The sequence below is a fragment of the Melospiza georgiana genome, chromosome 11 (assembly GCF_028018845.1).
Source record: "Melospiza georgiana isolate bMelGeo1 chromosome 11, bMelGeo1.pri, whole genome shotgun sequence".
NCBI lineage: Eukaryota > Metazoa > Chordata > Aves > Passeriformes > Passerellidae > Melospiza > Melospiza georgiana.
Window position 1 is genome coordinate 5,307,122 of NC_080440.1, and position 121,896 is coordinate 5,429,017.

The following is a 121,896-nucleotide window of genomic DNA, read 5'->3' on the forward strand; positions in this document are numbered from 1 at the left end:
ATGCACTACAAATTCCAAAGACCAAATAATGAGAGGTCCTGTCAGCTGAGTGCAGGACTTGGTGCAATGCCTGTCAAATCCTGAGTGATGCAAGTTGTGCTGCCAGACTTCACTGCCTGTCACTTACATCCCCTTTATTTTTACACAACAATTTACACATAGCCACAACTATGGTTGCAAAGATAATCCCATGCCACGGCAAAGAAATGAAAATGGAAATTCTCTGTGAGGTGGAATCAAACACTGATTGATGATTTAGACATGCAAGGGAACAAATTTTCTGGGAAAACATGACTGTTTAGATTGACATAGGACTCATTCTGGAGACTTTTGATATTATCCATGTCCATGGCCAGTTTCATACTCTTAACTCTATGGCAGAAGGAAATTTTATTCAATATATTGGCCAAATATTATTGTATACAATTGCAGATTCAGGATCTTGTCATTTTGGAAATATCCTGTTTGATAGTTTATTTTTAAATGTCCTCAAAAGGAAAACAATTGCATGTGTAGGAATTTAAAAAGCAAGAGTTATCTAAAGCAAGTGGCTTACCTTGTGATAAACTATTCTGTCAACACTTGAGCTGAACTTCATAATTTTTCATTCCTGTGAAGGACATAATGTTCTGGATCACTTTTAGACAGGATTTTTAAAAAAAAATTTCATTTTAAGAGCTGAGCAGAGTTAGGATTTTCTTTCCTACACAAGAATTCTGCCTTCTCAGTGCCTGGATCTCAAACACCATTCAGTAATTTACAACATCAGTTTGTCACATGCCATTTCCACCAGGGAAAGGACATTAGCCCTTGTCTGTTCTTCACAATAATTAAGAAAAACAGGAGTATCAAATGGCCTGGATCTATCATAGCCTTCATGGTTCAGAGGAGTAATCATCAGAGGAGTAATTTCTGGGAGCTGGATGTCTCTGGAGCTGTAGGATACTGAGTGTGAGCCTTGTGCTCCTGTCAGCCTATTTTGCTCATTGAGTATGGGACATAGCAGAATAGTATTGATTCTCCTTCAACCCTTCCTTCATTTCCTATGGTCTCAGCCTGTTCCAAATCACCCAGGAAATATGGCTCCAGCAGCAAAAACTTCACAGGTGTCAAATCCAAAGCAAGAGATAACAGAATTAGCTGCATCAACTTTACACAGATGAAGATTCCCTCTAGCACACCTGTATTCTCCAGGTGTCAATCTGGCCAGTTAAGTTCATTTGGTACTGACTGAACTTAATGGGCTGTAAAATCTCTTTCACTATAAGCAATTCTTATTCAAACCGCGAAGCAAAAATAATTTGTTCTCTCTTTTTGAAGCCAAAACCGAAAGTCCCAAGAGTTTCCTTGCAAATTGACCACACTTTTCTTTCCCTGTGCAATGCTGCCTTGACTTCTGGAGAGAATGATATAGATAATTTCTGCAAAACAGTGTAAAACTATTATAATCAACACTACTCCTGCTTCCTTTCCAGTACAACACTGCAATCGTTTATGGACTTCCATGAAGCCCTGAATTTGTTCTCTTCTTGTTGTCCTCAAATCCATTAGCAGGCCAGGAATCAGCTATGCCAGTATGTTCATCTATGAATTGCTGATTGAAAGAATTTTGAAGCTCAGAATAAAAGCTCTGGATCAAAGATGCTTATCTGAAGCAATCTGTCTGGGGAACCATGGGAAAGAATTCCAATCACAATGGGAAAGATAAAGTGACTTAAACTCAATCCTAGAAGTAGTAACTATCAGGAAAGATGAAAAACCACCATGAAGGCAGAAAGAACCTTCCATGCACTATGGCAGGGGGCCAGAAACATTGAGGTGCTGTGATGTTTGGTTGCTGTTTCCAATCCCCTTGGCAGGAAGGCTGCAGGTGGTGGCATGGAGAAACAAAAAAACCCCACACAGAAACACAAATGCCTGTGCTTTACTGTGCTCCTGTGAGTAAAACAGATGCCTGCCTGAAATGCTGAAGTACCCCCTTTAATAAAGATAGCATCCATGAAAGAGCTTGCCTTCAGAATCCCTGCTTACTGATAAGCATTCTCTTTTTTTTGTTTTGTTTTCTTTTTAAAGTGTTGCAGGCATTCTTGACATTTGTGCCATCTGAAAGTTACAGCTGCTCTCCCAATCTTCACTTGAAGGCATCCTAACCACTGAGAGCTTTTCTGAGAAATGGCAACCTGTCCCCTCATCCAGAAGTGTGATTTTTGAATGGAGTGCAGGCAGATGATTTCAGCTGAATGGGTGTCTTCTAGAGGAAGACTCTTACATCTTATTTTCTTTGTGTGATAGCAGAAGCCTGAGTCTATTTATTCAATTACCATGTGTTTGAGCCTACAGGCTTTGCATGCTTCTGCCTAGCAAAAATAACTTGCTCCACTGCTGCAATCTAATTGAAAGGGTTCTGTGCAGTCTCATTATGAATTATTCTGTGTTATGCTAGGAAGGCTAGAGGTTGTGAAACTAGTTACATCAGCAAAGCTGGCATCTGATTTCATTAGCTGGCACTGTAATTGCCTTACATTGATGGGCCTCATACTATCACTCCTGCTCAGAGAAAATCTCCTTTGCCTTTGTTTCAGAGTTGTCAATTCCACTTTGGGAGCTTATGGCTCTGTAATCTGGCACTTCATACCACAGTGAGCATCTGGCTGCCAAAATATCCCAGGGTGCAAGGAGAGTGGAGATGCCATGTCTTTAGGAAAATGCTTGCACTAGTCCAGTCAACTCTAGAATTAGATCACTCCATTTTAGAGCACTTTGCATCATTACATTCCTTTCACACCTGGCCAGTTTGCCCCATAGAAACACATCCATGTCATGGCCAACAGGGGTCCAGGAAAGGCAAGACCAGGAGGTGTCCAGGACAATACCTAGTGCCAGAAAAGGACAGTTCTGAGAGAGAACTGGGTCAGTGCTGGCACATGAGTGGTGACAAGGCACAAGAGTTTCCAAGTGTTTCCAATGCCATCCTCTTCTAGACACATTGAGCAGTGTGAAGTTTTCCAGCAGGATTTTGAGAAGTGGCCAGACCAGTATTAGGGTCTCTTCCCCCTATATATTTTTTTGATCATTTATCTCAATCACTGCAGTACTCAAATAGTTAATCAACAGGTTTTGTCTCTCTGCCAGTGGGAAAGTAAGTGGAAATGGGATCCTCTGTCTCTGCCATTCACAGGAAGAAAGATGTCATATACCAATTATTAAGTTTCACCTAGATTTATGGCATGTGTTTGCCATGCAAAATGAAGACATTATCCACAAAGATTCTATGATTTATTACCTGGAGAGGTGATGCATCACTGAAAAAAAGGAAATGGTGGAGGAATAATAGAGCTAAACACAGGCAGCAGCAAGGTGGCAAAGGTTTTCTTCCTTTGCCTACAGAAATTATGCATCCCAATCCATGTACCTCCTTTAGCTCGAGGAAAGGAATTGGAATTCACAAGGATTTCTGCAAGCAACCTCAAACTGCAGCTGGAGGTCACATCCTTCTATCAGTTTCTTATCACTGTTCTCTAGTTCAGTGTAATATTTGCAACTGTCTTTTCCTCTGAAATTCCCTGAGTCTCTGGAGAAAGTGTATGAAGTAAAGTAACAGAGCCACCATTTCTGGAAGAGTTGTAAACTTTGTCATTTTCTTCCACAGCCAAGGAGCATTTCCTTACATTCCATTCACAGTGCTCCTTCTTCAGGAGCTTCAGGAGATGTGAGCTTGGGCTCTTCCAGTGCCAGAAGGAGCAGGCACAGCTCCTGAGGCCAGAGACCATCACACCATAACACCACCAAGAGTCACTGTCAAACACCTCCCAACAAATCAAATTCAATCCTCTCCAACTGCTGAGATCAGAATAATACAATTGTCCAAAATATGTCACATTCTGTAGGAGCTCTTCAGCTCCTTTTAAATCCTTTCTTTGGAAGTGTGCATGAAAACATAAAGTTACTGTCACATTTAGCAGAATGTCACTCAGTTTTTTCTGTCTGCTCTTAAATACTCCATCAACTAGTTTGATGTAGTGAAAATGCCATGATTTCAGTAAAAATTAACTGTAAAACATGCATGATTTTTAGAGAAAAGCTATAAACCAGTTTGTCAAGCAAGCTGTCTTGATGGGTGCTTCCAATACACACCCTACAAAAAGGTGAAATGGGTGAAGCACTTGAGGAGTTTAATACAATATCTGCCCTCATTTCTACTTAGGGGTGGAAGATACCAATATAGCTTGGGTACATTTTACATAATGCCATAAACTGTTGGCATACTACTTGAATTTGTATAAAGTTTTCAGATATCTTTGGGTTAATCAGCTTTTTATTTATGCTTTACTGTGGAGTTTTATGGCAGCAAAATCTTCTGTAACACATAGTAAAACTGGTCAAGCAACCATGATTTCCCAGAGAAATACATCCTAGTGGGGTATAAATTACTGAGTGATGTACTGAGGAAGAAAGTGTAATTACATACAAAATGCAATATTTCCAATGAAGTTTCCGAGCAGGCTTGAAAAAATGAATTTTCCAGGTATCATCGAGTTCACAATGTGGAAGAATGAATGTGAAAAAGAAATCAAGAAAGAGCTCCACAGAAAAATAAAATAAAATAGACTCCAACATTCACACCTGTACATTACAAAAGAATAAGTGCATCTGATCAGATCAGGTAGAAAGGAGTTAAAACACACAGGCTGGGGTACACCTGAGGAGAGCCAGCAGTTCAGTCACAACAGGAAGGCTGACAGTACTTCCTTACAACAAAAATGTCTTTGCTCCAGAGTCCCTGGCAAGCAAAATGGATCAGAAGCATTCTCCCCACATTGTGTGGACAAGGGAGTGAGAAATGAAGCTGAACCATCTATTAAACAGCTCTGTGATGGAGCTGTCACATCATAAGGTGAAAGGAAAGTGAAGCAGAATCTGTGATAAACCTAAGGAACTGGCAGCATTTGTTAGATAAATGGAAGCAACTGACAATAGACAACAAGCCAGGCTGTCTGGGCAAAGACTTTGTAGTTCTGTATTTTCAGGTGACAGAAAAGCACACCAAGATTCTTAAAGGCTTTTGTTCCCAGAACCACTGACATGTCACTAGGGAATGTCAGCAAATAAGGAAATAACACAATTTTTATTGCAAAAAGATACATAGTGCAAAAGAAGGAAAAGAAAGTTTTTATGAATATTCAGTCACTGGGTTACCTAACATATCTGAGGCGTTGGCAATTGACCATTTCTACCCTGTTTTAGTGCCCAAAATACATATTGGGCACAGAACTGTGGGAAGCAGGTTTTAAAGAATATTATTAGGAGTGCCCGAAAGAGTGATGGCCTGACACAACCTCATATGGCTTCACTTGAAGAGGGACACTGGGGTAACATCCCTAAGATGTAGCTTTCCTCCCAAATTCATTGATTCCAGAAGTGCCCGAAAACTGGCCTAGAATAACAACTATGGGGAATGAAATGATGGCAGTTCACAGCCCTCTCCCAAGTAAAAAATACCAATTAAACACTGCATTAATTTAGTGTTCACCAGGAGTTATCTAATTAGCTCCAATCAAATCAGATATATGTTCTATATTAGTTGTAAGCTGTGTTTAACTAAAAGGGTGCAACAATGGTGAATGGGGTGCAGTTTTCTTTATATTTTTGTGGACTACACAAGTATCATCTATGGCTATTTGCCCAAGGTAGATCTGGCCTGTTGCTTCTAACATGAAACTCTCTACTATTGTCTCCCCTAGAGAATAAAGAAACCTCAGTGAAATTAAGATCTTGATGCTGTATCATAAAATCAGACATAATGAGACAAGCACCAGCAATGCTGATGTCAGGGACTGAAAAAGAATTTGAATATTCTCTGAATGACACCCACATGCTTCATTCCAGAGAGAACTTCTTGCTGTATTGCAAGGCATTGATAGCAGTGCCATCAACTCAAGTAAAATCAGAACCCAGCAGAATATTGATCTGCAGGATCTGAAAGCACTCTTTAGAGCCTTGGCCACCTTAATATCAAGCAGGAGCAAACTACAAAATATGTCCATTGCTCCTTAGTACATCTGCTATCAAATTTTTCCACATCTCAGAAACTTTTTACTGAGCTTATATAGCTTATTGTGGGAGTAATAGAATGAGTGAATAAAATAAAAGTATTCTATCTTCTCTGTCATTGAAATGCAATCAGATTTGCTCAAAGAAAAAGTGCCATACCATCTCCATCCTCAGTGTTAACATTCAGGACTTTCTCCCAGGTTTGCTTATCTGATAAAAAGCCTCTCCACCTGGAGCCTGATATTAATGCATAAATCCCAGAAATGTGTCTTGAAAAGTTCACACTATTCAACTAAAAAAACATTAAGGAGAACATGAAGGGAGGATAAAACCCTTTCAGGTTAAAATATGATTTCTATATTTCTTTTGGAAAGAATAACAACAGACCACAATCTCAAGGGAAATTGTAAATTCTCCAAGGAACAAACAAAAGAGCTGAAAACTTTAGAGATTTAAGATATTTGAATAAAGTGGCTTTGCAAATTAAATATTCAGAACTCTGTTTATTTAGGCCTCAGTATTGTAATGATGCCAGACTGCAGCATGGTGATAAACAAGCAATGAACTGGAGACCTCTGGTCCTAAATATATCAGCTCCTTGTGCTTGAGTTTAACGACCAGCCCTGGAGCTAAAAGTGGTAACAGCATATCATCTGTGGATTGGGACCTAAGAGGATAGGAAAAGGCACTGACTGCTGGCCAATAAACACTTAATCATGTCTATCCATCTCTCCCAGGGTTTTACTCTGCCGTCCATCACTGCACCATCCCAGAGCCTTCATGTAAAATCAATAGCACTGGTGCAATCCCTGGAGGTGCCACAGCAACTCCAGCACTTCTCCTCTTCTGGGTGTTTGCACAGCCACAGAGTCCCAGGCTTTGATTTTAATGAGACTGTTCATGAGTACTGTGCTAAGAAAACTTCCTGTAATCACACAAGCATTGAACTATTCCTCCAAATATATTGGCGCTAACAAAAAGGACCAGACTCAGATACCACATCCTGTAGCTCAGTTTGAACAGTTGATGAACAAATGATTTTGTTCCATCAACTGCACCATTTTCATCATTTAAAGAAAGGGGAATAGGCAAATTGACAAACACTCTCAGGAAGGGCTGCCTCATTTCATAAAGGAAGTAGTTTACTGTCTCCCCATTTACAGCCTTTGTCAGTGCCAATCCCCTATCATTGTTATCATCCTCTTCTGTCATGCTGATGCCCGCCCTCCATTTTTTAGCACACTCAATACACCAGATCAGTTAGAAATAGATGTATTTACATATTCATATTCATTCACTTCCATTTACTACCCATGCAAGACTGAGGTTTAGTTGTGCTAACTCCAAACCAGGTAATATTTAAATAGCACTCTGATTTTCTGCAGCATAAAACAAATATAACATTATTTCATTTCTCCGATTCTCCAAGTTTTAGTCGATTCCTTAGGAAATAGAAATGCACCTCAGAAAGAAAGCAGGCAAATAAATAGGCCCCCAAGTTTGTACATACAGCTCCCTCTCTTCTCAGTTCACTGAGAGGTGGCAGCAAAGTGCTCCTTTCCTCAGTTTCAGAGCTGCCACATTGCAAACAAGCATTTTGTGAACACATGAGCTAAACATCCTTTCAGATGGATGACTGAAAGCCTCATTAACAAGAGCAGATTTTCTTCAAGGGAAAAGAGAGATTTGTCTCTTTCTATTGCCACATTCAAACATTAGATAAACACAACCAGTGATGGATCAAAAACCCCCATGAGCTGCCCATGACTGCCTGGCTCTGGAGCTTTCAGGCTATTTCATGAAACCATTCCAATAGCCAAGATTTCCATCTCTCATAGATCCTCCTCACCTCTCAGCACAGAGTTAGTCCTTCTGTTACCCTCTCTGTTATCCTGCTGAAGCCACAGGATACTGGGGAAAAAAAAAGGCTTGAGGTGGCTTCCACTGCAGCATCAGCAAAGGCAGATGGGATTTGCATGCAGGCTGAGTTTGGACAGCCCACAGAGGCTCCAGGTGTGGACACAAAGTGCTTTCTGAGCAGCTGTTCTTCCTGGGGCTGGACACTTCAGTGACCCAGCAGAGATGAACAATGTTCTTTACTGCTGTGCTGAAGTAGAGAGAGGCTTTTTCTTAGCATTCATTTCATTCAATAAAATGAATCCTCCTAATAAATTATTGTATGGGAATTGAAGTCCTACACCTCACAGGTTTAGTTTTGCTTGTTTTATGGTATGCACAATTGTCTGGGTATCATTTCTCTGACAAAATATTTTACAAGTTTCTATTACAGCTATTTTCTGAATACTTGCAAGGGCAACTGACAGGTTACATTTCCATTTCCTGGGCACACAGGAGTGCCGGATATGGGAGGAGGAATCTTTGCTGGGTTTGTCTCTTAAAACTGCCACGAACCTATAGCAGTATTTTCTCACCCTCCTCTTCCCTCCCTTTGGGCAAAATGGTACCTCAGAGGCTCCTAGTTTTATGCAATGCTCTCTAAGCCTCCTCTTCCCCAATTCCACACTCCCAAAATAGAGAGCTACAGCTGCCCCTATTTTTGTCTGTTCCTAAAAAGTTTTTTAAAATTTTTTCTTTACAGTATGTTTCAAAACTGCAGAAGGAATGACAGAACCAGTAAAAACTTTACAGCATTTCCCCTTCTCCCCCACTTCACACTCTATAATCTCTGTAATTAGAAAGAAATTGTATTGCTTTTTGTTTTTCTCAGACTTTCCAGAATAATTCAACTTTCAGCAAAAACCATATCTGGAAATACACTTACGTCCTAAACATAGAAATAAAAATGTTCTAATGAAAGTTAAGTTGCACTCTTACCTACAGCATTCCCTACTGTGAAGGTTACTGTTTAAAAAGCCTGATTATAATGAACCATCTGCTTGGCTTCTTTACACTCACTTTATTCTTTATTGTGTGCTGTAATTAATGAGGCTTTCTGTATTATTACCATAATAGCCCATGTTTTTCTTTATAAATGAGAAGCAAAAGCTCCCTGATGAAAATTTCAGCTTACTTCAACAATTGAGAGGAACTGCCCTAAGACTGGATGGTTGTTTGGGGGTCATTGCAGTAGCAGAAGTCTCAGCAGCACTGCAGCCACAGTGCTTTGAAACAGAGTGGCCATGAAATGATGGATGAGCTGGATGAAGTCAGGATGGCAGCCCTGTCTGTAAAGGACAGTTGTCATATGTGACTGCTGCACACTTTGGCAGATAAGGAAAGAAACAAGACAAAATAATTGAATACCAAACCTCTCTGTGAGTTTTTGCTTCATCTTTGTTCCATGGCTATGGAGTATATCATGAAGATAAGGACATGCTGCTGATGCCTTTTGACTAGGAGGACAATTTCTGTGCTCTCCTGCTGCCTCCTTTGTGTATTTTTTTTCTAAGTTGCAGACAATCTTATTTTCATGGAGAATGATGGAGTTTTTTAGACATACAAACCCAGCATTCTTTACAAAACAGGGAGACATTGCCTGACAAATAGGACCTCTGGTTTGGTTCTACATAGAAAAGGGAGTAAAATGTCACACAACATAAACAATCCCTGGCTTTCAGTTCCCAGATAAGCACAATGTCTTTAAAAGTCCTTTTTGTGTGTTTTTGACTTTGTCACTTTTCTTCAGCTTTTTATAAACACCTCTCACTCTGTAGCCCACAGCTGTACATATAAACCTTGTGACCTTGCTATTTAGTATTAGCTAAAGCCTGAGAGACACTCAGCTGAGGCTGAAATGACCTCTGATAGTTACCTTTCAAACACTTAACAGCCTACCTTCAAAAACACATTTCTCCATCTGCTCATCAAGAAAAATGATTTCTGATGGTCTGTACTCACCGTTCATTCAGGACTGATTTTCTCATTTGGGTGGAATTTTATGGAGCTGATTTTCACTCTCTCAACCTCTCTCAGGTTATTAAGACAGACCTGTTCAGTCTGACAGCACAGATGCAACAGGGCATGACTGGGCTACATTAACAATTCTATGCAATTTGATCTTTGCTATATGCAATTAATCTATTCATGCTGGTTAGAAATCCCTGGAATACTGGGTATACTGAAACCTCCTCACCATTTTGAATAAACGGGTGGAAGTCTGAGGAATTAGGAAGGAAAGTATTGCAAAATTCCTAATGTCATAGAAACCAGTGAAAAAGGATCTTAAATAATATTTAGCATATATTTTAATATAAATCTTCTACCAGTAAAGGTCTCCACTAAATAAATATATATTTATTACACATATATATACACATGTATGTGTGTATATATGTGTGTGTGCATATAAATATAAAAATATATATATATGCACACATACATATATACACACACACATGTACTGACACTCATATATGTACATGTATCTTCTGTGCTTGAAATGGTGCAAGAAATATTGGACTTATCACTTCTGCTTGACTTATCACTTCCACTGGCCTCAAAAGAATGAGACACTTCTGCAGGATATAGTGGTGACAAGTTTGCATCAGGCACAGTGCCACTGCTTAATCCTGTGCTTCTGATGTAAGACAGCATGAACTGCACTGCTCCTTCCAATGAGAGGTTAAAATAAAAAGTCATTGCTATTCTCCAGGAACTCTGGACAAGAGATGAATCCCTTTCCCCATCCTATTCATTGTCTGCTTATTGACTGGCACTCATATTTTTATGCTGTATCACAAGATCATACTTAGCATTAAAGCTAAGTGATTAATTCATAACAATTACTGCCTAATAAAGTCTTCTCTTCTTCACAGAAGACTGATGTATTTTGCAAATTCCTCAGTTATTTGTTGTTCTGAAGTAATGAATTAATTGCAATAATTTTCTGTTTTATAGGGCGGCAACAGTTGTGCTCTCATTTGAAACATGGCATGTGTCATACCAGGCATACATTACTGTTTTTCTTCCCTTGCTGGCAATATTAGATGCAATTATTGAATGAAACATGCACAAACTCTCACATAGATATAAATTTCATTGGAATTTGGGGGAGTATTCATTGGCAATATTAAAACTCTTTTAAATTCTTTCATTTATAAATAAGACTTGAGCATTCTTACACTGTGCACTCACATTAATGTCTGCAGGATGATTAGTAGCAAAGTTCTCTCCTTTGCAGAGAGCTGAACCATGGGCCATAGGCACTGTAATAACTGTGCTTCCAGAAACCAGCAGAGATAAGGAAGGTTACTCTCAGCATTTATCCCTTCAAACTCTGTTATTTGTTATGAATCCTACTCTGAATTCCATCAAGTAAGCCACATGTAGCCTTCAGTAACAAAAGGATTCATTCCAGTATAGAGCTCAACACTCATTACATACATTAAAATCTAAGGAAGCCAAATCCAAAGTGAATAAATAGTGATTTGCTCAGGATACTACACAAAGATGCATGTTGCCTCACACATAAAATGATCACAGCCATTAAAAGAGCTGTACATGATATTTTCTGTAGTTTCCCTGAATTTCTATCACAGTACACAGGATTTTGATCCTAAATGACTCTCCAAACAAATCACATACCTCCTATGGCACTTGCTGTTAATGAACTGGTCTTCACTCATTCTCTAAAGAAAAAATTCAACATTTTCTGAAGCACAGATTGGTAGCTTAAAAATGCTTCTTGGGGTAGAATTTGGATTGCAAATTTGCTTGTATGCACTAAAACATTCCCAGTGTTCCTAGAGAAACAAAATCATCAAAACACATTTATTAAGGACAAACAATATACAAAGCAGAAGCTGTACCTGACAGTGCTATATTTAACAGCTAAGCTTGCAAATGCCACTTTACTAAATCAGATGGATACTAGAACTTGTTGCTTAGAGAAATTTTATTCCAATTTCTTTGTGAGGCAGAATGCAAAAGAATTTTTTTAGGCTCTGCTACAGCCAAGCTGATGGCTAAAATACTCCCATTTTGATCTTTATAACAAATGCATATTAATTAAAAATGTGGTAATTCCTATGTACTTCTGTAGAGGCTATTAAAGGAATAGGCCATGGGGAAGTTTTTTTTTATTCCTCCTAGCTCTACTAATAGAAGAAAGCTTTATATTATGATTTTCCAAATGATGAAAAAAATGTAGCTTATATGTGTACACACACATAAGACTTGAAGGTGAGATAATAGATAATCTATGCCCATTTCCAAGAGTTTATGAAGAAAGTTAGCTGTATGTTGTAACAATCTTCATAAGCAAAACAATTTGGAGTTATTCTGCTTACAGGGTTAAGAAAGCTTTACAGAAATGAAGCCAATAAATGATATGGGCTTCTTTTACTGGATAAAATGCATCTATATACAAGGCAAGCATGAGGCTTTACCCTCCCTACTCATCTGTTCATATAGATACTGTCCCCTGAGGATGCAGACTTTGCTCTTTGCCCATTTTCTCTTTGAATTTCCATAAAATTTGCAAACACCATTCAAAAGAAAATACTAATGCAGCTGATTTACAAACCTCTGTGTAGGGGAGGTGATGCTAACAAATGTAGTTGGAATTCTGTTAAAGTATTTAGGCTATATGGTTGGGAAACTACAGTTCACCATGGGTATGATCAGTTAGTCAATTATATTTAATGTTTTCATCAGGTTCCTAAAGGCTCCTTGCATGTAATTTGAAGGGATCTCAGAAAGTCACTGTCTTTTTTCTTCTTCACAAACTTACATTTTGACTATATTTTTGAAGAATTGATACATTAGCTGGTAATTGACATAATAACTAGCAAAAGAGAGCCTGGAAGCACCTCTTGCCAGTCCCTTGAGCAGGAAGATTGCTATCTGCTGGTGTTTTATTTTATTTGTTAGATTTTGTAACCTAACAGGTTACAAAACAAATCAGCACAGTCTCATCTGTGTGATTGCATTTCTAGATATTCTCCTTCTTCTCATAGCTGGTTTGAGAGATGACACCATTCAACATAGGAAAACCAGGAAAAAATTACAAACTTTGGCACTTTTATATAGAGGCACTGAGATCTTTTCAAAGCCGTGGAGATGAAGTCTGCCTGCAGTTTTGACTGGGGACAGCCTGGCTCCATCAGCTGTAACTGCTCTTGCCACCAGGTAAGGTAAAAAAAATTCTCCTTTATTTTACACACTTGTAAATGTCCAAATATGCTGTCTAGACAACAAAGCAGTGAGCATATGCACCAAATGCCACAGTAACTGTTGTCACCCTGCTTTATGTTTAGGCAGTTCAGTTTCCTCTGGTGCATTCAGGTTTTGTTACAAGCTTTTTCACACAGTGCTGCATTTCTTTGTTAGGCTCCTCAGAAAGGTTATGTTTTTTATAAACTTCCATGATCACTGAACCACTTGCAGGTGTCCAACCAATTGTAATGAAAGTGAAACCTGCCTCCACAACAAAAGGTTTTATTGAAATAGGAAAACACAGCAAGCAATCTACAAAATCCACAGAAATAGTACCCTATGACCCCAAACTAGGTAGCATAGTAAGCTTCTTTTAGATCAATACTTCATTTGGCAGAAAAATCAATTTCCCTGCCTCTGCAATCCATAAAATTCATCAGGAAAAAATTACCCCTCACATATTAGCAGCCCTTTCACCTTACTGGTTTGGAAATTAATTACAATAGACAATTTCAAACCCTGTAACAGGTTGGTGCAACAAGGTATTTTGCAACCTGTGAATTAAAACATGGATTAGCTGTGATGGGAACACCTATGGCTTTCCTGATTTGCCCAGTCTCCCTGTGGTAGGGGCAAACAATGCTTGTTCAGCTACAGCCTTCAACAGTCTCAAGCTGTAACCAGGTTTCATTCCTGGAGAATTCTCACCTGTTTGCAGATAACTGTGCAGGACACACAGAACACCATAAAGCAAAGCTTTTTCTATCAGCATCCAAGTAATTTCTCTTATGGCAGTGCCATCTTGCCTTTATTCTTCCATATGGGCATTGCAGCCCTGCTGGGAAAGAGTGAAAGAACTTTACTGCATGGCTCATGTGGAATTCACGGATTCCTGTCAGCCACCATGGTGGATGTGGAGGCTCCACATTTGATTGCCTCAGCAAACTCTTCATCTGGGAACTTTCCTGTGCACTCCAGAGAGCTTGCTGGTAGGAATGTTTCTAACTAGAATGCCTTGCTACTAAATATGTTTTTAAATATAATGTACAGAAGATTATTGATCTAGTCAAGATCTTGTTTCATATTTAATAAATCTAATTCTTTTTTGGAATGTTTTTCTACATAATAAACTGAGTTGCTCAGCAGATACAACAGAGGCTGTCTTCTCATTGCATCACTGTTTTGCTGCTACTCTAACCTCTATTCCTTCCCCCAAGAAAATTTAGCTTTCTTTTCTTTAAGACTGTTGGACATTTCTTTCCTGAATTTAGATTCATGGTATTTTTTAGAAAATTCAATGTTTTTGTAAGGATACAGTGACATCTTATCAAGGAAGTCCAGACTCTGAGAGGTTGTTTTCACTGTATCCCACAGCTCAGATCTTTACACTTATTGTATTCACAGTCCTGCATGGTCTCTGACAGAAGTTCAATAAAATTGTCTTTCTACCCTCAATATCAGGGTCCTCAGCATTGTTGGAACTGAGTGTTATAGACCTACAGTCTGTCTCTGCTGAGAAACCTGAACTCCCCTGTCTGCCTCATTATACAGCAGGCCACTGGCAAGAGGTAGCAGTAGCTCTCCTGTAAACTGATGCATCACTTCTGTTGTTTCCAGCCTATTATTTATGTCATAAATCCTGAAATTTCTGTTTTTACATAGCCAGGTAGTTAGACATCAAAAAAGGTGGAGCATAATTGTTACTATTGCTATGCCTGGTGTTGCCTCTCCTGCTATATATCTTTTTAAAGTTGGTTATTCCACTACTTTTTCTCTTAATTCCATGTCATTTAAAGTTTTCCCTGTTTTAGACACTTACTTTCACTTTTCAAGTCACAGTTATCACACAGTGTTAAAATGCAGCACCCTGGCTTCCCACAGCATTGAGCAGAAGATGCTGTTCCAAGGTTTCACTTGGTTCCTTCATTCTGAGCCACACACAAGTTCCACTGTGTACAGCAGAGGTGCAATCTGAAAATGAAAAGGGCAGGCTGATATTTACTAACACAGCCTGGGGATGCAGCAGCACACAGAGCTCCCATGTCACTACAGAAAGAGAAACCAGGATGTTTGATCCTACCAAGCCAAAACCACCTCATCCTGCTTCCTTCCAGGGTACCTTCCAGTACATTTCAATAATGTTCTAATGAATGGGGAATTTGGGGCTGTGTGCAATCACTGAACTCGGTGACCTAGGAGAAAATTTATAATTCTAATACACTATTTTTCATTCCTTCTTTTCATCCTTCTTTTTAAACCTAAACATTGTTATTTTAATCCTTTGCTATCATTTCTCCACCCATTGATATATTTACCACTTACCACATATTTTTCTTTTTGATTTAATATTTGAAAAGAGAAAGGGAATGAGAAATAGTGAATGATTGGGAGAGCATCATAATCTGAGAGGTGCTTGAGCACCAGGACTCATGCTCTGCAGTGGCACTGTCAGACTCACCCTATGATCTTGTTTCCTGTTCCTCAGCCACCTACAGTGGGACTATTTTAGTGAGTTTGCTGCAGCTTTATTACCCTCACTTGTTATTCTTGAGGATGCTGTGTGTGGGGTATCTGGCAAATAAACTTATTTATTGTAAACTTATTCCCTATGAAATCCACGTGAATGTGAAGCTCAAATTCTGTAGTTAACATAAGGACAATTGCAAGGCAATGTGCAGATGAGGAAATGTCTTTCAGCCCACTGGTTCCAGTACCCTGAAATGAAACTACAACCCACCAAAACCCAGCTAGAGCAACACATTATAAAATAAAAAACCCCAGTGGTTTGGGAGGTAATCTGCATAGATAAAAAATGAATATACAATGTCATTGCAAAAACACTTAGAATTGTGCTTTACCTGTGATAAGGTGATTTCTTTTGTCTTTAAATGTTTTCACTTGAACACTACCAACCATTTAGCCTTAAGGATAACTTCCAAAGACGTATAAACCTTACACAATGTTCTTTTTTAAACTTAACTGCAAAACCATTACTGGTTGTTTTGCATTAAATAGACCACTGCTAAAAACTTAGCTACAATCCAGCCTTTTGTGTATTGTGGGGAAGACAGAGCAGAAGCACACTCAAATGCTGCACATCCAGGAGAGATACAGGGAGGAATGTCTGCAAGTCTAGAAGGAATGACCTTTGAAACCAGCCTCTCCCTCTATCCCGTTTTATTTTGCACTTCCCTCCTCTCCTTATTTGTGAGGATGGTGTGTTGAGACTACTCCTCAGCTGCTCCCAAATTCCTGCATTTGAAGTGTTTTCCCCAACAGTAATTCATAGTTTGTCCCTCCTCTCACACACCAACACATCTTGTACTCCATGATCCAAAAATTCCAGCTCTTACTTGCTCTAGTTGCTTCAGAGACCTGTTTAATCTAAATTTGCTTTGGCTCAAACACACATAGAAGGAAACTGGATGTGAAGACAATGAATCTATCTTTTCTCCTCATGCTTTAAAGGTCAGGTATGTTCTGCAGCAGAGATACAAAAAGAAATATGTCTTGGTGACTACTCCACACTGTGCAGTGGTTTTCCACTAAATCTAAACAATAAAAAAATATAGTGAAGCAGGTTCTGCATTATTTATATTAAGCAGTCAAAATGCTCCTCACAGCATTAAATGATAGCCTTGCATGCAATTCACAGACATTATCTGAAAGCTTATATACCTGCTATATATATATAAACCTAATGCAGACAGCCATAATAGACTGTATGAATAGGGAACTCTGTGCTTACTGAACCACAGCCATGAAACTAAAAATGAAATTATAGTTCCTCCATCATCATACCTAAGTCAGTACATAATATTATGAAAGAACAAGCACACAGTAATACCTGGGTTAATACTGGTACCATACATTATTGCTCAATGCTATCAAAAATAGCATCTCCAGATTCTTTATTGAAACATATTACATTACTTAAATTGTCATGACAAAGACAAAAGTGTTCAATTTCAGACTTTTCTAACACCTCAGTTTTTATGAAATTGCAGATTTTTTCTCTATTAGACATATAATTTATTTGCTGATTAAATTCCAATAAAGGAGTTGTTCAGTCCTGATTTTTTAAAAAACATGTTTGGGAGTGTAAGTTCTAAGCCCTGACAGGAGCATTTTCCTTTGTTCCCACTCACATCCTGGACTGGAAGATGAGGATTTAAGTGTTTATCCAACTATTTCATCATAAACCACTGAATAAATAATGCTTAGCATAAATAATGCCTCCATATAATGCTAACTCTGCATGCTTCAATATAGGTGAATTTAAAATGAACTGTTGTAAAATTGCAAGGGTATCTCAGCCACTGCTCAATTTTAGCATTTTTTCTTCAGACCATGATTGTAAATGGACAATTTGTGTGAGCTATTTGGTTAACTCTCTATTACTCATAGGTGGATTATCTCAAATGTGCACTAAACAGAAACAGACAAGGAAAATGCTCAAGTGAGTCACATAGCAACTGTATCTGCAAATCCCAGGCCATCTGACTGTTGAGTTTGCTTCAGACTGTAGACATGGTACACCTCTGTCTACACCAGCCCCCAAGTCATTCCTGATGGATGGAACAATCTTCAAAATGTGGCTGTTGGGACTCACTTTCATGAAACCTCTGCTCAGACTGTGAACTCATGTCAGATTTTAAGTCCATGTGATGGACATAAAGCTTTATGGGCTTTGCTCTTCTGCTCCATCCCCCAAGAGGGCCTGAGTTTGGTGTCTCAGGTTTGGCATTAACTCACAGGTTTCACAGAATTGTTTAGGTTGCAATAAACCACTCTAGATATTCAAGTCTAACCTGTGACCAATCATCACCTTGACAAATACAGCACAGCACCATGTGCCAAATCAGTCCTTTGTTAAAAACCTTCACGGATGGTGACTCCATCACTACCTGGGCAGTTGATTGTAACACCTGACAACTCTTTCTGTGCAAAAATTCCTCCTAACATTCAACCTGACACTGACATATTTTACCTGTAGATTAAGAAGAGATGTTTATGGCTTTCAGATTAAAGTGCCTATGACGGGTCAGCTGGATTCCTTATTAGGGTTTATTAGATTGGGTTAATTTGATATTTCCTAACAAAGACCAAAAGACCTTTTAGTCATGAAAAAAGAAGTTGGAACAGCCTCCAGCAGTGCAAGGCCGGCACCTCACACTCCCCAGGCACTCCCCTCGTGGCTGCCTGCCCGTTCCCAGGCACTGCCTTCCCCACAGGGCCCTTCCTGCTCTGGTCACCGCACTGGGCCCCAGTCCCAAACCGGGCCGTGCTGGGCACACTCATCTCAAACACAATTTCATGGGCAGGGCTGGAAGGGACCGCAGCGGCTCCTCTGGTCCAGCCTCCCTGCTCATCCCAGAGCACAGGGCACAGCATCGTGTCCAGGCAGCGCTGGAGCACCCCCAGCGAGGCAGGCTCCAGCAATCTGTTCCAGTGCACAGCGAGGAAGTTCTTCATGTTCAGGCAGAACCTCCTCGGCATCAGTCCTGTCCATTGCCTGTTTGTTCTATCGCTGCGCACCACCGAGCAGAGCCGGGTCCATCTTCCAGAAATCTTTAGATAGTTACACACATTATCGGAGTCCCCTCTCGGTGAACTCTTCTCGAAGCTGAACAGGCACAACTCCCTCGGTGTTTCTTAGTCAGAAAGATAACGCACCCTCCCTCACAGGGGCCCATACCCTTCCACAAGGTGCCAACCCCACCGTGCCGGCCTCCCGCAGCCCCTCATGGTTCTGCCGGGGACCCGCCCGGCCCCTCTCCGCCTCCGCCGGGGCTTCCGCCCGGGGCGCGGGGCAGGGCGGGGACAGCGGCGAAGATGGCGGCGCCCTTGGCCGGGCAGGCGGGGGCCGTGCTGCGGGACCTGGCGCTGCGATCTGCCCGCCTGTGGGCCCGATTCCCGGTGAGTGAGCGAGCCCGGCCCCGCGCCCCGCCGTCCCCGCTCGCCGTGCCCGCCTGAGCCCCGCGGCCGTGTCTGGTAGCGGGAGGGACCTTGATGCTCCCGCTGGCTGCGATGCTCGGGCCGGAGGATGCGACCGACCCGGCGCCTGCGGGGTCGGAGCGAGGCTGCGGCGGCGGCGCTGGCTCAGGACTGGGCAGACCAAAACCGGCCGGGAGCGCCTCGCTGCCCCCACACCTGCCCGAACCCTGAATTGTTTCAATAGCAGAGCTGGCTGACGCTGTGCACGGAGCGATAGCGTCTGTCTGAGCGCGTTTCGGTGGCGGCATCGCGTTGGGTTGGCTCAGTGCGGCTGGCTGAGGTCACGCCGGGGTGAACATGCCTGGCTGTGCTCTCCTGGGAAATCCATCCTAGCTCAGGCTCCCCGGTGGTCCTGAGCCTCAGCAGAGCGGTGGGAAAGAGTAGATGAGCGTTCTGGAAGGGCTCAGGGGCTCTCTGAGGTGTGGCAGGGGTTCATTATTCACCTTGACAGCAGCCTTGCCGAGGTAAAACGAGATACGCACATTCTGGACAGCCCTCGTGCCTTTGGCGACCAGCTCTGTTATTTTACTTTTTCATCATGAGCAGCTGCATGGGAATCTTACTTTGGTCCACACTTCTGAGCATAAATGTTGTCCACGAAGCAAAATACCCTGGAGCAAACAAAACGTGTTTGTGTCCAGTTCTGTCCGCAGGTGCTGCTGCTGGGAACGCTCCTGGCTGCCGGTGCAGGGCTCGGGGGTAAAGGGTGCTGTGGTGCTTAACTTGTGTTGCACAACTGCGGCTGTGTGGTTTATCTTTTAACCTGGAGGAGGTTGTAAATCTGAAATCTTTTATGCCCAACTTTCCTATTTGAATGCTGGCTACAGAACTCAGTGCAATTGATTTGTTGATTTAGCATTTGTCCATTTCATGTCCATTTCACATCCTTTCTTTGAGGAAGACTGTTTATGTGTGGATACACGCACAATGTTATCTATAAACATACATTTATCTGTATATATACAGATTTTATCTCTTTAGTGTGAATAGGCAATGCTGTAAATCACAACATTTGGGGAATATGCGCTGTATGGTTGAAAATATGTTCCTCCCATCAAGGCTTTGGTGAGTCTGATGCTGCAATGAGGAATTTGGAGGTAACATCCCTGTTCTTGTAGGGCTTGGAAAGGCTGGAGTATGGAGCATTGTCTGAAAAGAGTCATTTGGTGTGAACTTAGGAGGTGTTCTGGTTGAGGTGCTTTGGTTGGTTTCAAGCCCTGTCTCTATCTGGTGCTGCAGTGAGAAATAGGTGGAAATTAGGAGCTCATGGTCTATTCTGTCATCTCTCAAAGCATGGAGGCAATCTGTAAATTACCCCACTGAAAAAACTGGATATCAGCTCAGATACTCAAGAGTATTCTTAGGATATCAAGGTGGCCATCTTTAAAAAAAAAAAACAACACCTTTTTTTTGTGCATTATTTTTGAACTAGAGCTGTTGAGCTTGTATTATAAATCACATTTTGTTATTCTGTTTCTGCACTCTGCCAGATACTGAGAGCATCTCCCAAGATCTGTGTTTTCCAAGTAGGCTATTTTCAAGAACCACATGAGTACTGTATAACGACAAATCAAGTTCCTAACTTCAAAGCAAACAACTTTCCTTTATAAAGGTCTTCAATTTGGCAATGTTGCATAATAGAATTCCCATCTAAACAGTCCCCTAATCTTCCACTGTCTCAGACTTTAGGCTACAAATGAGTTGATCAGCCAGAGTCTGGATTTCTGTGCTACAAAATAGGATAAACGATTTGAGAGTAAGAGCCCGTCCATTGAAGGTGTTTCTCATTTCTATCATTCATTCTGTTGCTCAGATGAGAACTTACACTCTTACTTTATTTAGCATGAACCTGTCCTCAAAGCCCATCACAGTGTTTCTTTCACAGATGAGGGTCTTCCATATGGTGTGAATGTGATCAAGAAATACCAGTCTCCAACTTTGTTGTTTTGGTAACCCTGTGTGAGATTTAGAATCTTTCCTCATAGCCCTTGCTGTTGGAGTGATGTTTCTACACTTTGTTGCAAAATTTCTTATTATTTCAAAACTGTAGCTGTGAAATTTGGTTATATGCTGTCATTGTAATCTGCACACATTTTCCTGTGTAGCTTCATTTTAGGGGTGGAGTAAATGGTAGTTGATTCTACAATATGAAATTATTTTATCATCCTTTTGCTTTTTTATAACTGTTAAACATTCTTTTACTCCTTTTGCTGTTTATATTCTTGGTAGATTTGATTCTTTGTGCTGCTGGAGTTTTAAATCTGACCAAATATCTCAAGAAGATAAAAGATAGGTTTGAGTTGTCTGCAGTGCACGTGGACAGGAGCATTCAGGCCTGCTCTTGCTGGAGCAATGTTTGTGAAGAGCTGTGACAAACGCTCCGGGGACCACTCGGCAGCAGAATTCAATCTTGTTGGCTGGCAACAAATAGGCTCCATTGAAGGCTGTTTATTTGAATGGGAGTTGGATTGGGCCCTTTGGGAGAATGCTGTGTATTCAAAATAGCTTCAGATGCAGTGAAATTCAGCGATGAATATAAATGAGGGACAATTAAATCAGAATCATAAAAAAGAAAAACAGTGCTTAAGGTAACTCTCCAGTCTTCTAATAGGGTGAGCAGGTCGGTTGGTGCATTATGAGCCCTAGCCCAGCCTTCAGAATGGGCCTCAGTCCTGCCAGAACGCATCCAGATTCCACAAGCATTGAAAATATTAAAAAAAAAAAAAAAAAAGGAAAGAGAGGAAGATGAAATTAAACAAGATTTCTGTTCTAAAATCTGCTGGAATCTATAGAAGTTACAAATAGGGAGCTGCAAGGTTGCTCACTGCAGATGCCTTCAGTTCCTACACTTGTATATCTGTAAAACCTCGTTAATGTTGAACAGAGAAAATTCTGCCTTTTCCAAGAAGCTATCAGCTGTGATAGCTGAGCCTCCATGTGACACAAAACATTACCCAAAAAAACTTTTCAATTCATGGCTTTAGAAGCTACTTCAATGTTGAATTCTTCTTTTTCTTGAATTCTTCTTTGGTGTTCTTGAAAATTTCTTTGGACTGCTTCCCTATTTGGCTTTTCCTGGTTGGCAGTTTTGCTGTATTTTCAAGGTTTGACATTTAGAGGCAGGAAATACATGAGCCTACAGACTTTCACAAACAGCTTTTCCTACAGGCACCTCATCCAAATGACAGGAAAGCCCTCTTCAAACTCTAGACAAAACTGAAATGCCAAAGTGGAGCAGATGTTTGGCCCACTCCTCCCCAGCAGTTCCATTAAACACATGGTTATTGAATCCTATTTTGAGATGAAAAAGGAAATGAAAACATAAATATAACCTCAGACTGTGATTTTTTTTATTTTTTTCTCCCCCAGTTAGTTTTCTGCTAGTGGAACTTCTACCCTGGGAGCAATCTGGCTCTGACACAGATATCACAGCTCTGTCTTAAAGCAGAAAAGCTGCACTTTGCTGCATTGATTTACCTTTTTACTTCATGGAGGTATAATCAGGGGATGGGGCTAATTAGGTAAGAAGAGAGAGCCTTCATGAATATGACATTAGATGGAGAATTAGCCACACCTGTGGTCTTAAACATGGCTCTGAATAAATCCTTCCTGACCCTCCATCTGAACTCCCAAGCAGTTTACCCAGAGACTCCTTACATTCCTTGGGTATGTTTAGGATTGGGTGAAGTTTTTTTATATAAAAGCAAGTGGGTTTTTTTCATTGATCTGCCTCCTGAGGAACTAGATAAAGTGTCAATAGGCAAACTGTTTTCTTTACGGTTATCTGAATGATTGTTTCCTCCTGTTTTTCTCTGGAAATTTCTATGTGGTAGTTTTCCTTTTTTTTTTTTTTTTTTTTTTGTTTAATTTTTTAAAGTCACCTTTCATTTGGTCTATCTGGCTGATGAGTGCCAGCAGGGATTTTATCTGAAATGTGTGAAGCTGCTGAGGTTCTTTTGAGAATACAGAGAAGTGAGATGAAGGTTTAGGCACAGTTGTGGTATAGTTGTTTCTTGGAAGTAGTTCATTTCTCTACTGTTTTATCCTTTCTCTTGTTTGGAAGGTTCATTTTCACAGAAATGGGCAATGTCCTCATTTAATGTATAGAGATGAGGTCGTCTCCCTCCCTGTTCTGGGGACTCACTTGTTCCAAAGTGATTTAACCTCAACTGATAATTTTTGTTGACCACACCTGTAGTGAGTAGCTCAGCTCATTATTGCCTTGGCCAGTCCAATTTTTCTGTGCGTATTTGTGACTGTGACTGTCATGTGTAGCTTTGAGCACATACTCTGAGGGTTTTCTCCTGAAAATTTCATCCTCTAATACTCTAAAAGCAGTTTCTAACCATCTGTGACTCAGCTTATTTCTTCCACAGCACTTTAATAAAAAACAGGACAGAGAAGTCATATTACCTGTCCAAGTGCATATGACAATAGCTTTGGAACTGGTTTTTAAACATTGATCCATGATTAGTAGCTGTTGATTTTATTTTAACTAGATACCAGCAGGAATGGATATGAAACCAATAGGAGTTAAAATTGACTATTGTGAAAAATTCCTTAATAGTGGAGTTTTGCTGTGCTGCTGAATTCTTTGTTGTACTAGTGAGACTTAAAACAATTTGAACTGCAAGCTGAAGCCATCCTTTAATGTGGTAATGAAAATCAAACCCCTAGATTGGTGTTGTAGTTTGTTTGTGCTGTTATGCTGATGGTGATGTTTTTGTATTAGTGGCTAAATGTTAACTGTGAAGGAATTTAAAGACTTGCTGTTTTTCCACTTATTTGTTGGAACATCTTTGTTAATTCTTCAGTAAACAACTTATACTGATAGCACAAATATATTTGGTAAATGCAAGTTTAGTTTTGCTTAAAAGGTGCTGCTTTGATTTACCCATGAGCTTTTTTCTTCCTGTCTTCTCTCTTCCATAATTGCTCATGGGTTTCCCTAAACTATAAGAGTCTGTATCCCAAAATTGAATGAAATTTTGATTCTGTGATGATCTGCGTGTTTGGAAGCTTTGAGTCCAAAATCATAAAGCTTTAGGCACTCACAACCTTGAATGTGTATTAGGATGTTTAACTCAAAGACTGTTTTATTTAAGAAAAGACTTTTAAGCATGTTTTGTGATACATTATTATTCATTTGTGTTTACTTGCCTTGCACATGGGTAGTACTTGGAGACAGATCAATTTCTGTCTACCCTGTTTGTCTTTAATTTGTGTGTTGTAGAATCACAGTCTGGATTGGATTGGAGTCTGAGTAATGTAAACTGTGAGAATCAGCCTCAGTTTGTGTCAGGAGGATAGCAAATCCTTGTACTTGTACAACACTTGTACCTTTGATGTCTTAACTCTTGTCCACTTAAATTCTTCATGAGATGCAAAAGTTTTGTGAGAATTGTCAGGAGGAATGAAAAATTAAACAAGAGTTTTGATCCTGTTTGCTAGGTTTGCCTGCTTGTCTAAGACTTTTGACTGAAAAATATGAAACTGCAAATTAAAAACCAGCCACAGATTACTAATGGAACACTTCATTATCTTTTGATATCTTTCTCTGAAGGATCTGTGGGCAAAAGGACAGTTTAATTTGACATCTGCTAATTTCATGTCAGCTAAGAAAGCAGTTACTGCCTTGTATAAAAAAAAAAGTTGTTCATACAGAATATTGGTATGAAAATGTCAGGGAAATTCCAATTATTGGAGGAGTTCTATGTGCCAGTTGTACATAACACTGATGGGAATAGGTAAAATATAGAGCTATTCATGATAATTAAAGATGAAAGGCCTATTAAAAGAAACCATGTCCTTTTTATTGTCAAGACAGTACTTGCTAAGGTTTGAAGATGGCATAAAAATGTATTTTCCCTTAAATTTTCTACTGTCTTCAATTCTGTCACTCCAAACACATTGGAAACAGAGAATCTATTTAATTGAATTCTTTCATGCAGAGTTTCAGTCTAGATTTGTTTTTCAGTTAAATGGCTCAGATTAAAATAGTCTAAAGTAACACCATAAATTTTGGAAGTAGAGGAACAGCTATTTACGGCTTGGTTTAACCATGATGTGAGATGAGTGAACGTGAGTCCAGAGCAGCTGGAGTGCTGGAGCTCCATCTAGGGAGGGCTGGTGACCCAGCTGGAACCCACAGGTCAGGATTTGGGGGCACCCCAACATCTCTGACAGGGCTGTTGTGCATTTCTGCTGCAGGCACCTGCATCAGCAAGGACCAGGAGGACTTCATTCCCCCCAGGTCCTCCTGGAGGGGACAGCACAGCTGGGAACATATCAGGAGTTCCAGGAGGTTTCTGGAGAGCCCTGATAACTTCCACATGCAGATGTGTGGGGAGCCGACAACAGGAGACCCTTCTGAGCCTCACATGTGGGAACAGAAGCTGGTCAGGGCCCTCAGCTCCCTCTGGGGAGAAGCTGAGGGAAGAGCAGTGGCTGTTGTTTATTTCTGGATATAGCATGGGCTGCAATAAGACACAAGGCTGGGCACAACCCAATTTCCTTAACCATTGGAGTTGGCATCACCCATTGCCAACATCCAGTGCCATCATCCTTTGGGCTTGGAAGTGCAGTTTCATTGGATTAAAGTTTGCCTTTCTCTCCCTCCATACAGTCAGGGATGTAGAAATCTGCTTTAGGTCAAAGTCTTTGAGGATGATGAAGTGATGCTTCTTGTAGTGTCCTAAGCTTGCTTTGAGATTTGAGAATGGCAGCAGAGTGAATTCATATAATTAGGTATAAACAATGGAAAAATATTAATAAAGAAATTACCTGCAAAGGAAGGAAAAAATATTCTTAATGTTTGGCTTCATGTTAGTCTAAGTCAAATGGTCTAATTAAAACCAAGACTTAGTAACTATAAAGGGTGTCAATTCAGATGGAAGCAGAAAATGGGTACCAGTCTTTTCTTACTGCTTCCAGGAATGAAATTGGTATAGACCATTCTGGACTGGTTTAATAAACCAGATATGACTTAGGCATGCAGTGAAACTGCTTCTGTAGATACTTTTCTGTATTTCTTTATTTTACTACCATGGGCATTTGCATTTTTGTTGCTTTGAAGTGTTATGTTGCTTAGTGCTCAAAGTCCTATTCTGTGATGGCATAGTCAGGTAGCGTGGAAATTATCATGATTTGGCTTCAATATTAAAGAACTGGAACAAAAAAGCTGTGATTATGTTTCATATTTCCTTCTCTGTGATGAAAAATGGAGCTCAAACTGTCTAAATTGGCATTTTATCAGTGTTTTTCTTAAAATATCAGTGACTTCTAACACTTGAAAAATCATTCTTCCAGGGTATGGTAGGCGTGAAACACTTCTTTGATAGATATGATTGCTTGAGATATGAATGCAGAAATATTTCTTTTAATCTTATTGATATGCTTTGAGTTTTGTAACAATTTAGAAAGCCGAATTTGCATGCAAGAAAGAAAATATTGGTAGTGGCTACTTAGTCTCATGTTTGGTGGTACAATAGTTTTAGCTTTTTTTCTGGTTATGTTTACTGTTTAGAGCATTTCTTCATAGCTGCATCAAAATATCATTTTAATTTTGTAAAAAATTAGGAAATTAAACATTTTTATGATCAGAACAAAAATATAAAATTTCCCCTCAAGATACTTAAAATATGTAGAGAAGATGACTTATTTCACTTTTTGAATGTGTTGTGCATATCACCAACAATCTTCTTTCATTTGCTAAGGCAGGGAATGTGTTACAGTATTTTCTGCAACTGATTATGCAGTTGTGTATGGTAGTGAGTTTATTTTCATCAGATACTTCAAAGCCTTACTTTTTAGGTCAGGAAAGTATGCTTCTCTTAAAGCTTTGAAGTACAAAATAAGCAAAATGAACATAATTTGACTAAAATTAATTACTAATGCAAAGCAGAACTTCTGATGGTGAGAGCATTGACAAAAGCAGAAATTGAATCTGGGAGTTCATATTCTTCCTTTGCCCAAGCAAAGGCTCTGAAAATCAGTTCCAGAGGTGTAAAGCTTCTGTAGACATGCTTGATCTTTGGGCACATGTAATTCTGTTTTATTAGGCTGAAATTTGGTTTAAAAATGCAAGGAAAAAATACTTTGCCAACAATTTCTTCAGGAAGGACAGAGGGTACTGTTTGGCTCTTTGGGTGGATTGGCAGCTTGGTTTTTGGGCTGGCAGCTTTGTTTTGTGACATCCTTTTTGTGATGTGGTCTTCTGCATGTTGTTTGAACCAGACAGTTTTCATGTAATCCCACAGAATGAGGAACCTGCCCTGGGTCAGGGTTTTTGGAAGCTGTGAATGGTTCAGTGTTCAGGTGAAGGTTCATGGCTTGGGGTGTGCTCAGCCCTGCTCCGGCAGCCTGTCCACACTAAGCAAAATGCATCCCAGAACTTCTCAGGATCACAAGGGTGCTGTCAGTTAATTTGCAGAAATTTTATTTTGCTGATTGCGTATAGATAGAGTCCTGAATAATCCCCTGGGTGGGCAGCAGGATGCAGTTGTCAGGGGTTTGGTGATGTCCTGCTTTATTTGGAGGTCAGTCTGTAGCAGCCTGACTGAAACAGCTGCTGAACAAGGTGTGGGAAATGGAGAAGAGAGGTCAGGGTCTTGCTGTTCAAAAGAACACTCTTCCAACCCTCTCCTCTTTTAATTTTGAGGACTGTGGTCCTCACAAACCCATTCATGCAGACACCCAAAAGGATCATCCAGGTGGTGGCTGCTAGGATCTGCCTTGTAGAGCACGAGGATGTGGGCTCAGATTCTGGTTTGGTGAGATAAGGAGAGTAAGAATGACAGAAGGAGCTCAAGTGTGACCCCGTGCATGTTCCTGGTAGTTTACAATGGAGCTTAGTGGGTAGGAGAGTGTATTTACAGAATAGCTGTCAAAATCCCTGAGTGTAAGCAAGCTGTAAATAAGTCTATAAAGTGTAATCGTTACTGGAGACTTTAAATCTGCAATGAGTGAAGGACTTGCTTCAAGTTCATTCTTGTGTCTGCTTCCTTGCATGAGAAGTAAACAGAAGGATAAATCAGAAAGCTGAGTTTGTACATATATAGGCACACTGGAAGATATAAAAGCACATTGGAAGAGGATTGTGTAATTTCATTTGTGTTTTCTGGAGCTAATGACCGAACTCTGCAGTGGAAGAACATCACACCACACTCATCACGTCCAGGAGAGGGCAGAGGTAAAGCCTGGGATGATCAGTTTGCAATCAGACTGATTCTGGAAGGACAAGGAGGGCCACAAGATCAAGTCAAAAGAGCATAGTAGGGCAGGCATTCAGAAACCCTTGAAGTAAAAAAGGGTTTCTTGCAGTAGACAGCAAGCAGGAACATTGAGGAGAACTGGTAAGGGAGTCACTACATTGTGTTAAGAATGCAGTCAGGATTTTCAGTCCCACTTCCACGCTGAGTACATTTACTATCCTTACAATTTCATCTGCAATACTGTGAAACACACAAGACATAACTGGGATGTTTCTAAAACTTGGTGGTTTTCATGTGCATATTGCTATGGTTTTGTTTAAAGGGAAAGGTTCGTGAATAGACACCTCTGATTTCTTAATCCAGTCTATATGGTTTGGTAATCTAAATTTCAGAATTGTGAACGAGATGGGTGCTGTCCTCTGAAATCCTCTTCTGTTTCTGTGTTATTTGGTAAAGCACAGCAAAATTGGGCTTTTTGCATTTACTGTGGAAAAATTTAGGTGTGCTTTAATGAAAGAGATAAAGAAAGCCTCCCCAGCATCCAGCCACTTCAGAACTGATGGGGACACTCCTGATGTTCCTCTTTCCCAGATGAGGGATTCTACCATTGAGAGAGGAAAGAAAGCACTGAGTCAAAAATAAAGAGGGATGTTGAGGTATCAATATATGTTTCCTAATAAATATTGATTAATATGTTGTTGCAGTTTAATATATCTTTTAGTGGAAGGGAATATTGTTTTAAAGATGGAAGAGGTAAATCCTCATGAATATTTCATATATTTATTAATGAATTAATTTTGAGGCAGTAGGTAGTGAATGAAATGTATAAACCCCCCCAAGTAATGGTGGCATTTTAATTTTAATGTGAAAAACCTTTACTAGAGCCACATATTTTTAGATTCAATTACCTTGGAAAGTTGGCAGTTCGCTAGTGAGCGAGTTTTGGGAAGGTTCTCCCACTTCAGTGAGCAAATCGGGGAGAGTGAGGGAGTTTGATTCATGACTTGACTTTGGGGTCAAATCCAGTAGGCTTATTTCTTTAGTTAAATCATTCACTTTCCCAGGTTAATTTTAACATTCTGGGTAGGCTGTTCAGGTTGAGGCTGAAACTGTTCTTTTTATAATTGGTTTCTGCAGGATCTTGCTACTTTGAACTGTCTTGTATTACACAAAAATGTCAGACCTTCCTACTCTGCCTAAAAGTGTTCCCTGCTGCAGTCCCTTGTGTCTAACTTTATATTTTCTTTTTAAAAAGCAGAAATGTGGCTTATATGGCCATCTTATGTAGAGGATATTTTATAGATGTTTATTTGATAGAAATTTCTGTTCATTTCTCTGGTATTATTGAAATAAAACTCCTTTGGTAAAACTGAAATTTGAAGGAGAACTTAATATTGTTTCTCATTTAAATTGTGTATGAATAAATGATTACAAATTGACAGATGTGGCTTGTAGTGATTCCTTTCTTGAGTGAAAAACCAATTTCTATTTCCTTCTTAATTTAGGAACTTAAAGTTATTAAGAGAGAAAAAGTGAAAATAGATGCAGCCGCAACACAAGCAAAATGAACTATGAATTGAAAATTTAATCACTGCTTTTGTTTCCAGGGCTGTGTAGCATTGCACTAAATGCAGATGAACCAGCTTTTACTTAGGATTTATTGGTAACAGAGGTGCTGCAGATGGGTTTGTGGAAATGCAAAGTTCTCCAGTGTCCCTGCTGAGGGACCTAAACACCTAATGCTACTGATGCCTTGTTGGGACTACCTAAAACCAGACAAAATTGAGAGAATAAAAAACTGTTGTATTTATTGAAGGGCCTTCAGGTACATTTCAGGCAGTTGAAGGCTCTCCATGGACCACACCAACCACAGATGATGAGTCATGGTTTTAACTTGGCCTTTTTCAGAGGGCTCACCCAGAGGATTCACTTGCCACCAGGCTTTTATCATTCCATTAAACAGTGTACAATATTTTCTGCTTTAATTTGTTTTGAAATAATTCAGCCATACTTTATAATGCCTTATGGAACTCATCAATATTGCCTGTGTATCTGTCTAATGAGAGCTCAGTAAATTAGCATATTCATTAAACAAAGAAATTATTGTTCTGTTAGTAATTGGTGACTGCCTGTTTTTCAACAGATGAGTGATGTCAACTGGCATCAGTTGGTTTAGTGTGCTTTGTTACCTACAGGTAGGTAATCTGTGGTTGGTAATCCTTGCTTTATTAGGTTTTATTAAAATAATCAGTGCTGCTGGGTGATGGGAGAAAAGTGGTTTCTCTTAACTAAAAAGGATGAGATCCCTAAATATGCCTTGTTTAGCTTTTCAGTTAAAATAGATTGCTTCCCTAAAAGTGACATTTTACTAGTTTAACAAAGCTCTTCTCTTTCTTTCTTTCATGTTTGTCGCCATTTTTCTGCTATGATGCACTCTGATTCCTCTCTCTGCTTTTTAGCAGCTCCTCTTAAAAAGAATCTTGCAATGTGTGACAAGAGAAATTGGCTTGTCCTTGAACTGTGGGAAAGTATTGAGGGCAAGATTTAAATAAGCACTTGTTTTGATTGCGTTGTCTAGAACTAAATGGTGACACAAACACCTAATGCAGTAATAAAAACAATCCTGTGATTGTTTCAAACTAGATTTCTGAAATTCTTCTGGAGTGTTGCTGTTCTGGACAGTGAATTGCAGTGAATGTAATTGCTTTGGAAGGAGAAATGCTCTTGAGCAGGGAGTTTGGTACTGTCTTCCCCTTGGTTTGCACTGTGCAGTCTCATTTTCAGGAATGAGAGCTTCTGAGCAGAGGTGGTGGCTTGTTTCACTCCTCTGAAGTTGTTCAACTTGGACTTCTTAAAATTTATGCTTTCCAAGCTCTTGACCGCCCTCTCAACTGTTTGAGTCCAGTTTTTTAAACAATTTACCAATAGCAATCCTAATAATTACGGTAACTGTGAGCTCCTTTTATGAACAGCCCCCATTTCTTTTTTCTATATTTTGTCAGTATATGGAGAGAACCATTTAGTTATTTAACACATCTTGTTTCAAAGAGTCATAGATGTTAGGAATAGTAGCAATTATCCACTAGGCAATCCAGATTTACTAAACAAAATGTAGGGCCAAACTTCGTGTGTGTTTTTTATTTTATTTGAAGTTAGGTTTCATAAACCTTTGTTGCATGGACAGATCTCACTTGTTCTGAAAAGTGAGTATATGGTTAAAACAGTAAATTACCCTGCAGTTTATTGATCAAAATGCCTTAGCCTTTAGAAAACTGGGAAATGTGATAGGTTCTTTTTTTTTCTGTGTATTTTACTGCTCAGGATATTTTGTGTGCTATATTTTCAGGAATAAATATGGAACTCAAAGGCCTATAGCTGTTAACTGGAGTTTGTGTGTGGGTTTTAATCAGTTCAAATGAATTCCCATTTTTAGGAATAAGTAATGGAAAGTTAAAAGATCTTCAGCTGTACCTGTATATTTAAACCCAAATGCTCTTGTTTAAGGCCTGGTCTGCTTATGGTGCTTTAATACAGACTAAAAAATAAGCAATTCCTGACTGCTGTGAACAAAAGTATGGAAACTCTTTTTGTCAGAGAAATATCTAAGACTTCTTCCTAAACTAGCTCACAGAACCAATTTTATCCCTCATAAATATATCACAGAGGTCTAGAGTGAGGCTTTGGTCATAATCTCAGTGTTGGATGAGGCTGCTGGAGCTGCTGGCACCAAGGGAACCTCGCTGCCATATGGCATCCCAGCCAAAGCAGGCAGTTTGGGATGGGCATGGAACACTCTTTCCTCTGTGGCTTTTAAACAGCATGACCTGGATGCTAGCTCCTGCGTTGGAAGGTGAAAATTGCTGGTTTGTGGCAGCCAGCAGGACATTTTAGTTGGGAAGGACATTTTCTGTCCTGTTGTCCCTAGTGTGCCCCCAGGTTTGCAGTGTTGGCCATCTCTGAAGGGAATGTGTGCTGTGCCTCGTGGGACCCCTTAAAGCCCATCAGCCTTACCTCTTTCCAGTTTATATTCTTCAAAGCTTTCCCTACAGAGCATATTTTTGCATTCTATGACTATATTTGTCGTAAACTTCTGTTTAATGTGGTGCCATTTTGCTACATTTTTGTTTCTTCTTGGGTTAATTTACTCATTTTGTGGGCACTGCCAGCAAACTGAAATAAGTGCTTTAGTTTGTTTTCAGTGGCCTATGTGGTATATTTTAAATACATGACCTAATAAAATGTGTCTGTATCTGCAGTGGTTTATATGAGGGTATTCAGTTTAGTTTATTTCTGATGGTTTCTTTTTGAGAGAAACTTCTACATCTTTGTCAATTACAGAGACTGTATGTCAATAAATATAATAAAGGTTTATGCCTCACATTGATGAATGGTCTGCTCTTTCATTACTGTCATCTTTGTGTATCTGCTTTCCTTCATATGTGCTTGGAATTGCATTATAGGGCAGAGTGCACAAATTGAATAAACTGGAATGCTGTAGAATGTGTTGGCTAAGCAAATAGATTATTTTGGTGACAGACATTTATTTTTGATCACATACACTAAATACATCTCCTTTTAATTTCAGATACAGAATACGTCTCACCTCCTCAAAACCACCACTATTTTTCTTCCCAATTGACGTATTTCCAATATAACCATTACAAAAAAGTCCAAGTTTACAAAACCTGATACTTTATATATTTGACATATAATTTGCATTCATGCAGAGCTAATTTGTGTTGCTAGAGCTGGCACAGGATCAATGAGCACAGTTACAGCTCCTTGGCTTCTGTGGAGCAACAGAGGGAGAAGAAAGAAGTGGGCATTTATTTGCCCAACTTGCCTGCCAGGTGCTTTTAAAAGTCCATCTTTGCTTTGCAATGCTAATACTGGCTTCCATTAATACTGTAAATGAAAAAGGAATGTTGGATGTTAGAGTGTGTCTTCCTTTTAGCAGTGATGCAATAAAATGCATTAAGCTATGCTAATGAAAACAGTAGAGCTGCTCAAATTATATAGGTGTGTCAAGGGATGCTCAATTATCCTAGAAATTTGCTTAGTGGTGGTTTTGTTTTCTTTAATAGTGTTGATTAACACTGGATTCTCTTCCCCAAGCTAGAAGCGTTTGGCATTTTATAAAAGTAGAGTCTTACCAAGAGAAAATAAGTATTTGTATTTAGGGCTTTCTAGGGAAATGATCTACACATGAACTCTGGACTTGATAAAGTGAAATATTTGGTTGTGGATGATTAGCCAAGGTAGTTTTTACATGGAATTAGGCATGAAATGGCACTAAATTTTTTAAATTTTGATTTTTTTAAGACCAAGAGGCCTCTGTTGTAATACAGGGTATAATTTGAATCTTCAGTTGTTTGTCAGACTTGACCTTTCAGTTATTCCTTTTGACAGCTTCTTCATATTCTTGTTAAAGGACAGACTTAAGTGATTCTTTCAATTCTGTTTATTCCATTTTAAAAAGTCTGCCTTGGATATTTTACCAGGGAAGCCAAAGAATGAGAAAACCTTATCCTGAGCATAGAGGTTCAGGTAAGAAATAATCAGTGCCATAATCTGATGAAGTTTGGATTTACTGATGCTGCTTCTGTTTGGTGCTTACATGGAACATTTGTTAACATTTCTTTTCAAGCAGAGTTTTGCTGAAGTAGTTAACATGCAACTTGCAAACTTCTTGGTGAATGTGTTAAAACAGATTCTTCTGGTTTTATGTGTGTGTGTTTTCTTTTTCCAAAAGCAAGCACTCAAAAGATACCTCCAGGGTCATCTGAAAGATGTTTTACATCACAGCAGTTAATGCTGCATATATAACAACGAAGTCTCTGTTGCAGTGTTTTCTAAATCTGTTTGGAGGTTTTTGGGGGGGAATTTGGTGTTTTGTTTTTAGTGGGTTTTTTTTTGGTTTTTGGTGTTTTTGGGTTTTTTTAACAATGCAATTTTTTTCCTTGTTGTGTGACAGTTAAAGAATTGGCAAATGGAATAGTGGAAAAATAATGCAAATCAAATACATTATTTGTGCAGAGCCTTTAGCAAGTTATTAAAAAAAAAAACCCAACAAACAAAAAGGTGGTAAATAAGAGGTTATTCATGTTATGTGAAGAATCAATTTTTTTTCTACCAGTAGTCAATAAACCACAGATACAATTCTGCAACACCTGACCTTGTTAAGATGATAAAAAAAGAAATATTTGATTTCTTGATGTGTGTGCCACTCATTTATCGTGCTGTGGATCTAAATATGGTCTCTGCTTATATAAAGAAGGAACTTTGGACAGAAAGCTTGTTCAGAACAAAATACACAATTCCTAGTAATAGTAATTTTCTAAGTCCTCCTCACTCTGTATACTTTTGGTCTACATTAGTGTAATTCTGACTGATAACAAAAATATTGGAGATTGAGAAGGGAAGGGAGGTTAGAGGTGAAACCCAAGCAATATTTTGTGCTTTTGGAAAATGCCAAATAATTCTAGCCAGCAGGGGAGAATCTGGTTTGAAAGTTGTACTTGAATAAATAATTCTGCCTTCATCTCACTTCATGTTACTGCTCAGTTGAGGCCTTTTGTTCCACTTACTTGAGTTTTGGGATTTTTGATATTGTCAGGCTCTCAGGAAATGTTATCAGTTGTAAAAGAGCTCTATTTAAATGTACTAATCTCTTTGATAAGCATTTTCATTAGAAATTTAATCTTAAGAAATATCTTATTAGGATGAATTTAAATCCTCTTGAAAGCTTTATTATTTTAAATAACAACATTTTATTTTCTGTGTGCTGCTAGTAATGTTTTCTTAGTTTCACAGACTGATTTATCCTTAAACGTTATTTGTGGTTTGAAAATAAACAACACCTTTTGATTTACCAGGCAGATCTGAATCTAAGATAAGATCCACTCTGCATCCTCAATGTGTACATCAATACACGACACAAAGTTCCCATATGAAAGGATAACAGAGAAATGCCACCAGTGGAAAATTTTCTGGTTTTTTTGTCTGTCATCTTATGAAGATGAAAGATGAGATGTCACACAGGGAGTCAGGGTTTACTAAAATCCACACACAATTTCCAGTCTCTTCTTCCCAAGCTGGTGGGACAGGATTTCTCCTTGTACTGCAGCCCAATCTTGCAATAAAGAGAGAGATGAAACACAGATACAGCTTGAACTTGTGGAAAACACTGGGTGTCAGCTGGGACAGAGCTTCCTGGAAAGATCTGAGACATCTCTGGTGTTTTCTGATATGTTCTGACCAATGTGTGAGGGGATAAAAATATTTGAGAGGGATAAGATGGGAGTAGAAGATAATGAGAATCAATAATTAACAGAAATGACTAAAGCTAGACTCTGATTTCCTGTGCTGTAGGTTCTCTTTCAGCTGCTCTCCCCATTCGCTTTTTCACATTGAGATTATTTTTCTGATGCTCATTTACCATCTAATTCTTTAGTGTGTCTTTGCTGAGAGCTGGGACTGAACTGGTGAATCTAAGAGTGCTGTTTGCTGCTGCTGCAAGCAATGGAACAGCTGTAAAACAGGAAAATGAGTAAAACAAAGATGTGATGGCAGAGTTGTATTGTGTGCTGGATTAAAGTCTCCTTGTAACAACTTTCAGGGGAAGGGTTGGATTAAGGCTGCCTGTAGGAGACTGTCTGTGGGCAATAGCTTTCTCTCAAACCTCTGTAGGTTTTTCTCAAGAGTTTTGGGGCTGTACCTTTGTGCATTAGCATCTTACTATCAGTCTCACATGTGGATTTATCTGTAGAATGCATAAAAGTTTATGATGCCCAAGAATTTAGGCCATTTGAAGCTCATCTGAGATTTTTGAGAATGTTTGGTATAAATGTATTTGGAGGGTGGGGGTTCAAGGTTCTTATATAAATTTAGGTACAGATTTATTGCAACCAAAGCATCTTGGGCTGGAAATTAGTTCAAAGCAGCATCTCATGTTTCTGAGATTTCTTGGTCACTTTTTTTTGTCTTCACTCTAAAATGCATGTCCACAGCTGTTTTGATTTTTCAAGATAGTCTTGAAAGAGCAGTCACCTTTACAGATTCAAAGCTTGTGCTTTATTTCATCTCTTGTAACTGCTTTAGTTTTCCTGCTGTCCCCATGACATGTGGTGGGTATCCTGCAAGTGCTTCAAAGCAAGTTTTCCATGTTCCTTGCTCTTCAGAGCTTCTGGTACAGACTTTAGATACTTACTAATTTCATCAAGCAGTTCATTCACAACCAGGAGTTTGTCTTTTGTGCAAAGACTTGATTGAAAGTCCTCAGTTGGCACTCAGTAAGATGGTCCCTCTTAGAATTCTGTAATATAGCAGGGAGTGTGCTCACTGAGCTGGAGTTTGTAGGCTTTGTTTTTCTGTGCCAGCAGTTGTTGAGCAGACCTTTGTCTCATCACCCTTAGGACTGCTTTGACCCTTTTCAGAGGAATTATTCTTTTATTTCCTTTCTCTGTCCTTACTGTGGTCTGGTTCATAATTTAGGAAAGAAATATTTCGTAATATCTTAATTGTCCAATTTTTGTAAGAGAAGATGTGTACCTGTGCTTATGTATGTCTGCACTTCATGCATGTGTAGTAAGATTTTTAGCATCTCATCAGTGGAATATCTCTGTGGGACATTTTGAGTTGTATTTTGAGTTTTAAAGCTGTTGGATCCCAAAAGCACCTATGAGATGCTGAGAGGGTGTTTGGGAGCAGAGGTCGCTACAGTTCCCATCAAGCAACAGCCACAAAAATCTTTCCCAGAAGGAATTTTTTTATATTTTCCTTCTTATTTATTTGATTTAGATCAGCTTAGTAATACTTATATGTGAAACTGGTTTATTTTTCTAAGTTACGAATAAAAGCTGTTTTGAAGACTTGGTCTAAATTATAAAACCAGTGACCAAAATTTTATCAGCAGTATTACTGACCTGTAGAATTTTTTAGATAAATTAAAAGGGTCCCTCCTGGCCCCTAGTGTTAATCCCTTTGTGGGAATGATCCTGAAGTGATAATTGTTAGAACCTAGAAGAGAATTTATAATAGGGAAACAAATTAAATGTCAACAATTATGAAAGGGACTTTAAATTTTGACCCTACCTTTGAAGTATTGCATAACTGTAATAACATATCATCCATGAATAGCATGGAGGAATATAAATCATGTGAGGTGTCTGTATGATGTGTAGAATTAGAGATAGCCATAGAGCAAACTGACAATGCCATTTTGTTCCTCTAAAATATGTTAATCAGGTTATGCATAAAAGGATTTAAAATGTCATCCTGAGCTATTTGTAACTGTTTAAGTTCAGTGGGAGTCACTTTTACAGAAAACATGCAGTTATATACTGTAAAAGATGGGTTTGTGTTTTCTTTATGCATCAATCTTTTGTGCTGTGTTTCAAAGAGAATAGAACAGATGGGAGTTTGCTTTTGAGACAACTCAGCCTGTAAACCTTGAGTGTTGTGAGAGGGTGTGTTACTGAAAGACTTTAGCACAGAGAGGTTTTCTTTTCAGTATAAAGTTGCATTAGGTTGATAAATTTTTTATCATGCTGTTAGAGATGAAAGTATAGTAAATAATCCTCTTTGTCCAACATTTCTAAATACGTAGCCCTGGCTTGCATGCTGTGTTCCTTACTTCAGGAGAAACCAAGAACTGATTCTGGCTGGCTGCCAAGGGGACAGCACTTTGTCTCTCCATGTGGGAAAAGCATCTTTGGCTGGCACAAAATGCAATTATACCATTGCCAGGAGCCAGCTCCACCTTTGCCGTTATACCATTGCCAGGAGTCAGCTCCAGCTCCTTAATTATTGCTTTTGTGTGAATCAATTAATCCTGTGTGGAGAATGTGTCCTTTCTCAAAACCATTCAGTAAAGATCCTCTGACTTCTGTAGTGTCTCAAGGTTTCCTGCCAGGACAAGCAAGAGTGATGTCTTTGTGTGTGTAAGTTCTTTGTACCCATGGGGTGTAGATGTGTTTATATTCCCACAGGGGCATCTAAACTGGCATGTTGGGAACGAGGAGGGAATTATTCTAATTATTCTCATTATTCTAATTATTATAACCAGCTGTTGTTGGCCTGGCATGGCTGATGTGGCTGTGCTGGTGTCCTGCTGCTTAGAAGCACAGTGAACAAACCAGAGATAGCAGACCACTGAAAATAAATGTATTAGTATATAGTTTCTTACAGAATAATGCTTATACCATGTCACTTGCTTTTCTTCTCAGATATGCTTCAACAAATGCACAGAATCAGTGGAAATCATTTTATAGGGAAGGATTAGGTGAAATGTTGTATAATAAGGATATTTAACATGAAACTGAATTTGTTTTAATGTAAGAGTCTGTTACTACTTTTATAGCAGAGGAAAACATTGAAACATAAATAGACTTTGGAGTTCAAGCCAAATTTGCCTTGATATTAAATGCAAGACATTTTGTCTGGCCAAGTGAGCCTTGTGTAGCTTTTAAAAAATATCTATAGGTTTCAGAGCACTTGGGATGCACAAATGTTGAGAAAAGGCACTTAGGTAAATCAATAAGTATCTTACCTTTTCTCTGGGTGTTGTTTAACTGCTGGTTTGAGATAACCATAAGGTGGAGGAGCTCAGTGGGCTGTCTCATGAACTCTTCTTAATGAGCATTATGTTATTTTCCCCTCTTGTTGTTTCTAGGCTGTTCAATTAACCCCCAGACGATGGCTCAACCTGCAAGAGTACCAAAGCAAAAAAATAATGGCAGACCATGGGGTTACAGTTCAGAGATTCTTTGTAGCTGATTCTGCAAATGGTGCCCTGGAGGCTGCTCAGAGACTGAGTAAGTTGACTGATAATGGGAGAACTCTGCTTCACTGGGTAGCAATCTGGAAAATAAATTGTTTCCTAATAAGTTTAAGCAGTCTTTAAATTCATGCTTACTGGAAAGCTTTGATATTTCATCCAGACCATAAGTATATGCTCAATTTTATATATGAACAAGTTTTTAGTGGCAGTACTTAGAACTTTATTTCTCAAATTTTTTGCATGCAGCATGTAAAGTGAATTCTTTAATTAACATTGTTATAATTCAGAATGTCATGAAGAGTTGTGGGAGGAAATACTTGATATAACTTAAGGATCTGAAATAAATGAACTTGTGTAACAAGCTGTTTTCAAACAAAAATTTGCTTTATTAAAAAGCAAAGGAAGGAAAAGGTTGTGGCCTCTCCATTTTACAAGATACTTAGATATTTGTAAATGTGTGTGTCCAAATGAAGAAATAGAAAAGGTGAGTAGAGTTACCATCACAAAAGGACGTGACAGTGGCTTGAAGACAAGACCCTGCTTCTGGAGCTTTGTTTTGTTTCTCTGACAACATCTTCATTATGATGTGATGAACAAAAGATCATAATGTGGGTCAGAAATGAATTTCTGTAATAGCTTTTCTCTCTCAAAATAAAGTGTTAAAGTACTTTGTCAATCTGTTCTAAGTGAAATAATTTTTCTATTTTTTAAAGTTGCACAGTTTTCCTCTTTTCATTCAGCTTTTGTTAATATATCAAATATCAAAATGCCAGAGGCCAGACATTATTGTAGTCTAATTGTGTAGTAACAGGAAGGTTTTTTGGTTTATGCTTTACATAATGCACAGGCCACTTAGTTAAATGCATTTCAATTTTGCACACTGGAAGGTAAATTAACACAACTTACTCATATCCAAGATCTCATCAGAGCTCAAGTAGCTGAGTAGCATTAGCATAATGGCTTGTTCAATCTCTAGAACTTCATTAAGGTGATACATTTTTCAGTGATCAAAACCTTCTTATGACAATCAGTATATTTGAAAATATATCCGGAACAAAAAATGAAATGCAAGTGTTATGGGCATTTAGCAGTACAAAATGGTAAAGTGGGACATAAAGCAAAGCACATGAAATTGGAGTGTTTCCTCATGTCTGGATATCTGAGGAAATCAAGGAATGCTAACTGAAGCTGTGGCAGGTTTATCACCAGTCCTACAGCACTTAAACTCTCCTCTTCGTGATTGAACTCATAAATGGATTGGCCTGTCCAATAACTATTGCTGTTCTTGATCTCTCTGACTATTTGGAGATATAAATTACTCCATTAAAGGCAGTGAACCTCCTCTGTTTTATGATGCTGGGTTTATTTTAAATAACCTCTGTAGCTTGCTTGCTTTGCAAATCACAGAAATATCTGTCTGTTAAAAACAAACAAACAATGTTTAAATAAGCAAAATAAAATCCAGAACTAAAAAACGTTTGCTCATGCAACTTTATCAGGTAAATTTTATTTTAATTGTGTGGGCTTGTTAGCACTTCAGAAAGTGATGCCTTTCTTCATTTGATGTAGTTGCATTCAGCCATGGTGCGCTACTGAGCATGAAAGAATTGTGGTTTATGGTGTGGAATCTATTTCATGTTGGAATGACTGACACTCCATTGATCCACTTAATAATTAACAACATCCTCCTTATCATTCTGGTGCTGTGCTGTCCTTGTACTTCTAACATGCACTTTGAAAACTAAGAATCAAGAACATCAGTTTTGCTGCTGTGGTCATTGTTGTTCCAAAATTTTGCCAGGTTTATGTTCTTTGTGATCCCTCAGATTAATATTGGCTCTGTCACTCAGGGTTTTCTGCACAATTTGCAACTGAATATGCAGCCACACAAAGTGAAAAGATATGGGAAAACAGGAAAATTCAGCCTACAGGAGGCATGAAATGTTATGAAATAAAATAACCAGTGAAGGTAGTTTGGGGATGTTGTTGATAGACTGGCATTCTGCAGTAAAATATGGAGAGAGGCCAACCTCCCCTGCCAAGTCCTGCTCAAAAATCTCATGTTTCAGGTGCTGTGTGCCACGTTGCAGCTATCCTTCACTTTGGCTTCTTCAAACAAGAAAAGGTGCTTGTCAGCATATTTTAAAGATAGCACAAAGTTCTCAAAACTTGAAAGTCAAAGGTTCAGTATTTTTCTTGTGAAAGGAAATTCGTTCTATAGCTCTCAGGAATGCAAGAAATACAGAAAACAAGAATTTTCCTTTTAAATCTTACAGCATTACATCACTCATATGGGTCTGTGTGTGTGATAAAGGGGTACAGGTAAGGGGATAGGAATTTCTGGCATGGAAATCTGCATAAAGTCTGGAATTCACAATTTAATTTCACAATTTCACCAACTGTTTTGTGCTTGACAGAGCTGTCTTTACTGCTGCAGGGCCTGTGCTCAGCAGCTTTTCTATTGTTGGATTTCCTGTTGATGCAATGGAAAGAGATGAGATGATTTTTTGCTGCTGTCTTCACTTGTCAGGAAGGTGTTAATGCATGTCTTCTTGAAAGGGTTTGCCTTTATCCAGTATCAGCAGTTTTGTTACACTCTGCTCATTTCCTCTGTTTCACTCTATTTTTATTAATATATACGCTGAATGTTAATTTTTCTCAGATACTTTCAAAACTTACCAACTGCACAAAAGACAGTCTGCAAGGAATTTTTAATGGAACTTAAGGATTTTTTTTCCCCTTCTAAGATAAGAATGGCAGATGTAAGAAAAATTAACATGACATCACTAATATTGACTTCAAAAGAAGTTGTACACAATACAGAATTAAGCCCCAAGGAATTTATTGCCTTCTCTATGCTAAGCAACTTCCCAGTGTAACTTTTGTAGAGAAGGCAATATTTACAGAGTGCCATGAAATTCAGTCACAATAGCTTTCTGGTTTGAGTTAAAATTCCTTGTTTTTCAGGAGTGGAAGGAAAGATGTTGTCCTGTTTGCTGCACAGTATGGTGTTGCTTGATCTGCTCTCTGAAGAAACTTAATTTGTAAACAAGTACTTACAATTCCAGTGCAACTATTTAATAGAAAAAAAAAAATACTTGGGAGCCAAGTTTTTGTCTGAAGTATAAGCTCACGTGGCTGTTTTTATGTTAACCCACAAGTCTTCTGATCTAATTTTCACTTAATTTAGGGCTTGTTTACCAGAGAAGGCATTTCCTTACTTGCTCTTTCTTTTCCTTGTACTGTAGCACCAATACCTAAGGAAATAATCCTTATATGGGCTGTGTGTGCATTGCCACTGCCTGCGCTGTGCATCATTTGTGAAAGGAAAATCTGTGCCCTGTGCATCATTTCAGGGCATCGTTTGCTCTGGGCTCCTCCAGCACAAACCCTTGAGTCTCGTGTTCTGCTCTTTGTGCTCTGCCTGATGGAGAAGTTATTAAGGGACTCATCATTTGCAGGCAGGAGGTGGGCAGGGCTGAGAGGGGCTGTAATTCTGCTGGAGGGGGCTGCTGTGCGCTGTCATTTGGCTCTTTGAGTCAGTGGAGAGCACGGAGGTGGCTGGCACTGCTGACAGTCCTAAATCGATGCCAGGAACTTGGCACGTGTTTCTTTTTCTGAATTTTAACAAAAGCAATAGAATGCTGCCTGTTGCCACTTAGAGTGTTTCATTACATTTAGGAATCAATCAGGTGCAGTGTTCACACTCTATCACAGAGAAATGCAGTTCAATTGAGAGCAAGGTTTTTATTCACTCTTCTTAAAAAAATAATAAAACAAAATATAGCCTCTGCATGTGCTGTTTCTATTGCTTATGCATGAGGGAACTCATAAAATTCAGCTTTGGACTGAAGGTATGCTTTTTCTATCAGGCTGGAGAGGTAAACATGTATTTTATAAAGAACAGAAAAGGTTTATTGAAGCATCTTTTCATGAGGTCATTTACCTGTCACCTATTATTCACCATTTTTTAGAATATTGAAAGAGTTCTTGGTCATGTGAGCACCAGTCTCCTTCCTATGTCAGCTGCTGAAGTTTTTTCTCTCCATGGCTTTTTAATTTAAAGGGAAGGCTGCATTTTTTAGATGCTGTTTTAGATCTCTTATCTGAAAATTCACCTCTCCAGTACTAGTTGTGAAAACCACTTGAAAGCAATTTACGATTAGAAGGGATCAAAAATTGACCTTTAGGCTGGTGTTGTCCTTTTTGTGTAGATCATGAACAATTTGTTGGTGATAATGCTGTCTGCATTTAATTTAAGCTTTTATGCTGGGAAAATTAAAAACATCCTTGAACCTGATGTTTCTGAGGATATTTGAAATGTGATTTCAAGTCCTTTTTTGTTATACCAGGAAGAGCTTTTCTATGAGTATCCTGGACAGAGTGGCCCCTATATAAAATTTTATTTGAGAAACTTGGCTACTTAGCTGATCTTTTTTTACTGTCATCATGGAGTTGCTTATGTGATTTAATTTCCTCTCTGTTTCTGTCCATCAGGATAGGTAGCAGAATTGCTTCTTTCAGCATTTCTATGATTTTCATATTTATTTCCATTCTATGCTTCACTGTGAAGTAACAATTTTTCACCTGGGCATAATGAGTTATTTCTCAAAAACCCTCATGTTATAACTACTTATTTTTTGAAGCCACTCAGGTAATCCTTTTCTGCATATGTTGAAAAAGTCATGTGTTGCTGCAATAGCATTCCAGGGAACTGTGCACAGAACTTTGCTTGCTGGTGAGGAACAGCTCTCCCACAAGTCCTCTTATTTTCTCTGACAGCTTTTATTAAAGTTCCTTAGACTTAAATTATAGCTTTCTGAAACTGCTCTTTTCAGGCAAAATAACGCTGTAAGTTATTGACTAATATGATCCTATTCTCACATGGGTAAGTATTTAGAAAACAATCTTTTAAATTTAATAGAAAACTGGTGGTGGATGAGCTGCCTTGGACCATGTTCAGTGTTACTGAACATGAATATTTCTTTGTTCCACTTAATGGATTTTGCCTTGTCAGAGGAATGAAATCTAAAATTGGAGCGAATCTGCACTTTCCAAGCCACTTCTCAAAGATAGAAAATACCTGTTAATGCTCCATTATTTGCAGCATTCATAGGCATCCCTTGAATGCATTAATTCAAAAATCCACAAAATTTGTCAGTGTCTGTGGTTTTACTCTCTTTCTGTCCCTTGTTCAGTTCCCTGTTGTTTCTCAGAGCCTTCTCCTCCCTGTGCTCATTTGCTCTTTTCTTCTTAGCCCTTCTCCCACTTTATGAGTTCTGATTGGGAAAATCCTCTTCCTATTTTTTTTTTCTTTTTTTGTGCTAAACAGTCACTTGTTACCCTATTTAGCATCGTTAGAGCACATATTTAGCAGTTGTGTGCTGCTAAAAGCCATTTGTGTGCATACTGGTTTTTTTCTTGCTGAAGTGCTTTGCTCAGACCCACATTTGCTTGGCAATCACAGAAGGTAATTTTTCTGTGTATGATCAGAAGACAAATACTGATTGCTAACCATTGTTTATATGATATTTAAATAATATCAAATAATATTGCAAATGATAGTTTGTTTCCTACATTTGTCTATGTTGCAATGATTTGATTTTTGGAAAAAATCCCAAGTGTCAGTGTTGTGCAAACAGCTTTAATATTCTCATTTGTGTCTGAAAATGATGAAAATAATTAGGTAGAGTAAAAATTATGAAGGCAACATGTTGTTTGCTGCAGTTAAAGTAATCCTTTGTAGGAGGCTTGGTAATCAATATGTCAGTGACCCAATTTATTTACCTCATCTACTGGATGAAAAAGATCAGTCCTGGAAAATCAGAGGAGCCAGGAAAGGTGTTACAGGGTTTTGTTCACCAAATGTGCTGTGCTAGGGAGTTTGTTAGAAGGTCCTGGGGAATTTGCTGTGATACAGCTGCAGAACAAAGCAGGAATAAAGCACATCTGCATTGTAGTTATTTTTATGCACATTCTTCATTTCATCACACATTGCTTCTTGGGGCTTTAGCTTAATCTGCCTTGGAAGCTGAACTGCACAAGGCACAGTCAAGGTGGCATGAAGATTTCCTTTGAGGGTTTCACACTCAGTGAATGTTGCTGCTGCAGGACCTTTCCCCTGGACAGGAGCCCTGAAGTTCTGCTGTTTTCTCCTCTGTATTTGTATGGGTTGGTTGGGTTTGAATCTTGTAATCCTGCCTGTGCTTCCCTCCTCCCTTTGTGCCTCATGCTGAGACACTGATTCACAGAGGTGGCAGAGAATTGGAAAACTTTTATGTGCAGCAGTGTTTAAGCAGTGCAGCATCTTTGGCACACCCTGGGAGGGCTCTCTGCCTTTGCCTTCCTGCTTCTCTCATTCTACCAATCTTTTCCACATAAAGCCTTGGCACCTCTGTGTTTTCTGTGGAATCCAGGCAGCTGTGGAACCACACATGCATTTGTTGGTAATGGCCACATGTGTTGCATCCTGTGTGCCAGAAAAAACAGGTAAAGAAACTTCTAGCTTCTCTAACTTGAGTTTTATTCTTTTCCAAAGAAAGTTAATAACAGATTTTATCGAAGCTCACCACTGGGTATTGTTTTGTTTCAAGCTGAACCTTTTTGTTTCAAGTTAACTTAAAAATTGTGGCTTTTTTAATATTTTAGAAATGAACATACTTTGCAAGACCCTCTGCCTCCAGAGGAATTACAGAAATACTTATTTTGAAATGTTATTTTGTTATGAAAAACAAATTGTTTTGTTTTTCTTATCTATTCCCTTCGTTAGAGAATTACATGCTGAGTGTGAGTCAGTAAATGCAAGCTTGAGACTGCTTACATTAGGTGGATATTTTATAACCATTCTTTGTCACCAAATGTCTTCATATTCAATAGATTTATAGTAATATGAGTAATGGCTTGGGGGCTAACAAATCAAAATCTCATTTCAGATGTTTGACACTAATGTTGAGCTGACTTATTGTTCTCTGTGTTGGATTTCTGATCAAATTACCAAAATAGCTGCTTGAAAGTAAAACACAAAGTCAAAAATATTCTAGAAATGGGGTACTGAATTCAAAACATACTGTGTGCCACAGAGCGTGGGCTTTGGGAAATTTCAGTTGTGTTAAGTACACTACTGGATTTTTGTTCATAAAAGAAGGAGACAACAGAAGTTATAGTTCTTGATTCAGGAATTTTATCATGTGGTGAAAAATGCGAAGTTTTACAAGGAGGGTACAAGATGACTGCTGGTATTTATTCCACTCTTGTCACACCATATTTTATGGTTCTTCAAGGTAGTTTTGCAGCTGCAGAACAATAACCAGATGCGTAATTGAGAAGCAGCTGCATGAAATTTTCATTTTTTTATGCATAAAATCAGAACCATTAGACACACTTTATGTATAAGGTATGAAATACTAAACAAAAATATTTTCTCTGTAGTACTAGCAGCTGTGTAAAGGAGAGAAATCACTTCTTCTAGACTCTCTAGGTGCCCATCAACTTCTAAATGTTCAGGGCCTGATTACTGAAAACAAGTTTCATTCTTCTCTTGTTTTCTTTCTTTTTTTCCTTGTTTGTTACTCTGTGGTGTGCTGCTGCATCTTCTATGTGATCAGTCTCAGTGGATAATCCCGTGTATAGGGCTCTCAAATACAAAATTGATGCTCATGCCTGTTTTTCATTTAAACTTCTCGGTAGAAGGACAAGTAGCACAATCATGTTGAATAAAATCTAAGAAGGAATGATGGCAGCCCTAAATCAGGATAGTTTATGATTGATATTGTCATGATTTTCCTGATCTCCTGTAGTGTGCCCCAGGTGACACAGGGTACAGCAGGAAGACACTGTTGCTGGTTATCTACTTTTTATATGTAATTTATTTGGGAATGTTGCTTTTTAATTTTTTTTTAATTTGTCAATTGTTTCTGTTAAATTTATCACACATTTTGTCTTTATGCAGCAGGTGGTGGTTTAGGATGAGCTGGATTGACAAGTAAGGATATTAACTTGTGCATTTGCTATAAAAGCACATGGCTTGGAACCAAGCCAGGAATCTCTCACAACTGATGTTTCAACTCTTGTGAAGCTCAGAGAACACCCAGCATCCAGCCCCCATACCATGATTCCCATCCCCTGTTTCCTCCTCAGCCTCTTCCAGTCAATGAGGTAATATTAACTGGTATTTTGCAAAGGTTAGGATGCCTTGCAAGAGCTTGTTTTATCTTTAAAGATGGGAGTAATTTACAAGTTGAATATATCAGCAGTTGAGAAGTATGATCATAAGAGGGTGTGATTATTTTTTTTTTTTTGGTAGATAATCTCTACCTAAAATGGTAGAGCAGTTTTTGAAGCTAAGGATGTTCTGACATTTTGTTAATCTGCTACTTCATATTTGAGAAAGTGCTGTGAATTTAAAATATGTTTATCTACATTTCTTCAAATATTTGCGGTTCAAGAAAAGTAAAATATTTCAACACATTTATGAATACAAAATGTGCCTTTGTAACCCTGCTGGATTCAGCTGGGAGATATTATCTGACTCTCTGCATCACAGTATATTTTAAATGATGCTCTAACCCTTGAGAATGTCACCACAAAAAAATATTTAGTCAGAATCATGTTCAGGGTAGTTCCAGAAGTTAGCTATGCTCTTATTTTAAGTGATTTTTTGTTTTATTAAGAAAAATCTGAAGTTGACAATTTTACCTCTGTGTGGCACACTCTCCCTGGTCCTACAGTTAAAGTCAGCTTTTGTTCTGTGCATCATTATGAAGGGGAACATTTTTCTTGCACCTCCCCTGGGCTTAGTTGGACTGCTCACCTGAGTAAGATGAATATGGCTAAACTTCAGGCTATAAATCTTTAAATTTATCTATTGTTCTAAATACTTAAGAACAGCCCTGGAGAAAGAGAAGAGAAAGGCAACCAAGAAGAGTTTGCTGTATAAACAGTTAACGATATAAAGTCACTGGGAAGGTTCACCTCTGCTGCACTGCACTTCCCTCTCCTCCTGCCAAGTCTTTGACCCCTCTATTCCTCCAGTTATTCACCTGCACAGTTTAGCAGTAGCTTTTCTGATCTTGGTGTGTTGTGCTTTGTCCCCACTGCAGATCATTCATGAAAGTGCTGATGCCATGTCTGCATGCCCAGCACCCCCTCTTGTTCTTGTTCCCACAGATAATTCCTGTACCCTAGTTTTGGGTTTAGCTCATTAGATGGTCAGTGTGCTAGATTTTCTTTACTTTTCTACATCTTCCCTTCAGTATAATACAGGTTTTGCTTGGGTATTTTGGAAGAAAAGTGGAACAAGAGAGACTTGAGACTGATTGCTGCAAATTTGACTATCTTAGGAAAAGCTATTCTTATGCAATCTTCCCCCCCCCAATTAAATACAGGCTTATGTCTCATGCCATGAAATAATTTGCCATTTAAATATGATGATTAATTTATACTATAAATAACTTGCTTATTTTATCTTCTGAGTCACATTCCTATATGAAGTGCATATACAGACAGTATTTATTTAGTTGGGGTTTTTTTATCCATGAGAAGCTAAGTTAGGTGCTTAAAGATGTTTCTATGGAAAAGTTATTTGATCATTTTAAAATGAAAAAATTTCATGCATTTTCATACTTTATGTTGTTGGTTTACAAGATGAGACTCCTGAGTTGTTGGGCTTATGAAGCTTTGTGACCATTTTCACAATTTTGATTTATGGGTTCTGATTTATGGCTGAGTTTTACGTTGAGTTTCTGATGTTCAGAGTCCTGTAAATAGTGAGAGGTCTGGACATCCACAGACTGGAGTAAGCATTCCTTCAGAAATCTCTCTGCTGCTGAGGAAACAAAATAAGCCAGTCAAGTGAAATATTAAAGAGAAACTTTTAAGGGCCAGGGTTCAGGGGTAATTGAACACGAGTTGCATATCACTGAAGATGGCTCAATGTCAGAATTTTCAGTTGTGCAGAAGGGATGCAGTTAGTGCAGTTAACAGCAGGTAGGGCATGATAACTATATTTTCTTTTGTCTCTATGAATTGTTTTAGCTATTTGGAACCTTCTTCTTTTGCATACTATTAAGCTGTACTTCAAGAGGCTTTCTGAGAGTAAGCTGTGACCACAGTTTATACAAATGTGATTTATACTGACTTAGATACCAATTCTGGGCTTAATTTTGGAGTGAGAAGGTTGGAAGGTAAGAAATGACAGAAGCATAAACAAAACATCATGCAAAGATGTTGCCTTTAAATAAAGGTTGCCCTATTGTATATCTGATGCTTCAGTAAAATCTGGAGCTCTTTTTCAGCAGCACAGAGAGGAGGAGTAATCTCCTGTAGGTTTATTTTCAGCTGTTACCTCATGTGATTTGTAAACCAGGCAGACACGATTCCATGACTCTGCAGAAGCTGAGAAGTGGGCTTTGTGATGTGCCAAAGCAGCTTGCTGACCTTGAGTTAATGAAATATTAACCAGTTGTCAGGATGACAGAGAGCATCTGTTTTTGAGGATTCGTAGGAGGGGCCATTGGGACGGTGCTTAGGTCACATCCCTGTCATTTAAATGGCAGACTGGCTGATCCCACACACTCAGCTGCCCAGGGTTATAGAGCTGCTGTACAGATGTGGTCACATCTGCTGCTGACAGGTTTGACACACATTTGATCCATGGTCCTGCTTGTCTGGGGCTGAGAAGGTGCTGAAGAGCACCGTGCATGGAGAGTGTGACCATTTGAGATGTACTCACTCACCTGCTGTGTCAGCCCCTTTGTAGGTTCAACACGGGTTCAAGGCACTTAAATCAGCTGCACATTCTCTTTCTTTGGAAACAAACCTGATGTTTAATTCCAATTCTACATTTTTTACCCAGAAAAGTTCCGTTTATATGTGAGTAATTGGGAAAGCTCCCAATTCCACTCTTGGATATGATTGCTCACTCATTGTGGTGTTTAGACTGTGCAATTTCATTAAAATATCTAGAGTTCAATTTCCAAGCATAATATCTGCCTTCAAAATCCCCACAGAGCTCAACTTGCAGGAAGCCTAAATGAAACAGCTTTGCTGGTTTCCACATCACGTTGAGATACATCCTTTCCTGCAAATGCTGATTGCCAAACCAAAAGCTCTCTCTTGCTTTTATATTCATTTTTCTAGGCTAATTTAATGTTATGAAACATGTAAAACATGAAATTTAATGTATAGCTGTATCTTTGCTGCTGAGGTGGTGATTGGAGCTTGAGTTTCAAATGCCAAGCTGTCAGAACTGGGGGGGTAGCATGTTTGTATTCCCTCAAAGGACTGGGAAAGGGCTGGGTTGTGACAAAGGCATGGAGGCTTCTAATTAATCAGGACAGTGCTATCAGTAATTGAATGTATGTACTGCTCTATGTCTTTAACTAACTGCAGAGTGCCCTGTTGAATACTAGAATTTGATTGTCTTATGTACCCTCCCTGTTCTTTCCAAACTCTAAAAGCTGATCATACATCTGAAGGAGAATCAGAGATTTCATTCCTTGGGTTTCAGCTTAGCAGTGGTTGGCCTCAGTGCAGCCCATTGGGTGATAATTACACAGAATTTGCTGTGCTGTCCAGAAAACTGCTCTGAACTGCTCTCTGTGACAAGTCAGGTGCTGAATTTATTCAAATGAAACACTTGGACAAAGCTGTGTGAGCCTTCCCAAGTGCACGGGAAAAAAGAGATTAAAAAGACTGGAGGAGTCAAGGGAAGCACTGGGAAACCTGGAATTGGCAGGAGCTTCTTGTGCTTCTCTGTGGGCATTTGTGTGTCCTCAGCTTTCCTGGGAGGTTCAAGAGCAGGTCAGCAGTTTGTAAGCTCAGATTTCTTCAAGGACTTTAGAAGAATTTGTGCAGATAACTCAGGAAATTTGTGGTCCAGGAGTACCAATAACACCTGGCGTTAGGGAATGTTGGTTTCTGCCAATATCAACACATTATTCTGTAATACAAGTTGTGACAGCAATCAAAGAAATTAATTAGTAAATTCAATAATTTTGGTCTCACAGTGGGTTAAAATGTGTCTCTGCTATCTAATGTCCCTACTACTCACTGTATACAGTAAACTCAGTGGGAAGAAAGAGCTTATTTTAAAAGAGTGAGGAAGAAGGAGCCATCAAAAATATCCTATTCCTCCTAACAAAGAACTCCAGCGAAGAACAGCCCTAGACCAGAATGAAACTCTCCACAGACCCAGAAGTTCAGTGGAAGGGTGAGCATAACCCCAGGAAAAGAGGTATCAATTAGGAAATAGTTGTGTAACAATTTAAACTGCTCTATTATAGACTTTTTCCCCTGCATATAAGCATTTATTCCTGTTCTGTAACAAGTAAATCTGGAATTTAAAAAAAAAGCAACTACATTGTTGAGATCATGGGTATATTTACAATATATTCTTGGCTTTCTATGTGTCTAAATATGTAAATTGTGCTTTCTCTTTGCCTGTAAACAAGGTTTTGAGTGTAACATTGCTCATGGCTTAGGTTTCTGCAGACACCTAACAAGTGTGACCTGCTTCCCTGAAGCTTCTGTGCCTCTGGAAGGATCCTGGGATGTGTGGGCTTCTCTGCAGGAGGCCAGTATTTGGGTTTTTTAACACCTTCCCCCCTTTTTTGTTATGAACCCAAAGTCAGTATGCTGAGACCGTTCCTCACTTGGAAATATTTTTTTACAAGAACAAAAAGACAGTTTCTTTTGTATATAAAGAAAGAAATAGGCTTATGTGCAGGCAAGAAGGATCTTAAATAAAACATTGTCCTTTTTCTACCCTCGTTCAGCTGGGAAAATCAATTTTTGGTTCCTCAACTGCAAAGAAAGATCAAAAGGAAAAACTGACAATCCAAACAAAGGGCAAGGTGATGTGGGCTGCTTGCACTCCTGTTCCCTGGTGTGCTTCATACAGGCATTTTCCCAAGCAGAATATATTTACGGAAGAATTAAGGGTGGGTTTTTTTTGTATCTCCAAATCAACGATGCTGTGACTAAAAGTGACCTGAATATAAAAGTAAAGAACCCCACTTTATATTACACTTTGTGGAGCTCTTTGGTGCTAATTTAGGCAACAGTTCTCAGATGTGTCAGGTTGTTCATTGCACAATACTTATGTTTTGAGGAATTGTCATTGATTTTACTTTACTGGAACTGGCCAAAGCCAGTACTTTGTTCTATTTTTTTTTTTAGCATGTTATGTAATGCAAGAGAGAAAATATCTTCATTCTTGCTTAAATGCCAACCAGATTCATATTTGAATCTTCACATGAAAACTAATTTCAGTCAGTGTGGAGGGAAACTTTATGGAGATTGGCTTTCCTGCTTTGTATTGATTCCTGTTTATATCTTTAATAAATAAAACATGATTTATTGTTATAAGCTCATATTTACAAGAGGAGGAGATTAAAGTGTCAGCAGGAAAAACAGAAAGGAGGAGTGTGAAAACTTTAAAACACACAAACTAAAAAATAGCTTGAATAGCTTTTATGAAGTGTATTAATTATCTTTTGTATAAATGTAAGAAGTTGAAAACAGTTATAAAAGTATTTGATTTTAATGTATTTTCACTTCTTTGTGAGAATTATTGTGTAGACATCAATTTTGTGACCATACTAAATTCAGTGGATATTACAAGTACAAAATAGGCTGCATCCAACTCAAGGCACACCCTTTGCAGGAAAATATTTTTGCCTGCATGTTGTGCATCAGTGTGTTGGGTCTTTACCCATGCAGGCAGAATGCATTTACTTTTGGGACTCTGTGTTTGGCATGTCTTGGCATGGTAGAGATGCAAATAACTGTGTACAGAATGCTCTTTTCAAATACAGATGGTCCCAAGTTTCAAAAGCAGCAACTGTAGCTGGCAGCCCTGGGACTTTTGGGAGTGTTTGCAGGGAAGGGCACTCTGCACTGTGGCATTTGGAAAGCAGAACCTTTAGACAGATGATTGGCACAAATGACCAGTGATTTATAAAGTTTAGGCCTATAATTTTGTTCCTCAAGGACTGATTAGCTCCAAGACCTCCCTATTCTCATCAGGTATGTCCAAGGAAAGTTTTGAAAGCAAATCCATTGATTTAAGGCCTTAAATTTGTGTGCCTGTGTAATGGCTTTGTAAGGCTTGTGTCAATATTACATAATCAATAAAAATAGGTCAGTATGTTTGACCTTTGTAGATTTTGAAGCACTTCAAACTGCTTGCAGCTTGTTTATTGTGCAGTTAAATCTTGATTTGTGATAACAAACTGCTCTGAATTAGGTGAGTGGTAAGAAGCCATGTAGGAAAATTATTATGATAATATATATTATAATGAAATGTGCCTGATTTTGTAACTGTGCTCATTTGCAAGATTTTTCTTTCTTTGTCTATTCATTAATTAATTGTGTAACAGGAGAGTTCCTGGGAGGTGTCAACAGAAAACTGGCAGCTCCACCTGCTCAGTCTGCAGTGCCATGGAAGTGTCATCGTGGTGCTTTATCACTTCACTGCTTAGACAGGAGAGCAGAGCTTGGTTTCAGCTCTCTACTGAAAGTAATGCACTCTTCATTTTCATTTTTATTTGTTGTCCTGCTTCTTCTTTCACTGGTTTGGGGCAGCTGAGAGCTTTATGAAAAGGTTATTGCATGGAGCACATGTGGCTGACCAGGGTGGCCAAGGTCAGAGCCTTGGATGTCTTGTTCTCTCTATCAACACCTCCCCTGCACTGCTGGCTGGGGCTTCCCTCCAGGGCTGTCCTGGACACAGCTGTGGAACAGCCCAGTCCTGGGGGAAATTACTTGATTTCACACCAACATCCTGGTGTTCCTCTCTGCTGCCAGGCCCCTTGTCCCCCTGCAGCTTTGTTTTTGGGTTACAAGCGCAGTGACAGTGCTTTGCCCTCAGGGTGGGGGACCTTCATGCCTCCTTTTGTCATCTAGCTTGGCCATGGGCTTCCACACAGACTGCCCTGGAGGGTGGAGAATTTCCTTTTACTCAGGCCATTGTTCTGTAACATACTAGGGTTTTGTTTCAATCTCTTATGCCTCCTAATGTTTCCTATGCTGAAAACTCAGGAAATTGTTGATATTTCAACCTTTCCACAGGCTGCAGGTGAGTAGGACCTACTCTCAATCTAGTTGCTGATGTTTCAAAATTCCCTTTACAAATGCAGACTTGGTTCTGCAGAAACCAGCCAAGGTGATGTCAGAAAATCACTTTGGTGTTAGTGAATTGAAAGAAAAGACGTAATTTTGATGTTCAATTTCAGATCAGTGGTAATAAAGCAAAAGAAAATTATTATGTGCATTATCAGATTTCATTTCTCATATATCCAGAATACTTGGCTTTAAAACTGTAGTCCAGAGGCTTTGCATCCAATTTACTTTGAAGAAAAATCTATTAATATCACAAAAGCTACTTTTGTGATTAATTTGAAAAAGTCTTTCCTTGTGAAACAAGGAATTTGTACAGACAAAGAAAAAATAGATTGTGTTAAAGAAGTGCACAAGAAGAAAATAGGAATGGTTTAGATTCATGTAGGTTTGTTTTCTAGAAGAAAAATCTTAATTGTGATCTTTGAGGCATGCACTGTGATTGATTGTAACCTCCAGTGCTGGCATGGACCAGAAGTGTGTGAATGGGAAAAAGGCTGAGGAAGTGCTTGGAGCATCCTAGACATGTGCAGACATTCCAAAGCATAATTTCCTTTATATCATTCCAAACATATGTATTTTTATGGGCTTTTTTTTTACTGCCTAAAAATTAGAAAATAACTTTTAATTGTTGTTTATGAAGCACCATATGGCTGTCTGAAATTTTGGCTTCTTGTGGAATGAGGAAAATGAAATTAATAGGAAATCACACTCAAAAATCTATTATTAACTTAATGGAGCTAACAGCTTGTCCAGTGTCCTCATACAGATCATGTTGTTGCTGCATGTAATAAAAAGCAAATCCTTATAAAACCACTGAGAAAATGAAGTGGCAGAGAGAGGCCAAGCCAAAAAGCTGCATGTGTTGGTACTGGGCATGGTCATGAATGGCTCAGCAACAAGCTACTGACGAAAATCAAGGATACAACATCTATTTTCACAGTTGCTTTACCATGTGTTTGAAATAATTATATTTTCTTCTAGGTGGTTTATGAATTAAAGGCTTATCTCAGGATCAAAATATCTTGTCTCATTTTTGATTTTCATCTTTCAAGTAGAAACTTGATTGGTCCACCCAACTTAGTTGTTCAAAGTTCTGTGCTTTTTTTTGTGACTTAACGTTCAATAAGTAATGGGAATACTTTAAACCCATTTTTTTTCTCTTTTAACCTGTCCTAACAGAGAGCTGAAACCATAAAATTTGCATTATCTTTCTTCCACCAAACATTCAAAATTGAAAGCTCTTAATACAATGGTGTGAAAAAAGAATACATCACAACCTCAGCATTTTTGAAAAGTGTCTGCAGATGATGTGATACTAAAAAAAAGCACAACAAAAAAGAAATCTAGAAAAAATAGCCAAAATAATTTTTTTTCTTAGAAGACTAATTAATATTGGCAGGGATGCAGTGTTAGGGATGTGTTCTGGATGGGTGTATGTTGAATGTCTTGGCTGTATGTGTGAGAAGGAATTGTATAGGCTGGGTAATTTTATAAAGCTGTAAAAAGAACTTTGTTCAGGTAATACAGATTTGAAACGATGTTTTAAACAATTTTTTTTCAGCATTGAATCTAAATTAACCAGTGTATCATTGATCATTGAGATGGCCTTTTTATGGAGTAATTAAGTCTGAAATATTGAATTAGATATTAAAGATTCTTCTAATAGGTCTGCTCTTAACCTTTTTCCAGTATTAGATTTTTTTGGCAATTGCTTCTATTTCACATATGTGATGAGTAAACAAAAACAAGAGGAGGTTGTGGGAGGTGAAAGTCAGGTATTTTGGGTTAGTTTTGGCAGGGGGTGGCAAATCAGTGTCTTGCTTCAAAATCAGGGCAAGGAGTCGAGGGCATATGTAGAATAACAGCTCCAAAGTAATACTTTTCAACTTTCTGTCTTTAGCACTACTGAGGCAGACGTAAATTTTTCAGTGTGATAATTTTCCCATCCAGATGTTTCCCAGATAATGACCAGTCTAGCATGATTCTCTTCAGAGGCCCAATGAATTATTTCAGTAATACATTGAAAACTTTGTACTTAATTCCATTGAATAAGTTGGATAATGAATCAGGCTACTGGAGGACATTTCAATCCTACTGGGCTTGGCTCAGATCAAAATACTGCCAGATTTGCTATTCTTTTGTACATTTCTAGTTTTTGATGTGGATTGACTTATTTGTGGTCTAAACAGCAAAATGTGTGGTACCTAATGCAACCCTTTACAATGAAACAAAAGCTAAGGGATACAAGGCTAAGAGCTAGAGCAGAATTGTATAACCAGAACTGTCTCTGGGAGAGAAATGTTAATTTTGCTAAAAATGTAAATTTTCAGCAGAGAGCTGTTCAGTGTTTTCATTGCTTTGGGTAAAAATGCAAACTGTAGAAGAGATTTAGGTTTGGAGCTTCATTAAGAAGTTCTTCATGAAATGGGTCAAAGCCCCACTGAGGGAAATATTTACGCAGGCACCCAAATGCCAAGCTGGCATCAGTGTGTGCTTAGAATTAAGCACCTGTTAGATGAAAGAATCTATAAATTGTTGTAAAGAAGAGAAATGACCACTGTGGTGGTGAGTAAAGAGGTGAGGTGCCTTGAAGTGGCGCTGTGCATGCACATGGGCACCTGTCAGGTCACTTTGTCCCAGCTTTTACAAGGCAGCAAGAGGAGATGAAACCCTTTGAAGGAGTTTAGCCCTGGCCTAGTATTGGCAGCCTTGCAGGAACTGGGTCTAAAGTTGATGCACTGGGTCTAAAGTTGATTTCTCCCTCTGAGCCTGTGGCCTGTTCCTCTCACTTCCCAAGGCCGTTGGTTTTCCAGCCTTCACTGTGTGATGTCCGCCACATTTCTTTAAGCTTTGGCTTCCATTTTAATGCTTATTTTGAAGGATCCTGCTGGGCATAGCAGGCCTTTGTGGAAAGACTGTGCTTGGCAAAGGGCTGATTATCAAGTCTCTGCTTGAACAGGGTTCACCTGTCACATTATGGATGTGTTAGCACTTCTGAAGTAGTGGTTGTAACATTGCAGTTGTCTTTATTCTCTGCACATTTTCAGATATGAAAGAGAGAAAGTTTGGATTTTGTATCAGGAAAGAATTCCTTACCATCAGGGAGGTGATACACTGAAGCAAGTTGTGTCCCATCCCTGCAAGTGTCCAAGGCCAGGTTGGACAGGGCTTGGAGCAGCCTGGGATGGTGGAAAGTGTCCCTGCCATGGCAGGGATTGGAACAACATGGGCTTTAAGGTCCTTTTCAAGCCAAAACATTTGTGATTCTACAATTCATATTAAAAATTCAAATTAACTTGCTTTTTTACCATGTGAACTCCCAGCTGTCTTGCTTACCTTTTTTATTTTGTGCTCCATTTTTGAGACTATCTCCAACTACAACAACTCCTTTATGATTGAAAGTGAAGTGAGAAAAACTAATATGTGTGCCTTGGTTTATGTATTCTACACTACATACAATTTTTTTCAAAATCATCTCTGCAGTTCAATAATGGATAAAAGAATTAGAATCAGTCAGAGAAGGCTTTGTGTCTTTTTTTGCCTTACATATAATCAGAAAGAATGAAATTTTGAACACGTTCCAGGAAAGCAGGTGTGTGTATTGTTGCAGCACGGGGAGAGAACAGTGTTTGTTCCTAATGGCTGCTTGACTTCAACACTACAGATTGCATAGAGCCTGTTCCCTGAACTGTATTAAAACAAATTGTGTTATGCTATTCAGTCAAGAATTTAAGGCACAGTTGATCTGCCTGAGTCTGCCAACTTTAAAATATATTTTACTGGAGGGGGGGGTGGGCAAAAAAAGGTTTGCATGTTATTTTGGCAAGGAAAACTTCAAATCCTTGTAAGCTTTAAAAGGTAATTTTAAAATTTTTTAAATTTTTTTGTAATTTAAGGAAATGGGAAGAATAGAGAGAAATGTCTTGATAAGAATCCGTTCAAACTGACAAATTTTTGAATGAAAGTTTTAGAAATCAAGTCTTTTGATTTATTCATGTATTTAGTACTTACAAGGAAAGCACATGATTTTGCATGCCCAGGTTTCTCAGTGCTTAACAGAGTATCCTGAGAAGCTTCCATGGTGGTATTGTCAGATCATAGGGATTGTGACTAATACAGAAGGAAAAGTCTTCTTTGCTTGCTTTTGCAGCCTCTTAAAATGAAATCATCTGAAGAGGAGAATAATAATATTGGCTTGGGCATAACATAAAGGATATTTTGAAGTCTAAAAGTAGCAAGAATGGACCTACTGGGTATAATGAAGAAAGAACCCTGGTTCCCTTTGCATGGATTTTTCTATTTTTGTTCAGTATTTACTATTTATATGCTGCAGGATGCCAGGATGACTGCAGGTTTCAGAAACTGCCTTTCTCTGTTTTGCCCATAGAATGGATGTTGCTTTAGAGCTGGCAGAAAGCTTTTTTTCTCTCTTGTCAGTGAACTTCAGTGCTCTTCCACAAAAGAACAAATTTGTTCCTTTCCTGATTGAGTTTCAAACCACATCTGCTCTCAAGTTTGTAAGCAAATGTGAAAATAGCCATTTTTCTAAGCCCTTTGTCTATTACAGAGGAAATTTATGTAAAAAATAATGAGAAGTTAGGTTGAAAAAAGAAGCTGTTAAAGGCTGAAAAATATCAGGAGTGAGATATCCCATGGAGTTTGAATCAAGCACATACAATGAGCAGTTTCAATATGAGAACTGTTTCTTTTGGATCCCTGCCTTAGTGTGCATATTTTTCCATGCATTATAGTGGTGCTGCTGGATCTAGTGAGGCTCCCTTTGCTGTATAAGCAATTTATCAGGTTTAATTTACATGTAGGATGTGTGAATACCTGATTACTTTTACTCTGAGAGGGTTTAAGGCTGCAATATTGAGAGTGAGCTTTAACTTAGCTGATTTTATCTAGCCTTAAAATTTTTATCACCGGTGAAGTGTGTAGTAATGGCTATGAAAGCAATTAATAACAGTAGTGACAGAATCAAGAGACTGACTAATTTATCATTATAGATTTTAATGAGGCCTATAATCTAGCAATAAATATACAATATATTCAAAAGTATGGAATTATAAAATGGATGATTTATTTAACTTTAATTTTAAACTTGTCTGCAAACCAAAGGTTGTAGAGAGTGGGCTTGTAAGAACATAATTCTTTTTGGTGTTATGGAGCAGAAGGATGAAAATAACAGAGGAAGAGAGTTTAAATTAAAATTAAAGGAGGGGGAAAATCATTGTTTATCTTCATTCAAAAGGCCTTTAAGCACAATAGTTTTGTAAGTGTGGGAGGTACCTTGTGGACAGCTTCTTTTTCATCTCAATCTGCTCACTTGGCAGAGCCTGGGAGCTGCCTTGGATGCTGCATCCCTGCAGCTCTCAGAAGATGGGCAGCAGTGGAAGTGGCAGCAATACTTGGGAAAAGCTGTCTCAGATTTCAGACCAAGCTGGTGTAAAGATACCCAAATGTGAAAAGTTATTATAATAAATTTAAGATTCAGTGTTCAGTGTGGAAACTAAGCTTAGTTACTGGGTTAAAAGTGAAAATAATTTAGGTGTCATTTCTTAATTGGATCGTTTAGCCTTAAAAGACCTTGTGCAGGAAGATAGTTAGCCATTTTGTAGCTTGTTAGTAGAATCTGTAGAACTCAAGACTGTCCTGACTTTGCATTGTGCAGCTCCTGTGACTGTGGGTTGCTCTCTGCTTTGCAATGTGTGCTGAGCTCATTCTGAGAGAGATCAGGGCACATTCCAGGGACTCTCTGCTGCTGCTGCTGCAGTGCTTACATTGCAGTCAGGGGTTTGCAGTGAACCCTTCTGAGCCCAGCTGCCTTGCACTGGGGTAAAAACACACTGATGTCATGGTGGAACGCGTTCTGCATTTTTAAAGGAGGCACAGACAGTAATTAATTTATACAGAGTCCCTGCAGATAGAGAAGCCAGACCCCTGAAAATCTCATGGTGAGACAGAAATTTGATTAGGAATTCATGTGAGACCTCCTCCCTTTGTCCCAAGCTCTGATTCTGTAGTGTGGGAGGTCTTGTCAAAGTAGTCCTGAGTTCCCTCTGGTAGAATGCCTTTTGTTCATGAGCAGGGGAGCTGTTCCCATACATCTTGTGTTCTTTACAGCAGTTTATTTTTGATAAGCTACAGCACATTTTAATGTAATTGTTAACATGCCTAATTTGCAGCCACACGGTCGTATCAATAATAATGGAAAGTTGTTCACAGGTAATAAATTAGCATAGCATAAAACCAGCAGAACTCTGCTTCTCACTATATTGTTTCACGATCAAGAATTCAGTAGTTAAATATACACAGCAGTGGGCTGAGAACAAGCTGTTCATTTTTGCTGCAAGCAGTACCAGTGGACCAGAGTAATCATAGCTCCCAAAAGCAGGACTGATTTTATTGATTTTAAATAGGCTTTCATTACAGCACTGAGCTTATTCCAATTGCAAGGAGTATCACTGCTGTTTGTATTCACAGTGCTGGCTGAGGGAGGGAGAGGTTTTGTTGGATGCCATGTAGAGGCTGTTTGTCCCTCAGTGTTCTATTCTGCTCTGCTGAAATAACTGAATTTATTATAGAAAAATAAGTACTCAAGGCTTTCTTCCTGTGGTTAAATTTTTTAGATACATAGAGCCAGAGCCAGTTCTCAAATTTTGAATTCTGAGTATTCTTCTGAGGAGTCAAGGTCTTGCTTATTTATTGACATATGACTTAGGGACCAGCTGTATTTTAGTTCCATTTCTTTAAAGGATTCTTTGGAAATCACGGAATCACTTTGCTTGGAAATGATGCTAAGATCACCAAATCCACCCATTTAACCCAATACTGCACAGTCCAGCCTTTAAACCCATCTCTAACACCACACCTGCACCTCTCTCTTTTTCCATAGATTAACGTAAAAAAGGCAAATAAGAGAGCTGCTCAGTCTGAGATATTAATGTATTCAGGTTATAATTAGTGAAGAACACATGCTGTTACCAGCAATGTGTCATTAATCTGCATGGAGCAGTTTGCAGCTATTTGTTGCTAAATTAGTGACATTTCAAAGCTGTCGGGTTTTTGTATTGTTTCTAATGATAAAAAAAATATAAATCTGTGACTAAAAATCCACATATGCACACTTAAGAAGCAGGCTGGTTTGTTATTTGGTTTTCTTTGGAGTTTTTGTGTTTATGTTTTAATTTGCACCAGGCTGGTCAGTCAATGGCCATATACAGAAGTTGGTTGAAGCCTTAATGCTGTTGAAAATGTACTTTGTGCTTTAAGGTGGTGTACAGGCATGTTGTTTGTGATATGTTTTCTTCAAATCCTTTATGTGTAACTGCAGAATTCTCCTTAAACATTTTTTCCAGTGTTACTAGAACAGTTTGGAAGGGTATTAATAGAAATTAGTTACACCTTTCTGGTTTTAATGAGTTTTATACTGACTTAAGGTATGTTTTTTATATTTTTCTCCTTAAACCTGGAGGTGAAGGTGAATTACTTCAAATATTCTAGCTAACCCCACATTTTTGTTTTGGCATAGTCTTTCATAACATAATTAGGGAATTCAGGCAGGAACAAACAAAAACTTTGTGTGAGCATTTCTAGAAATCAACTCTTTAGATAAGATGGTGACATTAAGGAGTGAATCAACTTGGTAAGTACTGAATGATCAACCCTAGTTACTGTAAAATGAGATCTGGATGGTTTATTTATTTTTAGAGAGTTTGGGCAAATAATTATGGAATTAAGCTGCTTCCTGTTGGTTTCCTGCAGGGCATGAAGAACCTGCTGTACTGTGCTCTGCTGAGCTGCTGCATTGATTAGTTCTTCAGGTCTAATCATTACGTGGCTGTGCTCACTTTCTGTCTGTTTGTTTATGGGTTTGATAGCTGTTTTTCTGAAGTTGCTCTATTGCCTTGATAGTCCTCTGGTGGATTATAAAAATGCACACATTAATTCCTTTCTCTAGCTTCATTTGTTGGAGCCCAGTGGAGATAATTGGTGCTCATGGAAGGTTGGGAATGAGGCTGATGATCACTCCCAGAACTGATACCACCCATCACTGACAATCAAAGCTCACATTTTCAGGATGGCTGGAAGCTAAAATTGATTTAATTAAACGCTTACAGCATCTCTTAACAAAACCATATTAGATTCTTTATCACAGCAGCTACTGTGATTTTTAGAGTTTGCTTGTGCAGGTTGAAAAGTGATTTATAGTTTTAATTCATCTTAATTTGTGTGCTTACGAAACATTTTAGATAAAACTTTTTGTTGCATTTAAATTTCCTTCTTATCTGCCCTGCAGTGGCATGAGTAATAGGGAGCCCAGAACATGAATATATTGGAATGCATGAAATATTTTCAAGGAGAATGCTTTTAAAGTTCAGAGTGATATATGTCAAATGTTACTGAATGGATAAGCATGTGGAGAAATTTTAGAAGCTTAGAAATTAAGCATTTCTTACAGTATCTGTGTAAAAAGTAATTATTATTAATAATAGTAATAGTAAGTACTACTAAAATATAATACCCGTGTTAAATAGAATATTTGTTTCATAATATTTCTCCTATTCTAAGGTTCAATTTTTCTTTTTGTAGCTGCTGAAATTTATTATACAGGCACTTTGGAATGATGCTGTGTCAGAGCTTGCCTGCACCAGAAATTGCTGCAACTCGAAACTTACATTTAATAATCTTTAAAATGTTTTTACAGCCTAGAAAGTCCGTATGTGTTTGATTGAAAGTATCTGTATCCTCTGTGCCAATTAAACAGTAAATTTGTCAATTTAACAACAAATCCTCATGCTTCCTTGATACTTAGATAAAATATTATTGTCTGAGGTGTGACCTAATCCAAACACCACTGAAATCGGAGATTTCCACAGACTGCAGGAGAGGGTAACAATGACCCTTTTCCAGGCACACTTGGTGATCTGGTCATATTAGGATTTTGCAAAGCAGCCAGCACTGTTGTGATGAATGTGCGAAGTGGCAGTGGTTGTTGTTAATAAACATCCTAAAGGCACCTGGGAGTTGTTCATGGTTCAGGAATTTGCAGTGATCTGGAGCTGCAGAGATGATGAGTGGTGATTTGGTTTGGTTGGTTGTTTTCTTTTCCCTTTTCCCCCCTTGTTTGACTCTGTGAGGATGTCAGGATTGCTTTTATTTGGAATGTTGGACGTGGTGCAATTGCTTTTGTCAGTCTTGCTGCTCTTTTGTGTTACTGAGTCTGTTACACTCAAATTGCCAGAGGTCCAGGTGATGCCTCACAGACAGATGAAATGTTTTCGTTTCACAGCTCCTGCCCCTGCTCTGCACTTACCTGTCCTTTGGACATGAGGATTTCTCCTTTAAGAACCACATCCATGCATTTCCTTCCGTGTGTTCAGAGCAAGGAATGTAATTTATTTCCCTTGATGAGCATTGTTTTGTTGTGCATTCAAGACAAAATATGGTCTGATTTATGTTTAAAAACCATGCCAGTGTGTGAGCCATGAAGCTGAGCTGGTTGTGTGTGGTTTGTTGTGCAGGCCATGGAGCGTTAACAGCTTGGTTCTGATCTCCACAATGACTTATTTATCCCTCTGATAATCTGTGTATCCCTTAAATTCCTGGAGCAATTCTTTTTTGGCAAGGTTGCTTTATAGAAGTGATGAATTTACTCTTCTTTTGTTGCTCACTAGTTATAAACAATTTCTTGTTGGTTTAAGAGTCCAATCTGGAAATGCTTTTTGATCTCGTACTAACAAGCTCAATAATTGACAAACCACAGAATTGCAATGTGTTTTTCTTTGTAGAGGCAAAGGAAATTGTTCTGAAGGCACAGATTCTGGCTGGAGGGAGAGGGAAAGGTACTTTCAATAGTGGATTGAAAGGAGGAGTTCATCTAACTAAAGAGTAAGTACTTTCAGTTGGGAAAACTACATAAATAAATTGCTTCTTGTATAATATTTAGGCTGTTTACAATAGCTATGGACTGTTTCTTTTAATATTTTTCAGTAAACTAACATTTTTGCTTTGTTTGTAGCCCTAAGACTGTTGAACAGCTTGCTAAACAGATGATTGGGTACAATCTGTCAACCAAGCAAACTCCAAAGAATGGTGTGACAGTTAAAAAGGTAAGATTTTGGCCTCTTGAAAGTTGAAAACTATGTTCAGCTGCAATTTTGCATTAATAAGCTGGGATGTACAACATAGATTTTTTTTCAATCCTTCTCCAATTCCTCATTGATTACATCTAATTGATTAAAAAAAATATAATGTTACTTCTTCAGTTTGTGTATATATTTTGTTCATCAATTTTGCCATACCCACCGATGGAAAAATAAATTGTTTTCTCTGTGAATATTGAAAGGAATCCTTTGTCATAGGCTTATCTCCCAACAAATAATTTCTAAATGGTGATACAGCTGCACTATAGCATTAGCTGTACACACTTATTGACATTCTGCTTACAGAAACAGTAGATATATGGTTCCCTTTAATAATAATATTATCTGTACTTCAGTCACCCTCAGGTTTGTGCAAGTCTTAACAGAGTGACAGATGAATCACAGAATGGTTTGAGTTGAAAGGAATCCTTAAAATTCCTTCAGTCCAACCCCCTGCAATGAGCAGTTGCATCTTCAGCCAGATCAGGCTGTTCAGAGCCCCATCCAGCCTGGCCTTGAATGTTTCCAGGGATGGGGCATCCACCCTGCTCTGGGCAACCTGTGCCAGTGCCTCACCACCCTCCTTGTAAAGAAATTCTCTCTTATGTGTGGTCAAAATCTGTCTTCTTTAGCTTAGAACCACCTTGGCTCATTGCAACAGGCCCTATTAAAAAGTTTGTCCTTATCTTTATTGTATGCCCTCTTTAAGTATTGAAAGGTTTGCATGAGATTTTTTTCTCAATTGAAAAAAAGTTTCTGAACAGTAGATTATCTCTTCTTGTGGTAGATATAGACTAAAATATATTCATGGTAGTGGTTGAGGTACCAGATAACCATGGGAATTCATTTTCCAATGATGGTGGTTTCTGCAAGGCACCATTCTGCAGGATTCACTTCAGCATAAATTATTTGCTCTGTATTGGCCTAAATAAGAGAAACAAAGATTCAGCAAGAGTGTCCTTCAAATTAGTAAAATTCTTTGAGTCAGGGAATCCTGGCAATTGCCTAGCTGCTGTATCTGTTTTTACCTCTTGCTTTGTTTGACTGAGCAAGAATCCTCATACAGGTAAGTAGTCAAGAGCCACACTCTGTCTGATGCCAGGAAATCATTTGGCTTGAGCTGAAGGAGCTGCAGTTCACATTTAATATCCTGTGAACAGCTTGGTGTATTAGCATAGAAGGGGAAGGAACACCTGTCTGGAAAGATCCTGTCTAATGAGGGTGGAGGAAGGTGTTCAGGCAGTTCTCTTGGGGAGCAAGGAGAGCAGATTTCCATCCACTCCTCAGAGCTGTTCTTAAAAAGAAATACTATATATTAAAATAGGAGACTCAGTATTACCATTAAGGCATGTCTGTCAGGGATCCTGATAATACTAAGGATATAAGACAGGATGTACCTTTTGCATATTAAGGCACTCTGCTTGGGAAAATTAGTACTGTAAAAGCAGCTTTCCTTTATAAGTTCTTTGTTTTTATTCTTTTGCCCTAGTTGGCCTGCCTTGAATACATTTATACAGAAATTCTACTTTTTTGTCAGAGTGCAAGCCCATTCATCATTGACAGATTCAGTTCTGAAACAGAAACATCTGATTTTCTTTGGAATTGATAGAAATGGAAGAAGGAAATGGGTATTGGGGACAGTTTTGACGTGGATTATTCAAAGGATTTGTATTAGGATGACTTTTGTGCCATGTAGCTATAGAACATTTAACCTGTGGTTCCTTTCTCCCCTCCACGTTTGTGTGAATGAACAGTGGGCAGGACCAAGCAGCTGGGGCAGAGGTGAAGTTTGAGGTGGAATTTTCAATACTGAGCTTCAGATATTTACTTTGGTGGTACAGGACTGCACAGCCTTGAGAGACTGTGTATTTTTGCTTTGCTATAGAGTTCCTAGGAAATTGGTATTTTAATGCTGATCCATGGTAAACCAGTGTGATGCTTTTCACTGGGAGAAGCTGATGATTTGCTCATAGACTTTCATCCTGATTACAGAGTTGGCTTTTAAAAGTATGTTGGCTTTTAACTACTATGTTTTATATTTTTTGGTATTAAGTTCTTGATTCTTAGTAATTAATGCTAAGAGCATACACCCTGCTTTAAATTAATTCAATTTTTCCAATGTTATGCTTATTAGATAGTGAAGAAAGCATGTTTAAAATTATGCACTACTTCATCAAAAAACTGTTTCCCAGCAGAATTATGTCTGTTTTAAAAGAATTTCTCATTTACAAAGCTAGCTCACGTTGGGATATTAAAGGTAGTTAGAGGAGCTGAGGCACTCGGGTTTGTGGTGTCAGGACTACAAAATCAAACACTGACATTTTAATCAAGGGGCAAACTACAATAATATTATTAAACATATAAATTTAGCTAAGTCTGAGATATCATTTAATGCAGTGGGAATGTAATGCACTGAAAATGCCAGGCAGGCTCTTTGGGCTTGCTAAGGGCAGTGGGGAAGGTGAGAACAAATCACTGGCATTTTTCTATTTCAAGGCACGTACTTTCTCTCTGCATCTATGGAAGAGATTGTGTTCTACATGTACTTAAGGAAAATTGCATTTCAGGAAGAAGAGGGTTTGGGCTTTTTAAACTTTTCAGTGTTCTGGACGTTTGAGTGGTTTAAAATACTCCTATGTTTAAAAAAAATAGGTAATAAGCATTTTTCAGAAGGAAAATATTTATTATGTCGCTTTCTGTGAGACAAGAAATGAGCTAGTGTCAAGTCAGGGAGTGGAAGTCATGTACCTTTTACATCTATTTGTAAGGAAGGTATAAAAGGTAGAAATTTTCTACAATTAGAATAATTATGAAACAGAAAATGACGGTTTCAGCTTTCTTTCTCAGCTTGTGCACCTGCTGCAGAATTTAAAGTGTGTTTGTGCCTGTTCAGATTGATGTTTCTCAAATTAATAGCAATCTCTTCAATTCCCTCATAACTTGGAACCTGTTTTGTGAGTTTACATAAAATCCTCTTATGGCATTTGGAATTTGGAGAGCCTGGCTATCTGTGATGACAGTCTTCTCTTATCATGACAACCTGAGAATTCACTACCTGTGTTTTTCTCTCCAAGCAATAACAGAATGAACATTTTGCATATTTGATTCTGTTGAGAAAAGCTGTTACAGTTACCCTCATGACATTAGATGTGTGACTTAAACTTTTAGGTAAAGATTTGTTACAGAGAAGCAAAGCTTGAAGTTGTCAGGAAGTTTTAATGAAACTGATTTTTCCCCAGGACATTTTAAATATAAATATGATATGGTAAACAGATAATGGTGTGTCACATTCTTTATCAAAAGCAAAACAGACAAAATGTTAGAAGAGTCAACAGTCTGTAGATTCAATTTCCCTGTTCTTAACTGTTCATCAATGTGTTTGCATTAATTCTATTGTGTGAGTGATAGGTAGACTTAAATGATATTTAAAGACCTGGAACACCAATTTCCTTGGCTTTGCTCTGCATCAAACAGGGAGGATCATGAAGGAAAGTTATTTTGTTGGGAGGAATTAGAGATATTTCACAATCTAACAGTTTTTTGCGCTAAGGTTTCCTACTGCAAAGTAGACTCTCAGTAGTTTTGTGAATTAAGACAGAGAAGTATCCAATGATGTTGACATTGTTAATTAGCAACAGTGAGGACAATCACTCAGGCTGGAAGTCTCAGTTGAAAATACCTGATTTAATAATGTTAGTTCCACCTGCTGTGCCTGCAAATGTATTCCTCAAAACTTGTGGAGTGTATTCCCATCCCAAGTCTGGCCCTGACCCTGAACTCCGTGGAAACTGAACAGCTCTGACAAGATCCAGTAGGACCAGTTGGTTTTATCTGACTTATGTCTAAAGCAACTGACTCACATTTTTCAGATACATTGATGCAGGATATGTAAGAAGGGGAAAACATGGATGCAGGTAAAAATAGTAGCAAATCAAGGATGCTTTCCCTACCCTTGCTTGTTAATTTGACAAAGCTTGGCAGGTAGCCAAGCTATGTCTCTGAAGTTGTCTTTTAGCATCCCTCTGTAGTAGACTAAAATAGGCAGATGCTTTTAAGTAGTACAGTAGTTTTCTGCATTCTTGGTTCTCTCTTTCACCCTGCTTTCTTTAGTTTCCTTTTGAACAGTTGTTTATTTGAACTATTCCTTTACATCCCCTTGTGTTGTGTGAATAAAGTGAGGTAAAAGTAGAAAGAAACAAAATTACTATAAAGCAAAGTTCCTCCAAGTCAAAAACACCGTAAAGAAATTTCATCTTTCCTTCAATTCTGAGCACTGATGGCTTTATTTGATTTCTTGTTTCTTACAATTTTTTCTCCTCTAATACCTACTACCTGGCAGAAAGTCCCTACATTGTTTCTTATGTACTCTGGAACAGACTGTCAGAAATGCGACTTGGGTGAAAGTATAGTGCATCTTTCTTGTTTATAGCCCTTGAGCTATGAAAACCCAGAAATACTCATTTGATGGAGCACCTTGTGCCAGGTAGGCAGAGTTTTAGGGCTGCAGGTACGAAAATGCCTCTTGGATCTGCTGACTGAGAGAATGAATTTCTCCTTGTGGTTTATTCAGTGATTATCATTGTCTGCAGTCATTGTTCAAAACTGTCACTTCAGAAACAGACCTTGCTGGAAAGATGTTGCCATTTAATCCTTCTTAATTATATTAATACTTGGGAAGTGATTTTCCTGATTTCTACCACTTCCATTGAAAGATGGGAATTAGTAGTTCTCTTAAGGAAGAATGTAATTCTAATTAAATTGCAGAGGTGGCTACTTCACTTTCAGACTGAAAAAGGGAAAAAGGTCACAGGGTTGTAGTAGTGCAGTAAAAGCAGTGAAACCAATGTTTCTCTTCAGGGTAGCAAGTATCAAACTGCTGCATTTTAAGGCAAAGCAGAAGGATGAGTCAGAAGCACTAATGTTTTCTTTTCTTCCCTCTCTGCATTTTAGGTGATGGTTGCAGAAGCACTGGATATTTCCAGGGAAACATACTTTGCTATTCTGATGGACCGAGCCTGCAATGGACCTGTCATGGTTGGCAGTCCACAAGGTGGTGTGGACATAGAAGAAGTTGCAGTAACTAGCCCAGAACTTATCTTTAAGGTATTAGAGTAATGTTCTGCAATAACATTTTTCTCTGTCAGTTATCCAAAAGAATATTTTCCCCCCTTTCTGCTCCCATTTTTCCTTCTTCTCTGTAAAAAGGAGACAAGAAGAACCATAAAAATAGTGTTTCATCAAATACAGGATCATACCCATCATCTAGTAAATGAAGCATATTTAACATCTGATTTTACGAGAATTTTTCAATTAGAAAAAGATCTTAAACCTGCCTGTTATGTGATATGTTAAACTTAATATCTGAAATGTTTTATGAGTGAATTTTACTTTCAGTAAGGTACACTGTTTTTTCACAGGTGGGTTGGTGCCAATACACTTATTGTTTCTGTGGCTGTTTTTCTCTAATTGACAGAGTTGTTAATTATTTTTTTGTACCTGCAAGACTTTTGCATCTGAAATACAACTGTTGTAATTGCTTTCTTAATGGTGACTACACTGAAGTATTTTTTAAGTTACTGTGGCATGATAATGAGTAGACAAGCTATTCAGCTGAGAAAATAATTGATACTATCAAGTATAATTATTCAAAAAATTGTAAAAATATTTAATGTGCACTTAAAAAAAATCATATAAACTTCACGGTGTTACTGGCCAGTGACACTCATTGCCTTGAAAATATTCCAGAGTATGTCATAAAAATTAACAGACTAAATATTCGTCAATGCCATCTGTACAGTAATTAAAAGTGAAAACTGGTGTCACATTCTCTTGTCAGCATGCCACCCTGAAGAATTATATATTTTTTGGAAGGACTGTTTCATAGTCAGTGTGGTAATTATAACATCCCCTATAGGCAGCTGCTGTAGCCTCAGTCTCGGGGAGCCTTGGCAAACAGCCAGGCTTTAATTACTAATTTGCACATGTACACTAAGTGTTTTCCTTTTGAAGCTATAACCCTCCATTCTGATTGAATATTTAGTTATATTCATGCATGTTACTGTTGCAGGAGGAAATAGATATTTTTGAAGGCATAAAGGATCATCAGGCATTGCAGATGGCAAAAAATTTGGGATTCCAAGGACCTTTGCAGCAGCAGGTAACTTGACTCCCCCCTCTGGCTTTAGGCTGAGGGCTTTTTAGCCCAGCTCTATGTTAAATGTTTTCCAATAGGAAAGGCCACTTGGAAAGGCCAAGTGTCCATTAAATCAGTATCATTTTGACATTCTAAATACTAAATTGCTCTATGTAATTGTCATTAGGCTTTAGCATTTTGAATAAGCTCCTTCTGGTTTTAAAGTGTGAGTCCCTTCTCTTTTTAGCAGTTGATGGCAACATGCTGTTTCCCCATGTGGGATTCCTTTGTTTTCACTGGAATTCCACTGGAGCTCTGTAAATGGCATGGGTAGAGCTGGTTTTGAAAATTAGCCCTTAAAATAAGGAGAAATAAAAGTGTATCTGGCTTTGTGATTGGAACCTTTTAATTTTTTTTTATTTTTCAACTCAAAAACAAAAGGTTGACAGCATGTTGTGTTTTCAGTATCTCTTTTCTGTACATATATATTTTGAATATATATATTTGCCTATGTACATCATTTTGGACAGAAAAGAGCTCATTTAAGCTGGCCTGGTTTTTTTCTGCAGTATGAAACTCATTTTTGTAGAACTACTTTACTTTTAATTCAGCAGTTTTAATTCTTTTCTATCCTAACATGCAATTAACAAATGCATAATGATTAAGTTGATTAACACACATTTGAAGATTTAGCTGTATATATAATGAGGAGAAATTATTATGTAGAACCTTTCAACCCTTGAAGAGTTCTGGTACTTAATAATTAACAGCAAATATGTATGGACTTTTAAACAACACATTTAAATAATGCTGCTGGAATGCATTTCTTCCCTTGTGTAGTCAACTAAAAGGAATTTACTGAAGCACAGGGACATCCTTTTTATCCAGACAAATCCTGGTATTTACTTATACATTCTCTAGTTCTAGGCTGGGATTTTCTGCTTGAAGAGGCTCAGTTCTTATAGACCCTGAGAAAGGGAAGCATTGACATTAAGCTGCCTGAATTCAGAGAGGTGCTGAAAGATGGAGCAGCCTTTAATAAAAGTGAAGTGATTCTGGTGTTGTGGTGCCATTGCAGAGAGCACTGTGGCAGCAGCAGCTTTCCAGGTGGCCCAGAGCCAGTGTGGGGTCCTGGTGGTGCTGCCTCCCCAGTGTCACTGCTGAGAGCTCCCCCCGTGCTCTTGGGGTGCTTTGTCAGCCTGAGGGTTTGTGCCAAGGAAGCTGCTGCACATTTACAACTGATGGGTTTTTTAGGGTCAAACCCACTGAGAATGCTTTGATAACTCTTGAGGAGGGCAGGCTTCCAAAGGAATTTGTGCTGCTTCCCAACTGGGACTCTCTAAAGAATCTTATCACGGAATCACAGATTAATGTATGTTGGAAGGGACCTTAAAGAACATCCAGTTTCAACCACCCTGCCCTGGGCAGGGGCACCTTCCCCTAGATCAGGTCACTCAAACGCCATCCAGCCCAGCCTGGAACATTTCCAGGAATGGGGACTCCACAACCTCTCTGGCCAGAACTGGGATTGGGGTTGAGTCTTTCCACTTGTGATGTTTTCTTTTTCATGACTGACCTCATAGGGGAAAGCTGACTTATGCTTTCTTTATTCTAATTCATTTCACTTATCAGGAGAGGTCCTAAGTATTTTTTGGGTTGTGTACTTCAGTTAGTTGATGAGTAATGAGAGGGAAAAAATTGAGTGGTTCTTTATTAGTGCACTTCATCTGCAAACTTATTTCAGCTAATAGGTTCACAGTGTGTAATGAACCAGAGGGATTTTTTAATACACATTCATGTTGCTGTTTTTAAGTAGTTCTATTAGTGGAAAAATAATAAAAGAACAAAAGACTTGGAAATTAGTAGTCAGTGGTGATATTTTCAGCCATGGAATCAGGCATGGGGATAGATGGTGAGGAGTAGTAGGGAACAAGCAAGAGTGTCATGTAATGAGTAAACAAGAAGGCTTCAGGTGTGAGTTCTTCAAGAAAAAAATTTCAGACTGATATAGGAAGGAGAAATAGGAGAAATAGATTTTTTTTTTTGTGAAGTCACCAGAGAGCACAAACTACTTTGTGGTTTGTGACTTTAGACTGATTAATGTGAATGCAATTCAGATCTTGGTGTACCAGAGAACATTTCATTATGCTGGTGCCTTCAGTCACTTCCCAAATTAAACTTTTCATAGTAATTGCACTGTCTATTTTGTACAAAATCTCCAGTTTGTATAGTCTTTAAATGCACATTTACTAAATCTTACACAGTATCATAATGCTGCACTGTAACAGCACAAGTGACTATATGAATATGGTTAAGAAAACAGAAATAAAAGCAGTAATTATCTAGAATTACTGTGCAATGTAATACTTTAAAATAATCGATAATGGTCTACCTTTGCCTTGCAAACATGAACTTTTATTTTTCTGTGTGGTAATTGTAAATCATTTGATCACATTTAGGCAGCAGATCAAATTAAGAAGCTGTATAATCTTTTCTTGGAAATTGATGCCATTCAGGTTGAAATCAATCCCTTTGGTGAAACTCCAGAAGGGCAAGGTAAGAAACTGAAGGAAACAAATGAATGCATTATAATTCTTTATTTATGCAAACTATAAATTAAATTGCATAGAAGGATGTAGCAGCAGCTTTGCATTAATTTCATTTTGTAATGTAATTTAAACAATATTCATAAATATTCCCTTGCCAGTTTTTATATTTCAATACCTTTTATTGTTCCATCCAATACTGGAAGTATTGGCTTCTACATGTTCTGCTTGGTGAGAGACAGGAACATTTTCTGCTCTTCTGCTCAAGTTCAAAGTTGGGGTTTTCTTGGTTTTGTTTTGTGGAGGGTTTTTTGGGTTTTTTTGTGTGTATGTTGATTCCCACTTCTTCCTGGTCAAACCACCACATAGAATTACTGAGATTGTGTGGAAAGAAAGTTGTTCTTTTATGTCTGCATTCATAGGGATAATTAAAACTTTAAAGTGCATAACTCTACAGTCTACTAGTGCACAGGACAAATTTCAGCTGAAACAGACACTTGGCCACATCCTTTGGGAAGAAGAAGGGTCATTGATCTTCCTGCACCATGACTACAGGGCTGAGGAGGTGTAGGGTAAAACTGAGGAGCTGAATTAGCTCTCACCTCATTGTAACAGTTGGTATTCCAGCTGAAACCTTTCCTTCCATTTGGTATTTTTGTTCAAGTAGCTTGGACAAAGGTGAGGAGCAGAGGAACTAAAGGTGCCTGTGGGATAATAAAATAGGGTAGGGCTGATCCAGGGGGATCACAGTTACCTCCTCACTGTTCCATTTCACTGAGGTGCTGAAGCTTATTTAGTATGTACCAAGAGGAGAAATTGGTGTGCAAGAAGAGACAAGTGAGGGAGAGGACAGAAAGTATGAGAAGAAATAAAATGTGGTCCTTAAAGATTGGAAAGAGCCATGGTGGCACTCACCTTGCATCCTTGCTGGAGGTGGCTCTGTGGAAATACAGATTTGGATGAGTTACCAAGTTAGCTCTCCTGGAATGGCTGTGCATATTTAGTGAGCAGGGCTTAATCTGAGGCGTGGTAGGAGTTTTTGTGTTGTTTTCTCTGAGGTTTTCCCCCATGTGGTTTGCATCCAGGAAGCTGAGGAGCAGAAACAGAGTGGGTTTCAAGCTGTGAAAGGCTTCTTGCTCAGAGAAATGCACAGGAATCTTCCTGTGCTTATTCCTTTTTTTCTAGCAGTTTCTCCATCTGAAATGTCTTTAAAGAAGAATAAAGATAAAACAAATGGAAGAACATTTGAGTAGCTTAATGCAGCTCTTCCTAATGGCAAAATAGAAGTCTCTGTATGAAGCCCATGATTCTTGTCAAAGTAATGGTTCAGATTGATTTACTTCTTGCTGTGTTTTGTGTTTATCACTTGTGTGGATTTCCATCAGGTTGTATGTATTTCCTTGTTTAATATCCTAGCAAATTACTTGGTAACACTAATGGGTCAGAAGCCTGAAACTTCCCTTTGTTATTTGTTTTTGTTTTGTTTGCTCTCAGTGTAAACTGTTGAATTGGCAGATGACAAAAATCCTACACTGCTAACAAAAACAACAGTACTTCATGAATATAAGTGTTGGAGCATTCTTTGATATTTGTTTGGAAGAAAAACCCATTTGTATAGTCTATCATACATATAACAATGTGCTTTAGATAGTGAAAATGGTTTGATAAATATTAATACATGTTTTTGCTTCTACTTTGTACAGCATGGCCTTTGTTAAAGATGAATGTTCTGTAGAAAAGAGTTTCTATTAATGTGACATGGAGGATGTTTGTGTGTAAGGTAAACAACTCTGAAACTGCAGTTGTACTCTAGCTTTGAGTGGGCTTAGCAAATTTAAGCACCTGAAAGCTTGAAGAAGAAAAATTTTCTTACTTCATTGCTAAAAAATTAATTAGAGCAGCTCTAGTGCATTAGAAGCATATTAGGAACTGCAGATATTTCTACTTTTTGGCACATTCTCACATGATGATTGACCAGGTAAGATCTGGATTCTTCCAAGAGATTTATTATGCACACTCATGAATAATTTTCTGAAACTGCAGTCACCGAAGTGAAATTTGATAGCTTTAATTTAATCTGTTATCAGTTACAAGTCAAATAATAATTTTTTTTTTAAATCAACATCAAAAAACCAAAACCCAATGCAAATCAAGATATACAGCTGAGACTCTCCTACTTGTGTAAATGTTTTATTTGCTGTTTCCTTAGCTATTTTTTCCTAAGTTAAGAAACTCTATATTGAACAGAGTTACATTTCCACCAGACTAAAATTGTCCTCTTAATTGTCATTGACCTCCAGATGTGTGCAATGCTCAAGAACACGTGCATAGTACCATGGACATGTCCCAGTGGCAATGTGAATAAAAAACACCAGCAGATAGAAAAACTATTAGATTTTTGTGGACACAGCATTTAAAGGCACTTAGATTTGATTGGTTTGTCTTGAGAAATCAATTATGCTTAAGTCAGTAATTATAATCTGAACATAGTACAAGGGAAATTACTTGCATAGTAATATGATAAGTATAGAGTCTTACATTTGCTTAGAACATTTTAATCTAATGAGGCATTTGCCTATGCAAACCCATAGAAATAATGAGTCAGAAAATAGGCAAATAGCACTCTGCAGGCATTTCTGTTGCTGCTGTGTTTATGGGAATACTGGGCCTGCTGGCCAGTCCTTTGTATCTTTTATTTCATGTAGTCAGATTTAGCAACCTCTTAATTTGTTTTTATAACCACAGTGGATGTTGATATCGATGAGAAGGTTTGTATTTACTTTCCTAATTTTCTTTATTTAAAAGTTATGTTTTGGTCATTTTTAACATTTTTGCTTCAGGTTTTTTAAGCTCTTTAATGAAATAATGCATGTATAGTTAACAACATCAGGAATGTCAAAATATGGCTAAGGAAAGCATTTTGTGTTGCTCAACTCTGAATGACTGCATGGCTTTGGGTTGGTGTTGCCTGTTATATCTGTTATTCTTTCAAAATATGGAAGGTAAACTCTCCTGTGTCATTGCTGCAGCCCACCTGTCTAAATCACAAAAACTGCCCTCCTAACATACAGGATCTTTGTTTGCAGCAAACACAGAAAATCTTCCTGTGTGCTGTGGAGATCTTGCTGTGCCTTTTCTAGCAGAGGATTTACGTAGAACCTGTCCTTTCCTGCTGGACTCAGTGCTGGACCTTCAGCTGCTCCTGTGCTGGAGGCAGCATCATTCTCAAATTCCCAAAGCAGCCTCCCCTCTCTGCTGGAGGAGCTGCAATATTTCAGGAGCTCTGGCTGACTGTAAACTCTAAATTCCTGGGTGTTGTTTTATTCTCTCCTCCAGTTGTTTGCTTCGATGCCAAGATAAACTTTGATGACAACGCAGAATTTAGGCAAAGAGAAATATTTGCCATGGATGACAAGTCTGAAAATGAGCCCATAGAGAATGAAGCTGCCAAATATGACTTAAAATATATAGGACTGGATGGAAACATTGCTTGCTTTGGTAAGAACAAATACATCCAAAAGATATTTGAAAACAAATTTATGCTTGTTCAGTGTATAGACTTTGTTTACATCTGACATTCAGGTCACCCTTTACAGAATTTCAGTTTGTTTTACTGAGTGTTTCTGCAGTTTTGTCTGTCCTTCCACAAGTTCCTACAGGAATGAAACTAAAATTGTGTGCAAACTGTGCTGATGGCCACAGCACACAAGCAGTGGTGTCAGAGAGAAGGCACGCTAAGCTTTAAAAACTCAATTTCTGACTTTGTAACCTGATGTAATTGGTCTTCCAGTAATTAAAACAAAATAAGAAAAGTAATCAAAACCTAATCATTAATTTAAAAAAATAAGAGTTTGTTACTCAAAAGGCACTTGAAAAGTATGTTTTTATAAAGGTGACATTCCCAGTTACAATTGAATATTAAACTCCATTTCCCTTTAAGGAAAGCTGCTAAAGGATCTGCTTGGAAATCCAGTTTTTTATTTTCCTGAAGTTTCTGTAGAACAGAAATTACTCTGCTGTTTAGAAGAGATAAGTAGAAGAATCAGCTGTGCTCTAAATAATTTTCATTTTGTACAAATTCTTTTAGCCAATACAGCATTTTGTTATTAATCTAATTGAATTAGGTAATTTTTTTTTTGACTTGGTGAGAAAATGCCCAGCATTTATATTGGCTGAGATATATTGGCAAATCTATGAGATTCTGATAATGTGTTGCAGCTGATTCAGTAGGTGGCAGTGAGACTTCAATCTCAATTAAAAAAAACAACCAAAAGGTCCCAAAACCCAAATAATAATTGCCAACATTATGCTATTTTTTTAGCGGTCTGTATTCTGGTTGACACAGGAGCATTTGTCCAATAGGAACAACATAAAGGGGACACATAATTCTCATCACTTTTCCCAGTTTAGATCTTCCTATCCATGGAAATGTTTCTAGACCAGTGCAAATCTGAAATAAGATGTTTCAGGAACATCTGAGGTCTGTCCCCAAAATTAGTTACCTGTGATGCAGTAATACAAAACATCCACTACTATCAGAGTGATGGGAGGGGAGCTTAAAGAGTCAATTTGTCCTTCACATTTCAAGAAGTTTTTATGTCTCTTTATTTTTAATAAAATCAGAAGGTTCTGCATTGCCACAATTATTATTCCAGTGCTCATACATGCTTAAAGGAAGATAAACGTCTAAGCCCTAAAAAAACCTAAATGTTGGTGTGTTTGCACCAGATTTTGAATTATTTGTTGCATTGGATGTCCTTGGATAGCTACTAGTAATTAGAAATGGCTGTGTAACATTTTGAGCCATGTTCTGGGGTTGTGCTGATACATTTGAAGCCTTTTCACAAATCTCATCTGTGTGAATTATAAGCACTTTGATGTTTGCAATTACAGTCAATGGAGCTGGACTGGCAATGGCAACATGTGATATAATATCCCTGAATGGTGGAAAGCCAGCCAACTTCTTGGATCTGGGAGGAGGTGTGAAGGAAGCACAAGTCTATCAAGCATTCAAACTGCTGACTGCTGATCCCAAGGTAAAAATGTTGGGTTTGGACTGGGAGCTTCCCTGTGCAGCAGCAGGGCTGAGTAGGACCATGAATAGTTCACAGAAAAACCCAGATCATGATGAGAACACTGAGAGTGAGTTCCTAAAGGGCTGATCTGGGAGGAAAATTAATTCAATAGGAGCCACTGGAGAGACTTTTCAGCTCCTGATCTGTACTCAGGCTGGCTGGTGAGTTGTGAGTGTGAACTTTCTCAAGGCAGTTCAGCACAGGAGTGCAGGTGTGCTAATGCTGGGCATTGCAGTGCTGAACTCAGAGCACCTCACTCCTGAAATGGAGTTTGTGAGATTTAGATGTTTAAAATAGCATTCTTAATAGTGTTGTACCACAATAGACTGAGGAGAAAAATGGGAAAATTAAGCAAATAGCTAATTCCAAGGGCTGATTTGTACTCTTTTAAACTCAAGGTTTCTAAAATATCTGACTCTGCACTGCAGGATAATCTGTATTTAATTAACGTTCCCAGGCTGGAACGTTCTGACACTTCCTTTTGCAGATGGAGCTGCAGTTGCTCTTTTCTGTTTTGAACAAGAAGAGAAGACATTAGTCTGTGTGTACTGAGTAGAAGTTATTTCTAGAGATGTGTGTTGAGGTCACTGGTCCCCTCTGCAGGCAGAACTGGAGTATCTGCTGAGAGAATATTGATCAGGCGTGGGCTCTGGAGCAGTGCCAGCTGCCCATCCTGCCAACGTGCAGTTCTGCTTTTGTGTGCAGCCAGAGCTTCCTTGCTGCTGATATTTTTACTAATGGGAATCTGTTGGAGGGCTTTGATCATCTTTCCCATCTCCTGCACCTAAGCATCACAGCTGAAGCCCCTATTTCAACATATTGCTTCTTTTTGTGGCTCTGGCCTCATCCCCTTTATCTCCTGTTTCCTGTGATTCCAGTCATTTTCCTCATGTTCATTGTGATGTGATATTGGCTTCTAAATGCCACCTTCCTGTGACAATTATATTGCTCTAATTGTATGCTCTGTGCAGCAGAAAGTGACAAAACACTGTGGCTTTTCAAATAGAGGTGGGTATTGTTTGCAGCAACATTTCAAGGCAAAATTAGGAAGGAAATTTACAGTACAAGATAAGCACAGGTCAACTTTATACTGTAAGCTCTTTGCAGTTGCAACTCTCCCTGCATATTTTATAAGTACCTGGTACCTTGATGTCTCAAGTGTTTGTTGTTTGAGTTGTTTGAGTTGTTCTGCAGTGTTTGCTTGGTGTGATGATCTGGGTTTGCCTGAGATGTAATTTAGTTCTGAAACTTGTGTTAGTGGTAGAGAAGCAGGTGCAGCAAGGTCTCAGATACACAACTTAGCTGGTGATTATCACTGTGCTAAGTAGTTTGTACTGTCTGCTGCACCACAAACAGCAGGTATTAATTTTGGTGATGAAGCTGACTGAGTTTAAACAATTTTAAAACAAAAAGGCATTCTAGCAGCTCTCAGCTATAGAACATCTGCGTGCCCAACATTTGACTTGTGTTATATCCTTCTATTACCCATTCTGATTATATGTTACTGCTTAACTATTTCCAACTGCATGCACCAGGGCTAGGGGAGCTCTGCTACTGAGAGAAAGCAAAAAGGAGCATGGAAAGGACCTGAATTAGGCATTTATGCTGGGGCTGTGCCATTCCTGGGATTGACTGGCTGAAGATGCAGAAGGCAAAACATTTCATGGTTTATTTCATTCTGTTCAGAAAATACAGCAAATGTCTGTTATTTCTTCTCCTGATACACCGTGTCCATTAGCTCACTAATATATAATCAGAAAATTGGATGAATCCTCTCTTTTCTTAACTATTGGTAGGGTTTCAGTCCCAAGAGTCTCTGTGGCTAATGCAGCATTCACAGGTTGTATCTGGTCAGTCATTTCCCTGTGGCCTATAACTTTATTCCCACTTTGTTTGATAAGATAAAACTTTGTTCTTGGGAACTTGAGATTCAGTTAATTTTTGTAAATATCCAAATGTCTGGAGACTAAAGAAATAAACAAAAAAAAAGTTCACAGGGCTATAATATGAAGAATTGCTGGTTTTTAGTTGTGCTGGCAGAGTTAAGGACATTGGAGAAGATGAAATCTTCCAGAAGGAAAGGTTCAACTGCACTCTGAAAAAGATCTTTTTCTCCCTCTTTAGTTGTCTTTAAAATGACAAAAAAACCCAAAACGAACAAACCCAAAACCCAAAAAACCACACAACCCTTCCTCTCTCTCAGACAAAGAAAATAAACAAATCAAGGTAAGCCATGATTTGATTTAGTGAAACAGAGGATATTGTTTTTTGGGAAAAGTGAAGATCTGGGTTGGTTTGCTGCTGGTTTAATCTGTCAGCTGTCAGTGTCTATAATTCTTGGGGAAAAAGAAAATAGTGTAAGGGGTTTTGTTGCAAAAGGTGATCCACTGGCTTTTGGATGGAAATGCTGTCCCTGGAGCCAGTGACCCTTTTTACACTCTGCTGGTCTTGTTTGCTGTCTGCCATATCCAATACTTCCTAGGTTAGACAGGTCATTGCAATGGTTCTGAATTCCTTTCTATTCACTGTCTAAATTCCAATTGCTTTTTTTCTTTCTTTATTCTTTTCCTTCTTCCTGCCTGTCTTATTTCTATAAGTTGGCGCTGTGCATCTGCTCTGGTAGAAAATGTAGTCTTCCCTGTTTTTAGATACTAGCAGGAAAGGGAAAGATGGCTCAATTCTGGCAGTTCAGGCTGCTGGGAGACACTGCAGGAGCTTCATTTATCCCCCTTTGTCCCACAGTGAAGTGGAAGTGGTTGTTGCCTTTGGTGTTTCTGAGGTTCTGGGTGGTGCCTGGCTCTTCCTTGCATGTGTGAATTCCTGCTCCAGGCATCCCCACAAAGTCCTCATCTGTGAGCACTCTCACATCCTTGTCAAGCTCCACAGGTGCTTGTTTTTGCTCATGCTGAAGACATGGTTACCATATGATGACTCTTTGTAGTATTCAGCAAGGTTTTTTGGAAAGGCTAAAGCTGAAAGAAGTATCTGCTCTTTCCTGGATCTCCATGGGCTGCAGAGGAATCTTGGCCCTGGCACCTGGGGCAGTTCCTGCCCTTCCTCCTTCACTGCAGGGCTGTTCCTCTCCTATTCTCAAGTCCTCTCTCCAGCTGCTGTTTTGCAGTTTTCCTTGCCCTTCTTAACTCTGTTATCCCAGAGGTGATGCTACTGTCCCTGATGGGCTCAGGCTCCATTGCAGAGCTGATGGCTCCATCAGACATGGGAAGCTCCTGGCAGCTGCTCACAGAAGCCACCCTGCTACCAGAACCTGGCTTCACAAACTCACACAAAAGCCAACTTAGCTGTAAGCAAGTTTTTTTTTTTTGCCATCAGCACACTCTAGCCCTGATCTTAGCAGTGGAGTCCTATTAGAAAGTGTCACTGAAACACAGGCAACTAAAGGCCAAAATGGTTTGTTGTTCTTTTTCTCCTTTTCCCACTAAAGTTGCTTTTTTGAAGCCTGTCATTGATGATATGACTAAAGACTCACCAAAGCAATTGATGTTAACAACTGTTGACTTGTTATTTAGGCAAAGTGCTATTGACAGAAAGACAAACGTTTCTCAGGAGAAACTATTCCATATTGACATCTGTTAGCTCATATCCAGGGAATAATTAATATCAAACCCACACAAGACTTCATTTTTTTTCTTAAGCAATTATCTAGTCCAAATTCAGATTATTGTCTTAATTATATGGACTAGACAATCATTCCTGTTACCTTGCTTTGCCTGTTCATGTTCAGATGTATCTCTGTGCCCACACATAATTGGCACTGATGTGTTTCACTGTTGTGTGTCAGGCAGAGGTTTTGAGGTTTTGTTTTCCAGGCATCTGAGAGAGTGACCAGAATTCTGAAAGAGGATATCATTAAACCATAACTTCGCAATTCACTTCTTTCCCAGCTGTGTTTGGTGTGAAAATAATACGGTTTATACATCCTTATTATACAAGACATTTTTATCACCAGCTTATCCTTTTGGCTTCAGGGATTTTTAGCATTAGCTTTCTTAACATTTGCAGTCTGTTATGTGGCAACAGAAGGGATAACATTATACTAAGAGGAAAAATTTGGGATATTCTTTTCTTAGATTTCAGAAATAAAAATAAAATTGCCATGTATAATGAATTTGGTCTTTATTTTGGGTAATTAATTTAAAATTGAGTGAGCTAGCTCAGTTCAGACCATTCAAAACATCTGAAATCATTCAGTCAGATTGGGGTGTAGTAACTCTATTTGTGTGGTTCTGGACTGTTTGCTCTCACTCTGCAGCTTTGAACAATGACCTGCTCAAGGGGAAAGCTTTAAAAATGCAAGAATTCCAAATGCCACATTTCTGTGATAGGGAACTTCCTCATGCTTAGAGCATAGGCTGGCTGTGGGCAGTTTGCTGCATTTCACTGATTGTCAGCAGTGGATTTCTCAGTGTTACAATAATGCAAACCCATAAATCAGTAGGAACAGATAACCTTCCCTATCACACATGCAGCCTATGTCATGGGCATATAATTTTGGAGAAAAAAGGGAAATGTAAGTAAGATTCAGTTGCAGACATAAAATAGAGTGTTAGCACTGAATTTGTTTAAATTGTCAGATTTTGTGTCATTTCAGAACCCTGTTCTTACAGCCTCATTAGGAATCTCTTTGCTTTCTCATTCACATACCATGAACCCTTTACACACTTCATTAGCCAGCTCTTCTTTGCACAGCATGGAAATTCTTTACACCTTGTGTAAAGAAGAGGGTGAAGCATCATACTGTGGTTTGGTAACTCCAAACTCTGCGGCTGAGGAGCTGCTCCAGTGCACAATGCCTGTGTGCTGCCCTGCTCTGCACTGTTCCCCAGGTGTTAACCCCCTCATCTGCCATCTACAAAGATTGATCAAAAACTAAATAGTTTGGTAAAGAAGTTAATTAAGTGCTATGAAAAATCATAAAAGTTATCACTGATGCTCACTGCTTATTACTGAGCCCCCTCCTCCTGGCAGTTTAGTGCTCAGCACTGGTTTTGTAGAAGTGCAATATTAAATTTTTAAAAAGAAAATCATAATAAATTTGCCTGTTGTATTTTTTGCTAGAAATTTTTACATTTCTGTAGGATGTTGTCTAATCAATCGTTGAAAAATTCCACATAGTTTTTGGAAGCTGGATCTTGCTACATTATCTTAGTATTATCTCCTATTAGCACAATAGAGGGGCCTTCTGGTCTTGAGGGGGAGTAAACAGGTTGGTAGAGAGCAGCCTTTTCTCTGATTTCAAATATACAAATGATTCAAGGGTTGAAAGACACAGAAAGGTGAAGGAGCCTTCGGTTAACCTGAGCAATCTGCCTGATGGTGCAGGTCAGTGACTGCCTCAGGCAGGAAATAAGGGTTAAGAGCAGAAATGTGGCTGTACAGGGTAGCTGTTCTCAAAATACTGCAGCCAAAAAAGGTATTGGAGTCCTACAGCAGTTTATTTGGGGAATTTAGACATTATCCAGCACCACAAGGTTTTAAAGGCTAGCTAAATAAGCAATTATCTAGGAAATTTCAGGGAGAGTTGATCCTGCCTTGGAGCCAGTGAATGGTCTGGAGCTTCCTTTCTGTGTTTCAGAGAGGAAACAAAAACATAAAGCTGTGTAAAACTGTGACTGGTAATTCTGTAAGAGCAATGATGTCTTGACTCTTGAAGTTTAAGATTATTCTCATAAAATGACATTTTGTGGGGGTACAAAATACGTATTAGGGCACGGAAGTGTCTTGAAAAGGTGGGTAAAGTTCACAAAAGCATATTGTGGTTTTTGTCTCAGAAATTTGTACAAGTATTTTGCCTTTAGACAATGGAGCAGGTTATGGTTCTTTTAAAGATGTTGTAGGTTTTGAGTTTATAAGAGAAATTTAGGAATTTCCCCACATTTTTTATTAGCTCTGCATTGGTGAGAAAATACAGACTGATAGAACTATAGCAAGGATTCTTTTCTAATGTGCCTTTTCAGTATTGTAGAATTAATATGAAATGACTATTCATCTTTTAAAACACTTAAAATATTGAAAAGTCGTTCTTTCATTTCACTGAGGCACTTTTACAGACTGATAGCATATTGACAATATTTATGAAAATGAGAGGACAATTATGCATTTAAAATGCATAATTGAATTGTCTTGATTTATAACCAAAAGTAAAATATTTTTCAAGAGCATGTGTAGTATTGAGTCCTAAGTAATTGATATGTAAATATACTTGAACATGAATCTGTCATTATTTATGGGCACTGACAAGTTGAATGCCTTTTGGCATTTTATAGTAGGCTATAATGAATCCTAAAAACTGGATATGAAAATAAAATTCCTAAGCAAGAGGAAAACTTGCAGTGATTTTGTAATTGCTTCCTTTGTGGCAGGAATGTTTTCATAGGTGGTAAATGCTGGTAAATTTGTGGAAGAACCATGACACAAACTGAGCTGGTGGGTTTGGATGGAACTTGAAGTGTTTGTGTGCTAATTATCCTCTCTGGAGTGTTGTATTGTGACAGTGTTCACAGGGGTCCCAGGATGAGGGAAGAGAGGAGGATCTGACTCCATGTTTCAGAAGGCTGATTTATTATTTTATCATATATATTATATTAAAACTATACTAAAAGAATAGAAGAAAGGATTTCATCAGAAGGCTGGCTAAGAATAGAAAAAGAAGAAGAATGATAACAAAGGCTTGTGTCTTGGACAGAGTCCGAGCCAGCTGACTGTGATTGGCCATTAATAGAAACATCAACATGGACCAATCACAGATGCACCTGTTGCATTCCACAGCAGCAGATAACCATTGTTTACATTTGTTCCTGAGGCCTCACAGCTTCTCAGGAGAAAAAATATTAAGGGATTTTTCAGAAAATATCGTGGCTACATTGTCTCTTATAAAGCAGGGAAAGAAGAGCAGGCATTTCCATTTCCTTGGAGCAGAAATGGCATCACCCTCCTGAGAGAGCTGCTCTGTGGGCAAGGCTTGCTGCATTTCCCTGATTGTTTGGACTTGTGCTGGGTTAGTGATCCAAGTGAGAGAGGATTTTGTTATTGGCTTTGGTTTCAGTGCTCAGGGTTGGAGAATGTGGATATTTCTGAGGTCTCCACTGGTGAGCTGGGAGGGGAAGTGTTTGGGAAGGACATGGGAATGGTTATGGGACCTGTTTCTTTTAATGTCACAGCCTGGTGTCACCATCTCACTCCAAAGCAGGGCCTCAGCTGGAAGGTGATGGATCCTGGCACTAAATCTCCTTCCTGAGCACCCTCCCAGCACCTCTCACTGCCAAGGGCCTGATGGCATGTCCAGGGTGTGCAATAGAATTTGGGACTGCCCACAAAAATACATCAGAAAAGTGTTTAATCCTTCCCTGGGATTCCCAAATTGATGAAATTTTGGAAATTTATATGACTCATTTCACAATTAGTGAAGATAAAAAGAGAAGATATTTTGGGAAAGTCAATTTGGTAATTCATCTTGGTGAGATGAGTAATTTATTAAGGATCTATTTTAGATCCTCCATCTAGCACACATACAGGAGAATGAAAGACAAATAATCTGATAATACAGGTAGGAAATAGTACATTAAAAGAAAAGTTGTAGGTGTCCTTACTAAACTGTCCTGTAGAGAAAATCACATTTTAATTCTCATTATTTTTAAGTGGGTGTTATGGCAGTCTAGGAATGTGTTTGTTCTTTCAATCAAAATGAAGAAATTTAATCACCTTGCCTCCATCTGTTCCTGACAAACTGGCCCAGATGATGAAATGTGTATCTCAGGTAGGAGCTTTCAGCCATTTGTGCTGGGTTAGGCACACTCTTGTGATAGTGAAATAAATGACAACTGGTTTTATTTATCATTGCAGAAACACTCTGGATGGATGGAGCACAGGTAGATAGGACTTCATATTTTTCTTACTGATAAGACTCAATGTGGGGAAAAAATGGTAAACCATGACAAAATTAACAAGTGTTTGCTCATCATAAAATTATCTTTTAATGATGGAAGGGCCTGATATTGCTGAATTTTTTAGAGTAAAGATACTTTTTTTTTTGAAGGGTATCATAGGGTGATGGAAAAATTTTCTAAAAGACAAAAATTGTTTGAAATACAGCTTAATTAAAGAGGACTAAAGCTATTTCTCTTGAATCTGTTTTGCTTCAGGTAGGATTGAATTATTTCACAGCTTCATATTCATGCTCAAATTCAACAAGAATTCAAACCTGTTTCAAGTTTTAATATTTTATTCTCTATTATTCTGAGTGTGTTGATAAAGCTGAAATAAATGAGTCCATTTAAAGCTTATCATGTGCTTAAGTAGTTGGCAAATCAAGTCCATGTCTACCACAAATGAGTAGCTCTTGGTCTTTTTGCTCCAGGTTTAGTTTCATCTTCTAATAAAAAGCTACCCTCTCACAGGAAGATAAACTTAGTCCTGTTTCTCAAAAGATGTTGCAGTTTTTGTACCTTTCACAATCAGCAGTCTCTAAAGTCAGGTGTTCTCTTTAGAGTGGTGTGAAAAGTGAACAGTTTATTTCTTTTGGTGCTCCTACCTCTGATAGCAGTCTGAAGCTGAAGTTCTTCCATTTCCATCTGCCAGTGGCCAAATTTTCCTGGTTTTAGTCTGGGGTGTGTGTAGGTGATGCCTGGTGAAGGCTGACCTGGAACAGAGGCTAGATAAGAGTTAAAGCATAAAGCAGGGATTTATTTTCCAGCAGAAAAATACAAAACATTTTAAAGATTCTTTCTTTCCCAAGCAATTAGAGGAGCTGATTAGGAATAAGGTAGCCTTACTTGTTTCAAATAGCCATATAATTCCTTCTTTCTGGCTGGGATGGAGCAGGTATTGTACTACTGCAGCTATTCCAAATGAATTTAGAAGACTTTTGACTGCTTTTACAAACCCATTTTTTTGAATCTTCTGCTATGCCTGTCATATTCTTTTTCATTTGCATACATATTTTACTCATCAAATAAGTAGAGGGGAAAGAGAACTTCCTTTTGAATTTTGACATGCAGCTTGCTATGGTGAAGGTGAGTAAATCTGCAGATCTCTACCCCACTGCTGCTCTGACACAACATTTCCACAGCCTGTTTTGTATGCAGTGCTGGCTGCTGCTGTACTTTAGAAACCATTTCTAATTATTTAAGGGTAAGCCTGAGTAACCAAAGAGCTGCAGAGCACCAGATGTTCATTCCCTGGGAACGTGGGGGAGAAGGAGCCTCCCTTGCTGCAAAAAACCTGCTCAGGGCAGAGGAGCTGGAGCTGTTGTGGCTCCCACCATCCTCTGCCATCCTCCCCCAAATAACTCTGCAGTGCCTCAGTGCAGGAAACACAGCAATCCTGCTATCAGTGCCAGAAAATTGGATTTCTGGGTGGCTGACAGGTGAGCTGACCAGGAAAGTCAGCATTCACTTCACCAGAAAAGGGAATGAAATCTGCACCTTCAGACAGGGCCCTGCTGAGAATGTTGTTCAGCAAAAGCGTGCATAAAACTCTGTCCTGTGACAGTGATGCCAAGCCTGTGATTAAAGCAGGAACCTTTGTATAAACTTTGGATGGCATTTCTGAATGGTGGATTTGAAATTAATAGTGATAACCTGGGAAAAGAGGAAAAATATCTCATTAAGAAAATAGATTATATACATGCTTATGTGGTGCAAGTTTTCATCTAGACAAGATTAAATCTTGAAAACGCTGAGGATTTCTTTTTTCTTAACTAAATCTTGATTAAGTCAACCTCCCAGAATACTGTTATGGGCCTGTAAGAGGCAAAAAAAGAAGAATCAGTTATTGGGTAGAAATGAATGAATGTGAAGAGTCAATATTTTATTGGGGGTGTTGCAAGTTGAATGCTTGATGCCCAACAAATCATTTGATTTAAAGGTTTGGGACTGCAATGCTCGACTTCTCATTGAAGAAATATAAAGGAGCAAATTACTATTTGCTGAAAAGTCACAGAAACCTTATCAGAATTGTTTAGTTCCTGCTGCTCCCTGGAGGTTTTCCTCTTCAACCATTGATTGAGTATGTGCTCTCTGAATTGTGAAGGATTTGCCTTTAATCAAAACTTCCATGGGGCTCTGCACAGTTGTTCTGGGATTTTTGTGTGTTTTACTTTGAGGGAATCTCAAATACATTTTTGTTTTCACTTAGTCATACAAACTGTGGGAGTAATTGAACTGAAAAGATAAAAACAATTAGAGCAAGGATGGTGTCTACATATCAGCAACATTCCTTTAACTCTCTTAGCAATGCTGAACATCTGTTGAACTTCCATTAGAAAAGCAGATGGGTTCAGCCTTGCCCCTGACCTTACTGATCACTGCAGTGTGAGGCTTTTCATCAAAAAACTTCCTCTGCCACTTGGTCAGCTCTGTCATTCCCTTCTATCAAGAACTATAAGGATGTTTTTTAAATCCAAGAAAATAAAAAAAAATTGTGTGAATATATTTTTGTATTTAATATCCTAAAAAAAAAAATCTAGAGAGAGATTTTCTGCAGCTCACTCTTTTTAGGGATAAAATGTCCTGCCCTCTTCCACCCTTTGTTTGACGAGTGATTTGGTATTTCATTTATATGTCTGTCTTTTTGAGTTCAGTGTATTTTACCACACAGCACTCCAGAGTGCTCACCATAAAAAGCTGGCCACCAAATTTCCATTATTCATAATTTACCATTTCAAACCAAAGGAGAAAATCTGGCACAAGTTTGATTTCAGTAGAAACTACTATTGGCATTTTGCTGCAGTTCTGTGCAGTGAGAGAGCTTCTCTTTGTGTGAAGTTGAACAACACCAACACAAGATTGTCCCACCAAGCCAAGAGCAACTCCACTACTGAATTCTCAGGTGCAGCATCCTGGCATATAAATCAAAACCTGTGTAATTCTAGTGCCAATTTCTTGGTCAAAATCTCAGCCCTTGTGTTGAATTTAATTACATGGTGGATAAAGAGCATGAAGCACTTTCATGTTATTTAGGAAAATGTGGTCATGACTACTAAATAGCTTTTACTTGTAGCAGGGGAAATTGTTTATCACTCACCAAGTCCCTCAGTTTTTCACTTCTTACAGTCAAAAGTGCTGTAAGGGCCCAGAGTCACAATGCCACCCTCAGCAGAGGATGATGATGTTTATCAGAAATCAGGGGAGCTTGAATCAAGCTAAAAGTGCTTCAAAGGTGAGGCTCTTTTCCCTCTCTTAAGAGTAGAGAAGGAAAACTTCAGTGAAAATGATTGTGCTGTCTCAGTTCCTTCTCTGTTTTTGATGTACTTTCATCAGCTGATTTGCTCCACAATGAAATGCCACAAATGAATTCTTGTAATATAAAAGAAAATACTGTTTTGGTCAGCTCTTCCTTCTCTGGAGGTGCATTTTATATGCTAATGCAATTTTTTGGTTACTTTGGGGAATTGTATTTGCAGAAAGTGGGGATTTGTTTTGGAAGTCAAATATTCCACTCCATTTTCACACTGGGGAGGAGGAGTTGGTTGGGTTGGTTATTTTTTTTAAAGCATTTGTCAGGCCAGAACAGCTCTGGAGGCTTTAAGTAAAGTGCTGATTGCCCTGTCAATCAGGGTGCTGAGGAACTGGGAACTTCACAGATTGATGCTTGACAGAATAATTAGAAAACTGTCACTTGAAGTAACCACTCTGGTGTTCCCTAAAGAAATGTGCTGGTGCCAAATGTATGCTGTCCAGATCTAGAGGTTAAATGTTCAGTAAGACAAAACATAGCATGTCACCAGAGAAAATTACTTCCAACATGCTGGGGAAGTGATGCTCCTCTAGTCCCTAAACAGGGACTGCACAGTTTATTGAGCTCACCTGCTTTGATCTTGCTCATGTATTCAAGAGCTTTTTAGCCCTGAACCAGGGGGTTTAACTTGGTAGCCCACTGAGGCATTATCTAACATTTTAGATAGCAGAGGGTCTGGAAGGGTTGGAGGCAAAAGCACTTAAAGCTGTAGCAGTATTTTCCACTTCTAGAGAGGTTTTAAGGCAATTCTCTGAGTATTTTTGAGTACTTCCCACTTAAAATAAATGGAGGCAGGAAATACCAATGTTTTTTTCTTAATCCTTAGCTCTTAAGGAAACTTGAATTTTTTTTCCTCATTTGGTTTAGTTTGGAGATTGCTCTGAGGAGCACAGGACAGGGGTTGTGACATTTGTGTGCTTTGGTTCTCACTTGTGTTAGGGCTGGCATGTCAAGGCTTCCAGGAATCAGCTGTGGAATCTCAGGCTGGAAAGATCCAAGGAAGGTCTGTCCCAGGAAGAGTTTGTGTGGTAGAAAGCTGTTCTCCAGAATGAACAAAGTAAATTTGTCTTTTGCAACAACACTTGCATAGCCATTGAGTTGAGGTTTTCCCAATTTTCAGCTTGAAGTTTATTTTGAAGTGCAAGGGGCTTTTTCAGTATAAGAATTTTACCTAAGTTGCTCATGGATTCTCCAGGTAGTAAATACAAAGGATAATTCAAGATTTTAATTGAAAGCTGGCACTTTCCTGTTGAGATGGAGTTTTATAGGAAGATTTGCTTTATTTTGTCATTTCAATGCTTAAGATCACTTCATACATGAGAGTGGTTTCCTGATTGCTGTTATCAGTAGGGCTGAATCTTGAATTGTGCAATTCCCCTGACAAGGAAAAGCTGCTTCAGTAACTTAGAATGAGAGAGCTGTAGATGCTCAGGTTGCATTTCTCAGCACTCACACTGGAGCTGCTGAGACTGTGTTTGCAACGGATCTGTCAATCAGAAGTGCAAGTGTCTTTTCCTTTGAACATTACAGATATTGAAGGTCAGTGCTTCTAAGGATTTAACTGAGAATAATTTTGAAATTCCTATTTTCAAAGTTGGAGATGAAATTTCAAGACTGTCGTAGAGAGAGAAAAAGTTTTATTTCCACCAGCAGTCAAGGTCTGATTCTCTCCTCAGTGAGATATTTCTATTATTTATAAATCTCCTGGTGCTGGAGTGTTAGTCCTGGTTTGCATTAATCTTCTAAAATCACATTAGATCCTTAATACCTATTTAATTCTTTTCTAGTGTGAATTGAACTGGGTTTTTTTCCCTGGATAATTCACCTGTGCAGTTATGCACATGCACAGAGCCTGAAGAAGGGTTCACTGTGTGCACACTGAAGCCAAGTGTCCAGGGCCGGGCTGGAAGGGTTTTGGAGCCACCTGGGATAGTGGAAGGTGCCTCTGCCCATGGCAGGAGGGGGAATGAGATGAGTTTAAGGTTCCTTCCAGCCCATCCTGTGATTCATTCTAACACAACACAGTTCCTATGGTCACAACAGCTCTGTAGCAGCACTCCTGGGAAAATCCTTCTAGGAAGACAGGAGGAGCTGTCTCAGCTTTCAAGAAAAACTGGAGTAGTTTCATTCAGCTTAGAAAAACCATCAGGAATAGGTGAGACAGGGATGATCTGTGTTTTGAGAATAAGGATCAAGGCAAAGAACTTGCTGAAGGCAGGATTCCTCTTTTGCATAATGTGGGATGCTAGGACAGAATCCTTCCCTTGGGAAGGATTTCAGACTGTCTGAAAGATCCAAATTCTGCTGGAGTTGGAAATTTTTGAGTTACTGTTGTTCCTCAGCTGCTGGCTGCCTGCAGAGTGAAGAGAACAGATTTCTGCTTCCATTGTTGGATGCAATGCAGTGCTTGAGCACTGATTGTCCCCTGGGCAGTTGGTGCACAGACAGAACACACATTTCAGTACAGCTGAGGTTGTTTTTTTACCCAACCACCCTTCAGATTTCAAAATGGTGCAAAAATTAACTTTGCACTGACGCTTTTCACCTGCTGCATCAGTGACAAAATTGTTTCCACAGAAACTGATTTCCTCCAAAGACCAGCATCAAAAAGCCAAAATCAAATAAATGGCAGGAAATAGAATGTGATGGTGCAGATGCTCTATCTTTATGATTATTGTCACTCATGGGGGGAAAATCCATGTAGGACATTCCTATCTCTGGCACCTGTTAGAGATGTTGTCACTTCAAGCTCAGAGCAGTGAAACCTTTAGAGGCTCCCAAACCATCTATTAATTTTTATTCCCTTTTTTTTTTCCTATCACACATACCAGTTTTCCATGCATGCTTCATACACATTTTTATCATAACAGTTTCAAGCAAACTTCCCTTATCTTGCTGATATTCTCCAGTCCAGAGTTTTTAAAGCTCTAGTGTACCTTTCCTATCCTGAGCTACAATAAAAGTGTTCTCTCTTATTTTCCTTTTTAATATTTTTGAAGGATTTCTTAAATTTTGATTGCATTTTGTAAATATATGAAAAGGGAAAACTTTTAATTCCTATCTTTTGAAACCATTCTTGTGTAGATTTTGATAAATTGGAACTAGCATAAATGCCTTAGTTTTGTTCCCCTGTCAAACTTCTGTGTCTGAATAAATCAAAGAAAACATCAAAAATAATGGAGGGAGGAGGTGAAGAGGTTATAGGGAAAGTGGTAAAAAATTATACTCCCTGGGAGGAAGAACGTGCTGAGCATTTTGAAGTGTATAAAAGGTGTAAACATGAAGGAGAGAGATAATTATTTAATCTTAGTAGAACTGGAATTAATCATTTTTAAAAACAAAGAGAAGTGAAGATCATCCAAAAAAAAACCACCAAAAACCAAATCCTATCAGCAAGAGCAATAGGGTGAGACTTTGATCCTGAAATTAGCTCGGTGTGTGCCCTTCCTGATGAGGCAAGGAGTCTGCTGAGTAGGTTTTTCCCTGACTCAATCTGCATGTCTGTTTGCAAAGTCCTGCCAAAAATCACTTCATATTTGAAATAAAGTACAAACCATCTCTCTGGAAAGCTTTAAAAGTAAGTAGGCTGAAAAAGGAAAGATATTTCATGGTCTGTCAAGTGAGTAACTGGAACTCCTTGCAGGTATTTTTGGGGTTGGATTAATGATCTGGTTGCATGCATATAAGATGAGAGGTGGTAAATGCTGTTTCCATAAGCTGTGGTGTAATTCCAGATGTGCATCTGGAAACAGGATCTGACTTCAAATGTGTTCTCTCAGTATGCCCAAACTTCTGCAGGAGATACTTGTATGATTCCTCCCTCTTCTTCTGAGTCTTCATCCTTTCCCATGTGGGAATTTTCATTCCTGACATCTTTCCATTCCTCATTTATGGATTGTCTTTACAGCCTCTGTGCCCTCGTTTGCAGTGGCCCTTCTGAACACAGAGCCAAGTCCACCTCCCTGGTGGGAAGTGGCAACCAGGTGCATCTCTGTTCAACCCCTGGCTGGCGGAGGAAGCAGAGACTCTGAGAAGATGAGTAAGGAAATGGGAATGGTGTCATTTATTGTCAGTATTGATGATCCATGTGGGTCCCTTACGACTCAGAATATTCTGGGAAGATGTGTCTGAGTGAGGTTTCGTCAGGTTTGGGTAGTGAGGTGTGTGTTGTGAGATTTGGGTTGTGGTTTTTTGGGTTTTGTGAGGTTTGGGTTGTGGTTTTTTGTGTTCTTTTGTCTTAAAGGATTGTTAAAAATTCCCCAGCTCTTCCTGAAATTTATTCAATACTTGGGGAAAAGGTCAGTGTCAAAGCATCCGTGTCCAAGGCAGATCCCAAGATTGGTATCCCAAAGTAGCTTGGAGGAGATCAGAGCTGTCATTCTCTGGGACAGAACCATGACACAGACTTGCCCACACTGTTTTCCTTTGATTTGTGTTGGATATTACATTTTTTAGAGTTAATATTTTCAAGTTAATCTCCTTGTTTGTAGCTTTTACAGCAGAAAGGAAGTGATACATTTCTGTCTATGCCTGTTAATTTTCTATCTTTATTTCCCAGTCAACACACACCACATTTCTGCCTTATCTTAAAAGCAAGGCTTTGCTGGTGCTGGAGTAAATATTCTAATTGAATCCCTCCAGTTGGCACTCTAATAGCTTGTCAATTTGCTCACATTTGACAGCCAGCCCTGCTGCCTTCACAACTAATGCTCGTTGAGTGCCAATATAAATGAGCATGATAATAGTCTGATATTATGTCTGGTCTTTTTCTGAATTTAGTGTCAACATTTTTCTGACTCTGTTGTGGTGTGGTGTTTTCCTCAAAGAAAATGATTGAGGAATAATGAAATCTTGCTGTGTTTGTCATATGACACTGAATCCTACAAAGAATTTTTTATTTTCTTGTGAACATCAGAGTTGTGAGCACTTTGTAAAACACATCTTATTAACTAGAGCATTACAATAAGGAAAGAATGTAAAATTTGATGTCCATTTAAAAGAATGAGAGAAAGGTAAAGAGAAGGGTGAAGAAAGGCTACCCTTTAGATGATTGATGGGCTGCCTAGATCAAATGTGTCTAAATTAGATACTTTTGTATAATTGATTCTGAATGGATATAGATTGTGTGATTGATGGTGTGATTGATGGTATCACTATTTAAAGAAAGACTTGATTTTCTTTGCCATTTTTGATGGCTTATTCTGTTGACATTCAGAAACAATAAAGCAACTAATTTGTCATGACATTTTAAAAGACTAATAAATGGCAGAGAAAAGTGAGGTTTTTTGTGTTAGAAACCAGGCTGTGTGACCTGAGTTGTGCAATGCCACATCCTCCACTGTGGTCCCTGCTGGGCTGAGCTGAGGGAGAACAGCTGTTTAAGGAGGTGTCAGAGACATGCTGGCTGAAGGAGGTTTGGTGTCCATATTTTGACAGGAAAGGAGATGTTATTTTTTAGTGCTCAAAACAAATAGATGCAAATAAACACAAAAAAATGCTATTCTTTGGTAGAGTTGAGGAGAATCCCTGTAAAACAAAGTCACTTTCATCTCATCTGTCTGCTTTGTTGAAATAGAGGTCTGTGAAGAGAAAAAGGTTACTTTTGGAGATTTAATGCCCTGAAAATTTACAGGCTTGATGCTTAAGCAGTAATAAGTGAAGCATTAAGGCATTTCTTGTGGATTAATGACTGGCTGGGAGGAGTTGATGGTTTGAAGAATAGCTGAGGACCATTAACCTCCACTGGTCATTAATCTTCAAAGGCTGCCTGGAATACTGAGGTCATTATTGTATGGAAAATAAATATTTGAGGAGTGGGAGAGAGGAAGGATTACACAGACTTCTAAAATATATGGTTTGAATGGTTTAGTAGCTCTCCTTCTATCATATGCCATTGTAGGTGGACAATCACTAATATTATTAATCTACAGGATTAATAATTGTTTTGAATTTTCACTGCTGAGGTTGCTTTTATTTTACTCACTAATTCAGCTATAAAATTCATAACATCAGAATAAATACAGTTGTAGAAATGTGACTGTAGGGTGTGTACAGCTGGGTGGTCTGAGAACTGGCCATGTAATGGAGCTTCCAACATTGTTTTCATGTTTAAAGGAGATGTTGTGGCTTCCATTGAAACCCTTTGTTCTGCAGCCCCTTCCCCTGTTCAGGCACATGGTAGGTACATGCCTGTGTCTTTGTTTCCCTGCCAAAGGATGTACCTTTCCTTGATTTAAGTGCTCAGCAGTGTTATTCTCAGCAGTTCTTCACAGAATAACTTGATGTAGCATCTCATTTGCTGCAAGTCAGCTTTGCTGTGTGGATGAAAAGGGCTCAGAGTGGCCCGTGTGCCTCAAATACAAGTGAAAATCAAGCTGGCAGTCCTGCTGCTTTCACAATTCCTTGCCTTCAGCTGCAGGACAGAAAACAGTGACACCTGGAAAAGTGGATGCACTTTTGCAGTCTAACCTGGAAGTGATTCTTTCCATCAACCTGCCAAGTGCACTGATTTATGCGCTCTTTGTCCCAAATTCTACACATGAGGAGTGTTTGTGCTGTTCAAGGGGAAATGTCAGATGAAAATCAGCTCATCTTTATCTTTGTTAGGGTTAACTGAGCAAATTCATGAACAAAATAGTTGGGGCAAGGGGTTCTTCCTCTCTTTGCTCATTCAGCACAGCTTTCCATGTATTCTTAATTTCATTTCCCTGCTCTTATCTTGTGTCCTGCCATCAAAATGAGCTGTCAAGGGAGCAGCTGATGGATATTTTGATGATCAGCTGGCCTGTTACTCTAAAGTTAAAACAAATTCATGTCAGTAATATGTCAAAAATGTTGTACATGGAGGTTACACAACCCCAAATCTGTTATGTGCTCCTTGAGACAGATTGGAAAATTAGAAAAGACCTTTAAGATCATCTAGTCTGACTTCCCACAAACATTTGCCAAAAAATCCCTGCCTTGAGGTCAGAGTTCTGTGTTTGAATTAACATATGTCTTTTTTAGAAGAAATTCTCAGTCTTCATCATTAGTTAAGGCAGATACCACATATATTCCTAGAAGCTTTTCCAGGCATTTTTCAATTTATAAATGCAATAGTTAACCTATTGTAGTATGTTTTTACCTTCTGAAGTATTAGCTGTCTCCTGTCACAAATTGTTCTTGGTGTTCCATTCAGTGGTGTATTAGAATGAGTTTCTTAAGTGAGTTTTTGATATTCTGAGTAGCTCTTCTGACTCCATTTTCTTTCCAAAAATCTGAGGATGTGAGACTTAAATTGAATTCTAAGAGGAGAAAAGAGTGAGACAACCATTGCTTTGTAGCCCTCATATTTTGCACAGGAAGGAGTATCTGGAAAGCAGAAACTTCTTGCAGATAGCAACAGCAAAATTAAGATAAAGACTTCCTTAACAGCTGTGCATACCATCAAATTTAAAGTGTGACAAAGATGCTAAAAGTCCTTTTTCTGGTTCAGTTTGTAAAATCTGCCTTTTCTTACTAAAACATTTTAAATGGGGGACTTTTCCTCAAGTGAAAGATGAATTAATCAATTTAAGCCTAAGGCAAGACAAGGTATATGTCAAGTTACAAGTTTTTGGTGAAAAGCTGTCTGCTGCTGGGGTTGATGTGTGCAAGTTGCATAGCAATCTATGCAATGGAATTGAAAACTTAGGAATAAATACGTGTCTGGTGTTGAAAAGTGAATGAAACAGACTTGCATTGACACTTAGTGCTCCCAGGAAAGACTTTTTCTTGTAGGAATGAAAAATTAATGAGAAGCAGGCGACAACTGCAGCATATCACATTATACTGAAAACTGCTACCTGTAGCTTTTTCATAATTGGGAAACCAAAATAGCTATCCAAAAATCAATACAATGGCTTTTGTTTCTTTGAGGGTTTGTACACATTTAAGTCTTTACCATTTGCAGCTGTGTGCAATGTTGAACAGTGTCTGTGCATTTTTTTTTACTTTTTTTTTGAATGGACCAACATGCTTTTAGAAGAATGCTTAGAAATGCTTTCCATAGATGGGAAGGCTTGAAAATAACTCACTTCAGTGAATGAAGTAAAAACCCAAACATCCTGGTGACATCCACATTCAGCAATATACAGGTTAAACTATTGCATTACTCTGTGCTTTAAAACTGCTTGTCCTGCCTACCAATGGCTGTAGCTAAATGTAGATCCTGACTGTGGATTTAACAATAAGTAAATCTTGTTTGTCTTTGTTTGGTTATAAAATGTTTGAAAGAATTCCAGTTGGTTCCTCACATGAAGCATTATTAACTGTGAGCATTCACAGCTCTGCCATTACATAGGTTTGTGAAGTTCATTTGTCAAATAAAAAATGTGGGGCATGAAGTAGGGTTGTAATTCCTCAGTGTTGGGTGGAGTGGAAGGCTTTGGGCAGACACAAGAAGGACTTGCTGGGTTTTGATTTCAAGGCCTGGAGAGCAGACAATTATTTCAAGCTTTGTAACTTGTGTGTGAATGTTATACCAGAGGGAGAGCAGCAAGCTCTCAGTGTAGAACCACTTTGGCATTTTCTTCCAGTTCCAGTGTTCTCCAGAAGTCATTTTCACAGCTGCAGCCATAAGAGAAAATCAGGGATATTGGATTTGCTGAAGTCCTGGTAATCAAAGCCTAGCAGGTAATAATAGAGTCTGGCTATAATGGTGATTAACTGAACCATAGTTGTTTTGCAGGAAGGGAGATTTTATAGAAACTTGAAGTACAGGCCAGAAAATAACTGAGGTTATGACATTGAATAAGGGCTCTTTGTGAGTTAGTGCAAAAAACAATGGCCAGTGTGAGGTGTAAGTATTTAGACCAAGAATCCAAACATCCTATGACAGTCAACTGTCATTGACGTTAACTGTCATTGTCCTTGGGCTTGCCTTGGCAATTTAGACATTCACTGGTACATACCTGCCAAAGTGAAAACTGACCCTTTCCATTTTGCACTTTGCTTTCCAAATCAAGCCTGTCTTGCTCTTAATCTCTGGCAAAGCTCTTTCTTGCACACTGAGTTACTCCTTTGGCACCCTCTTCCAAAGGGACCTGTACAAATGCTTGTGCATTTCAGTCATAATGCATGAAGGGCCATAATTTGCTGACAGTTCATTCTTTAATTCTGAATTCCAAGGCCTCTTGATACATTGTTAATCAAATATTTGGGGTTTGTAATCTGGTTGAAAAAAAAAAGAAACATTGGCTATAAATTATTTGAGTATTTATGTATGTATTATGAGAGATGTACTGACTGTTGCAACAAGGACCCATCACATTTTTCCCGTGCTTCTCATTTCTGATTTACATCAATTTTGTCTGCAGACATGTGTCGCCTGGAGTTGTGACTGGTAATCATTGTGTTTCTGAGATAGCTTTGATCATGTGCTCACAGAAGATTTTGTGAACAGTCTATTTTTATATGATCAGAATAGTCCCAAATGAAAGGAGCAATGCAGTAATTGCTGTACCATTTACCTTGGCTTTAATTTGTTAATTTTTTTTATTTTTAAGTATCAATTTTTCTTGTTTTTCTTTATGCAGTTTCAGTAGTGTTTCACTTTTAGTTCTGTAACAAAACTGAGGAGAGCATTTTTCTTCATTGATACGAACAGCAGCTTTCACTCTGTTTAAAGCATTTCTGGTGAATTACATACAATAGAGCAGATTTAAACATGCACAAATTTTATTTAATACTTAATGATTGAAAGTCCTCGGATGTTCAGAGATGCTTCTAATTTGGATCAAAATTAGAATTAGTCAGAGAGGTTTTCTTGATACATTACTTTTGATACTTCTTAAATTTTCCATCCAGGTTGTTTTTATTTCTGAACAAAACCAGCATTCCAGGAAATGCCAAGGAACAGGCTGCTGGTTTTTCTGTTAGGTGTGATATGGGACGTTTTGGGTGTCTTGAAGCAAAGTCTTGAAACATTGCCCAGTTGTTTGTGGAAACAATTAAATTTGTAGGCTCAAGTCAAGGGACTAATTCAAAAGCGTTTGCCAGTTTGCAACTGGCAGAGGATTATAAATGAATGTATCTGTCAGCTGCAGACACTGAAGACAAACAACAAAGTGAAACTTTGATAATGAATGTTGTATTATCTGTTGTTATTCAAGAATCATTCTTGTTGCCTTCATGGATTATAAAGCTAAATTGTTTCTCCACCCTTCCCACTTCTCTTCCCATCACACCAAGGCAATGCTGTACATGAGTTACAGGTATCTAAACAAAATCATTGATTCTTAAGTTACTGTCTTAAATTTCTGGAGCAATCTCACATTAAGCCTATAAGAAATGTGGTGTTTTGTTAGTTCCAGGTTCACTATGATGAAAAAGATCTTTTAGAAGTGGGTGGCATCATGCTGTTCTAGTCTAGGTCTTAGCACATCTTCCATGCCCTGCATTGTGTGTGTGTTGTAGCTTTCTGGTTTTTATTTTACCTGCAGTTTTTTGTCTGTCAAAGATGACATTTGGTCACTATGACTGCATATTACTTTTATTCTATTTGAATGTACTGAGCTTGTAATGGTCTTGTACATTTATTTTTCCTATTAAGTGGAGAAAAAAGCATACAAATGCTACCATTATATTCAGAACCCTATTCAGGCAGCAGATTACATTTCTGATCTATTTTGGATTAATATAATATTCCCACAAAGAATTTAGTCTTTTCCCATGAGCAATATGGTTCTTCATATTGACTGCTAATTGTTGGCATTTGAGAAGATTAAAGTCAGGTCTTACAGGGAGTGCAATCATACAGCCTTTCAGATCTAAACATCTTGTTGCTATAGAAAAATATTCTTGCAAATAATTTAAGACTGAATTAAATAACTTCTACTGAGTATTTTTTATATCTGAAACTCAGCCTGTCAAAATAAGACAGGATTTCAAGCAGTTAATTCCAGTGACAACTTTTCACAGCTTAAGAGTTACCTCATTTTTCAGAATTAGTCTTAACCCATGGCCTTTAACATTTTACCTACTCAAGCAGGCATTTTTCAATTTATAAGAGGGGTGGCATCTTAGCAGTGAATATAGACAGGGGAGCCTGCAATTAATAGATAACCTGAAACAATAGCTTTAATAGCCCATGATTGAGTGTATTTAATAAGTAAGGAGATTTTCTCACTTTAAACAAAGAATAAGAGAATGTGTGTGGGATTAGCAGTTTGCATCAGGGAAATGCCATTGTCTGGGCTGAAAAGAGCTGCACATCTGTAGATAGTTGATAATTCAGATAATTATTCATTTATGTGTAGCTGACTATTTCATAATAAGAGGGGGTACAAGTTTGGGGGTTTATTTTTTCTGACTTAGATAGGGAAATGATTAATTACAGAGCTGTATTTCGTGTCAAGTTGTGAATAAATATGTTTAGCATTCATATGGTTGTTTACAAACAGGAAACCCACACCGCTTGCCAACAGTTTGATTAAAAAAAAAATCATTCAATTCATCACTAATTCTCTGTAGGAAAGATCTTTGCATTTGTGCAGTTTGGCATTTTATAATTAAATTCTTTTAAAACATTTTAATTAGGCAGAAGTAAAGCAGAGTCCTTTTGTTTGCTCTGTGTAAACACTCGAAGGTGTCACTGAGGTGAGAGCTGTCGAGAGTGCTGCAGGGTATCTTGGCTTTGAAGAGTGCTCAGCTTGAGGTTTGTAGTGTGTCCACACTTCATTGGGAGATGGCTTTATCAATTCAAATAACAAATTCAGGAAACTCTTTTTCAGTTCAAGTTCCTTGAATATGTGTTGGTTTGTCAAAGTGTGGTAGAACTCTTTGGGCTGACGTCTCACACAAATGCATTTTCCATGCAAAAAACGACATCTGGAACAGGGACTCATAGCAAAGCAGTTCAGTCATCACCTGGCCAGACAGAATCTAGGCAGGAATCTGTGCTATTGGTGCTTGACAAAAGAAAAGGTGGGAAAGACCAGAGGAGGGGCACAAAGAGGATCTGAGTGCTGGAGCATCCTTGCTGTGAAGACAGACTGAGAGAGCTGGAGTTGTTCAATCTGGAGAGGAGGAGACTCCAGGGAGATCTCAGAGCACTTTCCAGTACCCAAAGGGGCTCCAAGGGAGCTGGAGAAGGACTTGGGATGAGGGATGGAGGGACAGGATGCAGGGAATGGCTTTAAACTGAGAGATGGTGCTTTGAGATCAGATAGAAGAAATAACCTGTTCTCTGTGAGGGTGCTGAGAAGAAATAACCTGTTTCCAGTGAGGTGGCTGCCCCTGGATCCCTGGAAGTGTCCAAGGCCAGGTTGAACCGGGCTGGGAGCAGCCTGGGACAGTGGCAGGTGTCCCTGCCCATGGCAGGGGGTTGCAATGAGATCCCCTTCAGGTTCCCTTCCAACCCAAGCCATTCTATGAGTGAGATTCTGCTGGGCCATTGAAGGCCTTGGAAATGAAGCCAAGGCTGTCCTGGTTAATCAGCACTGCTATTACAGACTGTGGCTCAGCATGAAACACCCACTTGGAAATGTTTTTATGTAATCTCCCTTTTATGTAATTCCTCTTTAGCCACTACTGCGTAAGTGCTTAAAAAGTAATTAACAAAAACTACATGCAATGCATGCATTAAACTGTATTCTGCAATTTCCTTGGTTATAACCATTTCCATTGTTTTCTTTTGAAATATGGATTTTCAGTTCCCTTCTACAGCTTAGCCCAGATCACAAGTTTGCCTTGATACTGTGTGTATTGGCAAACAAGGCATGTTTCTCAGGTGAGGAAATATATTCTAATAATGGGAATTTTTCCTTTTTGTGAATCATCCAGGAGGAAATTAAAAAAAAAAGTCACCATGTGAAGATATAAATTCGCAACTTTACTTTTATGCTCTCAAATAGTTGAATAAGTAATCTGCTTTGGATGTACTTGCTTATCTGATTTTGAGATTAAAAGGTATGAGACACTGCTGGACTTGTGTGCTTAGCATTGAATATTGCCATTGAATTTTGCACCATATTAAGGTTCTGAATTAATTTTTTTTTATGACTTGCCTCTTTGTATCTTTGGAATCCTACACCAAGCAACTGTGTTTAAGTTGCCAATACCCAGCAGAAAATCTGAATTTAGAAAAGGTGCTACTGAAGCAAAGTGACAGCTTTTGGCTGTGTGAAATGTGGTTGATTGTATAACTGACTATGTGCTGGCTATTTGTTTGTTTTATCATGCTTAGTTTCAAGTGTTATGAGAGCATACATTTGAGGCTTGTTCTGACATTTTTTTTGCAATTTAATGTGGGAGTTTTAAATCCTCATAAGCTTTTTCCAATTCTCATTGAAGTTAACAAGTCTAGGAGAGCCATTTTTTGAGATAGATATTTTCCTTGACCATAGTGCAAAATCACTTGTAAAGGAAGGGAATATGGTTAACAAGGACACCTACAATTCCATGTGTTGTTCTGTACAGAGCTGGAGTGAGATATAAGAAGCAGCCTGTGATTTACATGTGTCTCCTGGTAATTTTATGTGCCTGACTCCCCATGGTTGCCTTGAGCATCTCAACCTTGATTAATCTAAAGTTAAGTTCCTTTATGCTGGCTTATCTGTGATTGTTTTAGGCTCACTCCATCTGTTTCTTAATGTAGCTCTATAACTTCTTTCACAGTTCAGATTTGCTGATTATATCACTTTGGGTTTGTGGCTAAAACATTCAGTTCTGGTTTTATTACAAGATACTTTGATAAACTTGTGAAAAGTGGATGGGAGATTATTATCGAATAATTATTTCTCTGAAGGTGATTCCCTTCTTAATACAGAAAATAGGTGGAAAAAGTTTAGTAAAGATGAAGACAGTAGATTAAATTATTAGGAAGACTGAAGTGACATCACTGATTTTTACTTGTCAATGATTCAGGCCAATTTTTTCCCCTTTGCTATAATGAAAAAAATGTTAAGTTACATTTTATGATTTTGCAAATAGCAAGACAGTCCAAAAATGTATGTTGAACCCCTTTGTCAACTCCTGAGTCATCCCATTTTGCAATAATCCAGTTCTTAGCTTAGCATCCTATTTGTGGGGATGTTATTAGTGGTCATTAATTTTTAAACAGGCAATTTTATTTTTTTTTTTAGTTTAAATTCCTTTATATAAGCCTTGCAGAAGATAAAGATCGTTCTCTGTCTTTCAGCAGTACTGTCCAGAGCTGAATGTCTAATGTATAATTCCAGCCTTTGGAAGAGGCATTTCTGGAACAAAAATTCTCACTGATGTTGAGGTGGCAGCAAGTCCTGGTGGTGATCGCTAGGAAATCCTGAGCTGCTGGGTGGGCAGGGAATGTTCCAGGATGAGTTTCGCAAGGTGGGAGGAGAATTTCCTAATTCTACTTGGGCTGTGTTCATCTGGAGCTTGGAATGTCCCAGGAACAAGCTCTTCCCTTTCTGGTTGAGCACCAGAGGTTGGGTGAAGCGAGAGGAAGAGGACACATGAGCTCTTCTTATGCTTGTTCCACGTGTGGACAAGATCATAGCATTAATTTCTGAATCTGAATCTTCTGATTGGGATCTGATCCTCTAAAGGATAGGAAATAGCCAGGAATTAATTGTATTAAAAGGAGAAGTAATCAAAATCACAAATCACTTGTCCAGTGCCATGTTCCTGATGCTGTGTGGTAACTGCTGAGATCAGATAGTTTTGTAATCAATTAAACTGATAAAGAGACATATGACTCTAACACCAACATTTTTGTGATTTAATTTAGAAAAGGGTTGCATAGATACATTAAAGAAATTTAAGCTGTGCTTTACTGGAAAAATGCAACTGCATTGAGTAGGATTTGGACCTGTCTTGATCTGATCTGTTTTCTCCAGCAGCAGCCAGAGGCAGGTAAAGAGGAACTCAGGAAGAGGATAAGTGTCCGAGGAGGCTTCCTAATGATCTTTGATACTCTTGTATTTACAAGTCTTTGGTTGTTTTCTTTCCAGGAATTTGTTGCTGTATATTCTCAACTCATGTAAGCATTTAAAATAACCAATATCCTGTGGCAGCATCTCTAACTATGGCTGTGTGCTGTACCTGAAAATAACAGTAAAAGGACCCCTTTTGTATCTTCACTGTCTCATTTCAACAATTAAGGACTAAGAAATAAAACTACCTGGAGGCAGGTACAAAATGATTGCACCTGGTTCCCTTTTTCCCTTGCTAGTTGCAGGCTTGGCTCTGAATCCTCCTTCTGTTTCCTTTGCTAAGATTATTTAGCATATTCTGAATACAAAGCTTGTCCAGTGTCTTTATCACTCTTCTAAGTACCTTTCTGAGTTTTACTAGTTCTGCTTTGGTTTACTGCATGTTAAAAGTGAGCTGATTTTTATGTGGTAGTAATTTGGAACCTAATGAGGACAGCAATTCACGTTTTTGATGACTACAATGTTACTGTAAAAGAACGTGGTTTAATTATTTGTAGATTTCAGTTCTGTGTGTGCACTTCAGTACCCATGACAATGCATTTTTGTACTTTAATTAAGCTTCTTGAAGTACAGAATTCCTTTAGAAAGTTTCCATTGTCTCACGAAGAAATGCAGCCTGACCTAGATAGTAGCTTCTGTAGCATTTCATTCTCTTCTGCATGGGGAGTAGAAGTCAAGGATGTTTCTCAGGTGACAGAAAGGAAGATCCCAAGTCTTTCTAGAGCTCAAGGATAACTGTTCTTCATCTCTCTTCTGCCATGTGATGGGCACTTTTAGTTAGTACTTTCATACTCCAAATAAACATAGTATTTTTATTTCTAAGGCTATTTCTAAAGGGGAAATAAAGAGAGGTTCTGGTGACTTTCTGTTTCAGGAAATAAATTTCACCAGTGGACCTCAAATATTATTCACATCAAGATTGCAGATCTTAGTGGGACTTTGGTTTTTAGTGGTTTGGTTTTGGTGTTTTTCTTGCCTGAATTATGAAGCAACTCTCTGTTTGGAGCAAGGCACATTCTAGCTGGATTTAGAAGAAAACCAAACCAGAAGGAAGAGAGAAGAAACATTTTGACATGTCTCCAATCTGGTAATACATTCATTTTTAACTGGCTGTTGAATTAAACAGAAAGTCTTGTACAGAAAGTGATTAAATCAGCAGTTCTGTTCAGTCAGGCCTCGGTTGGGGATATTTGTGATTGTGCCATTTAACAGCATTGGCTTTGGTAATTTGCCAGGTTTGTGCCACACACCACAGCACACCATCCAGTGTGACTTACTCTTTGAAAAACTCGTCTGGCAGCAGCCCATTCTGTGGACTGTGTCCTGCACCAGCTCCATTTCATCATATATCCATGATATCCATATATCCATCATATATATCCATATATCCACTCTCCAGGTGCTCCCTCTTTTGAGGAATATTGCAGTTAGCTCAAATAATTTAAACTTGTCTGACCTTTTTGCCTTTTAACACCCAATAAAGGATGATGAAACTGCAGAGGCACCCCAGGGCAGAACATGTTGTTGGAATAACAGGGACACCTTGCCACCTCCTCTGTTACATGCTTCAACAATGCTGCATTATTTTTCAGAAAGCTGATTATTGCTTAGCAAAAATCTAATTGAAACTTCAGACAGTGGAAACGTTAGAGAAAGTGTATGATGTGCCTCTGAGAAATTAATCTGAAGTGCAGAGGCAAAATTCAGCAAATATTGGATCAATTTTTATAGACTTTGCTGTTGTGGAGGAGCTACTTGCAGTCATGCTGCTGTATAAACTGCTTTGGATGAGTGAATTTGGAGGCTGTCTATAACTTACCATGCTAATATGGAGCAGTCAGAAGGAGTTCCCTGAGTATTTAATGACCAATGTGCACTGCTTGTGCCTAAAGAGGGGTGGTGTGGGTGCATCTTGGTTCTGCTGGATTGATATCCCCCAGATCAGGCCCAAACATGCAGCTGCCCTTAGTTCTGGGTGCACAAAGGGGAATTTAAAGGCAATGTGAAATGCTGTGCTCTCATCTGACACACAAGAGCTGGTGATGTGTGCTTATTTCAGTCTTGCAATGTGGTTGTGTAGGTAGTTGTCTTCCCTGGGTTGTTCTGAAGTCTGCTCTGCTCCTCCTGGGGTTCATCACATTGAAGTCAGATATTTAAATGAGAGTCAAAACAAATTTATTCCAAATACCCATGATCTGGTAGAAAAGGTATCCTGCCATATTTGCACCAAAAATACAATTTTTCTATCAACTTCCTGCTGCATTATGTCCTCAAAACAATACTAAAGACTATTGTCTTTATTCTCAAGTGTACTTCAGAATGGTAGTTTGTGGTCTCAACCTTTTATTTTCCTTCTCTTTATTCTTTTCCCTTATTATCATAAATAAGGATTATATTAGGGGTTTGTTGTGCTTCCTATCAGTGGAAGAACATTGATTAGCTCTGCTCTGCATTAACCTGGGGGATGTGGCTTCTGGGCAGGACCTGACTGAGGCCTGGCCAGGTGGGAACACAGGCACAGGAGGCAGGGGATGGTTTGCAGCTTCCTAAATTCATCTCAAGTTGGTCCCAGACCTAGGGATGATGGATTATTGTGATGGATGTGATTGTGCCAGAGCTCAGGGTGGGCAGAGTGTGTGTCCTGCTGCTGAGGAAACCTTCCCAAAGCAGGCTTGGTGTGAGACTCCTCCCTGAAATTCATTGAAATGGAGGTTCCTGCCATGATGTTTTGGAATTTGAAGGAGGCTGTGTGCATGGAATTGGAATATTTCTGTTCCCAAAGCATGCAGTACTTGGAGCTGGGCAAAGCAATGAAGGAGAGTCTCTGGGGACTGTTTCCACTGTGGTACTCTGATGTGTAATTTGCCACTCATCATTTCATCTCATTCCATTAATGAGCTCTGATCCCTTAATTTTTATTTTTGTGTCAGTACTACAGAGAATTAAGACAAAATCCCACAGCAGGGATGTTCGTGGTGGTCCATTCTGAGGGGTATCTTTGGCATTGCAGAGCACCAGAGCTCTCCCTGCTCCAAACCCTCCTGGCCTGCCTGGTTTTCATGCCCCTGGAGTCTGCTCAGGTGGCAGAGGATTGTTGCTGAATTGTTTTCAAACCTGAAAAAGCCAATAAATTCCTGTCCTGTTCTAGATCCTCGATTTGCTGAAAGCAGGAATGACTGAAAACTGTAGGTGGCTGTTTCAGCACACCAGAAACTGAACCTACAAAGCTTTGACTTTGCAAAAATGTGGAATTTGGGACTCTGAGCATGGCACTAAAGGAGATGCATTTCAAAAAGGCTTCCCCCAGTGCCAGCCAGGCACTGCCCTCTCACCTGCCATCCAGAAATGGGGCTCCACAAACAGCAGTGGATGTGGCAGGTGTTTGCTCTCAGGGAGATTTGCATTGCTCAGGAGCCTCTTGAGTACAGACCAAAAATTAGGTTTGGCCAAAATCCTTCATCTGCTTTTTCTACCTAGCAGTTGGGGTGCCCCAGACAGAAAAATCTGAATTGTGTTTTAGAGTTTCATCAGAGTTCCTTTCCTTTCAGGGCCACAGGGTGCATTGCCAGTGAATTATAAACCTTGACCTGTTTTAGAATAGTGCAAGACATTCAAAATTGCATTGTGTCAGTATTTCTTAACCTGACTGCAAGCTTTCCAGCTTTGCTGTTTGTTGATTCAACCTTTTTAAACTTCTCACTTTCAGACTTTCAAAGTTCCATCCCAAAGAGACAGAATGATATTCTTCATAATTTTTATAAAGTTAAATCATATTGTTTGGCTTTAAGTAGAAAAAATAACCCTGCTCTCCTCTCCAAAGAGATTTTATATCCCTTTTCCACATTGAATTGCACTGTCCTCTAGTGGGTGTTTTAAGCAAATGTTTTTGTGTTTGTAAATCTTTCATACTGCTCAGATACAGAAAGCTTAATCTTTATTTTCAAAAGAACCATAAATGTTCTCTGATATAAAAAGATAGAGGATTAGAGTAATATTTGAAAACCAAATAAGAAAAAGTTACATTTGACCTGTGGTCCAAGCTGTAATAATACAGAGATACATAAAAATGTTTGCATCTGACTTATCTGTTGGAGCAGAAGGATAAAAAGTGAAGACACAACTCTGGGCGTTTTATTACTTTGTATTGAGAATTGAATATAATCTGCTTCTTTCACATTGAAACAAGTTTGGTAAAGTATGAATGAATGAATATTAAACACCATGGATAGTAGGAAGGATTAAATGCACTACATTAGGCTCAAAGTGAAGAACTATGTATCCCATTTTACCCAGTGGTTTGGGGATTTTTCCTAATGTTGCTATTTACCTCTTAAAAGTCAATGCCCTTCTTTTAATTGGGGTTTCATGGGATTTGAGGTGTAAAACATCTCTGAAAATCAGAATGGGAATATGAAAGTTTTACATGACAGTGATTGTCAGGCTTCTGGATGTTTGCAGTGCTGGGTGTCTGTGTCCAGCTGTAGGTGACAGCACCTTTACTGTCCCTCCCTGGGCTGGGGATACATCTGGATCTTCACTGCTTGTGTCCAGGACCCAGCAGTGTGAGCATCCCCCAGTCTGGGACATGTTTGAGGGATCTGATATCATCCTTCCACTGGTGTTTGTTCTGTTGGAGGAGCAAGGGAAGAAACAAATGCCTGGCAGTGAGTTTGTTTCCTTAGCAATGTTGCTGGAATAGAAAAAACATTTATAAGGCATTCTGGTAGGTAAAAATGGATATTAGAATAATGATGCTGTTTAGTAACCTGTCTTGTATGCAGACAGTTTGCCCTCTCCTTGGTATGTCTGATAGTCCACAGGTATTAGATGCTGTGTATGTGGGTATATAATGGTTCTGATATGCTACAGGAGGTTTATTTTTCTCACAGCCTTAAGTAATTCAGAGACAGTGCACATGAAACACTGAAAACCTCTTCATCCATCCACTGTGTCTGAATGCTAAAGTTCTTTCAGCTGGAAATGCAGGATCTAGTCAGGCTACAGAAGCATATATAAACCATGTTCACAGATTTCAGCAGAGTTAAAGTGAATCTCAGCATCATTGGAACTGATCTTCTGGCTTATTTGGGAGATTAGGATAAAACCCAAGATCGAATTTCCTACCTGATTCAGTTTCTTATTGATTGAATCCTTTTAGACTCCTCTCTAATTTAACAGTGTATTTTTATTAAAGCCAAGCACACAAACATCAATTATCCAAGCTGCATCTAATTTCCTTCATTTTTTTTTCCTCTTGCTGCCAATGGATTAGAAGACATGATTAGAATTCAGCTTGAAAGCTGAAAAGCAGATCCCTAAATGAAAAAGTCTGCGCTAGGAATTAAAATATCTGTAGTGGGCATAAAATCCTCCTCCTTATCTCCACTAATGTAAACACACTTGGTTGAGTTGATCTGTCACATGTCTGCTGCAATGTCCCTGAATTAGGAGGATGTATTAGGAAGGGTGGAGTGCTGTCTGTGGTGTGTCCCTCTGTTAGAATCCATCCCCAGGGTGCTTTAACACCAAATTGTTTTGCATAGAGACATCTCTGCCTTAAGGGTTAATGGGATAAGAGCTGGAAGGGCTTTGTTTTTCCTCTTAGGTTTTACTTGCTGACACCAGGAATGTTTGTGTGTGCACAAGCAGTGGGAACCAGGCAGAGAAGGGGTCTTGTAACACAAAGGTGAAATGAATGACTGCAATGGCATTTCACCAACTGAAAATCCACAAAACCCTTAACTGGTAAATGCATGCATTTAATGTGAGTATAAGGAACAGTTATATAATCAATTAAATTGTATGTTCTTGTTTGACTGGGTTATAAATTTCCTTCTGGTGCCTGTACTCTACCTGGGATAAGAAAGCCATGCCATGAGCCATACACAGGCTCCATGAACTCAAAATGGATCATCTTTTGATCAACCTCGTCTAGTGAAAGGTGTCCCTGTCCTATGGGAAGTAAAGCATTTGTTGGGATGTTGTGTTTTCCTGTTGCACTGTGGATGGCAGTATTGCCACCAGTGCTGAGCTGTGTGTGAGTGCACATCACAGGAGTGAATTGTCACATTTTGTCTGTGGAGAGATGTAAAACCTGATTGTGCAGAGCTATAAACCGTGGGTGGCCTCAGGGAGTTTTCCTGGTGCTGGCATGAGCCTGGCTGGGGCTGGGCAGGGTGAATCCCTTCCTGTGGTGCAGTGAGCTGAGATAATTGCAGCTGACACCCTGCACCAGTGCAGTGCAGTGATATTTCATTCCTTCACACCTAATCCCTCCTTTGTCCTCTCAGGTTTTGAGTCAACACAGTTCTGGCAAATCTTGTTTGTGACACCCAGAGAAGCTTCTTGTGGAGCACCCCAAATGTTGTGGGGCAGCCCCAGGGTGGGTGAGGAGCAGCAGGGCTGCATCCCTGGGGTGTGTATCCCTCAAGGTGATAAGGCATGCTTGGGAGCCTGGAGTATGGGCTTGGGTTCATGTTCTGCTGCCTAACCAAGTGGAAAGAAATAATATTTATATCGTTTGTGTATTAATGTCTTGTGTGTTGTGAAGGGCAATTTAATTGTGAATCGGGTGGAGAAATTGCAGTTTCCAGAAACTGATGAATAGCAGTTTTTTGAGGTTATCAGTTAACCTGTTGTAATGAATGCTCTTCATTACATGCCTCTCCTTGTTAATTAGAAGGGATTTTTACTCCTCTTTATCAAGTCAGGGCAAGTTTATTACCTTTTCCTCTGTCGTGCTTGTGATAAAGTGAAGATCCAGATTGTTCAGTGAAGTGTCCACATGAATATTTCATTGCATGTACATCACATTCATGCCCTGTGTTATCTGAGCTCCAGCCTCTGATGATTGTTCAATACATTTTAAAAATAACCAAACTACAATTTGTATAAGGTCTTTTAATTTATATTTATAGGTAGAAAGTCCTTTTTTTTTGCAAATACTTTAATTATGACATTAATTACCATGCCAGTTTAGCCCAAGACAATTAATCACTGCTGTACACAGGAGCAATAATAGACTCAGACTCAAGTTCTCTGAGTGCAGAGGTGAAGCTTGTACCTTCCATAAATCAGGATCTGCCTGACAGAGAGGGATTGGTATCCTGGTTTGGATCTTTTACCTGTGTTTATTTAAAAAACAAAGTCAAAACTTAAACGTGCCTCCACTCAATTCCTCCTTGGTTTGTTTCCTACAGGTTGAAGCAATCCTTGTGAACATATTTGGTGGGATTGTGAACTGTGCCATCATAGCCAATGGTATCACCAAAGCCTGCCAAGAGCTCGAGCTGAAAGTGCCTCTGGTGGTCAGGCTGGAAGGTGAGTGCTGCTGGATTCAGACAAAATCATCCCTCAGGGTCTTGGTAATTCACTCAGAATTTCTTCTTCTCCTAAAGAAGAAATTATTTTACATATTACTCCCACAAAATATGTCCAATTCTTCAGCCATAGCACAACCTGAAGTCAATAAACTCATATTTCTGCATTTATGGACCCTGATGGTACTGGAAGCAATGAAATTTAGCAATGGAAGCGTTATGAGTTTGCCTGTAAGATTTGCAATGCAAATAGGAATTATTTTGATGCAAGTTTATGTTTACTGGGAGGTATTTCTTTTTTTTTTTTACTGAATGCAATTCCATTATTGCTAAACCTGCAGCAAAATACAGTTTTTTTTAATTTACACCAGTGTCAATTAAAAGAAAGATGTTAGAAACAGTATTTTTGAGGGAGAAATTACTGTAATGCGTTCCTCTGCCCAAACCCCAATCCAGCTAAAATCCAATAAAAACCAGAAGATTTGGTAATGGTAAGGAATATTTTCTCTTTAGTGCATCCGGCATTGTTTCACAAGAAACAAAAGAGCCATAGAAGGGGAGGACAAGCACTCTTTGGCAGTTCCAGACTTTAATGGCAGTGGGTGTGGGGTTCTGCCTGTAATTTCTGAGAAGTGCCCTGAAGGAGGGAGAGGCTTCTGCCACTGAGTGAAAAGTGCCTTGATTGCAATCAGCACACAGCCCTGGCAAGCTGAAAATAGTTCATTCTGGCCAAGTAGGTTTGGAAAACAGAGGGATTTCTGGATGGGTTTTCAGGCCTCTTACTCAAAACCATCCATATTCATGTTTGTGTGTGTGTAAAGAGCATAAAATGTCCTGTCACCCTGCAATGGTGATGAGAGGAGGAAATGCATCCCTTTATGGACATGAGATGCAATACTTAGGTGGTTTTCACACCTGTGATGGGGAGAGGAAAACATGTTCTGAGTACATCAGGCTTTCCAAAAATTGCCCTCCCCAGGATTCCTGAGGATGCAGATTGCCCAGGGAGCCCTTGGCTTAGGGGGATGCTCCTTTTGTGTTTCAGGAGCAAGCAGAGCCTTCCCCTCCCTCATTCTCATGCTGCACTGCACGTGCTGGCATGGCTTCTGCTGGAACTTTAAATAACCTAAAATGGATTTTAAAAACAAATTGTGAAAATTTTCTTTGGATGGTGTAGCACCAGTCAACACCTTTAGAGACTGAGTGAAAAGTTTAATATGGATGAAGGAGACGGATGGATGTTGCTTGGAAGCAGAAAAGTTTCATTATATAAAATCTCATTGTTTATCAGCTCTAGGCAATGCTGTTGCACTTTTTGTCATAGCAAAAAAACTTTTCTTGTCTTTCACAGCTGGGAAAAAGTTTATCTGTCAGATCTGTGAGACTTCTCAGCTGTTGTAAATGCTGCTTTTTAAGTGAAGATATTGCCAAAGCCATTAAAGTTTTTCCTGTGAACAAGATGTTTCTGTTGTGATATTTGAAACTGTTACAAAAGAAACATGAAGAGCAACTTGGTCATTTTAAACTGCAGGCTGCCGGGTCTGCCACCGTGTTTGCTTGGCCTTTCTCCTGTAATTTTGGTAATTCCGTGATTGTACAGAGGAGTGAAAGCCCTGCAGAGGTGCCTGTGACCTTTCAGTCATTTGCTGCTCCACCCACAGAGATCAAAGCTGAATCTCCAGAGTGTCAAATACAGACTTAAATGCAAACATTTGGGTTACCATCTTCCCAGGACTGCTCACTCTTCACTAGAGCTGTGATAATGTTTCTCCCAGGCTGGTTGCTGACTCTGGAAATGGCAGTACCATGTTTTCTTTAGGAAGCTCTCTCCCAGAATAATGCAGCAAACTCCCACTTTAGCATAATCTTTATCTCAAAAGTCTTTTTAATTCCTCCTCATATTCCTCATGTTCATCCTAAACAAAGAGCTGTGATGTTTATAACCTTCAGATGTTGTATTTTGGAGCTGTTAACAAGTCACTGCTGTTTTCTCTGCCTCCTTAATCACTTAACCAAGCAATACATGTATGTTTGGTCCTTTTAATCTTCCCTCAGAAATCAATCCCTCTGGATCCCTTACCATCTTCATTGTTCTTTGAACTCACACCAGGTTATTTCAACTTATAAGGATTTTGAATTAATAATGAGCACTGTAGAAGTAATAAGACTACCCAAGACTTTTTAAAACATCACTGATTACATTTTACAGTTCAAAAGGAGAAAAAGGAACAAGCACTCTTTTGGGTTTCCATTTTGAACATTTTCCCAGCAGAAGGTTTGTGATTATTCCCATAAATCTAACAGATTTGTGACCTGCACTCTAAAGTCTCTTTGCCCACATGCACTGTACTACAAGTGTCCTGATGAGTAGAGTTTTAATCAGTCAAATCTGTCTTGATTTAGTAGGATTCTGTGGACAAATCTTTGTTCTCAGCTGTATAATAATTACAAGCCATTTTTCCAGTGGATAAAGAAAGGATTACTCTCCTCTTTGAAAATGGTAACTTTATAATTACATATGTTTGCTTGCCTTATCAGTAAAGAACTCACCAGCTGAGACACAGGATTATTGTTTAAAAAGCTCATGGACAAATGGAGAATCCAAATATTCCAGATTTCATCTTCTACAGATAGACAAGTAACTGCTGCTGGGTTTGTGCAGGATTTTTTATCCCTATAAAATGTAATATTCTTCACTTAAGTTTTGTGAAAACTGCCTAGGAGTGCTGAAGGGAAGCCAAGCCTTGCTTCTCATTTATGTAGCTCAGAGTTAGATGAAAAGAGGGAAGAATAAAAAAGAATTGTGAATTAGATATCTGCTTCCTATGCTGGAAATTTTACATCCTCTCTCTTTCAGAAAATGAATTCTCTCCTTCTCTGGTCATGGGACAGGAAGGACTGGGAGGAATTGTCATACTTAATGTGTTGAAATTCAGATAGAAACAAGTTGCTTTTTATTCATGTCTGAATGCAAATTTTTTTTATATTTTTCATTCATGTGATCAGTGACCTTGTGTGTTCTTCAGAATCTGATATATTCTAGTATCTTCAGAAATCTTTTACACACAAGTGAAATTTTGCACCAGCTTGTGTATCTTGTTTGTAGATATAGTTTAGTATGTGTGCCTGATTTTTTGATTTTTAGTATCCCAAATTGCCTGTCAAGAGAGAAGAATGGGATATTGCAAAGTCACACTTATAGCTTCATTCAGACCAGCCTATGCAGACATCTTGGTTTAAACATTCAGCACAAATTTAAATGTGCCCTTCCCTGTTAGGATGTAAACATGAGGCTGAGGGAGAGGTTAAATATTCTTTGGGGAAAGTTTAAGGCAGGAAAGGGCAAATGGAGTGGATAAAATAGAGTTTAATTGTCTTTTACAGATAGGCAGTGGAAGTTGGTTTATTCTTGACTGCAGAGCCAACAGGTGTGAGATGTGTGAGACACCAAAACTTTGTATGTTCCCTACCTAAGGGTCACTAATTAGAGCTTGGCACCAGCCAAACCTCAAATCAAATGTTGCTGAAGAAGGTTAACTGGTGATGAATCTCAAACCTGATTCTGCAAATCTGTCTTTGGGGCCTGAGAGGCCCCAATTTTCCAGGCTGGGGGAAGACAGGAGTGCATTCATTGCCTGGGTCCCTGCAGTGCACTCAGCAGTGCAGCATGGCCAAGCTGGACCCCTGCTAGGGATCCTGTACCATGGGCACAACCTGCTCATGTCACTAATAATCATTGACATCCTGCATATTGTGACATTTTTTGTCATAGCAGAATGTTTTGGGTCGATCAGAGTATTTTTTATATTATTCATCTATTTGTTAGCACATAGCAAATGTATATAATTGTGCTCATGTCACTAATAATAATTGAAATTATGCATATTGTGACTTTTTTGTCATAGCAAAATGTTTTAGGTCAATCAGAGGATTTTTTACATTATTCATCTATTTGTTAGCACATAGCAAATGTATATAATTGTGCTCATGTCACTGATAATCATTGACATTCTGCATATTGTGACTTTTTTGTCATAGCAGAATGTTTTGGGTCAATCAGAGTATTTTTTATATTATTCATCTATTTGTTAGCACATAACAATTGTATATAAGTGTGTCTTATCCCTTTTTTACCTGAAAAGCCAGGAATGGCACTGCAGAATCCTACATCCTCTGTAAGCATCAGCATTTAGCAGTGACCATTTAGCCAGTTTCTGATGGGTTTATGGCAGGCCAAGTGAGTAAGGGAACATAGCCCAAATCCTGCATGTGGTTGTGTTTTATTGGTTTGATTTTCATCCAGCCTCTCCCAGTGAGTCTTACCACAGATAGAGACATGCTTAGACAGAAATTTATTATTAGGATTTTTTTGGTAATGAGTTGAGTACATTTGCTTTGCTACTGGTAGCAGAGATTTCAGGTCCACAGAAGTGAAAATGTGAGATTGCATTGACACAGACTCAGAGATTGTTCCAGAAGCCAGGTTTCCAGCAGGAGAATGTTTAGATTACAAAGCCTGAAGGTGCATGCTGATAAAATTACATCTTTCCAGGTTTTCTGGGGAGTGTTGTTGACAGTAATATATGTCAGAAGACAAAAACTTCTAATTAGAAAACCATTCTCTTCATAGAATCCAGTTAAAAAAAAAAAAAAAAAACAAAACACACACACACGAAACCCCCAAACAATAAAACCCAGCAACAGCAAAAGCCCCACAGCCTCCAGCCCTGTGAATTTTCTCAGTTGGCTGCAGGGTAGGGGAAGGGCAGATTAATCTGATATCCCTGGATATGGGATTCTGTTCGCAGTTCTCTGACACCATCCAGTGGCAGGAGGTTAATGCTGGAAGAGTGGGATTCTTTATTTGTTTATTTTAACATCTGTTGCAACAAGGTGGTGTTCTTTGTAGATTTCTAAATGTTTCCAGTGTTTTTGGAATGTTTAATTTTAAATCTTTTACCTCTGCTTTTAGAAGGCTCATTATAATTTCCATATTCTCCACATAGCTAAAATACTTAATCACAATGAGATAAAAGGCTATCACAAATAAAAGAGAATTATAGCAAAGGGAGTGCTTGCTGAAAAGTGTGGTTAGTTGTATGGCCTGCCTATAAAAGTGTTGTATTTAAGAAATACAAAATGTACTCATACACTTTTGTCTGCAGTGAGATTTTTTTTTTTTTTCAGCTTTCATCATTTCATTTCCCTGCATAAACTCCCCCTCCCTTCTCAGGGGCCTGTGTTTTGTATTGATTTTGTAATGCATGTTAGACAAGGGCTGTGGAGAGCAATCAATGCAGTGCAGAACAGATCCAATGCATTGTTCCCTCTCTGACCCGTTAGTAAATTAATATTGGCCACTTAGTGCAGAACAAAAGTTAGTTTTAAATACATGGTTATCACAAAAACCGCAGGTTTTTTTTCTGTGTGGGAAAATTTCCAGGAAAATTTCCCTCTTTCCATTTTTTCTCCTCATAACACTTTGTCTTGTAGAATCCTGCTTGAGAGATCAGTACATTCTTGACTGTTTTAAATGTTTATCACACTTGTGTCTAAATAAAAGGCAAAACCTTTTGGGAATCACTGTAAAAGTGTGAGAGACTCCAAAGAGAACAGAACCTTGGGAATGGCTCCTGCCTTCCCTGTGCAGTGCTGGGCTGACAAGTAGCAGCCTCCACATTATATTATATAGGATACTTGAACAAAAATCAAATATTATGCTCTTTTTTTGCCCATAATATTTGGTTTTTTTCTATCTAAAAAGTTCTGTACAGTTCTGGGTGTTACTAAGCAACCAAATCCCCCTTCTGTCAAAGATTTCAGATGCCTTTGACCTTCCTACACAAACCCTGCAGCTCTGCCAGAGCCTTTGCAGAGGGAGCAGAGGGGTCCCACATTCCTCTTCCTGATCCTGCCTCTCCCATCACCAAGTGCTGTGACAGGGATGCCTTTGCTCCCTTTCAACTCCAGGAGTGGCAATCCTGATTTCTTGAGCATGCTGATGAAACAGGCTTTTGAAATGGCTCTGCTTCTGTGGTACCATTTCAGATGTTTTATGAAGTCTGCAAAAAAAAAAATAAATTGAAAAATCATCCTTTAAAATGAGCATTCTGGAAGTTGCACTGTAAAGAGTATGCTTCTTGCTTGGTTAATAATTAAGGGTATAATTAGTGTATAGCTCCAAATAGAATTAAAATTCGTTTTGCTAGGTCGAGGAATTACAAAGTAATTAAGCATTTTGGCATGGCAAATGAGCAAGGAACATGACATGGGGGAGGACAGAAATGATTCTAAAGAGGCCCAGCTCAGGGTGCTTGTGACTAATGTGTGACCCCAAAGGGTGGATTCTGCTTCCTCAGTAGGATGTCTGACTCCAGGTTCTTTTGTGGTGCAGAGCACAGCAGTGATCAAAAGTGTCACTTGGCTTTGCTGCAGAAACTCTGGAGAATTCAGATTTTCTGTTAGTCTCAGTTTTCCAGAAAGAATGAGATAGAGCAAATGAGATGGTGATGCTCTTGTCTTTTAGACAAGAGAAGTGGGGAAAATGTATTTTCCTGAAATATATTTTTCAGCTTTGGATTTTTTCCTTTTCTTTGCATTAGTCTGTTGACTGAAGTTGAGTTTTTTCCATACAAACTGCAGCCCTTGTTCTGTATAATGATATTTTCTCCTTGAGGTGAGATGGACATGGCACTCAGGGATATGGTTTATTGGAGGACTTGGCAGTGCTGGGTTTCTAGTCATATTTAAAGATCTTAAGGGTCTTTTCCAACCTAAATGTTTCTGTGATTATAAAAATTTAGTGCAGCGGCAGAGGAGGGATTGGTGTCATGCTGAATTACTTCAGGGACCTTTGTATTCCCTGTTTTTAGTAAAAATGCAACAGCATAATCAGGAGCAGCTTACACCTGGTTAAATATTCAGGATTACCCAAATCTTTACCTTTCAACAGCTCATTTGGCAGCTTTCAGTTATCACAGGTGAATTTTAGTTACTCTTGACTCACTGATTACCTGTAGACTGGTTGTGGCTAATAAATGCCTTTAAAAGAGCCTGGCACGTGGTCCATTCCCCAGAGCTCTTGCTGGATGTCCCTGCTGGCTCTGGGGGATGCTGCACTGCCCCTCTCATCTCCACCAAGCCCCTGTTGTGCACACAAATGCCATTTTCAGGTTGCATTGTCTGTCACAATTAGGAATTAGGAGCTCCTTCTCAGCTCAGTCTAAGGCACTCATTTGATCTGCCGCTAAACTGAAATGATCTGTAGTTTGAGGCATTACTTGATTTTTCAGAGGTATGCTAGGAGGTGTTAATTTATTCATTAATATTAATTGCTAATTATAGTCAATAATTGTTCTTTTTTAGGAACAAATGTCCAGGAAGCCCAGAGGATTCTGAGTGAAAGTGGACTCCCCATCACATCTGCCAGTGACCTGGAGGACGCAGCAAAGAAGGCAGTGGCAAGTGTGGCCAAAAAATAACACCTTGAAGGTTCTTCTCATGGAAAACTTGTGTTCCACAAGGTATCATTCCTGCTGATGTCCCAGAGGATTCATGGAGTTCTCCCAAGCAGGGATCAGGATTTAACTGGAGATACCTGGCCAACCCAGGCCACAGCTTGCAAGTTGGCCTTCAGAAATTTTGCAGCTACAATCTTCAAAAGTTTGTCTGTCTTTGTCTAAATTTGGTAATTTTGTTAGTCACAACTGTAATAAGTAATACTTCACTCCCTAAAGTTCGTTTTTGTCTCTCCTTCCCAAATTGCCACTGATAAACTCATGATAAGACAAAATAAGTAATAATTGACTTCTGTCAACAGAATTGTTCCTTAATCAAACACTTTTAGGTCACCTATTTCACAATATTTTCATTTGCCTTTTTATGTTGTAAAGAGTCAGAAAACTAACTGTGGCTTTATATTTTTTATGGACGTTGACAAAAATGTAAAAAGCTGTGCTTACAATCTATTTTTATTCAAATGAATGATGTTTATTTTCTTTACTTGGAAATCACTCGTTTTGCCTTAAGGTGATTCTCTTTTGTTGATGCCAATGGATACCTCACAATAGGAAAAGGGACTGAGAAGTTGATAGTGAAAGGATCTCCCACTCTTACTGTGCCTATAAACCACTGAAATGTGATTCATTTATTTTCTGGTTTTTGGAAATGCCCTGCTGTATTTCCAGGTGTAGCAGTGCCGTCCAGGGGGCTCCAGGAGGATGTTTCTGCCACTAAGGAAATGGCTGCTAACTTTTTAAAATAACCTCTTTTGTGAGAATGTCACTGCTGTGAGGTTTTAAAGATGAGAAACTGAAGCAGTTTTATTTCAGGAGCACGGAGAATTCTTCATCTGATTTGCCTTCCAACAACCATTTCAAATTTATTGGGAATAAAACAAAAATGAACTTTTCAATTCTTTAAGTTTTTGACTTCTCAGGCATCAGTAACAGTATGTATAAGAAAAAAAACCCCTAAGTTTCAGTACTCAGATATTGACCAAGATTCATTTTGATTATATTCTCTTTTGTAGCAGTCAAAATTCAAGCTGTTAGTTACACAAATCATTCATTCAGGGAGCAGAAGGCAATACTAAAGATCTTGTGTAACTAAAGAACTTTGTGCAAATCTCACTCTGCCCAGGAATTATGTGCTGAAAATCATCAATAAATTTGAACAGTGAACAAATGAGGGGATATTATGATCTGGTCTTGTAAATGGGCAGAGATATAAAAATTTGTGAAATAAATTCCTAATTGGGATTTTTTTGAGCAGCTCTAATCAATACCGTGTTCTGCTTAGAAAAATGTAAATAAATTTTTCTTGACATTTCCATTAAAACTGTTACATTCAAAATGAATTATCTGCACTAATCTGTGGCTCCTGACACAAATAGTGCAGATGGGTTGCTATCATCAATTCCTGCAGGTTTTTCCTTCTCCATTCCTTTCTCTACATATTGCTCAAGGAAAAAATGTGTGACCATTAGAAGAGCAATAAATTTGCCTGTAGGTCTGTAGTTATTGGCAGAATGAAGGAGAAGGGTATCCTTAGCAGCTTTCCTGGGGGTGCATCAAAGCCACACTGCTCTGAAGGAAGAAATGTTTACCTCACCACAACAAATAAGAGTCACACTCTATTTTATATATTTTAATACTGGAAAGTTAAGATTCTTTGGAAGAACTGTTTGTGCAATGTTGTCACACACTGTCCCTAACTCTGGTCTCAAAACCATCCACTGTGCATACACAATTACTATTTTGCAAAGATTAATACTGTGTACACTGTTTTGTCAAATAAATGTAAAAATGAACATGTTTATGGAATTTGTCCTTTCTGTAAAATAGAAAAATGTTTAATTTGCCTGTGCTCTTCCATCCAGCATTTTTTGACAGGTGAGTGAAATCAAATGCATTGGAATTTAGTTTCAATTGGGTGATATGCTATACTCCAACATATTTGCTTTTTATCTAAAAATGTAGATAATTTTATCTTTATATCTTTTCTTATATGTAGGCCAATGACAGTACATACAAGTTTTATTCCTCTTAAGCCATATACAGAATGGAACAGTATAATTTAAATTTTCAGATGTAAAATGGAAATTTCCCTAAGCTCTGGATTGGTATCTTTGAAGGTTTGGTATTTCACAGGCACTGTGCACTGGCTGTAACCAGAGGCTCACTGTGGTGGTGTGGACTGGTTTGTTTTATTTGTATGGATTATTTCTCTCTGTGTGCGAACGTGCAAAGTTGGGTTTGGTCTCCCTGGGAAAGGTGTTTTTAGTTGTATTTTCCCCACACAAACCAAACAGCAGCATAAGCAGTGGGTAAGTCCCAGCTAATCCCCTCTGTGAAAGCTTTAAGTGGGATTTAATTAGCTTTTAAATCTGGAATTTTCAACCTGTATTAATAAAACTCTGTAGGATGGGACACTTTGCAAAACAGGAGGAAACTCTTAATGCTGACACTGTGCTACATCTTTAACAAGATACCTTTAAATTCTCCCAGCAAAAGTGTAACAGCTGGGAGTGCTGCAGGAATGTCCTTAAGGAGCACTTAGTGTCCTGTTTGTCAGGGCTGTGCCTGCCCATGGGGCAGAGCAGCTGTGATTGGAACAGCGTGGCACTGCAAATCACTCACAGAGGAGAGGAGGTGCCAGGCAGGGCTCCTGCCCTGCCCTGCCCTCTCAGCTGAGCCTGCCTGGGGTTGCAGGT

General features: G+C 38.7%; 1 protein-coding gene across 1 annotated transcript; it reads left to right on the forward strand.

Moving 5' to 3' along the window:
- Window positions 1–19,002: 19,002 nt before the first annotated feature.
- SUCLG2 (succinate-CoA ligase GDP-forming subunit beta) lies at window positions 19,003–120,990 on the forward strand. Its single transcript, XM_058032212.1, has 11 exons — window positions 19,003–19,086; window positions 39,049–39,190; window positions 64,071–64,170; window positions 64,301–64,391; window positions 69,375–69,527; window positions 70,492–70,581; window positions 73,017–73,113; window positions 76,440–76,601; window positions 77,997–78,139; window positions 111,564–111,684; window positions 119,049–120,990. The coding sequence occupies exons 1-11, from the start codon at window positions 19,003–19,005 to the stop codon at window positions 119,162–119,164; spliced, it is 1,299 nt and encodes a 432-aa protein (XP_057888195.1). The 3' UTR covers window positions 119,165–120,990.
- Window positions 120,991–121,896: the final 906 nt, after the last annotated feature.

Coding starts and splice junctions, on each gene's coding strand:
- SUCLG2 (XM_058032212.1), top strand. CDS start 19,003: ATGGCGGCGCCCTTGGCCGGGCAGGCGGGGGCCGTGCTGCGGGACCTG. Junction 39,191..64,070: donor GGAGGCTGCTCAGAGACTGA/GTAAGTTGACTG, acceptor TTTTCTTTGTAG/AGGCAAAGGAAATTGTTCTG. Junction 64,171..64,300: donor GGAGTTCATCTAACTAAAGA/GTAAGTACTTTC, acceptor CTTTGTTTGTAG/CCCTAAGACTGTTGAACAGC.